The 128,739-nt window shown below is 42.2% G+C and overlaps 1 protein-coding gene across 4 annotated transcripts; it reads right to left on the reverse strand.

Moving 5' to 3' along the window:
• Nucleotides 1–1,096: 1,096 nt before the first annotated feature.
• On the reverse strand, nt 1,097–83,856 carry LOC126279123 (uncharacterized). 4 transcript variants are annotated; one of them, XR_007550788.1, is made up of 4 exons: nt 43,235–43,323; nt 13,613–14,966; nt 4,660–4,769; nt 2,954–3,023 (listed from the first exon to the last, which is right to left on the reverse strand). XR_007550788.1 is itself a non-coding variant. In XM_049979602.1 (4 exons), exons 1-4 carry the CDS (start codon nt 83,641–83,643, stop codon nt 42,710–42,712), a joined length of 543 nt encoding a protein of 180 aa, XP_049835559.1. In that variant the 5' UTR covers nt 83,644–83,856; the 3' UTR covers nt 42,601–42,709. The 4 variants fall into 4 exon arrangements, 3 of the variants coding, with proteins under 3 accessions (XP_049835558.1, XP_049835559.1, XP_049835560.1); XM_049979602.1 differs by lacking the exons at nt 2,954–3,023; nt 4,660–4,769; nt 13,613–14,966 and adding exons at nt 42,601–42,973; nt 57,433–57,605; nt 83,629–83,856 and having other exon boundaries at nt 43,235–43,325; XM_049979603.1 differs by lacking the exons at nt 2,954–3,023; nt 4,660–4,769; nt 13,613–14,966 and adding exons at nt 42,601–42,973; nt 57,433–57,605; nt 83,690–83,855 and having other exon boundaries at nt 43,235–43,325.
• Between the last annotated feature and the right edge of the window lie 44,883 nt (nt 83,857–128,739).

A 128,739-nucleotide genomic window follows, 5' to 3' on the forward strand; every position in this document is an offset into this window, starting at 1 on the left:
ATTATTTATCTACATAGAGAACAAATGAATTCACTTCATTAAACACATAAGCATAGTATTCTGTGACTACAATATCAATGAGTTGCAGCTAGAATCAGGCAACTCATACAAATTACTGGATATAACAAATTCTGTGGGTAAAAATTGTAATTATAATTTTAGGTAAAGAAAGTGGCAGAGTCTGGCCTGTTGGTAGAATACTGGAAAAATGTAGTCAGTCTGTAAAGGAGATTGCTGATGTAACACTTGGAATCTTGCTCGAGTGGGTGATACCATACAATATAAGACTAACAGGAGATACAGAACATATAAAATGGAGGGTAGCATGAATGGCTACAGAATACATGGCACAGTGGGACGCACCCTCTGCTGTGCGCTTCACAGTTATTTGTGGAAGGAAGATCTGGATTTAACACCCAATTGACATTGAGGTCATTAGAGATGGGTTGTAAGCTCGGAGTGATTCAAAGATGGGGAAGGAAATCATCTGTGCCCTTCCAAAGGAACCATCCTTGTGTTTGCCTGGAGTGATTTAGGGAAATCGCGGAAAACCAAAGTTGGGAAGGTGGCATTTGGATTTGAACAGTTGATTTTTTCCCAGCGTCTTACACTCATTACAGGAGCTTGTACAGTGAGAGTTGGTACCTTGCAGTGGTGAGTATACATTTAATTAAATGAAATGTTCTGACAGATTAAAATTGTCTGTGGGTCTGCATTTCAGTGTTGGCTCTTGCCCTCTGAGAGCAGTTTTCTTGCCGGCAGCTTACCAGAAGTGCCTCACCTGGTCTTCCAGAGCATTTCTTGTATTTTACAAACTCTTCAGATAACCTTCAGATGCGCACATCAATGCACTCCTTTTGCTTTGAAGTTGTAACTTTTGCAGTAAATGGTACATGGCTGATACTGTTTGATTGAGTAAGAGAAAAAGACAATCTTTTCAGTGATACACTTAAGTAGGGTTACTTTTTATGCTTTGATTTTAATAAAGAATGTGTTAAAAGCTGTACTGTACTTTGTTGAGTAGTTTGTGTATTACTGCCACTGTGCACTTTGTGAGATTATTACAGGTGAAATAAAATTTGAGAGCATAAAGGTGTACTCTGAAAACATTTTATAGAAACTTACAAAAAGAATAATTTCAAGTCTACAGTCATTTTCTATGCCCTGAAGAAAATGTATATCAAACATCAGATGGCCTGGAGTTCAAATGACTTTGAAAGTATTGTTGAAAAACATGGCTCCGATTGTGGTACATTATCTCTGTCTGTTGTTGGAACTGCAGGAGTTTGTTCTGTAATTGCAGTGCTTTGATCTTTGTCATTGTGTGGGGCTTTTGCAATGGGATCAGACACTTCTTGTGAAAGAGCAGGCACTAATGCTACAATACTATCATCAGTAGGTAACAACACATCAGAATTGCAGCACAGATTTCCATCAATAGTTATACTGAACGGCCTCCGCGTTGCGACTGATCCTGAAGCAGTATTTTTCAGTTCAGAAACAAGACTGCTATTAGTTACAGCTGCTGAAGAGACACTTAATTCTTGTGCTTCATTGTGGTTTAACAATTCAGTTACAGTGCAAAAACTGGTGTTTTTCTGAGTTTCTTCATCACACTCCTGAGTGTATGATTGCTCACACATATGAAATGAAAATAGACTGGGTAATTCATTTGCTCCTGGTAACTGTAGGCTAACTGACGAGTGTATCTGGGTATGCTTAACTAAACTGTCACGGTAACGAAACGATTTTCGGCAAATGTTGCACCGATGGGGTCTTGAGGATGTGTGCAGTGTGGAATGTGAACACTGGTCTCTGTCTAATGAACATACTTTCTCACATTCGTCAGGTGGAACATTATCAGCAGTAGTGGTATCACCTTTGTCTTCTGTGCCCTTGTGGGACTTGAGGTGCTTGTTTAACGTATCTCTGCTGGAACATTTCTTGTTACATACTGAACACCTAAACTTTCGTTCATTTGTGTGGGAACGTGTATGCTGTCGCAGTGCGTCAGGGCGAGTAAAGGTTTTGCCGCAAGTGGTGCACTCGTGTGGTTGTTCACCAGTGTGCGTTCGCCGATGGTAAATCACTGTGCTGCGACCTGAAAACTTCTTATTACATATATTACATGAGTAGGGGCGTTCACCAGGTTTAGAATGCTCACGAATTCTGTGAGAATCCAGTTTTTCTTCAGTTTTGTACTTCTTTTCACAGCTGTCACATGAAAATTTGTCTTCATCTTGACCTTCTCTTATATGTGTGTCCATATGCCGTAGCAGGTGGTTCTTCTGCATAAAACCTTTTCCACAGATATCACACTGGTGGCTCATATGACCTAAGTGAGAGCCAGCAATATGTATTTTTAAAGCAGTTTTAGTTGAAAATAAGTTACCGCAAAGTTCACAACGATGAGTTTTATTGTGCGATTTCATGTGTGTCCACAGTGCGTGACGTGTAAAGTTTTTACCACATATCTCACACACAGTACTTTTCCTAGAATTGTTGTCTGTGTGAATTTTTTTATGGTGATTGAGACCTGTCCTTCCGACAAATGCTTTATGACATATGGAGCATTCGTACGGTTTACTGCCAGTGTGAGTTCGTAAGTGTTCTGTCACATACTCCTTTCGACTAAAGGATTTATTGCACACATCACAAGCATACAACACGGACTTGTCTTTTGTATGAGTTTTTCTGTGTTTAGTGAGTGAACTTTTTGCAGCAAACCTCATGCCACACACGTCACACTGAAATGGCTTCGATCCAGTGTGAATCCGAATATGCAGTCTCATCTGACTGGGTTTTTCAAAGCCTTTGCCACAATATTTACATTTCATCATTTTAGCATCAGGATGAATTTTCAGATGCTGTTTAAACTGCTGCCGATTTGGAAATGTCTCATTGCAACTGTGACACACCAGCCCCAAATTGTTTTGATATTCATTAAAGTTGTCCAGGATTTCTTCATCATCTTCTTCTTCTTCTTCTTCTTCTGAAACAGGCCGTGTGTCAGGTGGTGATGCCTGTAAATGAGAGAAATTGTGCTGTTTATCGCTCTTTGAAGTACCTTGCCTTTTTAAATACACTAACTGAAAATCACAATTACAGAAGGCAAATAAAAAGTATACCAAGAAGGGTATAAAAAACGATAGAGCTTGAGACAAACCAGCTGTTGTTATAAAGAAAGGACTAATAAAAGTTAATCAAAGAAACTTTAGAGCATAATGACTCCTCTGATGGATGGGCTATGGCAGGTCAGTGAAAAGAGATTTGTGAAAGTAGCTGACAAGAAGCCTATTCAAATGTTAAAACCAATCAAGATAGGCACACAGATTATGTGTAAAAAAGGAGGCTAGCAAAAACTTTGGGAAAAATAGACAGAGAGAGAGAGAACAGACATATTCAGCTAGATAACAAAACTGGGATGCTGAAAGTGGTTCATTACAGTATTTGCATACATTCCTCTATAATCACACAGTATTTATCATAATTAATTATTTTCCAGAAGACAGTGCACCAGCACTAATTTACATCCTCATTGTGCACCATAGATAGTGATTGTCATGAACTACAAGAATCCTTTGCTCTCCTGGTCATCACAAAGGTTCACAAAAATACATCAAACGTTTCTTCTAGGGACCATATGACTAGAAACATTGGGTCTATGATCCTAATTTACCAATTTGCCATTGAAGGCACAAGCACAGCAAAATGCAAGTTATTGTAGTTGCAATCTTCAGTCTGAATACTGGTGTAATGCAAGTCTGTCCTGTGCAAGCCTCTTCATATCCAACTAGCTACTGCAACTCCCGTCTATTTGAACCTCCATTAACAGATAGATGATTCACTGACATCTTAGCATGTTTTCTATCAACCAATCCCTTCTTCTTGTCAAGTTGTGCTATAAATTTCTTTTCTCCCTAATATGATTTAGTACATCTTTATTAGTTATTCAACTCATTCATCTAATCTTCAGCATTCTTCTGTAGCATCATATTTCAAAAGCAACCTTATCCACTGTGTTTCACTTCTGTGGAGGACTACACTCCAGAAAAATAGCTTCAGTAAACTTTACCTGACATTTAAATTTATGTAATGTTAATGAATTCTTCATTTTCAGAAATACTTTCTTGTATTGCTAGTCACCATTCTATGTCTTCTTAATTCTGCTATCACCAGTTATTTTGCTGCCTAATTATCAAAGTTCATCAACTATTTTTAGTGTCACATTTCATAATCTTAATTCCCTTGTCCTGAATTAATCTGATTACATTCTGTTACCACTGTTTCACTTATGATTATATTAATTTTATAGCCTGCTATCAGCAAACTTCCATTCAACTGATCTTCCAAACCTCAAAGTTTTTATTTCTTCTCCCTGAACTTCAATTCCTTTTCCAAATATCCCCTTGGTTTCCTTTACTTCTTCCTCAATCTACTGGCTGAATACATTGAGGACAGTCCACAACCCCGTCTCCCTCCCTTCTCGACTAATGCTGATTCCCTTTTATGTCCAGTTCTTGCAATAGCAGTCCAGCTGCTGTGCAAATTGTAGATAGCACCTTGCTGCCTGTGGGCCTATTTTATCCCTGCTAGGTTCAAAATTTCAGAGAAGTGTACAGCACAATATTATCTTAAGCTTTCTCTAAATCTACAAACATTATAAATGTAGCTTTGCCATTATCCATTCTGTCTTCTATGGTGGGTCATCAGTTCAGTATAGCTGTTTTTACATTAAGTATTGGAATTCCTGTTTAAAAACTGGTAACCTGTAAAAGAAAAAAAAACCTTTGTTTTTAAATGCAGTTGCATGAGCAGGACAAGATGTGTTTGTTTAAATTAATACTCATCATCTATACATGCCCTGTAAACTAACTCATTCCACATCATTTCAATAAAAGAAATCATTTAAATTATCTACGGAACATGTAACTACCTTACTTGTATTTTCCTGCATATCTCTGGAATACAAACTGATCTTTCACAAGATTGGATTCTACCAGTTCCTCAATTCTTTTTTAAACAGTTCTTGTCATTATTTTGCAACCATGACTCATTAACCTAATGCTTCAGTAACATTCAGACGTGTCAGCATCTGCCATTTTGGAACTTGAATTATTACTTTTTTTTCATGTATTCTATAGGCATTTCACCTGTCTCATATGTCATGCACAGCAGTTGGAATATTTTGTCATGCCTGGCTGTTCCAAGAATCTCGATAGCACTGAGGGAATGATGTCTATTGCAGGTGCCTTTTGTCAACTTTAGTCATTCAGTGCTCTATTAAATTCTTCCCATAACATGACATCTCTTACCTCATCTACTTCTCCATCCCTTTCCATTAAATTGTCTCCAATTTCATTTCCTTTGTGTGCTGGGACGACAAAAGTCATGGGATAGCAATACGGACACTTGGATGTTGGTAGTATCGAGTACACAAGGTGTACAAGGGCAATATATTGGCAGAGCTGTCATTTGTACTCAGATTATTCATGTGAAAAGGTTTCCAAAACGATCACGGTTGCACAATGGGAATTAACTGACATTGAATGTGCAATGATAGTTTGAGCTAGATGTGCATGGAACAATCTATTTTGGAAATCATTAGGGAATTCAATAGTCCAAGATCCACAGTGTAAAGAGTGAGCCAAGAATACCAGATTTCATCCGTAACTCTCACCACAAACAATAAAGTGGCCAACAACTGAGAGCAGGGGCATTTGTGTAATGCTGTCAGTGCTAACAGACAAGCAACACTGCATGAAATAGTAATCAATGTTGGATATATGATGAATGTATCTGTTAGGACAGTGCAACAAAATGTGGCATTAACGGGCTATGGCAACAGACAACTGACATTAGTGCCTTCACCTACAGCACCTCTCGTGGGCTTGTGACCAGATTGGTTGAACCCTAGATGACTGGAAAACTGTGGCCTGCTCAGATGAGTTCTGATTTCAGTTGGTAAGGGCTGGTAGTAGGGTTCGAGTGGGCGCAGACTTCATGAATTCAGGCTGTCAACAAGGCACTGTGCAAGCTGGTGGTGGTTCCATTAGGTTGTGGGTTGTGTTTACATGGATTGAACTGGGTCCTCTGGTCCAACTGAATCCATCATTAACAGGAAATGGTTATGTATGGCTACTCAGAGACCATTTGCAGCTTTTGTGGGCTTTATGTTTCCAAACAATGACAGAATTTTTATGGGTGACAATGTGCCATGTCAGAACATTCTAGGCAATTCACGCAAATTATCTGACTATCCAGAACACCCAACATGAGTTCCATTGAACATTTATAGGGCACAATCAAGAGGTCAGTTCACACACAAAATACTGCACCGGCATCACTTTTGCAGTTGTGGATGGATATAGAGGCAGCATGGCTCAATATTCCTGCAGAGGACTTCCAAAAACTTGCTAAGTCCACGCCACCTCGAGCTGCTGCACTACGCCCAGCAAAAGGAGGTCCACCACGATATTAGGAGATGTCCCATGACTTCACCTCAAAGTGTATTTCTTTTGTATCATCTTTTCACCTTTTAGCCTTTCTTTCTTTACTTAGTAATGGTTCAGTATCTGAGCTGTTGACATTCATAAAGCTGCTCCTCATTTCTCCAAAAGTTTCCTTAATTTCACTACAGGTGGAATCTATTTTTCTGCTAGTCATACATGCTTGTACAGTTCAACATTTCTGAGTCTGCAATTCTAGCTTTGCTATTTTGCACTTTCTGTCAGTCTCATTTTTAGAGGTCAGTATTCCCTTTTACTTGCTTTATTTGCTGCATTTTTATATATTCGACTTTGCCAATTAAATTTAGTATCTTCTGAGTTATCCAGAACTTTTAATCAATAAATTATGCCCAGAGTCCACACCTGCCCCCGCATATGTTTGGCAGGTATCAGGTTCGAAATCTCTTTCTTACCATTACATAATCTATATGAAACCTTCTAGTGTCTCCAGGTCGCTTATGCAAATACAGCACTCTTTCACAATACTTAAACAAATGTTGGAAATGATTAAACTACTTTCTGCGCAATTTCAGACCCCCGATCACAATAAAATTTTTGTCTCCTGTAACTATCTGAATAATTTATTTTATGTAATCATAAATTCTTCCAATCTCTTCATCACCTGCAGAGCTAGTAGGCATAAAAACTTGTCCTATTGTGGTGGGTGTTGGCTTTGTGTCTGCCTTGGCTTGACTGTGTTGTTTCTAGTAGTTAGTTTGTTTTTTTATTCATTATTATTCTTATTCATTATTATTATTCATGTATTACCCGTATTTATACACGAATAATAATGTATTATCCATATTTACCCCCCCCCCCCCCCCCTCATGAACCATGAACCTTGCCGTTGGTGGGGAGGCTTGCGTGCCTCAGCAATACAGACAGTTGTACCGTAGGTGCAACCACAACGTTGCGGTATCTGTTGAGAGGCCAGACAAACATGTGGTTCCTGAAGAGGGGCAGCAGCCTTTTCAGTAGTTGCAGGGGCAACAGTCTGGATGATTGACTGATCTGTTCTTGTAACACTAACCAACACAGCCTTGCTGTGCTGGTACTGCAAACGGCTGAAAGCAAGGGGAAACTACAGCCGTAATTGCATGCGGCTTCACTGTATGATTAAATGATGATGGCATCCTCTTGGGTAAAATATTCCAGAGGTAAAATTGCCCCCCCCCCCCTTCAGATCTCTGGGTGGGGACTACTCAAGAGGATGTTGTTATCAGGAGAAAGAAAACTGGCATTCTACAGATCGGAGTGTGGAATGTCAGATTTCTTAATTGGGCAGGTAGGTTAGAAAATTTAAAAAGGGAAATGGGTAGGTTAAAGTTAGATATAGTGGGAATTAGTGAAGTTCGGTGGCAGGAGGAACAAAACTTTTGATCAGGTGAATACAGGTTTATAAATACAACGTCAAATTGGGGTAATGAAGGAGTAGGTTTAATAATGAATAAAAAAATAGGAGTGCGGGTAAGCTACTACAAACAGCATAGTGAACGCATTATTGTGGCCAAGACAGACACAAAGCCCATGCCTACTACCGTAGTACAAGTTTATATGCCAACTAGCTCTGCAGATTATGAAGAAATTGAAGAAATGTATGGTGAGATAAAAGAAATTATTCAGGTAGTGAAGGGAGACGAAAATTTAATAGTCATGGGTGACTGGAATTCGATGGTAGGTAAAGGGAGAGAAGGGAATGTAGTAGGTGAATGTCGATTGGGGGAGAGAAATGAAAGAGGAAGCCATCTGGTAGAATTTTGCACAGAGCACAACTTAATCATAGCTAACACTTGGTTCAAGAAACATAAAAGAAGGTTGTATACATGGAAGAACCTGGAGATACTAGAAGGTATCAGATAGATAATATAATGGTAAGACAAAGATTTAGGAATCAGGTTTTAAATTGTAAGACATTTCCGGGGACATATGTGGACTCTGACCACAATCTGTTGGTTATGAACTGTAGATTAAAACTGAAGAAACTGCAAAAAGGTGGGAATTTAAGGAGATGGATCCTGGATAAACTGACTAAACCAGAGGTTGTACAGAGTGTCAGGGAGGGCATAAGGGAACAATTGACAAGAATGGGGGAAAGAAATACAGAAGAAGAAGAATGGGTAGCTTTGAGGGATGAAGTAGTGAAGGCAGCAGAGGATGAAGTAGGTATAAAGATGTGGGCTAGTAGAAATCCTTGGGTAACAGAAGAAATATTGAGTTTAATTGATGAAAGGAGAAATATAAAAATGTAGTAAATGAAGCAGGCAAAAAGGAATACAAACGTCTCAAAAAAGAGATCAACAGGAAGTGTAAAATGGCTAAGCAGGGATGGCTAGAGGACAAACGTAAGGATGTAGAGGCTTATCTCACTAGGGGTAAGATAGATACTCCCTACAGGAAAATTAAAGAGACCTTTACAGAAAAGAGAACCACTTGTATGAATATCAAGAGATGAGATGGAGGCCCAGTTGTAAGCAAAGAAGGAAAAGCAGAAAGGTGGAAGGAGTATAAAGAGGGTCTATACAAGGGCGATGTACTTGAGGACAATATTATGGAAGTGGTAGAGGATGTAGATGAAGATGAAATGGGAGATATTATACTGCGTGAAGAGTTTGACAGAGCACTGAAAGACCTGAGTCGAAACAAGGCCCTGGGAGTAGACAACATTCCATTAGAACTACTGACAGCCTTGGGAGAGCCAGTCCTGACAAAAATCTACAATCTGGTCAGCAAGACGTACGAGACAGGCGAAATACCCTCAGACTTCAAGAAGAATATAATAATTCCAATCTCATAGAAAGCAGGTGTTGACAGATGTGTAAATTACCTAACTATCAGTTTAATAAGTCACGGCTGCAAAATACCAACGTGAATTCTTAACAGACGAATGGAAAAACTGGTAGAAGCTGACCTCGGGGAAGATCAGTTTGGATTCCATAGAAATATTCGAACACATGAGGCAATACTGACCCTACGACTTATCTTTGAAGAAAGATTAAGGAAAGGCAAACCTACATTTCTAACATTTGTAGACTTAGAGAAAGCTGTTGACTGGAATACTCTCTTTCAAATCTGAAGGTGGCAGGGGTAAAATACAGGGAGCGAAAGGCTATTTACAATTTGTACAGAAACCAGATGGCAGTTATAAGAGTCAAGGGACATCAAAGGGAAGCAGTGGTTGGGAAGGGAGTGAGACATGGCTGTAGCCTATCCCCGATGTTATTCAATCTATATATTGCGCAAGCAGTAAAGGAAACAAAAGAAAAATTCGGAGTAGGAATTAAAATCCATGGAGAAGTAAAAACTTTGTGGTTCGCTGATGACATTGTAATTCTGTCAGAGACAGCAAAGGACCTGCAATAGCAGCTGAATGAAATGGACAGTGTCTTGAAAGCAGGATATAAGATGAACATCAACAAAAGCAAAACGAGGATAATGGAATGTAGTCGAATTAAGTCGGGTGATGCTGAGGAAATTAGATTAGGAAATGAGACACTTAAAGTAGTAAAGTAGTTTTGCTATTTGGGGAGCAAAATAATTGATGATGGTCGAAGTAGAGAGGATATCAAATGTAGACTGCCAATGGGAAGGAAAGCATTTCTGAAGAAAAGAAATTTGTTACAACATCGGGTATAGATTTAAGTGTCAGGAACTCGTTTCTGAAAGTATTTTTATGGAGTGTAGCCATGTATGGAAGTGAAACATGGACGATAAATAGTTTGGACAGGAAGAGGATAGAAGCTTTCGAAATGTGCTGTTACAGAAGAATGCTGAAGAGTAGATGGGTAGATCACATAACTAATGAGGAGGTATTGAATATAATTGGAGAGAAGAGGAGTTCGTGGCACAACTTGACTAGAAGAAGGGATCGGTTGGTAGGACATGTTCTGAGGCATCAAGGGATCACCAATTTAGTATTGGAGGGCATTGTGGAGGGTAAAAATCGTAGAGGGAAACCAAGAGATGAATACACTAATTAGATTCAGAAGGATGTAGCTTGCAGTAGGTACTTGGAGATGAAGAAGCTTGCACAGGATAGAGTAGCATGGAGAGCTGCATCAAACCAGTCTCAGGACTGAAGACCACAACAACAACAACAACAATAACAACAACAACAACCGGTATTTAATTTTTTATTTCTAGCCCTGTGCTGTCCTGACCTAAAGTTTTGCTTTTTCTACCAATGCATTTGACTAACTCCCACTACATCTGAGATCAATCTATCCATTTCTCTATGAAATCTTAATGTCTCTTCTTGATTTCTCTAAACTTCTTATCAACATGATTAAAGGATTTTATTTTCCACATGCCACCCCACCAAATGCCCAAATTGTTTTTCCTGAAGACAAAATCCATCTGAGTAGTTCTGGCTAGGAGATCTCAATTGATCAGAATGAGGGACTATTTTACCTCTTGTATGTTGTAGTCAAGATGATGCATTAATCATTAATCATAAAGCAGACCTGCATTACCTCAAGATGTAGTTTCCCCCCTGCTTCCAACTGTTCACAATACCAACACACAAAGACCGTATTGGTTAATGTTATAAGGCCAGATCAGTAAATCATCCACACTTGTGGTCTTGTAACTGCTAAAAAGTGCTAGCTCTCTCCAGGAACGATAAGTTAGTCTGGACTCTAAACTGATCTCTCTCTGATGTAGGTTCATGTACGGCACCTCAACCTGTATTGTTGAAATGCTGAAGCCTCCCCACAGCAGAAACGCCCACAATAATGGGGGAGTTAGGGAGGGGCATGTTATCCACATAGGATTGAAAAAAGGTAATGGGAATGACTTGTGCTCTTAGCTGAGGAAAACTGAAGTCACTAGTTCAAGTATTGTGCACTGACAATTGCTTCCAGGCGACTTTATACATGTATATGAGGTGTGATTAAAAAGTAACAGGAATTTTTGTTTTTCTTAAGGAATCTTTATTCATTCATAATCATCAACTTTCTCCCCTTCAAAGTAATCCTCCTCAGATATAATACACTTGTGCTAGTGCTTTTTCCAATCTTGGAAGCACTTCTGGACTCACTGTAAGTTATGGCGTCTTATCTCATCAATGGTGGCAAAACAACATCCGTTTGTGGTTCTCTTCAGCCTCAGGAATAGAAAGAAGCTGCAGAGTGCCACATCTGGTCAATATGGTGGCTGAGGCAGCATGATGGTACTGTTTTTTGCTGAAAAATCACGAACAGGCATTGAGGTGTGAGTGGGATCATTATTGTGATGGAATTTCCACAAGCAGTTTTGTCACAATTCTGGTCATTTTCTTCAGATTGCTTCACACAATCAGCACGCAACTCCCAGGTAGTATTCCATATTGGCTGTACAACCATCAGGCAGGAACTCATGAAGCACTGTGCCACTGCAATCGAAGAAAAGAGTGAGAAGAACCTTCACGTGATCAAACTTGTCAATTTATTTATTTATCCCCCCCCTCCCCCCCGGCCTTGACTCTTTAGGCAGTCTCCATTGGGATGATTGGGCCTTGGTTTTTGATGTAACACCTCATGTTTCACCACCTGTTATAACCTTCTTTAGAAGTTATGGATCATTGTTGACTTCATTTCACAATTTCCTAACGATGTCATTTATGGTCGAAATTCAACAATTTTGGAAGAAACTGTACCATTTCATCCCCAAAACACCCAAAACATTGCTTGGCATGAGCCAAAGGATAGGCTGACAGCATCCCCAACCTCTCTGTTGGTGATTCGGCAATTTTCCACAACCATTTTTTGTACTTCTTCCCCACTGTTACCTGTAATTTGTGTCTTCTTCAACGTCGTCTTGACCCTCTCTGAAACATTTATACCACTCGTAAACTCTTGTCTTACTCATAGTATACTTGCCAAAAGCCAAAGTCAACAATTCAAATGTGGTGCTACACTTTATTCCATTTTGCAAGAAAAACTTAATGCTGATTCTTTGATCAAACTATTTAAAAAGCAAAAATTTTCTGAGCTCTCGAAATTGTGAATAATCATTTGAACTGTCAACAATAAACTAAACATTCAAAACAGCTGAAAATTCATACATACATGAGGAACATGTGTACCAAAAACATAAAAAAACCTGAAACTCAGATTTATAAATCCCTCAAAATTAAAAACTTCCCATTACTTTTTGAGCAAACCTCATATATACACCATCTAATCAAAAATATTTAGAGACCTATTAGTGGACATTAAAAAAAGATTCTGAGTTCATCCTAAATTCACTCTTATTACTGACCATAAATACCATAAAGGAGCATATGTATTTTCATGTAAGAGTGAGAACCGCGAGGTTTTTGAAGAGGCTTCTGCAAGATGTTGAGTTACTGACTTTTACACAATATTCTTACTGCACACTTTTGTAGAAGCTATACATTTTTACCATAACTGGTTTTCCCCAGAACGGTGCATCATGAAACAGCGTCAATTGAAAGTACGCTAGCAGTCCCCTCGGCAGGTCGATACTATGAGAGGGGGCTTGTAAGTGCAATCGGGCTGAACTGAGCATTTTGACTTACATCTTTCAATGTATGCCCATGAACTACATAACTGGTACCTGAACAAAACTTTTATTCATCTGGAACAAGAGTATCTGTAAGATGAAGCATTCATTGTTTGCAGTGAACCAGCTGTAAGCCTGTTTCATTATTCTCTTGTCTGTGTCTGGCTTTATTTATTCAGTATATTTGTGTCATCAGCAAACATCATAGTTCCTGGTGTTCTCCTGTGTCTCTGGCAAACGATGTTTAAAAACAGGAGCGGGCCAAGCACCAAACCTTGTGGAACACCATACTTAATGTTTCTCCATTGCAAATTTACTTTCATTCCTGTGGAGCCATTTTTCAAATTCTGTTCTAAAGTTCTGAACTTCATCTGTTGCCGATCAGTTGGTTTGCCTCTCATCCAATTATTTTGTGTCACACTTGGTCATTGTTGTTCTGTTTGCTGTAGTTGTTTCATTAACATCAGTCAGTGTGCTATTACATATCACTGAATCACTGCATAACTCTACAGCTTCTTGTACACCTGAACACGAAATTTATATAAAAGTATCTAGTGTTTGTTCAATTAAAACGGAATCATTAATATTTTTACATAACTTACCTTTCCTTCAGCAGTATCTTCATTCTCTGAGCATATAGTCTTCTCCGTTGAGTATATGTTTGTGATGTTTTCACTGGATGATGTCTCATTAACTGTGTCGGAGTCCGTATTATCGTACTGCATTGTTATGCTGTTTTTCTCACACACTGGGAGCAAATCAAAATCTAACCATTCAGACATGAATTTACAGAAATCAGACACACTGCCAGGAAATTCTGCTTCCCCCCTATATATATAATCAATGAAAGCTTGTATATGTTGGATTGTTAAGCCACTAATCAGCACAATTGTATGGCTCAATTTGTCTTTGAGTTTGCTTGTGATATTTCTGAAGAGTGTGCTAAAAATGCTTAAAATAAGGAGGTGAGCTTCAAGTTTTGAATTTTCCACATATATAGAAACATCAACTAAATTTCCACACTGCAACAGAGAATAAAACAAGTCCTGCAGGGGATTTCTTACAATACCAGACTCCTCACATGCCCCGAATGATGTTCTTATCCTACTCTGTTCTCTTGAATTTACAACTTTTTGCATAACTTCTAAAACATATGGAAATGCTGAGGAAAGTTTATCACAAAGATTTTCTACACCTAAAAGCTTTGCTGTTTTGTACACAGACCTTGAATTTTCATTGCTAATCACCACAAATCCTTTATAACAAAACTCAATCACAATTTGTAAGTCATCCTCTGTCACATTTGGCAGCACAAATAGAAATGGTTTTTGTTTTTCTTTTCGATGTTCTTGAAAAATGTGTAGCAAATAGGAACTGCAGGCACCTAAAATGCAAGAGTGAGCCTGCAGCTGAACATAACCACTTGTTACAAATATAACATCACACTTTGAAGGATCAATTCGTGAGTCCCACAGTTCCTGTAGTATTGTTTCAGGGTAGTTCGGTAACGTGTAGTAAATTCCTTCTTGCTTCACATCTTTCCTTGCAGCCACAAAATTGATGTCAAAAAATTTAGCACATTTATCAAACTGACTTTTAAGTTCATTAGGTGCTACAACTACTCCTGTATAAAAATAATCAATCACCAACTTCAGGCTATGAGAATCGATTTTTGTATCAGAAATGTACACTGAGTATACTTCATCACAGAGGCAGTCTAGTATATGTGAACTGAAGCACTGGATTATAGGAAGATGAGCACAAACTTTGGTTGTCCCAGTCACAAAAGTAACATTTGTTAATATTCCATCTGTGCAAAATGTTTTCAGAGTATTAATGATGTGTCCACAATGATTTGTCACCACAAGCTTTTGAACAGATTTGTCATCTGTTGAACACATTTCCAAGAGTATTCTCACTTTGGCAGCCTTCTACCAGTACATCACCAGCTTCTTCCTGCAATAAATAATAAAATAATTCATTAGAGGAACAAACTACTTAACTGCCAGAAAATAATAATTTTACAACTAAAAGCATGGCAGATGAGTGCAACTAAAGGACAATGTACTTTTAACACTGGGTTGTTGGTCGAAAGAGCCACAAAATGTGAGATATACTTACTGGATCTTGAACAAAAGAAGACAGGATAGGAATAAAAAACACAGATACTAATGAAGGATGGTGTTTAAAAATGATGTTAAGTTAGAATAGTCAGGAAAAGTAGAGGAAAGTTAGGGTGTAACATCCTGCTGACAACTGTGTCGGCAGTAATGGGACAACAATGGAGCACAAATTCAACTTGAGCCTTTTTAAAGAAGCTTATCTAGTATTCACTGTAAATGGTTTAGGAAACCACAGCAAACCTTTTTAAGGATGAGCAGAAAGGTATGTCAAACCAAGACCCCACAGAATGTGAATATGGTGTGTCTGCCTACTGCTCACCTTCCCAGAATGCTGTAGTTACAAGTAAATTCCTCATATGGCCTAAAGTGACAGTCTATGACCAGTGAATATTGCTAGTACTAACTTATGGAAGTGAAACATGCACTTTAAATGCTCAGGCAGTTCAAAATTTGAAGGGTGCCCAAGAAGCAATTGAAGGACGTGTGTTCCACATTATCAGAAGTGACAGAAAAACAGACAAATGGATAAGAGAAAAGGCAGGAATTAAAGATGTGATAGTAGCTGTTACAAAACTGGAATGGATATGGACCAGGAAACCAGCAAGGCAAAATGAAGGAGATGCATTAAGGAGTTTCTGTGTTTGATTCCTCATGATATGAAAACAGGATATAGGATGATGTAACTGAATATGGACTGATGGCATAAAGAAAACACCCAGGGCACACTTTGACGCAAAAAGCGAAAACATCGTAATGTATGGGAAAATCTGGATAAGGCCTATATCCAGTGGTGGGGGACGACGGATGATGGGTCCCTGCTACAAAGAGATACTTAAAACGCAAATTTAAACTGAAGAAATACATTTTAAATATTGATGAATGGTGTTTATTTGTTCCTGCCACAATACATGATGTTTTGTTCTGTTGTGTTTAAGGGCACCAAAACAACTAAGGCCATACGCACCCATCTCAGAACCACAGAACACAAAGACAAAAGAGGAATGAAAAGTGACTACACATTAAGCCTAATCAATGGAAGGAAAGATGGCTAAAAACAGGGACTTTCTCTTGGAGAAAGGGCCATAAAGTATGCCATAGAGACATGGAGGTCCTGAACTAAAGATTAAATGTCCTTCACCAGATTGTTACGACAGATAAAAAGTAAAACATGGCCAACAGCCCACACTCATTCACTAAAACAGCTGATAATTCACGTAAATTAGAATGTAAGCAGTTGAAAAAAGAGCATTCCATCAGGAAATGGTAAAGCATCAAAGCTTGATGAAGATGGGCACAAATTGGTGGGGGTTACCACTTAACAAATGGAGATGGCTAAATAAATAGTGCCCAATACGCAACCTGACTAAAATGATCTCCATGCAGCCAGAGGGTTTAATTTCCTGGAACTTATTCCCATGAAGGGAAGTCCAGTGGTGATGCCAAGGTGACACAGAGATCATCAGGGGGAATGGAAGAACTAGCAGGCCGAGGTATGAAGACTGCAGCCTTGGCAGCAGCATCAGTGGCCTCGTTTCCCATCAGACTGATGTGACCAGGGACCCACAGAAAAATCACAGTGGCTCCATTAAGAGTGAGCAAGTGAAAGCTTTCCTGGACCTGCTGCACTAAGGGATGGATGGTGTACAGCACATAGAGGATCTGAAGGGTACTGAGAGCGTTTGAGCAAATGACAGAAACGAAAAGCCTGTGTTGCCAGATGTACTCAATGGCCTGACACAGGGCAAAGAACTCTGCTGTAAATACTGAGCAGTGCTCCGGAAGTCAATACCGAATGTTGTCAGTGCCAATGACGAAGGCACACCCGACACCACGGTCAGCCCAAGAGTTACCAGTATACACAAAGGTACTACATGAAGTTCTGTGCGAAGGTCAAGAAACTTACAGCGATAGAGTGAGTCTGGAGTAGTGTCCTCAGGAAGTGAATGAAGTCCAAGGTAAACATAGGCAGCCACATGAAGCCAAGGTGATGAAAGGTTCACCTCCATCAGGAAAGTGGCAGATAGTGTGAAGTTAAGCTGCTGGAGCAATAGCTGAAAGCAAACTCCAGTAGGCACAGAGAAGAGGTACGCATCCCATACAGTCAGTCAAAGAGTCATCAAAGAAGGAGGCACAGAATGGGTGGCCAGACAAACAGCACACATATTTGCTAATGAGAGCACCATATCAGTATGACGGTGGTAGTTTGGTAGCTTCTGTATATGGACCTCATTCAATGAACGGAAAAGCAACAGCCCCTCGATGTAAAGACAGTGGAAGAAACACATTGTTCCATCAGAAATTCATACAAACGGTTTTGTCAGTGGAAAAGTGAAAGCCATTGCCGATGCTCCATGAGTAAAAATGATTGAAACAAAGTCAGAGATGCCACTCAAGGAGACAAGTCCAAGGAGAATGGCAATAGATGGCAAAATTGTCAACTAAAAGAGAGCCGGAGATGCCCGGTGGGAGACAAGCCATAATAGCGTGGGAGACAAGCCATAATAGCGTTAATGGCGATAACAAAGACGGACCTGTGGCACACCGTGTCCAACAAGGCACAACCCACACGTACCTTGAAAAACCTGTCTTCTAAAAATTCCTGAAGTAAATGGGGTAGATGGTCTCCGAAACCCCACATGGAGAGAGTACTGGGAACATCAGTGCTCCAGCAAATGCCGCACACTTTCTCCAAATCAAAAAACCTGGCCACAGTCTGGTATTTCCACAGAAAACTGTTCATGACACAGATTGACAAAGTGACTTGATGATCAGCTGCAGAAGGTCACACTCGAAATTCACATCAGTAAATTGTTAGGCTCGAGCCACCATACCAGCTGGGCATGAATCATACATTCCATCACCTTGCAAAAACAGCTGGCGAGAGAAATGTGGCGATAACTACAAGAAAGGTATTTGTCCTTGCCAGGCTTAGGTATGGGTGGCTTCAGGCCAGTGTCTGGAAAATGTGCCCTCTGCCCACATGTGATTGTACGACGAAGGAGAAAGTGCTTGCCACAAAAGAAAGGTACTGCAGCGGCATCTGAATGTGAACATCGTCTGGCCCTGGGGCTGAGGATGGAGATGAAGCCAGAGCACGATCTGGCTCCCTCATAGTAAGTGAGTAGCAGTCACGATTCTGAGAAGAGAAGAGTATCGCCCGAACCTCCTTCAATCATTTCTGATGGAGGAAGGCAGGGTGATAGTGTGTGGAGCTCAAAATCTCTGCAAAATAGCAGCCCAAGGTGTTGAAGATAGCAATAAGGTCCACAATGACATCATCTGCTATGGTCGGGCTGAAAATTGGAGGATCATGCTCCATGGAGCCATCAGAGGTGAGCCCACATGGCCGAAGAGGGAGTGGAACTGTTCAAGGAACTACTAAATCCCGCTAGATTTTTTGCTATCCCAAAGAATGCAGTGACACTGTGCATGCAACTGTTTATATCAAATGCAGTTCACCATCGTAGGACAGTGGTTAAAAATGTGGAGAGCATGTCTCTGAACTGATTTGCATTGGGGCACGTCTCGGTTCACCAAGCATCCAGGACACACAGTGGTAAAGATAAAGTGAGAGGAATGGGATGTTCTGCAACGGTAAGGATAAAAGCCTCCAATTTGCCATGAAAGCTGCCATTCATGTTTGCACATACTTGTGGTAGGAGTCAGCAAACCAATAACACATGGAAATGGTCTCTCCAGTATGTGTCAGAGAGAATGGACCACTCGAGATGATGGGCAAGCTGGGCAGTGTAGAAGGAGAGGTCCAAATGGGAATAGGTGTGCATGGAGTCTGAAAGGAACATGGGTGCTCCAGTGTTAAGACAGATGAGGTTGAGTTGATTTAGAAAGTCAGCCAACAGGGCATCTCTCACACAGGTTCTGGCAGAGCCCCAAAGGGGATGGTGAGCATTAAAGACACCGAGCAGCAAAAAGGGGTGAAGGAAATGCCCAACAAAATGGTTCAAATGACTCTGAGCACTATGGGACTTAACATCTGAGGTCATCAATCCCCTAGTACTTAGAACTACTTAAACCTAACTAACCTAAGGACATCACACACATCCATGCCTGAGGCAGGATTCGAACCTGCGACTGTAACAGTCACGCAGTTCCAGACTGAAGTGCCTAGAACTGCTCGGTCACAGCAGCCGGCAAAATTCCCAACCATGTGGGCAAGTCTTCCCTGGTGACACCAAAGGATGGAGGGATGTAAATAGTACAGAGGAAAAATGTGAAGTGAGCAAGGAAAATGCAGGCTGCAGCAGCTATCAACTGGGTGTTTAATTGAGATGGTTTAACTATGAAAATTGTCACGGATGAGCAGCATGACTCCCCCACGATATGGAATACAGTCCTCAGGTGGAAGGTCAAAGCGGACCGGAAATAAATGCAAGAGGTCAAAGTGGACCAGAAAGAAATGTGAGAGATAAAAGAGGTCGTGAGGACATAATTTTCTCTCCTGGAGGCACAAAGTGGACACTACATTTCCAAGAGGAATTCCTCCTTATTGGATCTAAGGCTGGAAACATTCCATTGGAGGTGAGTGATGATAAGGAAAGGGGAGAGGGAAAAAAATGAAGGGTTGTCACCTCGGTGGCTGCCGAGTCCCAGCCTTCAAAGACTCTCTGCAATAGGATGCAGAGGCTGAAGGACCTGCTCAATGAGATCTATAGAGGCTTCAGCATTCTCCCTCAGCCAGTCTGCAGAATACAGGGCAGAAAAACAGTTGGCTATGCACACCAGCGACACAGAGGTCGGCCAGGTGAGGGTATAATGTGGCTACACCATTGAAGAGGATCTCCCAGTCAGCGAAGGAGAAGATTGTTTGCCTTTGTTAGGTTTCTTGGAGCCTTTGTGGTTGGCAAATGATGATTCAGATGTTTGTTGGCTTTGTGTGGATATTTCTTCTGTCCTTTCTGGCCTGCCGGTTGTACAGCAGGTGATTTCACGGCTCGAGTCGAGAATTTGATGGCTTGTTGCATAGCGGGAGGAGGAGGAGGAGGAGGAGATGAGGGTGCTACCATGACACTGTCGAATTTACATCAGTGGTGCTGAATCTGAGGTCGCATATCTGCATGGCTACGTCCTTCGTGGGGCAAGATGTAACAAGAACAGTACTGCTAGTGCCAGATGGTAAAATGCAAGGTTTCTGACTATCCAACAACTTGCGAGTGACAGGGAAAGGCACTTTCTCCTTCACTCAGACCTCCTGGATGGCCCACTCATTGAGATACATGGGACAATCATGGGAGGAGGCACGGTTACCATTGCAATTGATACAGCAGGGAGAAGAAGGCGGAAAATCACCCTCTTGTGGATCCATACCACAGGTTAAACTTTTGGCCAGGTGTCAACAGGGCATTCGAGTGTGGTTGTAAGAATGACATTGGTAGCACCACATCAGGTTCGGAATGTAAGGTTGGATTTGTGCCTCTGTCAGATCATTTAGCAGCCTAGTGTGATATCACCATGCGAACACTTTAGCATTCAATGGACCTTGAGATGAACAGAATAGATGTGAAGGAGTGAAGCTGCAAGGAGTTGCTGCACTTGAGAATCACAGGTAGTCTCCAAAAGCAAAGTGCCATTGTGTAAACGGGAGCAGGATTTCACAGGGCCGGCAATTGAATCAACACATTTCTGAATGATAAACAGATTAACCATAGCAAAGGGCTGACCACTTTCAGTACATGGTACCATGAGTACAGCTGGGAGGTTCTTTGAATTGTTGAGTCTCATTCCATTTATGTTTGGTAGAGGTCAACTGACAAGAAGATGTGTGGGTTATTCCAAGAAAATGCCCCATGTTATCCAGAGATGGGATGCTCCTTCCAACTACTCCCCCCCCCCCTCAGATGATTCTTTGGTCACCCAAGTCACACCTCCCAAACACCTGACAAAGGTACCAGTTGGCAATTTGGGAAGGCAATCACCTGTCCCTGTGCCTGGCCAGTACCAGAGTACACGTGCAAACCCTACCTGTGGACCAGGGCCTGGTAATTACACATTACCCAGTCACCTGTTACACATCAGACACATGGGCAGGCCTTCAGGAATGCACAGGGAGGAAGAATCTCAATTGCTGAAGTGGGGAAACATAGGAGAAGGGGAATGAAGAAAGAATAAAGGAACAAAAAACAGTATGTGGACTGTTCTGATGTCAGGCTACTGAAAATGCAAAACACATCACCAAAAATATCCCAGACATGTTCCCCAAGGGACAGGAAAAAAATAGCAAGAGGCTAGACATCCACCGCAGAAGGGGAAAGATGCTGCAAAGGCCGGGGCCGGTGATAGCCAAGCACGAACTCACCAAAGAGTCATGAGCCCTCTGGTGGGAGCGATACATGATGGTGACACATTTGATTTGGTGTATATGTGTGGGTATAGGGTGGGGGATGCAACCAATTTCACATATTCTTTAACGCAGAGACCAGTATCGATAATTGTGGTGCTTTGGTAAATTCTGCAAGACTCTGCTGTACGTGTTTTTTGCCCACCACCAACTGGGTGTTAAGTGTCATCTAATTGTGTTGTTCCTTCAGTTCTTTATATTTCTCCATCCTCCCAACTATCACCCACTATCTTCCCTTTTGTCCACATTTTCCTCATTTATGTTTCTGTACCTGCTGGCTTTTTTGTTACATCTAATGTGCTACATACCCTCCATGTCAGTTCTAATCCTTTGGTTTTCATACTTATACTGAGACAGGCTTCCGGTTATTGCTTTCTGTTTTACACTTTTTTTACTACGCATAAAAAAAAAAAAGATGGAGGTCTTGGACACATTTTTACTCAAACCCTAACCACTTCAAACTCTTTCTTCTCCTTAGGCAGATGGAATAACTTTCAATTTGGAAAGTTAACATTTGCCAGTATATATATGTGGCAAGTAGATGCATTTTTAATCTTTGCTCCACTATGTCATCAATTTGGAGATTCTGTTATAAAAAATTATTTGAGAGTTCATAGACTATAATAGCAATCTGTCAGCACAAACGTACAGTTAGATATTTACCCCCTGCAGAAAAAGCGAAAATTAAAAGTGCACAAGTAATTTACATCACACATAGTATAAAGGGTGTACCATAATTAATAGCATAAATGCATACAGTTGAAAGCACACAATATTAGAAGCAAAAAATTCTCAGTGCACAAGTGGACTGTTTGTGAGATAATTTCGACTTTGTGGTTACCAGCCACTACTAATGTGATTATGTGTAAACACTGCATGCCAGTCTGTGGTGTGGTCTTTGTTCACATTTTCAAGATGTGGAGTTGCAAACAGAATGGCTACATTAGTGTAATATACCGTCAGAGTACCACTCCTGGCATTTATTTGTAGAGCAGCACTTGTGTTATATTAGTGTTGATGGCAACAAGTAGTATTAGAATAACAAGGAATATAGCTCGACTGAGTCGTGTTTCACCATACCGGCAAAAGCAGGGTGTTTTGCTGTTGCACGACAGTGCACGGCCACAGGAGGTTTGAAGATGATGACTCCCTTGTGCACGCTGCCAAACAGTGGCTCCAACAGGTTGGTCCAGAATTTTACCGTACGGGTATACAGGCACTGGTTCCAAGATGGCATAAGGCAGTTGAAGGGGTGGAAATTATGTGGAGAAATGAAAATATTGTTCTTAAAGGATGTATCTACACAATGTAAAACTTTCAAACATGTAGAATAAAAGATGGATTTAAAAAAAAAAAATAGTGTGCATTTCTTTTGGAGTGACACTCGTAGAACAACTGTGCCATGTTGAAAGTTGGAGTAATAGCAAATTATAATTTGGCAGAGTGGGGGCAGGGGGGAGGGAGGGGGAGGGGGGAGGGGGGGATAAGACACAGGAACAAATTATAATTTGGCAGAATGGGGGTAGGGGGGAGGGAGGGGGAGAGGGGGAGTAAGACACAGAAACAATCTCCCCACCCACACCATCGTCTCAGAACTGAACCCTGGATCCCCACCTGCACACATACATTGTTTGCTGTGATACATAGTCATTCATCAATAACATTGCCCAGTTTATTGCTATCATCAACAAAAAGTATACTTTGCTTATTAATGCTCTGATGAGATTCAATGTGAAGTTATTATTCGTGAATGTGCCAAGATGGAGACCACAAGCATTTTATGCAAATCCCTGACACCTGTGAAATACTGATGATTGTGATGACCCGTTTCATGAGGATAGCAAGGTCTACGAACAGCTAGAGGTCACTTTGGGCAGTCTGTTAGTTGACAGTTCATTCGTGGAGAATTCTGAAAGAGAGACATGGCAACTTGTAAACATAAGGTGTGTTACAGGTACGTCAATGACACACACAAATGCAACTCACATACACATGACTGCAGTCTCAGGCAACTGAGACTCAGTTGCCTGAGACTGCAGTCGTGTGTGTGTGTGTGTGTGTGTGTGTGTGTGTGTGTGTTTGTCATCTAATTTTGTCAAAGGCCTTACTGGCCGAAAGCTTTATTTGTGACAGTCTTTTTGTTGTGCCTATCTGCGACTCGGCATCTCTGCTATATGGTGAGTAGGAACTTCCCTTTTCACAATATTGTTACTATATATTACACTTATTTACTTCCAGGATCAATTGTAGCTCCCTGCACCAATCATCAATTCTCTGCAAGTCTTCTGGCATTGCAAACTTCCTGTAGACATCAGCATCATTTGTGGTGGTATGCACAACTGTCCATTTTGAGATGTGGTGCAGTTGAAGCAATATAAAACAAATGTATTCACACTTTTCAAATACTCAGGTAAGCTTTAAAATAACGTTTTCAGAAGTCTAGCCTAGTCACCACAGCATCACCTGCATATGCATTCAATATATGTTGCAAACATCTCCTCCTCCCCCCTCTCTGTGTCCACCTCTTCCTTCCTTGATCTCTCTGCCCGCCTCATCTTCCCAGCTCCATCTGTCCCATCTCCTCCTCCTCACTCTCTCTGTCTCTACATCTCATCTTACCCCTCTTTGTCCACTTCTTCTGCCTCTTCTCTTCCCCCTCTCTCTGTCCATCTCATCCTATTCCTCTCTGGCTTTCCACCCCCCTCTCTCTATCCACTTCACTCCCCCCCCCCCCCTACCTTTTCTTGCCCATATCTCTACTGTTACACAATCTAGAGGGTTGTAACCCCCACAGTGCTGATTCTCATATAGCACAGTGCAGCATTTCATTGAAATCGCTCCAGTAGTTTAGGAGGAGGTGGTGGACACACACACACACACACACACACACACACACTCTCTCTCTCTCTCTCTCTCTCTCTCTCTCTCTCTCTCTCTCTCTCTCTCTCTCTCTCCGCCCCCCCCCTCCCCCCTTTTTGTTCATTTCCTCTCTCTGACCATTTCCTCCTCACCTCTGTCTTCCCATTTCTGCCTCCCTCTTTTTCTTTTCCACCTGCCCACTATCCCTCTACACCTTCCACCTCCCTCATGCACTCCCTCTCCTCCATTTTCTCTGTCTATCCCCTCCTCTATCCATCTCAGTTTTTCACCAGCCATTCCCACTGGCACCCCAATACAGTTCAGGAAAGCAGGCTGATATTACTCCAATATAGCACAACTGTCACGCATGACAGACTACATTCTGGGGTCCGGAAAACAGATGCTTGCCCATGACACGTAGGCTGCTCTGCAAAGCTGGTTGACTTGGCTAGCCAATTATGTTCCCACACAACATGCCTGTCGTGTAGGGCAGCCTATACAACAGGGACTGGGGGGGAAAAAAAAAAAAAAAAAAAAAAAAAAAAAAAAAAAAAAAAAAAAAAAAAAAAATTGTTTCTGCCCATATCTCCAATCCTATTGGAACTAGTTGGTTAGAAACCCCATAATGCTGATATTCATGAGGCTCAATGTTTCTGAGCCAGATTTGGTTGAAATCAATCCAGAGTTTGGGAGGAGATCCCAGACACACATACATACATTCTACTTTATGACACATACAAAAATCACACACTGAAAACCCATTTTTAATTAGAGTGCATTCTTATTAGTTACAATTAGATTTTACTGAATGCCTTTGTTACAACTAGAATTTACTGCTGGTCAAAAGTGAATGTCATTCAAAACTAGTTTTAACTTCACGAAATACATTTTGGCAAAAATGATTCAGTTAAAACTGTTTTGATCCTTACATGTGACGCAACAGAGTTAATTGTGATTGATCAAGTGACGTCTCATGATCGAACAGCAGCCCACCTGGTCACATCTGTCCAGCACACACAGATTGACTGACATGTATTTCTCATAGCGGGTGTAAATCAGCAAATGTGATAGAAAGATGGATATTACAGATTGGTGAACACAAAAAGTAAAACCTCTACAATAGGATTACAAATGAAACTTAGTGATACATTAGTGAACAAATCTGAAGCTCAATTACCTGAAAGAAAGAGACAGAAACAGTCCAGAGTTATTAATATTTATGCATTGCTAAAGTTAGCGACATAAGAAAAGGCTACAAAGTACTACTTACACGTAGACAAAATTTTGAATGTTACTGAAGCAGCTCATATGGCTGTTGATCACTGAGGCCAAGACAAACTAAAAACTGAAACTTCAAGAAAATATGTGAACATTACATTAGAGATGATAAATATTTGGGTGTCTGTGTGCAAAACCTGTAAGCGTAAAATGAAGATGAAGAAAAGGAACTTGTTTTGAAACCTATGCCTCATTCACAAATGAACAGGCATTGACAAGTTAATCGAAATGACATGCAAATGCAAGAAGATAACAGATATAAGTTTATAATGCTATATGAGTGCCACATGATAAAATTTGTTACCATGCACTGCAAAGCACAAGAGCCATGGAAGTGGCATATCAATTAACAAGTATATTTTCGTGTTTGGTGCTCGTTGCCACTCTGATGATACCAAAGAATTTGTTAATTCTGTCACGAACGGTCTGACTTCATTTTGGCACACCTGTAAACTGGTTCATGAAACACCAAGGCACAGCCAAAGTCAAAGTCCTGTTGAACGCACTAACCAAGGCATCGAAAAAGTGTTGGCTTTATGGATGCAAGATGACAATACCATAAATTGGTCAAACAGCCTTCCTTTTGCACAGTTTGTGGAAAATCTGCCACTTCATTTTGGTATCAAGCAATCACCATATAAAGTCATGTTTGGTACAGACCTGTGAACAGGACTTACGACTTCGAGTTTGTCTATAGATGTTATTAAGGAAATATGAGACAATTTTGACAGAGTCTTTAAGTAAAATTATTTTGATAGATGAAGCAAATGATATAGATATATTACATAACTCAAAAGAGGTAATGGCTTTAGCAGTGGTCAGCTGCAGTCAGTGAATAAGGCCCAGAAGCCATATATAGTACAAGTGCAGACTCTTTAAATAATTGCAGATAGTGATACAGATCTAGAAGCTGTATCTAGTGCAAACTGACAGTCCCAGATAACAGTAGCTAGACAAACACTCATGAAAACTTGACAAACAGACCAAGAGAATAAAACAGGCTTTGGATTCAATACACATACCTATAGAAATCAGTAGTAATACAATTATAGCAATTCCTAATGTCGAGAGAGGAAAGAGAGATCTTAGCAATATTATATGAGTTGTTCTTCTAAAGGATGAACATGGTCCCCACAAGACTGGAACAAAATATGGAATGCTTGACAAAATGGACTGTACTGTTGAACTGATTTCAATAACAAGGGCAGAATGTTGTTACTAACAGTTTCAGTGGCTCATTAGTTCAAAGCACTATTTAATGTTGCTAATATGAAAGTAATTCATTAATGTTTGAAGGTTTAATATTTTTACTGTAATACACACAGAGTGCAGAATCACCTATTAAATACCTAATCACTTGTTAAGTAAGCTAACTATATGTGTTTCTTCAGGTGCGAATTCGGTGCGTCCAAAGAAATATTATTACTTTTATAAGAAGTGCCACAGACAAATTTCTCTTCAAGAACTGTTGCCAAGACAGCAGCCTTAGGAACAGGACAAGAATTTGTTTGCTGTGTGTACAAGCAGGCATACATGTTAAAAAGATACTTTTTAAGGGAGAAAAGGCAACCTGTATAACTCAAAACTTACTTGTTCCCTTTTTTATTAAGACTCAAGCTACTTTCATTAAACATATCAGATTAATTCACATATTTTTAATGTATGATTATTTCATTTCACATTTTTTAATTACTGCTGCCAACAATGCTCTGTAAACAATACATTTTTTTTAAATTTCCAGTCAACATGTAATTGGTTTTTATTGAATTGTTTCCTCCAAACAAGTTTCTCAAGCTAATGTGCCAGTTTCATCTAACTTTCAAAGTTAAAACTGGGTTCATCTAAAATTCAAACATGTATAGTGGAATGTTCTAGTTGTATATAGGAAATTATAACAATGGCATTCAATATAAACTAGAGAAAACACATTCTAACTAAAAATCAGTATTGACTGCAACATATGTAATGGCCCTGTAATGCTCTTTTTGGGTACTCCCAAAATTACCTTCACATCTCTTGATTTTGTCTTATTAAGAATTAAGAATAACACACTGAGTTCTCTCTCCTAGAATGTCCTGAATCCTGTCACAAATCTGGTCCGCTACTCAACAGGCTCATATTTTGTTCACTAAGTGACGATGTGAAACACCATTGAATGCCTTCCTAAATTTCAGAACATTACGTCAACTTAGATGTCTTTGCCTATGGTCCTCTGAACATCATGGATAAACAGTGTGAGCTGAGTTTCACAAGATTTCTGTTTACAGAATTCATATTGGTTTTTATAGAGCACATTTTCAGTCTCCAGAAATATCATAATGCACAAGCACAGAAAATGTCCCATAACAATATAATGAAAAGGATAATTGTTGCTCACCATATAGTGGAGATGCTCAGTCACAGAAAGGCACAATAAAAGACTGTCGGAAAGTTTGTAGCTTTCAGCCAACAAGGCTTTGTCGAAAACACACACACACACACACACACACACACACACACACAACTTGAACACACATATGCCACGGTCTCTGGCAGCTAGAGAAGTGCAAGCAGCAGGGCATTATGGGAGAAGCAAATGTGTGAGGATAAGGAGGAGATTGGGGTGGGGGTGGGGATGGGGAGGGATAGCAGGGTAAGTGTTGGGGATGGTAAAGTGCTGCTGGGAGTGTGCAAGGACAAGGTGGAGAGTGGGGGCAACTACATAGAGTTAGGAGGTTATATGGAGAGCAGGGTTTGCAGAAAAGGAGAGACTGTGGCGGAATAGAGGGCTATGTAGGTACTGGGAATAGGAGCAGGGAAGGGGCTAGATGGATAAGATAATCACTAATGAAGGTTGATGCCAGGAGGGTTAGGGGAATGTAGGATATATTGCAGGGAGAAAACTCACCTGCGCAATTCAGAAAAGCAGGTGTTGGTGGTAAGGATCCAAATGGCACAGGCTGTGAAACAGTCATTGGAATGGAGAGTGTCATGTTGGGCAGTGTGTTCAGCAGTAGGGTAGTCCAGCTGTTTCTTGGCCACAGTTTGTTGGCAGCCAATCATGCAGACAGACAGCTTGTTGGTTGTCATGCCCATTTAGAATGCAGTGCAGTGGTTGCAGCTTAGCTTGTAGATCACATGACTGTTTTCACAGGTCGCCCTGCCTTTGACAGGGTAGGTGACGTACTTGACAGGTAAGGGGGTAGACAGTAGTGGGAGGCTATATGGGACATGTCTTCTCTCTAGGTCCACTACAGGAATACGAGACACGAGGCAAAGCCCCGGGAACAGGGGTTCCAGTTATTCAACACTTTCCAAAGCTCCCACCTACCATCCAAAGAGGAGTGTTCACCTCATGACTCAGTATCAACCAGGACTGGAGCAACTGAATTACATTCTATGCCAATTTTTTTACTATCTCTCATGTTCTGAAATGAAAAAAATTCCTACCCACTGTCCTTCCCAAACCTTCACAATATCCTCTTCCATCCCTACACAACCCCTGCTCCCAGGTCCTTGCCTCACGGTTCATATCCCTGTTATAGACCTAGATGCAAGACATGTACCATACACCCTCCCAACACCACCTACTCCTCCTCTCAAAAACATCCTCAACTCGTCTCTGCACACTCCCAGCATCACTTTACTGTCCTTTACCCTTACCCTGCTATCCTTTCCCCTCCCTGCCCCAGCCTCCCCCTTACCTCCACAAGGTTTTGCCTCTCCCATAATGCCCTGCTGCTTGCAGTCTGGCACTAGCTGCCAGAGACCATGGTTGTATCTGTGTGTGAGTGCATGTGTGTATGTTGTCTACTTTTGACAAAGGCCTTGTTTGCCAAAAGCTACTAACTTCCTGGCAGATTAAAACTGTGTGCCAGAGTGAGACTTGAACTCGGGACCTTTGCCTTTCGCGGGCAAGTGCTCTACCATCTGAGCTATCCAAGCATGACTCATGACCCATCTCCACAGCTTCAGTTCTGCCAGTACCTAGTCTCCTACTTTCCAAACTTCACAGAAGCTCTTCTGCGAACCTTGCAGAACTAACACTCCTGGAAGAAAGGATATTGCAGAGACATGACTTATCCACAGCCCGGGAGATGTTTCCAGAATGAGATTTTCACTCTGCAGCGGGGTGTGTGCTGGTATGAAACTTCCTGGTAGGAGTGCTAGTTCTGCAATGTTCACAGAAGAGCTCCTGTGAAGTTTGGAAGGTAGGAGATGAGGTGATGGCAGAATTGAAGCTATAAGGACAGGTCGTGAATTGTGCTTGGGTAGCTCAGATGGTAGAACACTTGCCCGTGAAAGGCAAAGGGCCCTAGTTCGAGTCTCGGTCCAGCACACAGTTTTAATCTGCCAGAAAGCTTCATATCAATGCACACTCCACTGCAGAGTGAAAATCTCACTAACTTTCCAACAGTCTTTCTGTTGTGCCTTTCTGTGACTCAGCATCTGCACTATATGGTGAGTAGCAGCTGTCCTATTCGTTATACTGTCACAGTCCAACCTTGATTTTCCATTGTTTGACTCTGAAAAACTGTTTTGTCTGCAATAATGTCTATAATTGTGCTTGCCTGTTTGATGACCCTTGTTGGAAACAGGAATGATGTGCTTTTTCCAGTTGTTTGGCACCTTTCATTATTCCAACTTCCAAAGAAAAGCTACTCATAGAAGGAGGCCAAGTTCTTTTACATAATCTCTGTAGAATTTCTCAGGTATTTCATCCTGTCCAGATGACTTTCTGTTATTGAGCAGTTTTAGTCAGTATTCTATTCAGCAACAATTTATCTCAATTTCTGCATTTTGGTGTGATGACTGAAAGGAAGAACTGTATCATGATCCTCCATAGTGAAACAATTTTGGAATACTGACTTCTCTTTTTTGGAGAGATTATAGTCACTGAGCGATTGTATAGATGATGTGAACCAGCATATTGATTTTATGTAAGACCATTACTCCTTAGTCAGATCTAAGTCTCCTAGTTACCTTCCCCACTACTGATTTCACATTGCTCTTTAATGTTACCCTTAAAAATTTTGACAATGTGACAGGCTACAGAAATTTACCAATATAACCAGACACTACTGATTTCTTTGAGTTTGTTAGGAGCATTATCTTGTATTTATTTTTTACATTCAGTGAGCTATGTCACTTTGCTATAGGCAACGCCATGGTCAGCATACAATGAGTGTGCTGCATTGTGTATATTTAGCACACTGGCAGTCTTATCTCATTTCTTTGTAACACACCTGATGTTCTTTGGCCACCCCTTCTGTTGAACGTTCACTAGTCAGTATAATAAACTGGGTTCTACAAGTTTAAAATTCCTTGAGCTAATGTCATACTTGTGAAGATACTACATATGATCATACCTTGATTATCTGCCAACAATGTAGTACACAGTCAAACACCTTTCAGGAATCTACTAACATGGTATCCACTTTTTCATCTTCCAAGAATCCACAAACATAGTATCACTTTTCATCAGTGTCCACTATTTACAATTTATCATGCGTGAGAAGATCGAGTTCTTTTTAGCAAACCTGTTCCAGTTCATTGAAACAAGCTTCTTCTTCCTTTTTCATTGTGTGCTCTAGGATGCAAAACAGGTGGACATTAGATATATTGGTACATGATTCTGTGGGATCCATTCTTTGCTCCTTCTTATAAAGAGAGTAACCTGCACTCTTTTCCAGTTGTGTGGGATTTAATGCTGTATGAGAAAGTGTTAAGCAATATAAGTTTCGAAACAGGTTGATTCTGCAGAGAATAATAGGAAAATATACTGAGAAAGTAGTGAAAAAAAGCCACATTTTCTGAAGAGGCATTTGTACTATTATCTGCTTTATGTAGTTTCTTTATTGCTTGAAGCAAGCAAGAGAGATTCATGATGTCGCTACTGTTATATTCTCTATTCAGCAGTCTACAGAACTATCAAAATAAATGTGTGATGTATCCACATCCAATGTCTGACTACGGCTTGAAAATGTATGGGGAGAGCATATGCTTTTCATCCAAGAATTCCTGACTGCTGGAAACAGTTAATTTCTGGAAGAATTATTTGTGTTATAAACACTATTTGGTTACTTTTCAATAGTAAGTGATGTCATAAATGTACAGAGTCTCGCTGAAATTACTTAATGCATTCCACAACTATGCTTCATATGTTCCAGTTAGTTATTCCCTAATTTTTTTATGACTAACCTGATCTGGGCATTTGCAACCTTTCACTCTTTTCAGAAATTACATGTCAGTTGACTGTACTTTGCTTTTATCCCTCTTTATGGTAACCCCAGTTTTACTCCCGTACAGTAGATATATCACAGCCATAGTTTTATAAAACTTTGTTTTTGTTTCCTCTCTGGCTCTGTTCTGTAAGGTTCTAGTACTAGTGTCACATATATACTGAAACTGAAAGCTTGTTGTCTATATCTCTATTATGCTGATATCTTATTAGGCTTCCTAAGTAGTTAACTATGTTAACATGTTTAATTATTCTGTCATTGATAACAATTTTTGCTTTGATTGGCTCAATTCCTTTAAATGCCTTAACCTTCATTTTATTAATTGAGATTTCCATACTGTATTCTTTGCCCAGCGAGTGCAGCTCATGTATGGCTTATTGCAACTGATTTTCACTGTCAGATACAAAAAAAATGAGGGGCTGCAAAACGACAAATGTGATTCTGTACTGTGCTATCTGTAAACTTGAATGTACTTATTGTTTCCATCTTCTCAATATTTCAGCAACTTACGTATTAAATAAAGTCGGTGATAAACTGCACCCTTGTCTGATACTCTTATTCTATCAAATATAACATTCTTGCAACTTTTAAGTGTCTGTGTACATATCTTCCAGAAACTTTATGATGTGTTTTGGATAATCTCATTTTTCTAGTGTGCTCCATAGCTTTTGACTATATACTGTACTCAAGGCTTTTATGCTATCTACGAAGACTACATGCATGTCCATATTAAAATTGCGCCTTTTCTCTACTGTTTTATAATGCTTTCCACTGAAAATATGTACTATAATGGTACAATTGATTCATTCTATAACACAGTAACAGGTCACAATTATGATCTACAGAAATTAACTAACCAAGTGTTTCTCTTTTCCTCTGTCTGTGCTTTTGTCTGTACAAATGGTTCATCACAAAATTTTAAAAGGCAACAGTGTTCTGTTTCCAGAGTGCAAACAGTTCTAACCCACACAAATTTTCTAACTGCTGCACACAGTTAAGAGGGTTATCTAAAAAAGAAAGGAGAAACAGAAAACGACTCTTGTTCACAGAACAGCAACAATGACTACAACCTCCAGATTCCTGCTTGCCTCCCATGGCCATTCAATAACGCTGCAATAAGCAAAGTGTCACTAAGACATACATAGAATTCCTACCACTTGAGAAGTATGTCTCACCACAGATCATTGAGGAAACCATTGTGAATCAACACAATCTTACAAAGATGGTCAAGAAATTAAAACATTCAGCTTCATCAAGTGTCACGGCTTTTGCCATGAGAGAGAGAGAGAGAGAGAGAGAGAGAGAGAGAGAGAGAGAGACAGCATACACAGCTGTCGTATATACAGGGTGATACAGGAGGAAAGATATATGCTTTGACGGGTGATATTACTCGTGATTCTGGACAAAAAAACTTCTAATAAACATATGCCCTTCTCTTAACTGTCCCCAGGAAAACCAATGAAAACAGCTAGGAATGGGAAAGGTGCAGGTGACAGTAAATTATGGTACTGTTATGTTATGGTTTGTCTAACTGTGTACATTTTCTCACAGAAGATGTTCAAACAGTCCACCGTCAGCTTCAATGCATGTTGTTACTCTCGTAGACAGGTGTTGTGTCACCGGTTGGAGCTCAGTTTTGCATTCCTTTAACTGGGCACAAACATGGAAGATACAAGCGAGAAATTCCTCTCTTGTGTCCACTCTGCACTTGTAGACATTGCTCTACAGCCCCCCCCTCCACAAACAGTAATCCAATGGGGTAAGATTGGGTGATTGGGTGACCTCTGTGGCCAAGCAATGACTCTACAGCGACTGATCCAATGACCAGAATACGTTGTGTTGAGATACTGTGTCACTGGCCGTACTGAATGTGTCGGAGCTCTGTCATGCTGAAAGTACATACAATTCCATATTGCCAAAGGGATATTCTCCAAGTATTCTGGTAACACATTTTGAAGAAACTCAAAATACCATGTCCCAGTAAGACGGTTATCTAAAACAACTGGACCGATAAGTTTGTCACCAATAATACCGCACCACACATTGACTGAGAAATGTCATCTAAAATTAGTTTCCACAGTAGCGTGCACATTTTCATTTTTCCATACATGAGAGCTACGTGTGTTGTTGATTCCGTTGTGGGTAAATGTTGATTCTTCAGTGAACAGAATATGTGGAATTAATCGCTCATCAGCAATGATCCATTGACAGAATTCTTGCCCGGCGGCAGCATCTCCTTCATGCAGATGTTGTACACTCTGCCAATGAAAGGAATACAGACTTTCTAGAGCTAGTAGTAGGTTGCGTGTTCCACTACTTGAAGAATGTTCTTAACTTCACAAAGAGTTTGTTGTATGGGACGTTCAGAGATAACATTTATGCTGGGAAGTGCACCACGCTGACGCAATCCGTGGAACACCCTGCTATCTGGCACCCTGTGTTTCGGAAATCGTTGTTGGTACTGTCACACAGCAGCTCTGGAATTGCCATTGGACAAACCATAGACAAACACCATGTCAGCGTACTCTGCATGTGTGAAGATCCACGGCATTTTCACAACACAAAACCGTATTTGTTGTTCACATAACAACACTGTAGTACCGAGACTTGAGGTAAACAACTGTACCATGCACAAGTGAGTTGCGTACTGATACAGTTAGTAAGGACAACGCTCACACGTTTCCTATTCCCAGTTGTTTTCATTAGTTTACCCAGAAACAATTAAGAAAAGGGCATATGTTTATTAGCAGATTTTTGTTCAGAATCACCACTAGTATCATCCCTCAAAGCATGTACCTTTCCTCCTGACTCACCCTGTATATAGTCTTCAGCAGAGTTTGCTTGGCTGAACTGCAGTGCTGAGACAAAGCAGCAGCAGAGAGAGAGAGTGTGTGTGTGTGTGTGTGTGTGTGTGTGTGTAGGGGGGGGGGGGGGGGGTAGGGTCACACGCACAGAAAGGGGGCAGGGGTATCTATTTCAGAAGATGACCTTCTTGCCGCAAGCTTAATGTGTTTAATAGTCTTTACATACTTATAATGTAGATATAGCTGTAAAACACATGATACCAAAATGCATCCTCCCAATGGGTGTTGGTAAATAAAACTAAAAACGCTCACACCACATTTTCTGTCAATATGTTAAGGCTAATATCACTAGAGTAGAGTGATACAAAATGAAGGTTTGTCTGTATAATTTATAAATATTTCATGAACTATGATGAATTAAAGCCTCCCGCCACTGTAAAAACGATAATATTACCTTCTAGTTGTGTATGGCAGGCCTTTATGCACAAGGGAGGCATGTGGGCCCAAGAGACAGGGCCAGGGCAGTGAGAGCCACTGTAGCCAGGAGAGGCTGGCAAGAATCACCACCCACTTCATAAGTGACCTGTGATACAGAACCTGTCAGATATTAAGAACATATTTACGGAGTATTTGTGAGAAACAAACTACGACTATTCCCAGCTTTTACAGACCACTGAAATGAGTGTCATTTCAATTCTAAGAAAAAAATGTTTATGACTAACATCATGAATCAACAACAAGAAAGAGAAATTCTCTTTTTATAGTTGCCTGGAGGCACTAGCACACACATTTTTAAATAATCTACTACTCCCAAAAGTGAGATCTGGTGGAAAAATGCCTCTCATTCTAGCACTGTCTCACGTTGTTATGTTTTGTTTCAGGGTGCAAAAACAACTAAGCTCGTGTGTGCCCCTTTCAGAACTGTAGAACACAAATATGACAAGGGAGTTATGAGTGACTACATTTCAAACCCAATTGTCAGAAGGAAAGACAGCGACGTCATTTCCCATAAACATCACAGTGACGCGAACAAGAGTGAGAAACTGAAATGCTTCCCTGGACCCGCTGCACTAATGGATAGACAGTGTACAGTACACAAAGGCTCCGAAAGTCAGAGCAAATGACACAATTGAAAAGCCTTTGTCACCGGGTGTACTCAATGGCCTGATACAAGGTGAAGATCTCTGGAAGCTGAAACTGCAAAAATCACCACTGCCAATGATGAAGGTACACCTAACACCGTGGTCATTCCGAGAGCCACCAGTGTACACAAAGGTACGGTCGTGAAGCTCTGTGTAAAGGTCGAGAAATTTACAGCAATAGAACGAGTCTGGAGTTGTGTCCTTAGGAACTGAATGAAGTCCGAGGTATACACGGGCCACTAAATGAAGCCAAGGTGGTGATGGGTTCACACTGGGAAAACCGGCAGGTAGCGTGAAGTTAAGCTGCCAGAGCAAGATTCTTAGACTGAAGTCATCTGATGGGTATATCCGCATAAAGAAAGTCCCTCTAACTAAGGGCTCACCTTCAGAGGCTGTCACGTTTCCAAGTAGAGAACGAATTAGCATATTTCATCAAAATATAAGGCTTATTAGAGATAAAGTTAGTGAACTGCTTATAAGTGTTGATGCTGAAATTATTGGTATATTGGAGCACCACTTAAATAATTTGACAACTCAGAGGCTTCCTTTACCAGGATACAGATTAGCTGGCTGTTTTTCAATGAGTTCCTCGAAGGGTGGGGAAGTGGCCATGTACGTAAAAAACAGTATTCCATTTGAGTCCGTAGATGTATCATGGCATTGCACTGAACAGATATTTGAATGTTGTGCAGGGGCAGTTGAATTTAGTTAAACTAAACTTCTACTTGTTGTTGTTTATAGGTCCCCTAACTGACTTCAGAGCATTTCTGCTCAAGCTAGAAAGGTTTCTTGACTCACTTTATTGGAAATCCCAGAAATTAATTACATGTGGTGACTTCAATATTAATTTTGTATGTGATGTTGCAAGAAAAAGGAAGTTGGCAGATCTCCTAAATTCACATGATCTGATGCAGACTGTCTTCTTTCCAAGTAGACTGCAGGGGAACAGTAGTACAGCCATAGACAATATTTTTATTCATTCTTCATTACTAGATGGGCATCCTGTTAGTAAAAGGATGAATGGCCTTTCACACCATGATGCACAAGTTTAACAGTAAAAGGTTTTAGTACTCAAACAAATGTAACATATAATTACAAACTATGTAGGAAGTTAATCCAACAGCAAAGAGTTTTTTAAACCTCGACAAGGAACAAGAGTGGCAGGATGTTTATACTGCTGGTAACATAGATGACAAATATAATGCTTTCCTTAACACATTTCTCATGCTCTTTGAGAGTTGCTTTCCATTAGACTCCTCTAAACTGGGTACTAGTAGTAAAAGGCAACCTGGGTGGCTGACTGGTGGGATAAGGATAACATATAGAACAAAGCAGGAATTATATCAAAATATTACAAGTAGTCACAATAAAGCTACAATAGCAAATTACAAACAGTACTGTAAGGTGCTTAAAAATGTTATCAGGAAGGCAAAGAGTATGTGGTATGCAAATAGAATAGCTAATTCACAGGATAAAATTAAAACCATACGGTCAGTTGCGAAAGAAGTGCCTGGTCAGCAGCACAAGGTCGACAATATAAGTCAATTCGTAGTAAAAATCGCCGTATCACCACAAGAGAGGTTGCTGATGATGCCAGCATATCCTTTAGCACAAGCCAAGCAATATTTTTGGATGTTTTGGGCATGAAATGCATAGCAAAAAGTTTCTTCCCAAATTGTTTAATTTCAACCAAAAACAAAGTTGCGTAGTCATCGCTCAGGATTTGCTGAACATAGTCAACAATGATCCAGAACGTCTAATAAAGTTTATAGCAGGTGACAAAACACGGATACACAGGTATGACATTGACACAGAGGGCCAGTCGTCCCAATGGAAACTGCCTGAGAAGCAAAGAGCAAAAAAAATTTATCAAGTTCAATCACATGTGAAGGTTCTTCTCACTGTTTTCTTCAATTACAACACAATAGTGCATCATGAGTTTTTGCCTTATGGTCGCCCAGTCAATAAGGAATACTACCTTGAAATTATGCACCATTTATGTGAAGCAGTCCAAAGAAATCGACCAGAATAGTGGCAAAACCACACTTTTTCGTAAGAAACAAAACTATAATGTTACCTCACCCACTGTATTTATCAGATGTGGCCCCCAGCAACTTCTTTCTATTCCCAAGGCTGAAGAGAACTGTGAAAAGATATCGTTTTGCCACCGTTGATGAAATAAAAACAGAATTGCTGCAAGAGCTGAACACCATAACAAAAAGAGAGTTCCAGAAGTGCTTCCGTGATTGAAAAAAGCACTAGCCCAAGTGTATTCTATTTGAGGGGAATTACTTTGAAGGGGACACAGTTGATGTCGATCAACGAATACAGACTGGTTAAGAAAAACAAAATTCCAGTTACTTGTTGATCACATCTCGTATGTAACATTTTTACTACTTTGAAGAACAATGGAAGTTTGAAGATTCACATGTTTGCTGACAGTTACTTCACCTTTAGGGTTCTTACACCATTTGTAGGAGTGCGTTGAAACTTTGATGATTTGGGAACATGACAGTGAATATTTCTGTGGGCATAAGACCAACCCGCCACCTACGGGAATGGGTTTGAAGAGGGCTGACACAGCTGTACACATGGAGCAATTTCAATCAAATTTGTTTCTTAGGCCTAAATATGTCTGCTTGTGGCTGTGTATGTGTGGATGGATATCTGTGTGTGTGTGTGTGTGTGTGTGTGTGTGTGTGTGTGTGTGTTTTAGTGTGGGCGCGCGCGCGCGAGTGTACACCTGTCCTTTTTTTCCCCCTAAGGGAAGTCTTTCCGCTCCTGGGATTGGAATGACTCCTTACCCTCTCCCTTAAAACCCACATCCTTTCGTCTTTCCCTCTCCTTCCTGAAGAAGCAACCATCGGTTGCGAAAGCTAGTAATTCTGTGTGTGTGTGTTTGTGTGTTTTGTTCATTGTGCCTGTCTGCCGGCGCTTTCCCGCTTGGTAAGTCTTGGAATCTTTGTTTTTAATATATTTTCCCCATGTGGAAGCTTCTTTCTATTTTATATATATATAAACACATTTGCATATTCGGGTAAAACTGTGGGCAAAAAATTTTCAAGTGTGTAGATTAAATCTGAAAAATCGGTACTATTCACATGGTCCGTCATGCTCACAAGTGCAACAGTCAACAAGTTAGTTTGTTTTTACAGAAAATGGAAAGACCGAAAACACTGTATATCCCAAAGTATTTGAATACACATTTTACACTATATTTAATGCATACCACAAATCACTGTCTTTAACTTATTTTGTACTTGAAATTGTGCCTGCTTTATATACCTACTTAGAAGAAGAAGCATTACACTTCATGGTGTGCACAGCTTGTACTAAAATAAATGTTAGAGGCATCTCTGGTAAAATTTCCATAGAGATAAACTGACTACTTTATTGCAGTAGTCTACTCCACTATGAGCTGATATAGCCAAACAAATACCCCAATGTTATATGTAAATTGAAAGGTATAACTGCTGTTAGCTGCACTAGTACATTATGTGGAATTAGCGGCAATGAGTGAAAATGTGTACCGGACGAGGATTCAAACCTGGGACCTCCTGTTCAGAAGGCAGGTGCGTTAACCACTGTGCCATCTGGGATATGTCTGAAAGAACAGACACCATGCATTTATATGATTGATACACCTAGCTGGGCAATGGGTCCCCCTTCTTCAGTGCTGCACTAATAGATCTACATCTACATCGATAATCCACAAGCCATCATACAGTGCATGGCGGAGGGTATCCTGTACCACTGCTTGTCATTTCCTTTCCTGTTCCACTTACAAAAAGAGTGAGGGAAAAATGACTGTCTACATTCCTCCACGAGTCCTATTTTCTCGTATATTATCTTCGTGGTCCTTACGTGCAATGTATGTTGGCAGCAGAAGAATTGTTCAGTAGTCAGCTACAAATGTCGGTTCTCTAAGTTTTTTCAGCAGTCTTTCTTGAAAAGAACATCGCATATTCTCCAGGGATTCCCATTTGTGTCCCCGAAACATCTCCATAACACTTACATGTTGTTCAAACCTACCGGTAACAAATCTCACAGCCTGTCTCTGAATTACTTCGATGTCTTCCTTCAACCCAACCTGGTATGAATCCCAAACACTCACACAAGCAGTACTCAAGAACAGGTCGCACCAGTGTCCTATATGCCGTCTGCTTTACAGGTGTACCATTCTTTCCCAAAATTCTTCCAATAAACTGAAGTCAACCATTCGCCTTCTTTACCACAGTTCTCACATGCTCGTTCCACTTTATATCACTTTGCAACGTTACGCCCAGATGTTTAAACGACTTGACTGTCAAGCAGGACACCAGTAATACTCTATCCGATCATTACAGGTTTGATCATCCTACTCACTCGCATTAGATTACATTTTTCCACATTTAACCATTCATAACACCAACTGGAAATTTTGTCTAAGTCATCTTATATGTTCCAACAGTCACTCAACTTCGACACCTTACCATACACCACACCATCATCAGCAAACAACTGCAGATTGCTGCCCACCCTGTCCACCAAATCATTTGTGTGTATAGAGAACAGCAGCAATCCTATGACACATCCCTGGGGTACTCCTAACAAAACCTTTGTCTCTGATGAACACTCGCCAAATACAACATACTGGGTTCTATTACTTAAGAAGTCTTCGCACCTTTCGCATATCTGTGAACTTATTCCATACGCTCGTACCTTCGTTAACAGCCTGCAATGGGGCACCTTGTCAAATGCTTTCTGGAAATATAGAAATAGGAATCTGCCTGTTGTCCTTCATCCATAGTTCTCAATATATTATGTGCGAAAGGGGCAATCTGTGTTTTGCACAAGCAATGCTTTTAAAACCATGCTGATTTGTGGACATAAGCTTCTCAGTCTGAAGAAAGTTTATTATATTCAAACTGAGAATACATTAACGGATTTTGCAGCAAACCAAAGTTAGAAATATTGGTCTGTAATTTTGCAATTCCGTTTTTTTACCCTTCTTATGTAGTTACTGGAGCCACCTGCATTTGTTCCTAGTTGCTTGGGACCTTGTGCAGGGCAAGAGATTCACGACAAATGCAAGCTAGGTAAGGAGCTAGTGTCATAATGTACTCTTTTAAAATCAAATTGGGATTCCATCTGGACCTGGCGATTTTTATTTGCTTTCAAGCCTTTCAGTTGTTTCTCTATGCCAGATATGCTTATTGCTATGTCATCCATACGAGTGTTTGTCCGAAGGTGAAATGACGATATATTTGTATGATTCTCCTGTGTGAAAGATCTTTTGTGGGAATCTCAGAGTAGTGAACAGGTGTCAGTGGACAGGAATTGTGAATAGGTGGTGCTCAGTGGGAATGTGGATTGGCCGTGAGGTGCGCTGAGATAGTCAGTGCAGTTGCAACAATGCCATGTTCCGGATGGTGTATTGGTTAACGCACCTGTCTCGCAAACAGTATATCCTGCATTTGGATCCGGGTTCAGTACACATTTTCACTTGTCGCCACTGATTCTGCATACTGTCCCGCTGCAGCTGACACAGTGATCCCCTTCAATTTTTGTATAATGTTTCACAGCTGTGGATTTTCTGGGCGTCTGTTTTTTCGGACATGTCTAAAGGAACAGACACCACACATTCATAAAATACTGAACAGTTTGTTCTTTAGTTGCCATTTGTATTTTCTCTCAGACTTAACATGAAACCCATCTCTGGTGTTGATTTGAGTATGAGAAAATTGGCAGCAAGTTACAATGCCATTTTAATTACTGCTTAACTGGTAGGTTGTGCCTTCATTGGGCTAATCTAGCAAAATGTATTAGTTTTTATTTGTCATTATACAGTTCCCAACAAAAGAAATAAGATACACAATTGTATACTTCATATTAAGCAACAAACACACAGCAATTTATATTTCTGTGATGGAGAAGAAACTATTTTCAGTCTACATGGATGCAATTATAAAAAGAGGGGAAACAGCTACTGGATCACGTGGCCACTTTTACTGCCACTTCAAAGTAGTACAGACCAGTGAGGTATGCAACTGATATCACAGTCAGAGCTGAGGAAGCAGAAAATATGATAAACCCGAGGAACGTTCGAAAATTAAAGTTTGCACATAAACCTACTACTGACTCAGTGACTGCACTGAGCATAATACTTTCAGACTTGTGATGCGCAAATGGTTTTCATAGACAAATAATGTTTGAGCCTGTAACAATCACTGCAGGCTTGTTGCCATCCACTGTCAAACTTCTACAAATGCAGCCAGTGCTCGATAGTGAAGCAGAATATTTAAGAATGAGCAAAACACATCTGTTACAGATTGGGGCTAATGTCTATTATGCCCTGTAAGTTAGGATGGGTCATCTAATTGAGCAGAATTAATCCTGAATGATTAATGAACCATGTGATCACTGTACAGGTTTTGTAGATGATGATATTCAGGAGACTGCCATGGACTACTTGTTGCCTCTACAAACAGTCACGAGATACACGGAGGGCTAAATAAACTGATGTTTAAGTGAGACCAATGAAATGATATTTAAATGATTATGGTGATGAGTGAATAGCATATGTGTCAAATATAACATCTCTTATTTCTGTAATCTGTTGACAAATGTTTCCAAATGACAAAGTATTTTTTTTTCTAAATGACCATTATACTTATGCATACTGATAATTAATTGAAATCACACCAGCTTACAGAGGATGACTTTGCAGACATAAAAAGTTCCCAAAATTTAATGTGGTCATATTTTCCAAGAGTAAACTTCTAGTCTCCTCTGTTTTAGTGTCAGACTGATTAAAAATGGTGTCCAATTACTAGTTCCCAAATCAAAGCATATCTTTTTACTCAGAGAAAGTGGTTTATTTACACAGACATAACAACTACATATTTACAAATAAAATGCATTAGGCACAACAGCATTCACTTTTTCTCAGCTTGCTCCAGAGCTTTCAGCATTTCTACGTCTCTCTTGCGTTGCAGCTGTTCTGCAAACTCTTGGATTTGTTTTCTATGCTGTGCACTCTCAGGGGGATACAATTCTCTTCTTGTCTTAATAACCCACTCTTCAAAGTATTCTGGCTGATTAAAAAAATGAAACATAGCAACAGGAAATGAAAGATATATTGCCATTTTTGCAGCTTCAAGTTTCCAGCCTCCCATTATCTGCTCCTTTTTTATAACGACCTGAAGTAATAAATAGACTGTAGAGTTTGTTCTGTCACATTAATATCTTCTATGATAATAAAGGAAATGTTCCCCATAGAAACAATATACCTGCAAAAGTAGAAATAATAATTACTTCACACTTTATTCCTTGTGTCAAATTTTAATGTAAATGTAAATTCCATAAAAGTTTTTATTGGCAATTAGATATTCCACCAATCATTCCATACCAATATCTACAACAAATGTGTAATGGTAAACTGTTTAAATACTTTTAATTACCTTGTGAATAGAGAAGAGTTCACTAGTCCCACTTGGACACCCTTTCAGCACAAGCATGGATTTCTTACGGATGCACTCTCTTGCCTGGGCACTGAAACAACATTGAAGGCACCATAAACATACATAATTAATGTCACAAACAATTAACAACTTAACAACTGTGGAGTGCCAACAGGTTGCAGTATTGCTAAGACAACTGACTTACAATGTAAACAACAAGAGAAAAAAAGATAGATTGCTACTAAACGTAAAGGTGACACCGAGTTGCAGACAGGCACAACGGAAAGACTTTTACACATTTAGCTTTTGGCCACAGCCTTCTTCAGAATAGAAAACACATTCATTCACACGAGCACACATGACCACCATCTCTGGCAGGTCGTACTGAAGCGCCATTCCAGTCCGAGCTGCTAGTGATGGCGATCATGTGTGCATGAAGTGTGCTTGCTTGTGTACATTGTTTGATACTGAATGTATTTCTACTTGTATTCTATCAACTAGTGCTGAGGTATGGATGTTGTCTTTGAGTGTTTACCATATACACTCCTTAATTACTGAATCACGGACAGCTTAAAAGATATCGGAGAAAAGTATCAGTGCAAGCATTGTGGGATCGTGATGCCTCAATGTACGGCTGACTCAGCCAGTGGTTGAGTTTGTAGATAGCCCTAGTTATGACCTTAATCCCTGATACTTATATATATGGCACAGTTTTTCTCTTCTGCTAATTTTGATAGCAATTTTACACAGAGAAACATGGTGATGACCAGTATCGAAAAGTCAAATTACGAATTCCACCATGAGAAAAGTGGAAGATGATGTTAACATGTTCAGCAAGATATAAGAATGTCAGTTAAGCACAAGAATTCGATTTGTGAGACTTTAAGATACTGTTTCATTATACCAGAAGGAAGAATCTGAGAGCTCCACGACTTCTCAACTTGAGGCAAAAGAGGTGGACTAATTTTCTTTAATCTTCTTTCATATTACTTAAAATCAAAATGCTGTACAGAAAAACTGGCATTTAATTAAATTAAACTAAACATATTTAAAAAAATTACACACAAATTTAAATGATGACTTATTCAATTAAACTGAAAATACTTCATTCAATTTCTCAGTTTAATTTTCAAATTTTTGTCTCCCCAATGAAGCAACATGTATTCAGTCCATCGTGAACCAAGCTATTTATGGAGACTATTAAGTGTCATAACTCATGCGCTATCAGCAGATTTTCTTGTAATGAAGGTATTCACCTGGTTGGTTGGTTTGAAAGAGGGGGGTGGAAGGGACCAAACTGCGATGTCATTGGTCCCTTGTTCTCAGTCAAATAATTACGCAACGGAAAGAAGAAAAGAAAGGAGACGTACAGCACAATACCAAGAGAAAGGAAGAACCAGAAGAATGACAGAAGGACAACCAACACTACTATGGACAAAAACAGGAAAAGAAAACCACAGAGAGAAGCAAGAAACAGGCAGAAGCGGTAAAAACAAGAGAGCAGATGACCGTGGCTGGCTGACCACGAGAATAAAAAGGAAAAGCCAGCCACTCTGTGACACATTAAAACATCCACCCTAAAAGCATTAAAGTGGAGAACACAAAGGGACAAAGGACATGCACTAAAATTTATACAGAATGATAAAACCCACTACTGCGTATAAAATGTAAAACTAAATTAGCCGATGAGGCATTGTCAGCTAAAATTAATGGCAACGAGTCCGATAACTGAAGAGTTCGGCGCAGGGCAGCTAAAGAAGGACAGCTCACCAAGATATGGGCCACTGTCAGCCAAGTGCCGCACCAACACTGAGGTGGGATATTACAGTGCAGGAGGCAGCCGTGTGTCACCCAAGTGTGGGCAATGCGGAGCCGGCAGAGAACCACAGAGTCCCTGTGAGAGGCCCGCATGGAGGACTGCCACACATTCATAGTCTCCTTAATGGCAAGCAATTTGTTGTGCATGCTTGGGGTATGTCATTTCATCTCCCAAAGCCACAAAACCTTGCGTCTTTGTACTGAACGCAGGTCAGTTGCAGAGAAGCCGATCTCCATAAGCAGTTTCCGCATAGCCTGTTTAGCCAACCTGTCGGCGAGTTTGTTGCCTGAGATTCCGACATGACCTGGGATCCAGACCAACACTACTGAACGACCGGACCGTTCCAGGGAATAGATGGACTCCTGGATGGTCGCTATCAAAGGATGATGAGGGTAGCACTGGTTGAGAGCTTGTAGGCCGCTCAAGGAGTCAGTACACAGAAGAAATGCCTCCCCACGGCATGAATGGATGTGCTCTAAAGAACGAGATATAGCCACCAGCTCGGCAGTGAAAACACTGCAGCCATCGGGCAAGGAATGCTGTTCAGTATGTCCTCCATGGACATACGTGAAGCTGGCATGAACATCAGCCATCGAGCCATCAGTGTAAACCACTTCATTGTCTCAGTACTTGTCAAGAATCGAGAGGAAATGGCAGTGGAGAGCCACGGGGTTAACTGAAAGGTCCAGGCGAAGCTGCGGCATAAGTGTACACCATGGAAATGTACGGGAATGGACCTGAAGTGTAGGTGGTAAAGACAAGGACTTCAGTTCAGAAAGAAGGGATCAGACACGAACTGCAATTGGAAGCCCTGACCTGGGCTGCCGATGTGGGAGATGAACCGACGTGGATGGGAAAAGGAGAACTATGAACGTGTGCTACGTAACTGGCCAGCAGTTGTGCACGCCTGACCTGCAATAGAGGCACTCCGGCTTCTACAAGGACAGTGATCACCGGACTCATCCTAAAAGCTCCTGTCACTAGGCCAATGCCACAGTGGTCCACTGGGTTGAGTAAATGCAACGCTGAAGGTGACACCAAACCATAAATCAAACTCCCATAGGGAATGCAGGATTAAACAAGGGCTCTGTAGAGCTGCAGCAGCATAGAGCGACCTGCACCCCAGTTGGTGTTGCTCAGGAAGCAGAGGGTCATGAGGTGCTGCCAGCACTTCCATTTAAGCAGCCAAAGGTGAGAAAGCCAAATCAATTGGGCATCGAAAACCAGTCTTAAGAATCGATATGTCTCTACTACAGTGAGTGGATTGTCATTAAGGTGAAGTTCTGATTCTGGATGAACAGTACGACACCAACAGAAGTGCATAACATGTGACTTTATGGCTGAAAACACGAAACCGTGGGCTAGAGCCCATGACTACGCCTTGTGGATGGCTCCCTGTAGGCACCGCTCAGCAACACCAGTACTGGTGGAGCAGTATGAAATGCAGAAGTCATCTGCATACAGAGAAGATGAGACAGACGGCCCTACAGCTGCTGCTAGAACATTAAGGGCCACTAAAAATAGAGACACAATACAAAGCCCTGCGGGACTCCATTCTCCTGGATATGAGGGGAACTATGGGAGGCACCACCCTGGACACGGAAAGTACGAAGCGACAGGAAATTCTGGATAAAAATCAGGATTGGGCCTCGGCGACCCCATTCATATAATGTGGCCAGGTAGTGTCATACACTTTTCGTAAAAAAAAAAAAAAACAAAGATTATCAGTGGTAAAGAGACCCTGGCGGAAGCCGCCCTCACATGGAGCCAGTAGGGCATGACTCCAGCACCCAACCCAACCCAACCCCAGACACACTATACGTTCCAGCAGCTAACAGAACATTGGTGAGACTGACGGGCCGATAGCTATCCACATCAAGCGAGTTTTTACTGGGTTTGAGCACCGGAATGATGGTGCTCTCCCACCACTGCGATGGAAAGATGCCATCGCACCAGATCCAGTTGAAGATGACGAGGAGACATCGCTTGTAGTCAGATGAGAGATGTTGAATCATCTGACTGTGGATCAGATCTGGTCCAAGAGCTGTGTCGGGGGCAATGTGCAAAGGCACTGAGAAGCTCCAACACTGTAAATGGGGCATTATGGGATTCACTGTGGCATGCAGTAAACAAGAGGACTTTCCCTTCCAGCCGCCGTTTGAGAGTGCGAAAGGCTGGAGGGTATTCTCCGAAGCAGAGGCTCAAACATAGTGCTCGGCAATTGTGGTTGCGTCGGTAGATAACACGCCATTTATGTTAACACCAGGAACACCTGTTGGGGTCTGGTACCCAAAAACACATTTGATTTTTGCCCGGACTTAGGAAGGTGATGTATGGCACTCAATGGTCAAGACATCTCTCTCCCAACAGTCCTGCTTCCGTCGTTTGATGAGTTGGCGAACGTGAGCATGGAGCCATTTAAAGGCTATGATGTGCTCCAGGGAAGGGTGCCGTTGTAGAGCTCGCCAATGCTCCTTAATTGCTACAGTGACTTCTGGCGACCACAAAAGGACTTCCGATGACCACAAAGGGACTATCTTTCGCCGGGTGCATCTTAAACAGACTTCTTCAGTAATAGAACCCAGTACGTTGTCCTCAATGGCGAGTGTTCATCGTAGGTGAGGGTATCATCTGGAGTGCCCCAGGGAAGTGTGGTAGGTCCGCTGTTGTTTTCTGTCTACATAAATGATCTTTTTGATAGGGTGGATAGCAATGTGCAGCTGTTTGCTAATGATGCTGTGGTGTACGGGAAGGTGTCATCGTTGAGTGACTGTAAGAGGATATAAGATGACTTGGACAGGATTTGTGATTGGTGTAAAGAATGGCAGCTAACTCTAAATATAGATAAATGTAAATTAGTGCAGATGAATAGGAAAGAGAATCCTGTAATGTTTGAATACTCCATTAGTAGTGTAGCACCTGACACAGTCACGTTCGTTAAATATTTGGGTGTAACATTGCAGAGCGATACAAAGTGGGACAAGCATGTATTGGCAGTTGTGGGGAAGGTGGATAGTCGTCTTCAGTTCATTGGTAGAATTTTGGGAAAATGTGGTTCATCTGTAAAGGATACCGTTCATAGATCACTAATACGACCTATTCTTGAGTAATGCTCGAGGTTTGGGATCCCTATCAGGTCAGATTGAGGGAGAACATAGAAGCAATTCAGTGGCTGGCTGCTAGATTTGTTACTGGGAGGTTTTATCATCACGCGGGTGTTACGGAAATGCTTCAGGAACTCGGGTGGGAGTCTCTGGAGGAAAAGAGGTGTTCTTTTCGTGAATCGCTATTGAGAAAATTTAGAGAACCAGCATTTGAGGCTGACTGTAGTACAATTTTACTGCCGCCAACTTACATTTCGCTGAAAGACCACAAAGATAAGATAAGAGAGATTAGGGCTTGAACAGAGGCATATATGCAGTCATTTTTCCCTCGTTCTGTTTGGAAGTGGAACAGGGAGAGAAGATGCTAGTTGTGGTACGAGGTACCCTCCACCATGCACCGTATGGTGGATTGCGGAGTATGTATGTAGATGTAGATGAAGAAGAGTGAGGGATCACATTTTCTGCCACGGAAACAATTGTTGTAGTCACCTGCTAACCATCACATCGAGGTTACCGTGTGGGGGAGATTCTATGGTGACAGCAGAGGTGTGAAAGTTTCACAGTCCACCTTGTTTAAAGCCCATCTGAGCAGGCATCCGTGGGCTTGATGCCAGGGCAGTGAGAGAAAGATGAAGAAGTGATCACTATCACACAGGTCGTCATGTGCTCTCCAGTGGATAGATGGGAAAAGTCTGGACTTCAGACTGATAAATCAATGGCTGAGTAACTACCATGAGCCACACTGAAATTTGTGGCGTCCCCAGTATTTAAGAGGCAGAGGTCAAGTTGTGACCGTAAATTTTTTCCATCTCTGTCTTGGCCAGTAAGCACGGTGCCATCCCATCAGGGGTTATGGGCGATAAAATCTCCCAAAATTAGGAAAGGTTTAGGGAGTCGATCAATCAGTGCAATTAATATGTTCAGGGACATTACACCATCTGTAGGACACACATGGCAGACAGTTATTTCCTGCACTATCCTTATTCTGACAGCCACAGCTTCAAGAGGGTTTTGAAGGAACACAGGTTCACTACAGATTGAGTTTAGGACATAAACACAAACTCCACCTGACACACTATTACAGTCATGTTCCTATAGAATCCCTTATAGCTGCGGAGGGCAGGGGTCTGCATTGCCAGGAACCAGGTTTCCTGGAGGGAAATGCAGAAAGCAGGTGTAAAGCTTAACAGGTGCCATAGCTCAGCCAGGCAGTGGGAAAAACCGCCACAATTCCACTTGTGAATGACGTCATCGTGAGACTGGGAAGGCATGGAAAATTCGATCTCTCAAAGGCCTTTGCTTGTGTAAACTATGGAATTCTTTTAGATAAGCTTGCCTTTCGCGGGCAAGTGCTCTACCATCTGAGCTACCAAAGCACGACTAACGCCCGGTACTCACAGCTTTACTTCTGCCAGTATCTCGTCTCCTACCTTTCAAACTTTACAGAAGCTCTCCTGCGAACCATGCAGAACTAGCACTCCTGAAAGAAAGGATATAGCGGAGACATGGCTTAGCCACAGCCTGGGGGATGTTTACAGAATGAGATTTTCACTCTGCAGCGGAGTGTGCACTGATATGAAACTTCCTGGCAGGGCACATGGAGTATTGAGATGTGATGGGCATCCACAGTCTCGGCATGTGACACTGGAAGTACAATGGGAAGACATATGGCTGAACTTCCAGCATCTAAAGCACCGCCTCGGGGGAGGGATATAGGGCTTTACATCACTCCGGTAAACCATCACCTTGACCTTCTCTGGCAATGTATCACCCTCAAAGGCCAAGATGAAGGCACCGGTGGCAACTTTATTGTCCTTCGGACCCTGGTGGACACGCCGGACGAAATGTTCACCTCGCGACATGCTGAACGAAATGTACACCTCTCCATTCTAAATTGGCACGCAGCTCATTGCCGGACTGCAAAAGAAGATCCCTGTGAAATATGATACCCTGAACCATATTTAAGCTCTTATGGGGCGTGATGGTTATAGAAACACTCCCCAGCTTGTCACAAGCAAGTAACACTCGTGACTGGGCAGAGGATGATGTTTTGATCGAGACTGACCCAGATATCATTTTGGACAAGCCGTCCACCACCCCAAACTTGTCCTCTAAATGCTCTACAAAAAACTGAGGCTTCATTGTCATGAACGATTCCCCGTCAGCTCTCGAACATATGAGGTACCAGGGCGAATAAGAGCTGCTGCCATCCTTAGCCTGACATTCCTCCCATGGTGTGGTCAGAGAGGTTGGTTGGTTGGTTTGTTTGTGGGATTAAAGGGACCAGACTACTATGGTCATCGGTCCCTTGTTCCATAAAATCTAAAACCACCCGAAGAGAATAAAAAACGAACAACAGGAAAGACAGCAGCCGAAATAGGACATGAAATACTCTGACAGAGACCAGACAAAACAAATTAGAACACACAGTGTGACGGTGGTTGGCCGACTGTAGAGAAAAAGAGGAAAAGCCAACCACCAAGAACACTTTAAAAACTCAGTTTAAAATCAGAGGCTAAAAGCCAGAATCAACACTAAAAAACTCAGATTAAAGGATAAAAACACCTTGCCCGAATAAAACACAAAACCAAGTCCACCATGGCAGAGTCATCTGATAAAAGAGCAGAGAGCGTGTCAGTCGTTGCAAAAGTCTGCCTGAGCACGGTTAAAAGGGCGCACTCCGACAGAATATGGACCACCGTCAAGGACGCCCCACAACGACAAAGAGGGGGATCCTCACGACACAGTAAATAACTGTGTGCGAGTCGGGTGTGGCCAACGCGGAGCCGACAAAGAACGACTGAGTCCCTGCGGTTGGCTTGCATGGATGACCACCACACAGCCGTCGTGTCCTTGACGGCACGGAGTTTGTTAGGGGTGGTCAGACCGCGCCATTCAGCATCCCAAAACGAGAGAACTTTGCGGCGTAAGACTGCCCGCAAATCAGCCGCCAGAAGGCCAATCTCCAGAGATGGCGCACTGGCGGCCTCTTTCGCCAGGCGGTCAACAGTTTCATTGCCGGGTATACCAACATGGCCTGGGGTCCAAACAAAGACCACAGACCTGCCGCTATGGGCGAGAGTATGCAGGGACTCCTGGATAGCCATCACCAGACGCGAACGAGGGAAACACTGGTCGAGAGCTTGTAAACCACTCAGGGAATTGCTACAGATAACGAAGGACTCACCTGAGCAGTAGCGGATATACTCTAGGGCAGGAAAGATGGGGACCAGCTCAGCAGTGTAAACACTGCAGCCAGCCGGCAACGAACGTTGTTCAGAATGGTCCCCTAGAGTTAGTGCATAACCGACTAGACCAGCAACCATCGAACCGCCGGTGTAGACAACGCCAGAGCCCTGATACGTGGTCAGGATGGAAATAAAGCGGCGTCGGAAGGCCTCCGGAGGGACTGAGTCCTTCGGGCCATGTGCCAAGTCGAGCCGAAGGCAAGGGCGAGGCACACACCATGGGGGTGTACGCAGAGGGGCCCGGAAAGGAGGTGGAACAGGGAAACACCCAAGCCAGGAAAGAAGCTGTTTGACACTTACGGCGATCGGACAACCCAACCGGGGCCGACGTTCTGGCAGATGAACGACTGACTGCGAGAAGAGAACACGATAATTTGGATGCCCGGGCAAGCTAAAACCATGGGCAGCATAAGCAGGCAGTAATTGTTGGCGTCGTAACCGCAGTGGAGGGACACCTGCCTCCACAAGTATGCTGTCCACAGGGCTGGTTCAGAAGGCACCAGTGGCAAGGCGTATCTCACTGTGGAGGATTGGGTCCAGCACCCGCAACGCAGATGGGGATGCTGAGCCATAAGCCAGACTCCCGTAGTCCAGACGGGACTGGATTAACGCCAGGTAAAGCTGTATGAGAGTAGATCGGTCGGCGCCCCACCTGGTGTGGCTCAGGCATTGCAGAGCATTTAGACGCCGCCAACACGCCTGTTTAAGCTGCTGAATATGAGGCAGCCAAGTCAACCGGGCATCAAAAACCACCCCCAAAAACCTATGTGACTCCACCACTGTAAGAAGCTCGCCATCGAGATAAAGCTGCGGCTCCGGGTGAAGAGTGTGTCGCCGGCAGAAATGCATAACGCAGGTCTTGGCTGCCGAAAACTGAAAACCATGCGCTACAGCCCAAGACTGCGCCTTGCGGATTGCGCCCTGTAGCTGACGTTCAGCAGCTGCAATGCCAATAGAGCGGTGGTAAAGGCAGAAGTCGTCAGCATACAGGGAAGCGGAGACAGAATTTCCCACTGCCGCAGCGAGCCCGTTAATGGCTATTAAAAACAGACACACACTGAGAACAGAACCCTGTGGCACACTGTTCTCCTGGACTTGGGAGGAACTATATGAGGCCGCGACGTGCACGCGGAAGGTACGATACGACAGAAAATTGGGGATATAGATCGGCAGAGGGCCCCGAAGACCCCATCCATGAAGCGTAGAAAGAATGTGATGACGCCATGTCGTATCATACGCCTTCCGCATGTCGAAAAAGACAGCAACCAGATGCTGACGGCGGGCGAAGGCAGTACGGATGGCCGACTCCAGGCTCACCAGATTGTCGGCGGCGGAGCGGCCTTTACGGAACCCACCCTGAGACGGAGCCAGAAGGCCTCGAGACTCCAGTACCCAATTCAAGCGCCGGCTCACCATCCGTCCAAGCAACATGCAAAGAACGTTGGTGAGGCTAATGGGACGGTAGCTGTCCACCTCCAAAGGGTTCTTCCCTGGTTTCAGAATGGGGACAACAAGACTTTCCCGCCATTGCGACGGAAACTCATCCTCGACCCAAATGCGCTTGTAAAGATCGAGGAGGCGTCGCTGGCAGTCCACTGAAAGGTGTTTCAGCATCTGAGAGTGGATGCTATCTGGCCAGGAGCGGTATCAGGACAAGCGGCGAGGGCACTTCGAAATTCCCACTCACTGAATGGAACATTGTACAATTCAGGATGGTGAGTGCGAAAAGAAAGACTCCGACGTTCTATCCGCTCCTTAATGGAGCAGAAGCCCAAGGGGTAGTTGGCAGAAACGGAAGTCATAGCAAAGTGCTCTGCCAAGCGGTTTGCAATGACGTCGGAGTCAGTACAAACTGCTCCATTCAGTGAGAGCGCAGGGACACTGACAGGGGTCCGATAGCCATAGAGGCGGCGAATCTTGGCCCAGACCTGCGATGGAGTGACATGGAGGCCAATGGTGGACACATACCGCTCCCAGCACTCCTGCTTGAGTTGGCGGATAATGCAGCGGGCTCTCGCACGCAGCCATTTGAAGGCGATAAGGTGGTCGATGGAGGGATGTCGCTTGTGATGCTGGAGCGCCCGCCGGCGAGCTTTAATCGCTTTAACGATCTCAGGCGACCACCAAGGCACAGTCCGCCGCCGAAGGGAGCCAGAAGAACGGGGAACGGCAGATTCGGCGGCAGTAACGATGCCGGTGGTGACCGATTGAACCACTGCATCAATGTCATCATTAGAGAGAGGTTCAATAGCGGCAGTGGAGGAGAACAAGTCCTAGTCAGCCTTATTCAGAGCCCATCTGCTAGAGCGCCCAGAAGATTGACGCTGTAGCAGTGACAGAAAGATCGGAAAGTGGTCACTACCACACAGGTCGTCATGCACTCTCTGTTGGACAGACGGCAAGAGGCTAGGGCTACAGATGGAAAGGTCAATGGCGGAGTATGTGCCATGCGCCACACTGAAGTGTGTGAAGGCACCATCATTTAAGATCGAGAGATCGAGCTGCGTCAATAAATGCTCAACGATGGCGCCTCGACCTGTTGCCACTGACCCACCCCACAGATGGTTATGGGCGTTAAAGTCGCCCAGTAACAAGAAAGGTGGTGGCAATTGGGCAATCAGAGCAGCCAGGACATGCTGCACAACATCACCATCCGGTGGAAGGTAAAGACTGCAGACGGTAACAGCCTGTGGCGCCCACACCCGAACAGCGACAGCCTCTAAAGGTGTGTGGAGAGGTACAGACTCGCTGTGAAGAGAGTTCAGGACATAGATGCAGACGCCACCAGACACCCTTTCATAAGCTGCCCAGTTCTTATAATAACCCCGATAGCCATGGAGGGCAGGTGTTCGCATTTCCGGAAACCAAGTTTCCTGCAGAGCAATGCAGAGGAAAGGGTGAAGGCTGATAAGTTGGCGGAGCTCAGCTAGATGGTGGAAGAAACCGCTGCAGTTCCACTGGAGGATGGTGTTGTCCATGGCTGAGAAAGGCTTGACGGGACTGGGAAGGGAGATTACGCCACTGGGTCACCTGCTGCCTCCGATTTAGCACCTGTGATAGTGCTTTCCATAGCGTCTGATGGACCGGCAAGATCGAGGTCCTCAGCGGACGCCAGGATCTCCACCGCATCCTCAGACGCAGAGCTGGAAGGTTGCGGTGGGATGCCTGCCACCTCGAGTTCCTTGGGCTGAGAGCTCTTCTTGGGTTTCTCACGCCGTTCCTTGGGTCGCACCGGCTGGGAGGGCTTCACCGATTCAGTCTCCGGCACGGAGGAGGATCGTGAAGCCCTACGACCAGCTGATTGCGGGCACTTACGCCATTGTCGGTCGTCAGGCTTCTCGCTGGCAGAAACCTGGGAAGGGAGGGACCCAAGGGACCCCTTGCGAGCGTGAGAAGCCGAAGAAGTTGGACACTTCTCCGGCTTAGAAGTGGGGAGCAACCCGGTGGGTAGAGCCCCCCACTGGCGAGGGGGCAGGAGGAGTTGTACTACTACTCGTCGATCCGGCCACAATTGGAGAAACAGACGGGGCTAGCACAGGTGTTGTAGCAGCAGCGTAGGAAGATGTCATTCTCACAGGATGGAGTCGGTCGTATTTCCTCTTGGCCTCAGTATAGGTTAGTCTGTCCAGGGTCTTGTATTCCATGATTTTACGCTCTTTCTGGAAAATTCGGCAGTCTGGCGAGCAAGGTGAGTGGTGTTCCCCGCAGTTGACACAGATGGGAGGCGGGGCACATGGAGTATTGGGATGTGATGGGCGTCCACAATCTCGACATGTGAGGCTGGAAGTGCAGCGAGAAGACATATGGCCGAACTTCCAGCACTTAAAGCACCGCATCGGGGGAGGGATATAGGGCTTAACGTCACATCGGTAGACCATCACCTTGAGTTTATCGGGTAATGTATCCCCTTCGAAGGCCAAGATGAAGGCACCGGTAGCAATCTGATTTTCCTTCGGACCCCAATGAACGCGCCGGACGAAATGTACACCACAGCGCTATAAATTGGCGCGCAGCTCTTCATCAGACTGCAAAAGAAGATCCCTATGGTAAATAACTCCCTGGACCATATTTAAACTCTTATGGGGTAGGATCGTAACGGCAACATCCCCCAACTTGTCACAAGCGAGTAACCGTCGTGACTGGGCAGAGGATGCCGTTTGTATCAGGACTGACCCAGAGCGCATTTTTGACAAGCCCTCCACATCCCCAAACTTGTCCTCTAAATACTCGACGAAGAACTGAGGCTTTGTGGAGAGGAAAGACTCCCCATCAACCCTTGTACAAAGTAAGAAGCGGGGCGAATAACTGCTACTGCCATCGTGAGACTTACGTTCCTCCCACGGTGTGGCCAGGGAGGGGAACGTTTTCGGATCGTACTTCTGAGCGTTAAACTGAGCCCGAGAACGCTTAAAGACTGCTGGCGGCTGGCCACCAGCGAGAGACGATGTACCATGCTTCATTGCGGGTCATCCGCCCTGATGTCACCTACTCCGACCAAGAGCCCTCCCCACGGGTGCCACCCAGCCACGGCAAGAGCCACCTGGCAGGATGGTCGTTGCCGGGAGTCCCGATACCCCAGGAGGATAGGCATCTACTCCTTGGCATACGTGGGGCGTTAACGGCGCAGGCATCAGTAGAGCGATCCCTGTGTTGTCAGGGGACTACAACCAACAGGGTACATGGCGGCCCCACCACAACGGACTGGCTACTGTGCTGGATGTTAGGTAACATGTGGTCCATGGTCGCCGTCGGTGCAGAAAGAGGCACTGCACAGTGTAAGATGTTATCTGCACGCAGAAAAAGAGTCATGCCCAAGAGATGGAGAGCAGACAGGACTGCAGTTCAACGGTGTATAAGCTGGCGAAAGGTCTGATCGCAAGATGGACACAATGCACCAAGTAAGGCGCCCTTCCCCAATCGGCTCGCTCTTCATAAAATTTTGAGAGATGGAGGTCAAACACAACAGGGGACCATCATATAAGGCCGAAAAGTTTGCGACTCCTTTTAGTCGCCTCTTACGACAGGCAGGAATACCGCGGGCCTATTCTAACCCCCGAACCCGCAGGGGGTGTGGTCAGAGAGGGGAGCGATTTGAGGTCATACTTCTGTGCACCGAATTGAGCCCGTGAACGCTTAGAGACTACTGGTGTTTAACCACCAGCAAGAGATTATGTACTCCACTTCATCGCGTGTCATCCAACCTGATGCCACCCACTCCGACCAGGGGCCCTCTCCATGGTCGAAACCCAGCGGCAGCAAAGGCCACCTGGCAGGATGGCCATTGCCAGTGGTCCCGATGCCCCAGGGGGATGGGCATCTACCCCTTGGCATACGTGGGGAGTTAACGGTGCAAGCATCAGCAGAGCGATCCTCGTGCGGTCAGGGAGCTACAACGAACAGGGTACATGGCGGCCCCACCACAACGGACTGGCTACCGTGCTGGATATCAGGTGCAACTAAGCAAATAAGTCCATTATCATTATCAGTGTAGAAAACGATTCTGCACAGTTGATGGAAAAATATGCATCCAGGAGGGTGGCTTGCACTATCCCTCATGTAGTCTTAGTGTAGCACAGAAATAAGTGAGACACTCGGCCACAAAGATTTTTGACCACTTACCCAGTGACGTAAATTATTTAACAGATGGTAAAATTAACTTAAAAGTACAGACTGAAATTGTATCTGCTTGGTAATTCCTTCACGTCAACTGAACCTACAATTACAAATTATCATCTTCATCCCATAACATAATAATGATGTGATACAGAAAACAGAAAACTGGCAGAATGCAGACAGTAATTCTTTTGTGTCTACATTAGTTTCTAGAATATATGTTGTGTTGTACCTACACTCTTTACTGATAACCACTATTTATACAAAATCACGTCAGCTGAAAACTGCCTGCCTAAAATGAGAAGGTCAGAGAAACATTAACACAACTATTAACTATACAAGTACAGACTATTATCACTGACAACTCAACGCACACAGGCACAGATCTGGTCTGACTGGAGAACATTAGCTTACTGCAGAGAAGACACAAGTGGATGAGGACCCACAGGCAATGGAGCACTGGTTGCAGGCAGCAGTGATGCACCTGCTTTGCCCAGCTGCCGCTGGCACTGGGTACAAACACTGTCGCGGCAGATTGCGTGGGTCCACTGCCTCTTCTGTGGAGCCAGTGCCGCAGGCATCAGTGCCTGAAAAAGGGAAGAAGGTTGGACGGCCAGATCTGCCCAGGTGACCCAACGAAGACGACAGCAGTAATGGCAGTGGCACACCGGCAGCTGTACTGCGACATCATTGACTTCCATTGGCCCCTACACATCTGAAGAGGCATTGCCATCACAGACATTGGCTATCAGCTGCCCCAAGCCTGGCGGGGTGCGTGGGCAGGAGTGTCCCAGATGATGGTGCGACGGCTGAGTGATGTGATGACCCCACATGTGAGGGAGTCTGTGGACACATGTAGCAGGAAGAGGAGGAGGTAGCAACAATAAGAGAATGTCTACCTGGTGCTCTGAAGAGTGGGTGGCATTCGGGCAACCACCATCAGACAATGGCAGAGGGTGCGGGGCAGCAGTTCCATCTCGACATCACCGTCAACTACTGGCACATGCGAGGAAGGAGTCTCCATAGTGGCCGGCCCTCGGTAGGAGGCGGCACCTGCAGGAGGACCCTCCGACGGCATCCACTGCGGCTCTGGTGGATTGTTGCCTCACCAATGGTGTAGTTGACTGATGCCAGGATAGTGACGCCCTGCTGGTGTCCACAGTGAACATTCAGTGACTCGGCATCTCCCAAATCGTAGCCTGTGCCCATCCCGGTCACTGACGAGTACACACACCCAGATGTAATTGCCCACGGCATATTGTTAAGGGCACAGCCACACCACAGGCTGTGGCATAGGATGGAACAGTATCTGGATTTGTTGGCTATGTGGAACGTCTGCTGAGCTATAGTCGTACAGAGGGGTGGTCCTGTAGATGCTTAGGAACAGAGGCAATGCTTTATCACCAGACAAGTCCATCAAGTAGTTTGCCAATGGTGTCTTAAATGTATGCAACCATATACTGTGCCTCACAATTCAATTGGAGGTGAAATGGCGCAGATGGGAGGTGAATAATACCATTCTGGATGCAGAAATTTTGGAAGAACGCCAATGCAAATTGTGGGCCTGTGGCAATCTTTCGATCACAAAAATCTGCGTAAGAATCCGCACAGTAGCATCTCCTGAAGTGGAGGGCATGTCATATGGATAGTTTGACAGCACATCGACCACTACTAACAACATGGAATTACAGGAAGGACCTGCAAAATTGATGTAGATGTCACACTTTGCATCTGCAGATAAGCTTTTCAAGCAATGCCGAGCCAGTAGACAAAATGCCTTACCTTACTAATATTTTCATGCAGTTTATGCTTCAGTGGTTATGGTGGAGAAGAACAAGAATCCAGGACCACACAAACAGTGTGGTGATAATGCGGACTTCATATGAATCCTTACCACAAAGGAGTGTGGCCGTAAGGTGCCACAAGCGGTGGTTAGTGATGAGATGGAATTTGTTTCCATTAAGGAAAAGTGGAACTTGTAGACCGTGTAGTCAATCACCAACACTTCCTTTTGTATTTGTGAATAACTACAATGAGCTGTGGTCAACATCTTTGAAGCATAAGCCAGAGGTTGCTCAAATCCATCAGCTTCCCTGTGAGACAAAACTGCCCAAAGTCCATAATGGGATATGTCTGTGACAAAAACCAGCTGTTTACTGGGTGCAAAGGTAGCAAGACACGGAGAAGACATTAATTAGCAAGGACTTGATGTGGACGAATGCCTTGTCACAGTTCACTGAAAACACAAAATAAATACCTTTCTTCTGCAAACTGTTTATGGGATGAATGAGTCTGACATACTGGGGATGAATTTTGAATAATGACATTTTCCTAGAAAAGCTTGAGTTCTTTCAGGCTTTGTGGTTTAGGAAGCTTGATATTCTACTTCTGTCTGGGGAAAAAACAACTTGGACTTCCACAGGTTTCACTTAAGACCTGCCTCTTGCAGTTTAGTATATGAACTGTTCTAAGAATTGCCAAAAAATAGCATGGGCACTCTCAAAGCCAAATGGCTAGCATGTGTAACGGTACAACCTGAACAAGTGTTGATAACCATAGTCTGTTGGGATGGGAACCCAGACGGAGCTATAGATACACCATTGTGAAATCAATTTTTCAAAAACATTCGCTAGTCTGCAACCACTACCGACTGACCATTAATGGTGGATTTGAAATCTCTACACAAACGAAGTGACCCTAAAGATTTGTGAATGACAATCAATGGCATAGCTGACTGGCTAGAAGGAACTGGTTAAACGATACCCAGGCTCTGGAACCTGTCATGTTCCTCCTTGACTGCTGATCTTAGGATGAACAGGAGAGGCTGTTCATGACAACTTTTAGTTACGGCCATTGGTTTGCGGGTTATGTGTGCCTTAAAATCCTTTAACTTCCCCAAACTCGAGCAAAGCAAGATACCAACCTCATGGCAGAGGTCATCCATTTCCTGGAATGGAATGAAGTTGGAAACCGAGATGGACCACACCTTGAATTTGAAATCCAAAATTTTCTCTAATGTGGCACTGTCTACTGCCAAAAGATGTGATTGTCCTCGAGACAAGTTGATACTCCATGCCGATCATGAACCCTCCTTCAGCAGGAACGGGCTTGTTTCCATAACCAACCAAACCATGATTTGCGGAGGAGAGAGGAGGTCAACCCAGACAATGATATGTTTCCATGTCACGAGGGGCACAGAGGACCCTGTGTCAACCTGGAAATGGAGCGGTTGTTGCTGAATCAACATCATAATATAAATCTTGCTAGGGATGTTGAGCTGTCAGCCATGGAGTGGTGTAACACTGTGCCCTTCTGTGAACTTCAGACCCACATCCAAAGCCCTGCTGCACAAGTAGCAATGACACACCAAGGCAAACAGGGCCTTGTTTGCAGGAAGTGGCCACACACAGTACATCTATGTGGGCAGCAGTGCCATGAGTGTACACACAAACAATCAGGGCACGGCGGGAAACTGCAGTGGAAAACAGCAACCGCTGATTGTGACCTAAATAAATCGGAGATCAAACTGTTGGCATCAGGGAATGCCGCTGATATTGTGCCACATCCTCAAACTGTTCATACACAGCTGGTGACACTCTGGATGATCTAAATGCAACGCCTCCTGATGGACCCCTCTGTCTGGAGCAGAATGAACAACAATGTTGCAAATCAGAGAATTGGCACATTAGGGTTGGCAGTGAGCGCACACAAATTTACATTTCCTACTTAGTCCACAGAGGTTGGCTACACACGCTTGTCAGAACTGGACTGGTTTCTTCTTCTTCTGCTGCTGCTGCTGCTGCTGCTGCTGGTGATGGTGGTGGACCTCCATATGGAAAAACCACCATGTGTATTTGTTTAAGATAATAAACACTAAGGAAGTCATATTTCAGAAATGACAATGCTGATGGGCCTTTCAATGGGGGCAAGTTTTCAAAGCAAATAAAATGTTTTAGGTGAAACCTTTTTGCAGTGATGGATCCTCTGCCTCAAATAATGCTGCAGCAGACACTGTGCTGTTGTGTGTGTGTGTGTGTGTGTGTGTGTGTGTGTGTGTGTGTGTGTGTGCGCGCGCGCCAATCTTTCTTTGCTTCTTGAAATAGTGGACGAACTGAGAGGGGGCAGATTCGCATATGTGCAGCAGAGACCTGGGATTGGGGAGGGGGGGGGGGGGGGGGGGGGGGGGAGCGAGCATTGTTCCCAGCGAATTTATACATAACTGATGAAACAAGTCTAACTCCTGCTGTTGATGCTCAAGCTGTCGCTGCTGCTGCAGCAGCTATCGAACTCATGTCTGATCCATCTCGCCCGCAGAAGACACACACCGAATGAACTCTCTCTTCATCAAAACTGCTGTATCTGCATTCTTTACTGACAACCACTACTTACACAAAATTGTGTTGGCTGGTAATTGCGTGCCAAATAATCACAAGGTTATTGAAATATTAACACAAGTATTAAGTGTACAAGTACAGAGTCCTATAACTGAGAACTGAATGCGCACCATCACAGAACTGGTCCGACTGAAGAACATCTGTGTACAACTGAGAAGATGCAATTGAATGAGGCCCCTCTGCCAGGGGCCCAACATGTTTGTATTTGCCAGCCTGAGCACGGCCGCAGGCAATGACGGCACAACCGCTTCGCCCAGCTCCTGCTGGAGCCAAATACGTATGCTGTGGTGGCAGATCGCATGGGTGCACCGCCACAAATTGTAGTGACAGATTGATCGGTTGCATACTGCACACTCCAGCTTAGGGTGGAAGATAACAGTCTGGATGTGAATTGAGAAAGCCAATGAATGTGAATATCAGGTCTCGAATGTGGCGTCATGCTGACCAGTAGTGTAGTCTACGATCTATGTTAAATTGAAAAGTGAGTTCAGTTGTGAGTTGGTAAATGTGTAATAATATGGTGTGTGTGTGTGTGTGTGTGTGTGTGTGTGTGTGTGTGTGTTTGTTTTTTCTACTTCTGAGGAAGGAATTTTTTTATGGTTGTGCCTGTCTGAGACTCAATGCCTCCTCTACAAGGTGAGTATTAGTCTATCCTTTCCATACTGCAGCTGTTATTCCATCCTGGACTTTCCACTGTTTATATACGAAGGTTCTATAATGATGTAAAACTCATTCATTTTACATTAAAGCAAGAGGTTGCAATCGCGGTTGTGGAACAGGCAAATAACTTTCAACCGAACACCGTATGCATAGCATATGAAGTCACATTTCAAAAAACATATTTATTTATATGTTGTTCACTAGACACTTGATGACTAAGAAAATGAGCTTTTCATAGCTTGTTTCTCGTATTTCACTCTACAGTATCTGATGGAATTCATTAATTCGTTCTCCGTTGTCTAGCCGAAGCAAGTAAAGTAGTCATCAAGAACAACTTATAAAAATACTCTATTGTGTGAAATGTGTCACTCAACATAGTATTGAGGCCTCTGAAACACATTTTTTTCGCTTTAAATTTACTCCTTAAAGTAATTTGTGGGCATTAAAACATAGTGCTTTATGGTACATTGATATTTATGCAACCATAGAGAATAAGTATAAACATAATTTTCTTGTAGCCACTGCCTATTTGTCCGAGACTCAAAATGAAGATCTTGTTCTTATGCATATGTCCTTAACAAGCTGACAAGACACACAGAGCAAGTAATATCCATCTACACTCAACAGAAAACTAGAAATACAGTGAACTTCACTTAACGTAACGAGCACCTCCCATAATGCGTAATTCAAATAACGAGCAAAACAAATTGTAAAACAATGCCTCACTTAACAAGTGATGTTTCGCATAACAAGTGACAATGATTTAGTTTGACGTCACTAACCATTCGCGTGCTGCAGGGGAAACATTCAACAATATGAACACCATTCATTGTCAGCAGTGGCATATGAACAATGCCTTTAGTACGTACTGCAGTCTGGGTTTAGCGCTCTTTCTGCTACCATCTTAGTCCAGCTTGTAATCACGCATTTTTCTAAACTTGTGTTCACACAGTGTTTTTTGCATGCAAATGACCTTCATAGAAATGTCCCCAAAGATAAAGCCGCAAGACGACAACCATAAGAGAAAGAAAATGACCTAAGAAATGAGATGTAAAATCATTGAAAAATGCGAACGTGGTGCGACTGTTGCTCATTTAGCATGCACATACAACACATCAATTACTTGCAATCTTTGAGAACACTGACAAGAGTAAAGAAGTAGATAATTCAAAGGGAGTGAAAAGACGATCTAAACAACGGTTTCGTATTCTGGATGATGTCAAAAGGTTGCTCCTTACATGGATAAATAAAAAGCAAATGCAAGGAGACACTATTAACGAGAACATCATTTGTGAGATGGCGTGAGTGATTTCTGCCAATCTCATTAAGAAGATGCCAGGATCACAAAGAGCCGAAGAAGTGATTAAGGGAAGCCATGAGTGGTTCCACAAGTCTAAGAGAAGAACTGGCATTCACAGCACAGTGAGACACAGCGAAGCAGGCAGGTCCGACATAAAGGCAGCAATGAACGCCGTCAGCAATTTCAAGATGCTCGTAGAGTCTGAGGGTTATCTGCCGCAATAGGTTTTTAACTGTTACAAGATGGGTCTATTCTGGAAAATGATGCTGAAGCATACCTTTATAATAGTAAAGGAGAATGCATTGCCTGATCACAAGCCACTGAAAGACCATCTCACAATGCTACTCTATGCCAATGCTAGCGGTGATTTGAAATTAAACCACTGCTTGTTTATGTTTTTTGTGATTCGATCAATGGGGTGCTTGGTCTTTCAGTGAAAAAATATTTGCTTGAGATGAATCTGCCACTCCATGTCTTGCTTGTTACGGACAATGCTCCTGCCCATTCTCCAGGCCTACTAAGACCATCTCCTTGAAGAATTTCAATTCATCAAGGTCCAATTCCTGCCTCCGTTACTCCAGCCTGTGGACCAGCAGACTTTCTAACTAAAAAGCTCTACACTGACATATTCATCAAGCATTGCTTTGAGTTGACTGAAGCTACCAATCTCACTCTCAGAGGGTTTTGGAAATACTGACTGCTTAATTGAGGGCAGTTATGGGACTAAACAGCAGGGACATCAGCCCCTCGATACCAAAGTTAAACAAAAAAGAGGAGGGTCCACTAAAAGTGGATGGATCCAGTCACAGGAATCAAACTATAAAACGAGGAATTTAAAATACACACAATGGAAGGTGGAAAAGGGTAGCCCAAATATAAAAACTGGGAAAACTGAGGGATAAAAGAGGGCTCTATGCAAGGGGGAGTCGTCGTCGTCATAGGTTCCAGACCGAGAAAACAAGAAGAGAGGCCCCAACCACAAGCACCCTGACCCTGCTCCAGGGGTAAAGGAAAACCTTATACCTGGGAAAAAAACAACGCTTTCATGCAGAAAACTGAGATCCAGTTCAACCATCCACGCATTGTCTCACAATATTAAAATTAAGTAATCTGGAAGACTATGCTTAGTATGAAGGGAAATACCAATATGTGGGATATCGTCAGTTTGGATCCACAACCACATTATGGGGGGTAGTTCATTATGTAGGAGGAAACAATGGGTGGGCGGCACAGGACAGTGGACTACTTCTGAGGGGAGCAGAAGGAAAAGCGCCAAGCCGCCATAGACTCCATGATTGTACAGAGCTTCTTACTGAGAACAGTACCTCCCTGATTGTACAGAGCTTATTATTGAGAGCAGTACCGCACCAGATGCCATTCCACTTTGGGGGAAAAAAAGATTTGATGTAGGTCTGCATATCTGCAGCTGAGTTTTGGGAATATCACTGACATCATTGCCTGTGTCAAGATGATCAAAAAGGCGTGGGAGGGGGTTACCGAAAGAACTCTCACTCCTGCTTGGAAGAAGCTTTGGCCGGATTGCATTGTTATATGTGATTACGAGGCATTTGACTCGGTACCTGTCGAGCCTGTAGTCAACAAGATGGCCACGACCGTGTGACTAGAAGTGGAAAACAATGATGTCATTGAGTTTGTGGAACATCACAGTCAAGAAATGACCACCAAAGAGCTCATGAGGTTTCAGTGTGTTTCACAAGAGGACATTGTGGAGAGGAGTTCTTCAGAGGACGAGGCAGTAACAGCAAAGCAGTAATCTTCTGGTGCAACCTGTCTGTTGTGAGGGTGAGGGGAGAACGAGATGAATGGGGAACTGTCAGAGAAAGGAGGTCAAAGATAGCAAACTGTTAACGTCTGTGTCAGTTCGCATGCAGAGGTCATGGCACAAAGTAAGAAGTAAGGATAGATTAGAGAAAACAAGAAACAAGAAGTAGAATGAATAATCTAAAATTAAGTAGGAAGTTAGAGGCGGAGAGAAACCAAATGAAAGAGGAGGAAAAAACGAACATATAAAGTAAAGTATAAGAAAGATGAAACATAATAAATTAAGAAAGAAAGGGGGTGTTAACTGAGTTTAAACCCTGGAAGGTGGTGGGTGCTAGAATAAGTTGGAAGGGAAGTTCTCATATCTGGAATTTAGAGAAACTAATGTGACAACAAACAGTGTTTCAGGGAGACTGCTGTGAGCACTACGGCTGAGGTCTACAGTGAGGCACACTGAGCATTAGCCATTAAAACTGCAACATTCGTAAGGATAGCAAAACAAAGGAACTTTGCGAACAGTGCACATACAGCTCAACTACATACATACTGTACAAGCCACTGTACTGGGCGAGGCAAAGCATAGCACGTACTACTACTCATTATTTTCTTTCCCGTTCTGCTCACAAATACAGTGAAATAAAAACAACTGCCTATATGCCTCCACATGAGCACCAATTTCTCTTACTTGTTGTCACAACCCTTAAGTGAAATGTACATCGGTAGCATTACAACTGTTCTGCAGCCAGCTGCAAATACTGGTTCTCTAGGCAGTATAGCGGGAAAATACAAGATTAAATTTGCATGAAATTTGCGGATATAAGGATTTGAAATTTAGTGCACACGGCTGCCAACCTGTCAGCACCAGCAGCAATAACCTCGACAGGCACCGAGCCGCATTCACCTTGGATGACAGGTACATGTAATTGGGTTGTTGTTGTTGGGAAGTTTAAGGGGGACTAAACAGCTAAGGTCATCAGTCCCCCATTCCAAAAAACCGGCGAAACAAAATTTACGGAACAGGTAAAACCCCAAGGGGGGAGGAGACGCCCCTCCCCCCAGTCACTGAAAGAACACCAATGTAGCAGCGAACACTAGAGACAAGAAGAGTACAGACGAACACTGGACAGAAAGAAACGGAAGAAAATAAGAGGGTCGGATACTGGTTGACTGACCATGGGAACAAAAATTGGGAAAGAGTCAACCACCCGAATATACACATTAAAATCTGCGACCAATGGGACACTCGAGGACAAGATACACAGAAAGGGAAAGGGACAGGTCCCCCCTAAATGGAACCATAAAAAGGACTACCACGGATAAAATTTAAAACGTCGTCAGCCATGGAGGCATCGTTGCATAAAACCAAAGGCAACGTGCCCGGGAGATTAAAAGTCTGCCGGAGGGTGCGCAGGCGGGGACACTCCAACAAAATATGGGCGACCGTCGACCGGGACCCACACTGACACAGGGGGGGGATCCTCCTAACGCAAAAGATGTCCGTGCGTCAGGTAGGTATGGCCGATGCGGAGCCGACACAGGATGACAGAGTCCCTGCGAGAAGCCCGCAGGGAGGACTGCCACACATCGGTTGTCTCCTTAACAGCCCGCAGTTTATTCGGAGAAGTCAGTCTACGCCACTCGTCACGCCACATCTGAAGCACCTTACGGCGCAACGCCAGCTGCAAATCACGAGCCGGGAGGCCGATCGCCAAAGTGGAGGCGTCGACCGCCCCTTTGGCCAGCCTGTCGACACGTTCATTCCCCGGGATGCCAACGTGACCTGGCGTCCAAACAAAGACCACCGAACGACCAGAGCGGGTAATGGCAAAAACAGACTCCTGAATAAAGGATACCAGAGGAGAAGAGGTATAGCAGCGGTCGATAGCCTGGAGGCTGCTCAGGGAGTCACTGCAGATGACGATGGACGTACCTGAGCAGGAACGCATATGCTCAAGAGCGCGCAATATGGCCACCAGCTCTGCAGTAAAAATACTGCAGCCAGCCGGCAAGGAGCGCTGTTCAACATGGGCAGCGTGAGCAAAAGCGTAGGCAGGACGACCATCCACCAGGGAACCATCAGTGTAGACAGGCTCACAGCCTGAAAATGAGGCGACGAGCAAAAGAAAACGGTGACGGAGGGCCACATGCGGAACCGAGTCCTTGGGTTCCCGTGCCAAGTCCAGGCGGACGGACGGACGGGTCATACACCAGGGATGCGTGGGTGCACAGGCCCGGAAGGGCGGCAGAAGAGGGAACGACCCCAGTTCTGACAGCAGGGACTGGACGCGGACAGCAATGGAAAGCCCAGACATAGGTCGCCGGTCGGGCAGAGGGAGGACCGTGGCAGGGAAAAGCAGGCGATGATTGGGATGGCCCGGTGAGCAATGCACGTGGACAGCATAGTCGGCGAGCAGTCGGTGGCGGCGAATCCGCAGCGGGGGAACCCCGGCCTCCACCAGCAGACTATCCACGGGGCTCGTACGGAAAGCGCCAGTTGCAAGCCGAACCCCACAGTGGTGTATATGGTCCAACAACGTCAACACTGAGGGCGATGCAGACCCATAGGCCAGGCTCCCATAATCAAGCCTGGACTGCACAAGGGCTCTGTACAATCGCAACAGCGTGCTGCGATCTGCACCCCAAGACGCATGGCTCAGGCAGCGGAGGGCGTTGAGGTGCTGCCAGCACTTTTGCTTCAGCTGAGTAATATGAGGAACCCACGTGAGCCGGGCATCAAAGACGAGTCCTAAGAAGCGGCTAGTGTCCACCACTTCAAGTAGTTGACCGTCGAGGTAAAGTTCCGGATGAGGGTGGACCGTCCGACGCCTGCAGAAAAGCATAACTCGAGTCTTGGCCGCAGAGAACTGAAATCCATGAGTCAGAGCCCATGATGCCGCCTTGCGAACGGCTGCTTGCAGCCTGCGTTCGGCGACTCCCGTAGTCGTTGAGCTAAATGAGATGCAGAAGTCGTCGGCATACAAAGAAGGAGACACCGACGACCCCACGGCTGCAGCCAGACCATTAATGGCCACTAGAAATAAGGAAACGCTCAACACCGAGCCCTGCGGGACCCCATTTTCCTGTATATAAGGTGAACTAGAGGCGGCACCGACTTGCACCCGGAAAGAGCGGCGCAATAAAAAGTTTTGAAGAAAAGCTGGGAGCTGACCACGAAGACCCCACTCGCGCAACGTAGCAAGGATGTGATGCCTCCATGTTGTGTCATATGCCTTCCGTAGATCAAAAAATACAGCAACGAGATGCTGACGGCGGGAAAAGGCCGTACGGATAGCAGATTCCAGCCGCACCAAATTGTCCGCAGCAGACCGGCCCTGACGGAAGCCACCCTGGGATGGAGCAAGGAGACCGCGCGACTCAAGGACCCAACACAAACGCCGCACCACCATACGTTCGAGCAATTTGCACAAAACGTTGGTTAGTGTAATGGGACGATAGCCGTCCACCGCCAGAGGGTCCGCACCGGGCTTCAAGATGGGAACGATAACACCCTCTCGCCATTGCGACGGGAACACGCCCTCGCTCCAAATGCGGTTAAAGATGGTAAGGATGTGTCTCTGGCAGTCCCTGGAGAGATGCTTCAGCATCTGCGCGTGGATGCAGTCCGGTCCTGGCGCTGTATCAGGGCAATTGGCGAGGGCAGCGAGGAATTCCCTCTCGCTGAAAGGAGCATTGTATTTTTCAGAACGACGTGTGTGGAACGATAACGGCGTCCGCTCGGCGCGCTCCTTTAGAGAGCGAAAGGCAGGAGGGTAAGTTGCAGTCGCAGAGCTCGTAGCAAAGTGCGTGGCAAGGTGGTCAGCAATGGTGGCAGCGTCCGTGCAGACAGCGCCGTCCAGGGAGATTCCAGGGACACCCATAGGGGTCTGGTATCCATAAATCCGCCGGATGCGGGACCACACGAGCGACGGGGAGACACGGGAGCCCAAGGATGAAATGTACCTCTCCCATCATTCCTGCTTACGCCATGCAATAAGACGACGGGCCAAGGCACGGAGCTTCTTAAAGGCGATGAGGGTCTCCAGAGACGGGTGCCGCTTATGACGCTGGAGAGCCCGCCTACGGACGCGAATAGCCTCAGCAATCTCCGGCGACCACCAGGGGACAGACTTCCTCCGAGGGAGTCCAGAAGAGCGAGGGATGGCAGTCTCGGCCGCAGAAATAACTGACGAGGTCAAGACACGGACCACCTCGTCAATGTCACCCTGTGGGAGAGAAGCAATGGTGGCAGTGGAAGTAAAAGCCGGCCAGTCAGCCCTGTTGAGAGCCCAGCGGGGCAGGCGCCCAGAAGAATGACACTGGGGCAGTGACAAACAGATGGGAAAATGGTCACTACCACACAGATCAGGATGCACTCTCCAGTGAAGGGATGGGACAAGTCCGAGGCTGCAAAGAGAGAGATCGATGGCCGAGAACGAGCCATGGGCCACACTGAAATGCGTGGGAGCACCGGTGTTCAAGAGGCTAAGGTCGAGCTGAGCCAACACATGCTCCACAGCGCGACCGCGGTCATCGGAGACAGTCCCACCCCATAGAGAGTTGTGGGCATTGAAATCGCCCAGAAGCAGCAATGGCGGCGGGAGTTGAGCCAGCAGCGCAGCCAAGACATGTCGGGGGAGTTGCCCATACGGAGGAACGTAAACAGAGCAAACAGTAATAGCCGGCGAGAGCTCAATCCTGACAGCGACTGCCTCTAAAGGCGTCAGTAGGGGTACTGGTGAGCTACAGACAGAGTGGTGAACAAAGAGGCAAACTCCACCTGAAGCTCGTTGACAGTCAGCGCGGTTCTTATAGTATACCCGATAACCGCGAAGGGCAGGGGTCCGCATTGCTGGAAACCAAGTTTCCTGAAGAGCAATGCACAGAACAGGGGAAACACTCAGAAGCATCCGGAGCTCAGGCAGGTGGCGGAAATAACCGCCGCAATTCCACTGGAGAATGGAAGCAGGAAGGGACTGGGAGGGCGTGAAGGCGACTAAGAGGCAGACGGCGCCGCAGAGTCAACGGCCGCCACTGAGCGAGAGTCAGCTGTGTCCATAGGAGAGGTCCCCGAGGGTTCCGTGAGGGCGAGATCCGCGGCAGAGGCGAGGATCTCCACCGCATCCCCACAGCCAGAGCTATTGACAGCAGGCGGTACTGAAACTGCCGGAGCGTCCTTCTTCTTGGACACGTTCCGGTCCTTCTTCTCGCGTCTGTCCTTTGGCTTAGAGGGCTGGGAGAGTTTCTCTGAAGGAGCGTCGGAGGCTGACGACGACGCAGAAGCCCTACGACCAGCAGGTGGATGAACCTTCAGCCACTGGCTGACATCCGGCGGGGTAGCAGAAGAAACGGAAGAAGGGAGGGCCCCGAGGGACCCCTTCCGCGAGAGATGAGCCAGAAGAGACGACGCCGGCGGAGACAACGCCGGCAGAGAAGGGGGAGGGGGAGGGATCGAGCCCCCTGGTTTTGGAGCAGATGTCACTCCTGAAGCATGTGTGGGGGGAGTGACAGAAGGGGGTTTGCCCCCAACTGCTAAGGGGGCAACAGAGGAAGGCTTGCCCCCAGACACGAGTGGGGCAGACAGAGATGCACGGCCCCGAGGGCCAACTGAAGGCGGCACAGAGGAGGCGACAACTGCCGCCCGCGAGGGCGACGATAACGTAGCTGCAGCATAAGAAGTTTGAAGAGGGACAGGATGCAACCTTTCAAATTTCAGTTTTGCCTCGCGATAAGTAAGCCGGTCCAGGGTCTTAAATTCCATAATCTTCCGCTCCTTATGAAGAACGGGGCAGTCCGGCGAGCATGGAGAGTGGTGTTCCCCACAGTTGACACAGACAGGCGGAGGCGCACATGGAGAATCGGGATGAGAGGGGCGTCCGCAATCCCGACATGTGGCGCTGGATGGGCAACGGGAGGACATATGCCCAAACTTCCAGCACTGGAAGCACCGCATCAGGGGAGGGACGTATGGCTTGACGTCACAACGGTAAACCATTACCTTGACCTTCTCAGGCAATACAGCACCCTCGAAGGGCAAGATAAAGGCACCGATGGCCACCCTGTTGGTCTTGGGTCCTCTGTGCACACGATGGACAAAATGCACACCACGTCGTTCCAAGTCAGCTCTCAGCTCGTCATCGGACTGTAACAAGAGGTCGCGATGGTAAATAATCCCCTGGACCATATTTAAGCTACTGTGGGGAGTGACGGTAACAGGGACATCTCCCAGCTTATAACACAAGAGCAACGCCCGTGACTGGGCTGGGGAGGACGTCTTGAGGAGGATGGACCCATTCCTCATTTTATACAAACCCGCCACTTCCCCAAACTTATCCTCCAGGTGTTCCACAAAAAACATAGGCTTTGTTGAAAGAAAGGAGTCACCATCAGTCCTGCTGCAGACAAGGTATTGTGGTACATAAGGCTCCTGCTTGGCACTAGATCTGCGTCCCTCCCATGGCGCAGCCAACGAGGGGAACGACTGAGGATCATATTGTGCAGCTTCGAATTCAATTCTGCCTCGCTTAGAGACGCTGGTGGCAGTGCGACCACCAGCTTGGTGAGATTTATTGCGCTTCATTGCGCCACATCCGCCCAGATGCCACCTACTCCGAACGAGGGCTCTCCCCAAGGGCGCCACCCAGCCAAAGCAACGGGTACCTGGCCGATATCCCATTGCCCGGAGTCCCCGTGCCCCAGACAAGATGGGCACATACTCCTTGGCATGCATGGGGAGGAAACAGCTCTGGCATCTGTAGTGCGATCCCTGCGTGGTCAGGGGGCTACCACCAAGAGGGTACATGACGACCCCACCACAACGGACTGGCTACCGTGCTGGATTTTAGGTGTTGAAAGGGTCCACAGTTGCCGTGGGCGCTGAGAAGGGGATTGCGCACAAGACGAGGAGGCAACCCAGAAGACATGGGGTGTAAATCCCTCCACACGACAATAGATAGCATGCATGATGGAGGTGCACGATGGACCAATAGAAAAACACCACGTAAGGCGTCCTTCCCCAAATGGCACGCACTGACAACGGAAATTTTGAAAATGGCAGGTCAGACCCAAGTGGGGACCATCACATAAGGCCGAAACTTTGAAGACTCCTTTTAGTCGCCTCTTACGACAGGCAGGAATACTGCGGGCCTATTCGTACCCCCGAACCCGCAGGGGGGGGGGGGGAGTGTAATTGGGTATGTCATTCTCTGCAGCTACACGCCACAGTTGACCAGTCATGGTGATTTCATCACAATCTCTCAGCAAATTACGACCAGATGCAGAGAGATTGTGCTGACCAAGCTGACAGGCAAACACACTCCGTATTGAAGCAGGTCGGGATGGTAGGGCCAGTGTACAGGTAGCACGTACCTCCTCTGAGGGCACCAATATGGAGACGCCAAATGTAGAGTACAGCTGCTGACCTCGATATGTCAGAAATGTGACGGAGGTGACTGTGTAGCATTGCCAATGGCACTCCATACCATCACGCCAGGTGAATGGTGTGCATTATGGAGATTAATGTGATCTAGTAATGTCGGTTATCTCTGCAGCCTCGTTACACAGATCTGTCCATCGCAATTCTGTTCACAGAATCAGTTTTTGTCTGAAAAACCGAAGTGGAGCAACTCCCCTGCTCAGTGCTACCATTGAGTACAGCCTTCCAGGCTGACACTCTGACGGAAGCTGCGACTGCGGTAACCGTGTCGACAATCTTCAGTCCTCCAAACGCTGTCATAGTGACCATATAAATGCGTGTTCTGCTGAAAACAAACCCATTTATAAACTCGTAGCGTGCGACTTGACAATACAGTCACACACGGATGAGTGAATGATGCGTCTGTCAACAAGAGCATCAATCGTGCGGAGTACCTGGTACAGCACAGTATCCAAGTCCTGGTCTTCCTGAAGCCGTCCATTTCATTTCCCCACAGCAGTTGCAGGATTCCGACTGTCAGGAGCAGCAATATCCTGTAACTGTAAACGGCAGTCATGACAAGTGCCATTCCTGTCCTGCCTCTCCTTTTTACATGTGGCACAACACGATCTTCTCCAAACCAAACTAACTGAATGGTATTTACTAATGTGAAATCCAGTGTGTAATCTTTCCTTGCATATATCTGGTGTAGTTGGTGTTACTCCTACCTATGCTGTTGCATATCCAAGCGTATAGTACACTTCAAGCCTGTCTGACATTTGTCACATGCCCCCTTTGCGGTGTTCCAGCATTAACAGTCAACAGCATAGGACAGAGTCATATGGAAGAGAGGGATCCAGGTGGGAACAGAACAGATATGGGCTCATGCATTCTAGGAAGTGGTTGGCATGTTTATGTAGGATGAGACACACTGATGGATTGGAGGTGCTTCCTGTAGGCAGTTTGAAGTCCATTACAATGTGGCAGCTGAGGTGATCAGTATTTATGGAGGCAGGTATAAGTTAAGGATGCATGAGTCAAGAAGTGTTAAGGAGTTCCAAGTAAGCAGTTGTGATGGACCTAGAGATTTTTGAAGATTTTCTGCAGCTCGGCCCAGATAGGAGCATGCAGTACCCCATTACCGAGTACAGTGTGGCGCCTAAGTAGCTGTACACAGCACAGCACACTGGTTCCCATCAACTCCAGAGAAGGAAACTTTTTCTTCAACAAATTCCTACACCTGCCAAAATCCTGGGGTTAACCTCAATTTATGCCCCTCGCCCCCTCTTTTTTTTCCTCTTTTACATTAGTAAATTTGCCCTGTCTTTATGTAATATATAATATTTCACATTTACTCAATTATTTACTCTTTCTATTTTCTTTTCTGTAACTTTGTGTTTTGCTCCTCCCCCCTCCCTCTCCTGCCATGTCTTTTCTGCTTTCCTTCCAGTTCTTAATGCCTCTATTCATTTGACTTTTCATTTCTCTTCCTCTCAATCCATCTTTACTTCTCATTCTACCTTGTCCTTTCTAGTGATTTCCAATGTACTACCTTAACCCTTTCTATCAGTTACCCCTCATATTCGCTCTCCTCTTCTTCAAAACATATGATACCCTTGACCTCCTGCTCCTTTCCAAATCCAACCTTTGTGTTGAGTCCTATCGACGAGTGACTTCAAATTGATTTTATATTTCTAGATTTCCAGAAGGCTTTTGGTGCTGTACTTCACAAGAGCTTGTAATAAAATTGTATGCTAATTGAATATTCATCTTTTACATGACTGGATTCGTGATCTCCTGTCAGACAGGCCACTGTTCATAGTAACTAATGGACAGTCATAGAATAAAACAGAATTGATTTCTCCCTTTCCCCAAGGTCCCCTCTGCTGTTCCTTATCTATATTAATGATTTAGGAGACAATCTGAGCTGCCATATTAGGTTCTTTGCAGATGATGCTGTCATTTAATGTCTAGTTAAGCCATCAGAAGATCAAAACCAATTGCAAAATGATTTTGATAAGCTATCTGCATGGTGCAAAAATTGGCAGTTGACCCTAAATAATGAAAAGTGTGAGATTAGCCACACGGGTGCTAAAAGGAATCTGTTAAAACTTCAGCTACATGATAAATCAATAAAATCTAAAGACCAAAGATGTAACTAAATACCTAGGAATTACAGTTATGAACAACTTAAATAGGAAAGAACACACAGAAAATGTTGTGGAAAAGACGAACCAAAGACTATGGTTTGTTGGCAATCACTCAGAAGATGCAACAGATCTACTAAAGAGACAGCCTGCATTACACTTGTCTGCCCTCTTCTACATCTACATCTACATCCATACTCCGCAAGCCACCTGACGGTGTGTGGCGGAGGGTACCCTGAGTACCTCTGTCGGTTCTCCCTTCTATTCCAGTCTCGTATTGTACGTGTAAAGAAGGATTGTCGGTATGCTTCTGTGTGGGCTCTAATCTCTCTGATTTTATCCTCATGGTCTCTTCGCGAGATATACATAGGAGGGAGCAATATACTGCTTGACTCTTCGGTGAAGGTATGTTCTCGAAACTTTAACAAAAGCCCGTACCGAGCTACTGAGCGTCTCTCCTGCAGAGTCTTCTACTGGAGTTTATCTATCATCTCCGTAATGCTTTCGCGATTACTAAATGATCCTGTAACGAAGCGCGCTGCTCTCCGTTGGATCTTCTCTATCTCTTCTATCAACCCTATCTGGTGCGGATCCCACACTGCTAAGCAGTATTCTAGCAGTGGGCGAACAAGCGTACTGTAACCTACTTCCTTTGTTGTCGGATTGCATTTCCTTAGGATTCTTCCAATGAATCTCAGTCTGGCATCTGCTTTACCGACGATCAACTTTATATAATCATTCCATTTTCAATCACTCCTAATGCATACTCCCAGATGATTTATGGAATTAACTGCTTCCAGTTGCTGACCTGCTATTTTGCAACTAAATGATAAGGGACCTATCTTTCTATGTATTTGCATCACATTACACTTGTCTACATTGAGATTCAATTGCCATTCCCTGCACCATGCGTCAATTTGCTGCAGATCCTCCTGCATTTCAGTACAATTTTCCATTGTTGCAACCTCTCGCTACACCACAGCATCATCTGCAAAAAGCCTCAGTGAACTTCCGATGTCATCCACCAGATCATTTATGTATATTGTGAATAGCAACGGTCCTATGACACTCCCCTGCGGCACACCTGAAATCACTCTTACTTCGGAAGACTTCTCTCCATTGAGAATGACATGCTGCGTTCTGTTATCTAGGAACTCCTCAATCCAATCATACAATTGATCTGATAGTCCATATGCTCTTACTTTGTTCATTAAACGACTGTGGGGAACTGTGTCAAACGCCTTGCGGAAGTCAAGAAACACGGCATCTACCTGTGAACCCGTGTCTAAGGCCCTCTGAGTCTCGTGGACGAATAGCGCGAGCTGGGCTTCACATGACCGTCTTTTTCGAAACCCATGCTGATTCCTACAGAGTAGATTTCTAGTCTCCAGAAAAGACATTATACTCGAACACAGTATGTGTTCCAAAATTCTACAACTGATCGACGTTAGAGATATAGGTCTATAGTTCTGCACATCTGTTCGACGTCCCTTCTTGAAAACGGGGATGACCTGTGCCCTTTTCCAATCCTTTGGAACGCTTCACTCTTCTAGAGACCTATGGTACACCGCTGCAAGAAGGGGGGCAAGTTCCTTTGCATACTCTGTGTAAAATCGATCTGGTATCCCATCAGGACCAGCGGCCTTTCCTCTTTTGAGCGATTTTAATTGTTTCTCTATCCCTCTGTCGTCTACTTCGATATCTACCATTTTGTCAACTGTGCGACAATCTAGAGAAGGAAGCTCAGTGCAGTCTTCCTCTGTGAAACAGCTATGGAAGAAGACATTTAGTATTTCGGCCTTTAGTCTGTCATCCTCTGTTTCAGTACCATTTTGGTCACAGAGTGTCTGGACATTTTGTTTTGATCCACCTACTGCTTTGACATAGGACCAAAATTTCTTAGGATTTTCTGCCAAGTCAGTACATAGAACTTTACTTTCGAATTCATTGAACGCCTCTCGCATAGCCCTCCTCACACTACATTTCGCTTCGCGTAATTTTTGTTTGTCTGCAAGGCTTTGGCTATGTTTATGTTTGCTGTGAAGTTCCCTTTGCTTCTGCAGCAGTTTTCTAACTTGGTTTTGTTGTACTACGGTGGCTCTTTTCCATCTCTTATGATCTTGCTTGGCACATACTCATCAAACGCATATTGTACGATGGATTTGAACTTTGTCCACTGATCCTCAACACTATCTGTACTTGAGACAAAACTTTTGTGTTGAGCCGTCAGGTACTCTGTAATCTGCTTTTTGTCACTTTTGCTAAACAGAAAAATCTTCCTACCTTTTTTAATATTTCTATTTACGGCTGAAATCATCGATGCAGTAACTGCTTTATGATCGCTGATTCCCTGTTCTGCATTAACTGATTCAAATAGTTCAGGTCTGTTTGTCACCAGAAGGTCTAATATGTTATTGCCATGAGTCGGTTCTCTGTTTAACTGCTCAAGGTAGTTTTCAGATAAATCACTTGAAAAAAATTCACTGGATTCTATTTCCTTGCCACCCGTTATGAGCGTTTGAGTCTCCCAGTCTATATCCGGCAAATTAAAATCTCCACCCAGAACTATAACATGGTGGGGAAATCAACTCGAAATATTTTCCAAATTATTCTTCAGGTGCTGAGCCACAATAGCTCCTGAGCCCGGGGGCCTATAGACACATCCAATTACCATGTCTGAACCTGCTTTATCCGTGACCTTCACCCAAATCATTTCAGAATTCAAATCTCCGTCAATTTCCTTCGATACTATTGCACTTCTTATCGCTATAAACACGCCTCCCCCTTCACTGTCCAGCCTGTCTCTGCGGTATACATTCCAATCTGAGTTTAGGATTTCATTACTGTTTACATGTGGTTTCAGCCAACTTTCTGTCCCTAGTTGTGGGCGTCGTGACCGTTTATTAATGAGAGCTCCTGCAGTTTACTATTAGCACATTAATATTGTTATTCCCTGTTGCATTTTGCCTACTCCTGCCTTGCCGCGTCTCAGGAGGCGTCTTGTCGGGCCTAGGGAAGGAATTCTCTAACCTAAAAAAACCCCATGTGCACTCCACACGTACTCCGCTACCCTCGTAGCCGCTTCCGGCATGTAGTGCACTCCTGTCCTATTCAGGGGGACCCTACATTTCTCCACCCGATAGCGGAGGTCGAGAAATTTGCACCCCAGCTCTCCGCAGAATCGTCTGAGCCTCTGGTTTAAGCCTTCCACTCGGCTCCAAACCAGAGGACCGCGGTCGGTTTTGGGAACGATACTACAAATAGTTAGCTCTGATTCCACCCCGCGAGAGAGGCTTTCCGCCTTCACCAACTCCGCCAACCGCCTGTACGAACTGAGGATGACCTCTGAACCCAGACAGCAGGAGTCATTGGTGCCGACATGAGCAACAATTTGCAGTCGGGTGCACCCAGTGCTCTCTATCGCCGCCGGTAGGGCCTCCTCCACATCTCGGATGAGACCCCTGGCAAGCAGACAGAGTGAACACTGGCCTTCTTCCCCGACCTTTCTGCCATTTCCCTAAGGGGCTCCATCACCCGTCTAACGTTGGAGCTCCCAATAACTAATAAACCCCTCCTCCTGTGTGCCTGCTTGGTTCTTGCTGAAGGAGCAGCCACATGTCCATTCACAGGCAGAGCGGGCGATGCCACATGGCCAGCCTCCACATTGACCCTCTTTTGGAGTACTGCTGTGCAGTGTGGGAAGCTTACTAGACAGGATTAACGTACTACAACCAGAAAATTCAAAGAAGGGAAGCAAATTTTGTATCATCAACAAAGAGGAAAGAGAGTGTCATGGACACAATACAGGATTTGGGATGGAAATCTAAAACGCGTTTTTCAGTGCAGCAGAATCTTCTCTCGACAATTCAATCACCAACTTTCTCCTCGAGATATGAAGATATCTTTTTGATGCCAACCTACATAGGGAGAAACAATCATGATAGTAAAATAAGGGAAATCAGAATTTGCACTCAAAGATATAGCTGTTTGTATTTTCCATACACTGTCCGAGAGTGTTATAACAGAGAATTAGTGTGAAGGAGGCTCAATGGATCCCCTACCGCCAGGGACTTAGGTGTGATTTGCAGACTAGCCATGTAGTTGGAGATATAGATGTACCCATCTTTAATCCTTGTGGATGGAACTGAGTTCCGTAGCTTGTTAATAGTTTCTTCTACTTTGGGAAGTGGCCGTAATTTCAACACACGAAGCTATATGACAGCCAACCACCCTACCTCAATTTTACAGGTAATGGATATTCTTTCATAATGATTACGCAAGCAATAGTAGAGAAAAAGACAGCACAATTGAGAAAATAGTAGATCCCAGAATTTTTCTCCTAGCCACGGCTTTCCTGTTAATTTTATTAAATTTCATTGTTGTATTTACGAGTAGTATGTAAGACTTTAATAACATTCAACTTTGATAGCACCATACTTCCTTCTGGTCATTCTTTCTATACTCCTGAAGGCTCTGCTTCCTAATGGGATCTAATGAAACTGAAGTACCAACTGATGGAATCAGTTACATTTTCAGTTAAGTAAATGTTAAAATAATTCTGCTTGCCTTGTTCCCTCAGTTATATGGCTTGATTTTGCTGGAAACCCTTGCATTGGTTTCTGTTTTCAACTGCAGCATTTACACACATAACTGTTCGGTCACTACATTTGATTGAGTCACTGTAGAGTGCTGCTCTCTGAAGTTATTTGTGCCTGAGTATCTATGCTCAGCAGGTCACCAATCTAAGGCTTCCTAATGGTATATTTGCAGCTGCAATGAAGAGAATGCAGGCTCGGTCAGTCAACTATCACAAGCTAGTGGCTCATGTGCCTCATACACTGAATGTGAATATTTTGGCACACAATGAACTGTGGAAGGTCTCAGATGCAAATTAATTGTGGCCAAGGCTTTCCACAATTCATTGTATGCCAACTCTGAATGGTCGCCTGCCGTGTAGATGAAAGCATTTCTCTTATCTAGTGAACACTTATCAACATTCACTGCAATCTGAATGGATCCAAAATTGATGCCTTTTAAATTCCTCGTCCTCCGATAACACATTTGGTTTATGTTCTATCTGCAGATTTAAACACTTTGGTTCTTCTGGGCCGGACTGCAATGAATCAACATGCAGTGGCAGCCATCTGCCAGAAGAACTGCAGTGACAACTTTCCGTGAAACCACAAGGAGATGCAACCAGCAGCACCGACATGACACTTCTGTAAGCAGAGTATCCAGTCTGGCTATGCTGCTTCCTGTAATTTCCATTCATCCTAACTGCTGCTTCTGCTGCTGCTGCGTGCTAGCATTAGCTTTGTACAGTGAACAAAATTGTAAGAAGGAATTCGTAACTTCATGCTCAATGGAGAAAGAGAGTCTCATGAGACAAAGTTTGTGAACAAATCTGGCATAACAGGTATACCAGACACCTCAGATACTACTGTTAGGATAGACCAGTTGCCAAATATCATGGAGAAATATGATGTGCATGCAGTTGTAGCTTTAATTGTTTGAAGAAAGAGATATGAGCTGAGGAGAAAAAGCTCCAAAAATATGGAATACAGCACCTGGTGAAACCTTGTCCGTTGTGTTGGCGTGATTCATCTGAATTGCTACTCTTTGTCTTTTTCTTTGCAAGATGCTGGGTCTGTTCTAAATGTTTCAAAACACAGCACCAAGTCGCCTGCCATAAAACTGCCACATTGTTTGACAGTGATATAATGGAATGCAGGTATCTTTATAAGTCTCATACTAGGTAATAAGTAATTGGAGGAAATTAGTAAGTATCATCATTTGTTTAGTTCATTAACAGGTGAAGCACACGATGTAACTACCATCTTCTGATGATTAACACTAATTTTAAGGCAGCTTTTGCTTTGTTTGCAATAGATACAACAATCCTCGATTTATTGCATCAGCGCATTTAAAGCAACTGTCAATGACAGAGATATGTGCAAGTGAACTTCGTGTACTACTGAATGATGCTTCAGGCAATGTGCATGGACTGGTGGCAGTACAACTAGATGCCTCTTTGCAAGATATAATTATGTCACAGCCACTCATAGAAAGGGGTGACAAGTCTCTAAGATCAGGATCTGAAGCTAATTTGAGCTCAAAGAGCTTCCTGACATTCAAAGAAAGTGCACATTTCTTGAAATTAAATGCAAATCATAAGAAATTGTCAAGGCTACAGTACCATCACATAAGGGCACACCCAACAATAAACAGCCCAGTGTGTCAATGCCAGACAGTTTAGGCATCTCAGGCAGCCTAATGTCGCTGCTAGTGCTGCTTCTGTCATGTCATGTCATCAGCACAAGCGCACCAGGTTCAGACACACCACATGTAGAGTGTCCAAAGCCATTGTGGCGCAGAAAAAAGTTTGCTAAAATTGTCTGACGAGTAGTCACAGGACTTCCTACTGCAAATCTGTCGGCTGTGCTACTTGTCGAGACTGACACTATGCGCAGAATCACAAGGTGGAATAAGGAAGGACTGCACAAATGACACCCATAACAGACTGACGTGCAACGTAGCCCAAGGTGTACATTCGTCATTGCAGTAACCTAAGTGTACATTTTATTTCTGATTTTGCCAAAAAATCATGACAACAGAATAAAAAAATTGACAATAGAATAAAATACCAACTAATGCTATTTATGAACCTTAGGAAATTATGAATGTGCACACCATAAGTGCACTTTTACCCAGCAATGCTTCATATCAGAAGCATGTACACAACACTCCGGACTTCAAAGGTGGCACAGCAGAGTACTTATTTAAGGAATATGTGCAACCTTCTCAGGAACAAAACATTATGTCTCTGTACAAGTGGGCTCTGCATAATCATCATCTTCTTGTCTGTTGAATGTTTAGTTTCGCTGAAGATAAATGACACCTTGCCCAACCATACAACTGAGCCCATTGGATGGAACTTGGCAAAATTTATAACATGCTGAACCGAAGTTTTTGCCATCTGACAAGACTGATGTAATGCTAACAGCAGAATTTTGTCCACACATTAACATGGCTAGGACTATCTGCAGAGGAACTGATCACATGGGCTTCAAGAGACAGAACTAGACTGGACCACATCAGGACATTATCAAACAGTAAACACACCCATCTGTACAGGCAGCCTGTCGTTTCACGCTTTGTATAACGTGGCCCTGGCGTTCAAATACTTTTGAAGAAATTCTCTAATAATTACATCAAGTTACAGTGATGAAAGAAAAGGGACAGTACGAAGCACATTTTGCTGAACATGGGAAGAAGGATTCTATAGGCAGATTCATTGCCCATCTTCCATTTCATGAAGATTTAAGTCAATTGAGTGATTCTTTGCACACAGCATCAAAATGCTTCTCTCAGACTGAACAGAGACTATCAACACTATCAAAGTGTGAGGAAAGCTACACAGAGTTTACAAGGGAGTATCAAAACTTAAGACGTATGGAACCATTTATCGACAATGAAGAGCCTAGCTGGTCCAAAATCATGAGTGGCTGCTGCAGACATGCAAGAAAACAGCCCGTGGGGGGAGGGCAACCTGGCTTGAAGAAAAAATCACTTCAAGGTCTGTGCTACACACCTAACATTTCTGCATCTGAGGAGGTGCCACAAGAAAGAGCTGAAGTTCTCTGTCACATCAGTAGAACAATCCATGATTAAGAAAGCATCAAGCAGCATTCCATTCCTCCAGCATCACCATAGTTTGATTGTAAGTTCCACTTGAGACAAACCATGGGATGATGTATCTAACGATCAAAGTGTTTACAATGCTGACTTGCAATTTGAGGCTTGCTTGAATTCTTGCTCACTCACAGATCTATCTTACAGCCCTGCTAAAGTAGCAGCTGTTTTCACGTTCTTTTTACAGTTCATTCTAAGTAAACAGGCAAAAATACATCACTAGTTATCTCTACGCAGTCCTATTTCATCATATGTCAAAGTCCCTGTTGTATATAACATGTCACAAACATAAATACGTTTTCTTTCACTAATTTCCCACCCACCTGTGAGAATCAGACATGTATTATTTAATTTAGATGTTACATCTAGATTTTCATTAACACACTTTACTCCCTGTACTTCTCTTTCATCCTCAGTAAGTTGAATATTTTGTTTAATGCTTCCAAACAGTATTGCCTTTCAATGAGACGCCTAAGCTTGCTTCCAAATATTATTTTCAGCTGATGTCCGATATTCACAATGGTAATCAGTTACTTTCACACGTGGAAGAAAGCAATATCAAGCTTAATGACCCACAAATGTACGCCTTCCCAAATGTAGAGGGGTCTTTCAAATGAAGGCATTCTGTACGCAAGTTCATAGGGTCGACCACTGTGTACGCGATTTAACAATGGACATAAAATGAAACTACTCTATTAGCAACAACAATACTGGTGTATTAAGTTACATTAACAACACATCCTATATTAATACATCTAGAGATAAGCACGCAATGGCAATTCACCAGCTAATAAATACATCCGAATTACACGGCCTATTTCCAAAGTAACCAGATTACTACAAAAAAGTCATGCGATGTGAAACTCCATTAACTTATTGTTCAATGTTTTCAAAACACAAGGGTACGGTAATCACAAAAGCTGTTTGCTTAGCATCGCTTGTCTCGTAAGTCATCGTCAATTCTATATAAATGCTAGTTTTTTAACCTTAGCCCGAGGTATAATAAACTCAAGATGACATGGGTTTCCAGAAATGCTATACTCTCCGGGGTTACATGGGAACTTGCATGAATCATCGCTGCTAGTTAATATGTTTCACACAAATTTTGTTTTGCAGTCTCCTATCAAGAGTTTTTGACATTAGCAGGCATTACGCAATTGAACAACAAAAAAATTGGACATCTCAACTTGCTGTTCACACAGCCTATCTGAAATTTTTCCATACCTCGGTATACCCCATCGATTCTACTCCTCCTCCGCACAAAAGCCACTAGCACTTTGCTCACCTATAAAATTCATAACATAAACATTTTCATCCAGATTTGTTTAGTGGAAAGAAATAACACACTTTACTCGTGATATGTCCGTTTCCGATTGTCGATTCACTATAGGACGCTAGTTGGGAAAATAGATGGCAAAAGTACGGTAACTTTCTGTAAATGAATAACTGTACCACGTCGTTGTTATTATTTACCTTTCATTTTGTCTTTTCAGAACATAACATCGAAGACATTCTAATATTTTCATTCGAAGGAAAAATGTTTCTACTTAACTATTCGTAACTTACTGGTTAATAAATTCCATTTAATGTGTCTGAAGTCGTGTGTTTGAATATTTTCTTATGTACAAATACAATTATTACAACTTTTTGGGGTAATTTCCAAAAATAATTGTCTATTGCATGTCCTGGCCTCAACGCCATAAGTATATCGAGTGTTCGACTCGGTGTCGACTACACGATTCTGGTGGCGCGAATTATGATAAACGCGTAGTGAGTTGCCGAGGGAACATGGTTAATCGTTTTCGGTTCTGAATAGCAATGAGTGAAAGCGTTGCAGTTTCGAGTGTCGACAGTGTCACATGGTGAAATCTAATTCCTCGGTTTTCGTTATTAGGGCCGGTTGTACAGTCTCCAGTTAGCAGACGGTTAAGCGCTATTCTCAAAACAGTACCAAACCGGAATAACGCCTAACCGGAGAATAAACTGTGGATAACTTAGCCGGCATATTACTGGACGTTAGTCATCGTTTTAAAGAAATTGTGTACACGCTTTAATTTGTTGTTATAGGCACGGACTTAAGTATCCCAATGAATAAGGACGACCTGACTTGCTGTGACTGTAAATATGTTATCCACAGTTTTTTGTTGTTGCAAATATCAGGATTAATTGCCGAATTTGTTTGGTGTGGTGAGTGCGGCGAAAATACGTTATTAACGAGTGCATCTCCACGGCGCACTAATGATTTATACAGTATGTTTGAAGATGTAGCAAGGACAGACAATGGCGATCCATGAGAAGAGGCACGTGGTATGAAAAATCTAAGCTGGCTTTCAGAGGACAGTATGAAGATTACTTAGCGTTGGTGTACGAAGTATCCTGTGTGGTTGTGTGTACATGAATGACGGGTAAGTGCGCATATTGTAATCGATTGGTACTTGTTTTGTTGAGAAGTTTATGGGGAGTATTTAAAGTATTGGGAGAACCAAGTATCGTACAGGGTGACCATACTGTAGGATTATGGTTTTTTTGGGGGGCTGTTATTTTGGGAACAGAAAGTTCTGTGTTCAAGTTGGTTCATGCAGTAGCAGTAGTATGTGGGTCTAATATAACTAAGTGGGTTATTTTATAATATTATTAATCTAATTAATGTGTAAAAAAGCGTGTGCAGTAAAAAGGCCAACAGCACTCAGTGCATGCACTTGCTACTTATATATCTAAATCTACCTAAGTTTTGAGCACATTAAAAATTACAAATCTTCTTAACACTGTCTTTTTAAAATACATGTAGCTATAATGTTAGTAAGATGAAATAAAATTTTAATTGAAACTAAAGGGCATTTTGAGCACACTAGAATTAATTTTAAAAAATCTTTTTGGTGTTTCAAATTCAGTTCTGGATGGTCTTGTAATACTAAATTATCGTTGGGGATGGCCATCTGCCACGAGATTACTGTGATTTAAAGAAAGATTTTGAAAAAAAATCAGAAAACATAAGTATACAAAAGACAAAGCAAAAATTCTAGATCATGAATTTAGTTATCATTATATTTAAGTTTCTTCATTCCTTTATATCTCCACATTCTCTGTATTTCCACATAGTCTTCGGTAAGCATGACGAGATTTGGATTTGTAAGTGGTCTGTCTGGTGGGATAGCAAATGGGCTTTTTTTGTTGATGAAGAGAACTAGTCCTCTCTTGTATGGATACAAGTATAGTCCTTTTCTGATGGCTGCTGCTTCCATTATACGGTTATATCTTCTTGCTTCATCTAGCTACCGCTGTGAGTTATATGTGTTCTTCACTGAACTAACAACAGCCGCAGCACCACCAGCCAGTGAACCCATCGCCGGAGACCTGCAAGGACAGGAACAAGAAAGGGGATGATTCCACCTGATATCTTGGATATTGGCAGATAGATGGTTGCTGTAACGGCTCCTTTACGTTTCAGGGAGCTTTTAGCTTCATTCATCGCTGTTAGGATAAGTTTTTTAGAAACTCCTGATGTGGCGTCTTCTTCTTATTGCTTTCTTCTTCTTCAGTGTATGATGTGCAGAATTCATAACTTGCTTGAATTTCATCACCCCTAAGCCAGCCTAATTTTACCAAACATGATTTTATCAGTTATGAATGCTGAAATGTGCTGTCCTATATCAATATCGTTTCTCACACATATTGCCTTGGCTTTATTAGCTAAAATTCGATCTGCAGCGTGACATCTTGGGAACCATTATGTTTTGTGTATGGAATGTCATGTGCCAAACATGCCTCATCAAGAAGGTTAATCACCTGAAGCTTTGTAGCAAGTCCACAGTAATTATAACCCAGAATATGCAATTCAATGGGCGTGTTTGTTGAGAATACCGCCACCTCCTATAATGTGTCTCGTACAACGCATGTCATGCTAATGTGCTGGTTATGTTCTGTATGCCATATTATATAGCATATCATCAGCTTCAATCGCGCTGTTTTCTGTTGGAGAAAAACTAAGCCATTTAACTAGTGCTCTACTCCCTCAACGGCCTTAGGACACACTCTATGAGAAACAGATGTGGTTCTGAGCTATTCTGCAATTCCTCTGTGTAAAAGCATCCTGAAATTTCAGTGTCACAGCTATCCTTTACACTGTAAGTTCTGGGATTTTTTTTTCGGCACTTTGGAAGCTGTGAATAGCTCACTCGACCAGTTGAGTAAGTAAGACTTCTAGATGCTATCTTGAGATATATACCAAATCACCTACATTAAATTTCAGTTTATGTGGATCCAACATTTTAATATGATACCATACCATATCCCTGAGTCCATTATATGAGGGAGTATTGTTGTGCTATGTTTGCTTCGATTATACTGAGCAACTATTCCTTGGAGGGTATCTGTCGGTTTGCATTAACCATGGAGATTAAAATGCATCCACATTTGACCTTTTATTGTTCTGTTCCCCAATACTCGCCTTCAGGTGGCTGAATGTTGAGTAGTAATGTATTTCATACCTCTGATATCACTTCTTGAAATAACTCTTGTAAAACTCTCCACCATGATAGGTTTGAAGATAGTCGAGACATCATTAGTTGCTGGGTGCAACAAATGCTCAGAAACTTGTGCAGAATCCCTCCGTGCTTTTTTTTATGTTAAGAGGTAACACTCAGGCGAATTTAGAGCATGTATCAATAAACATTAAAATATATTTTAATCCATTATTCGTATGTGAGTGCTCCCTCATATCTGTAACATCAGCCTGCCATAAGTCACTAAGACTTTTAATACTAATGTGCCTCCAAAGATATGTTACGTGTGCTGGTTTATGCAGTTCTTGAACTACTGTCTCCATTCTTATTCGATAATACCCCCCCCCCCCTCTCTCTCTATCTCTACTTAAACAAACTGGATGCATGAACTGTTTTAGCAGTCACAGTAGATCTATTAGCTCTTTGGGTTTGTCACAGTATATACACTGTTGTGGTCAATTTCTGACTCTTCTACACTGGATGTCAATACCATCACTGGTGTTATATTGAGCATCTCACGTAGGTTTTATAGTGGTTCTGTATTTCGCACTGCATCAGTTTCCTGCTTTCCTATGCATGTCAGTCATTTGCAGTATTTCAGTGTACATCTCCAGATCTTGCAGTATTTCAGTGTACATCTCCAGATCTTTGTGTCAACAATTTACAAATTTTGCTGGGTTTATGAAAATGAGATTCATTAGACTAGGTGTTCTTGGATATTTCCTCTTACGTATCTGTATTCGTTTTTCTTTGAAACTTAAAGACTGTGAGCCCAATATCACTAACACAGAATATTTTGCCTATACTATTATTGCTGCAGTGGTTAATGAAATTAGCATCATCATCACAATTGTGTAATTTCGCTGCGAGTTCATTGAAAGATTCAGTACCTGGTTTAAAGCTTTCTCTCAGTGTTTCCTCGACAATCCTAATGTACCAACTTTAACACCTACAGCTTTTCTTGAACAGCCTTCTCTGTCACGATGACCTTATGCTTAGTTGACATCTTGTCCTCCTCCAAAGGATGTGCTTTGTATACATGTTGCCTAATTCTATCAAGCTTTACATGCAAGTCTTCTCCTTTCTGTTCAATTCAGTCAACCTTTACATTTAAGTCTCTTACATTCTTCTTAAGCAGGATAACCCTGACATCTGATTGGTTGATCAGGCTGAAAAGTTGTAGGCAATATGTCTCTAGGTCCTTAACTTTACGTTAAAGAGGCTGAAATTTTCCACATATGTGTAGACGATTTCTCTGTCAATGCACACCTATCCCCTCAGTTGAAGTGCCTGACGTTTGCGAACCTGTCCATGCTGTAATGTATACTAATTTACCCACCTCTTTCATGGCTATATATACAGAAAATCCTGGAAGGTACATGTGAACCTACCAACATTCTGGTTTGCTATTTTATTAATAACAAGTAACCCACAGTGTGTGTGATTCCAGCAGTTCCCACATATCTTTACAAATTAACCGAATGACATATCAGTTCCTACATTTAGTAAATGTGTTTTAAATTCAGATTGTCTTGCTTGAAGGCTATAATGAGGTTTGCGTTATGTCCCACCAACTGATTTGGGACTGTGGAATATGTTTGATTCAAATAAAATACATCAGCACCCATATGATGACCAAAAAAGAAATGTGTAGAATCTGATCCTGGTTTTCGACAACAACAACAACAACAAATATAAATACCATGGTTATACCTTTTCTGGTGGAGGGATTTTAATGCTTTGACTGAATGTTACATCATCAACATCCTGTAGTATCTTTTGCAGCAAATGGTACGTGGGTTGCAATAGACTTTCTGAGAGTGCGTATACTCTCGGACTCCAACAGGGTGTGTTTACAGTGAGTGACATGAGCACATCTGTCTTGTCACAACTGGAAGGACTTACAATTGTTACTCATATATTATCAGTAAGGAGTGTCCCATTCTTCTTCTTCTTCTTCTGCACTTCTTCTTCCACACAGGATCAGTCACAACAAAGTTCTGATGCTTCAGCCACCCTGCCATGATATAGACAACATCATTGGATTGTTATAGAAAAAGGAAATATGTCATCAATTAAGCTACATGGTATACAGGGTGATCCACTGATCATGACCAGGCCAAATATCTCACGAAATAAGTCTCAAACGAAAATACTACAAAGAACGAAACTTATCTAGCTTGAAGGGGGAAACCAGATGGCGCTACGGTTGGCTCGTTAGATGGCGCTGCCATAGGTAAAACGGATATCAACTGCGTTTTTTAAAAATAGGAACCCCCATTTTTATTACATATTCGTGTAGTACGTAATGAAATATGAATGGTTTAGTTGGACCACTTTTTTTGCTTTGTGATCGATGGCGCTGTAATAGTCACAAACACATGGCTCACAGTTTTAGATTAACAGTTAGTAACAGGTAGGTTTTTAAATTAAAATACAGAACATAGGTAAGTTTGAACAATTAATTTCGGTTGTTCCAATGTGATACATGCACCTTTGTGAACTTATCATTTCTGAGAACGCTTGCTGTTACAGCGTGGTTACCTGTAAATACCGCATTAATGCAATAAATACTCAAAATGATGTCCGTAAACCTCAATGCATTTGGCAGAACGTGTAATGACATTCCTCTCAACAGCGAGTAGTTCGCCTTCCGTAATGTTCGCGCATGCATTGACAATGTGCTGACACATGTTGTCAGGCGTTATCAGTGGATCATGATAGCAAATATCCTTCAACACTCCCCACAGAAAGAAATCCAGAGACAACAGACCTGGTGAATGTGCGAACCATGGTATGATGCTTTGATGACCGCTGCACCTGTCATGAAATACGCTATTCAGTACCACTTCAACCGCACGCAAGCTATGTGCCGGACATCCATCATGTTGGAAGTACATTGCATTCAGTCATGCATTGAAACATCTTGTAGTAATATCGGTAGAACATTACATAGGAAAGCTGCATACATTGCACCATTTAGATGGCCATCGATAAAATGGGGGCCAATTATCCTTCCTCCCATAATGCCACACCATACATTAACCCACCAAGGTCGCTGATGTTCCACTTGTCGCAGCCACTGTGGATTTTCCGTTGCCCAGTAGTGCATATTATGTCGGTTTACATTACAGCTGTTGGTGAATGACGTGCAAAAAAATCTATCATCGTCCCGTAACTTTTCTTGTGCCCAGTGGCAGAATTCTACACAACATTGAAAGTCGTCGCCATGCAATTCCTGGTGCAGAGAGATACAGTACGGATGCAGTCGACGTTGATGTAGCAAAAACACCAACGTTTTTGAGATTCCCGATTCTCGCGCAATTTGTCTGCTACTGGTTTGCAGATTAGTCACGTCAGCAGCTAAAACACTTACTTGGGCATCATCATTGGTTGCAGGTCGTAGTTGACATTTCACATGTGGCTGAGCACTTCCTGTTTCCTTAAATAATCTATCTATCCGGCGAACGGTCCAGACACTTGGGTGATGTCGTCCAGGATACCGAGCAGTATACATAGTACACGCCTGTTGGGCATTTTGATCACAATAGCTCTACATCAACACGATATCGACCTTTTCCGCAATTGGTAAATGGTCCATTTTAACATGAGTAATGTATCACGGTGCAAATACCTCCCACAATGGCGGAATATTGCGTGATACCATGTTGGTGACTATTTCAGCGACATCTGTCACAAAGCGAAAAAAATGTACCCACTAAAATATTCATATTTCTTTACGTACTACACAAATATGTAATAAAAATGGGGGTTCCTATTTAAAAAAACGCATTTGATATCCGTTTGACCTATGGCAGCGCCATGTAGCGTACCAACCATAGTGCCATCTGGTTTCCCCCTTCAAGCTAGACGACTCTCAGTTTTTTCGTTTGATGCTTATTTCCTGAGATATTTGGCTCGGTCACTATCGATGGACCACCCTGTATGTAGTCTATCATGGTATATATTTTGAGATCTGGCCTGCTCACTGAGCGAATTTTAAAGAGCCTGGGTATTTTGACCATGCTACCTTTGTGCAGCCAAATTACCGTGGCTCTTTAAAAGTCCACTCAGTAAGCAGGCCAGACCTCAAAATATTTTCAAGAGGACATGTTTTTGATGAACAGGTGAAATAAGTTTTGTCTAGTTCCTTATAATAAATTTACAAGGTAAAAATTTTAAGCAAATAAATATACTAATTCTATCATTATTACAAAGATTTAAAAATTATATCAACAATCTTAATAAAAAATAGTTATAAAATCAAAATATAAAATAATGAACTAAAATGTAATCTCAAAGATTGCTGGTTTAAAGCTTACTATTAAATTTAAATTCAAAATATAGGTCAATAATCACAAAGCTTATCCCCTAAAGTATAAATAAGTTAATGTTTATACTTAAAAAATTAAATAAAAAGAACTAACTTTAAAAATTATTTTTTTAAGATACTAGATATCTTAGGAAACGATTAACATCTCATTTTTATAAATAATTGAATAATAATTATGAGACATTAACTATAAATTATTTATAAATCAACCCAAATCGAGACAAGCAAAATAAATACTAAAATGTTGATACACAAGGTACAATAAATAAAATCTACTTTAAAAATTTTAAAATAATATTTCATAAAACATTTGCATTACCAATACACAATAATTTAAAAAATCAATTCTATAAAATGTACTAAGACGAAACCCAACAAAATTGTTTATATTAAATAATTAAATAAACAAAAAATTAATATAATGAAATAAATAATCAAGACATCTTGATTTGCACACAAAAATTTTCAGTGTAAGTGAAACACTTTACTAATAAGTTGTATCTTGAACCTCTTCCTAGATACACTTTCCAGTACATCTACTATATTACGACTTATCTCACTTAAATTGATGCTACTTTAAAATATTCATAATTGAATAATCAATAATGAGAGCAACGGGCGACATGTACACACCTCAGAGCCAATATCAGTTATATTAAACAAATTTAATTACTATCAAATCCACCTTCATCAACAGTATTTCACAATAAAATCAGCTATAAACAAAAATCTATTGTAACCCACCTCCTCGAAAACGTAAGCTGCATCTTGACCTGAAATATTTTATAATTATAAATCTTGAGAATTATAACTTTAGAGTTATTCTCTGATAACAGAGATATACAAACAAATAAATTAAGTAGAGTAAATTGTGTATTATCAATCACGGAGTAGGTTCCTGGAATGAGATACCGCCAAATTCTTTAAAGACCTTAACTAATAGTACCCTGGTAAATATAATTAACATTTAAAATAATAGGGTATCTGATCCTAGTTAATTATTTAAATTCAACAGATTCATAAAAAAAGCTACAAATAAATTTTAGCATTCCACCTTCTAAATTAATATTTTAACCCTAATAATAGAAACAACTATTTTAACCAATAATATTCACTTTTGTCAATCGTATAACCATGGCTGCTGGCACGAATTATGCCGATACTAAAACAATTGCAAAATCCAAAATAACTTGATAATTAAATCAAATTACTGCAAAAAGAAAATTTAGTCTAACATAACTTACATGTAATACAAAGAAAAAAATGAATAAATAAGCAAGAAAAAACTTTAGGAACAAAAATAAGAAATTTAAAAATTACCAAAATAGGAAAATAGGATACAAATATTTAAAGACAAAGGAAGAAAAAGATTACAAATATTAGCAGAAAAAAGTAGACCCCTTCATGACCACAACAACTTCTCTATTGTATATAAATAAAGATAGATGTGGAACACGTATTGTATTTTTTCTTATTTAATCTTTCTTTTCACTAATAATAAGGAAAGGTGAAATAATATAATAAATATATTCAATACAAATATGTAAATTAATGTAATATGTTATGAATATAAAATTAACTTTATCTTGAATATTAATTAGTTAATACAATTGTAGAATTTTTTTCATTATAATATTAAAATTAATATAATTATTTATATTAATATAATATATTATATTTAATATTATTAATGTTATTTATTATATCCAATTATAATAATATTAAATTACATATTATTATATAATTTATATACAATAATTTATTTTAAGCTAAAAGCATAAATAGCTATAATCCTCGGTAAATAAATGTATTAAAATAATCGCTTAATAATAAAGTGAACTTATAATTATTTAAATTTAATTAAATGTAATATATATATATATATATATATATATATATATATATATATATATATATATACACATAACCAAATCAGAACAAATTAATTCAAAATAATCAAAACAATACACAACCTAATTTCAACAAAAAAGTTTAATTTGTAAATTAAATAAATTAAGTACCTGATTATAGGGTTACCTTAATAGGTAAATTAAGTAAATAAAAATTACCTTCATTAAATAAATTAATAAGATAGAATTAAACTACCTCCTTTAGTATCAAAGACTAATGTGCATCATACACCTTTATGTAAAAAGGTAAGCTAATCACGCTAACGTGTTCATACCCCATTTATAGAGGTATCAAGCCTCTCCTTTTTAATAACCAACAACTCTACAAAACTTCCCTTCCTATCAGCCATAATGATAGGGACGATCCTGTCCATTTCATCAAATTCCTGATTTGGGATTTGAATAGGACTTGAGATCAACTTACTTTCATTTATTCCACTTCCAACGAGAAACAAAAATATAATGATAAATGAATCATCAATTAAATATTTTATTGTTCAGGCAATAGCATCGATAATATTATTACTTTCAATTTTGTTGATTCAAATAAAGTATCCTATAGGATGAAAACAGAATTTATCCCCTCAATAATAATCAAATCTGGATTATTATTAAAGATTCGAGCTGGACCTTTTCATTTTTGATTTCCAGAAGTCATAAGCGCTTCAAGATGAAATAACTGTTTAACATTAATAACATGACAAAAATTGCCCCAATAATAGTACTATCATATTGTATTCAACTAAGAACCTATACTTGCACCATTATCATTTTAAGATTTGTTATTGGGGCAATAGGAGGTTTTAACCAAACATCTTTACATCAAATTCTAGCATACTCTTCAATAGAACATTTAGGGTGAATAATTAGATCGCTAACAGTCAGAGAAAACATCTGAGAACTATACTTTATCATTTATTCACTACTAAGACTAATCATCGTCCTATTATTGAAGCAAAAATATCTATTCTTTTAAATAAGATTTATTCAGCTAGAAACATAAAAACTGAAATTAAATTCATCATATTTTTATCCATATTATCTCTAGGTGGTTTACCACCATTTGTTGGATTCCTACCAAAATGAATTGTAATACAATTATTAATAAAAATCATTATAACTATTATAGTCGTATTCACTACAATTACACTTTATTATTACACACGTATTAGATTCTCAGCCCTAATTATGTAATGTACTGAAAAATCATGATCAATAAAGATAAAGTCTCAAAAAATAGGAGTAAAGTTAACATTTTTCCCTCAACACTTCTTACAGTCAGCAGGAATACCACGACGATATTCAGACTACCCAAATGCATATACATCATGAAATGTAGTATCAAGAATTGGATCTACAATCTCTACTGTAGGAATTATTATATTCATTGTAATAATATGAGAAAGAATGTCAGAGCTAATATAAGAAGATCAACAGAATAACTACAAAATAACACGCCTGCAGTACATAGTTACTCAGAATGACCATTAATCTCTAGTGTTGAGTGGTACTTAAGTAAATAAATTAGTGAAATCAAAGTGAAGTATAAATTAGACATTAAATGAAAAGCTTAGTTTAGTTTAGAAGAATTACACCTTGGGAAACAGTGGGTAGAGCAGCACAACAGAAGAGACAATGACCGTGAAGTCAGCAAGTTCCACATAAGCGCACACCATCACGAATTAAAAATATCTGAAATAAACTAAACTTAACATTACACAACGAATTTAAAACACTACTAGGACCAAAATCATTTAATGGAACAACATTCATCTTTATCTCAATCTTAATTATAATACTATTTAATAATTTTATAGCGCTATTCCCTCATATTTTTACTAGAACAAGACATTTAGCATTAACATTTGCAATCGCTCAGCCTATATGATTAAGATTTATATTATTTGGATGAATTAATCATACTGTCGGGTTCAGCTAAACTGGTGGCTGTCCGACCTTTGCTTAACGTGATTCAGAAGAATGAAGACCTTCAGTTGAGCAACAATAACTTTATTGCGAACGCGTATCTGACGACGCCCAGCATGGATGGACGATCAGAGTTACAAAATTTTGCTTCCGGCCACTACAGAAGGATCATTAATCCTCGGAAAACTTCCATAGTTGGGAGAGAAAACAGTACTCTTCCACACAAGCCAGGAGGCACGGAACTCTCACTAACTCAAAAAACAAGGAATAATAATAATAAACAGAACGTATATAAAAGTTAGAAAACACAGCGCCTTTAGAGGCTGGGCGCCGAACTACACTGACGTCGTGTACAGTAATTACGACCGCATAACACTGCACTGACACACGCGCACAGCACACACACACACACACACACACACACACCGGCGAGCTCGAATTAGCGCGCGGCAGCGTCGCTACAATACTAACCATATATTTACACACCTTGTACTACAAGGAACGCCACTTGCATTAATATCATTTATAGTATTAATTGAAACAATTAGAAATGTCATTTGACCAGGTACACTAGCAGTAGGGACTAGCAGCAAACATAATTGCAGGACACTTATTATTAACCTTTTTAGGAAACACAGGACTGTCTATAGCAATAAACCTAATTTCACTAATAATTATTGGACAAATACTTCTATTAATCCTAGAATCAGCAGTAGCCATAATTCAAGCTTTTTTTCAATTTTAAGAACCTTATATTCTAGAGAAGTATATTAAACCTATGTTAACAACTCACTCAAATCACCCATTCCACTTAGTAGACTATAGACCTTGACCACTAACAGGAGCAATTGGAGCAGTAGTCCTAGTATCAGGATTAGCAAAATGAGTCCACATATTTAACATTAATTTATTCGTAATTGGATTTGGAATTGCCTTATTAACTATAATTAATGGTGACGAGATGTAGTACGGGAAGGAAACTATCAAGGATTACATACAGGATTTGTATCAATTGGATTTTACTGAGGAATAATCCTATTTATTCCATCAGAGGTATTATTCTTTGTATCATTCATTTGAGTCTTCTTTACCAGAAGACTAGCACCAACAATTGAGCTAGGAATATTATTACCTCCAATAGGAATTCAACCTTTTAATCCTATATAAATTCCATTACTCAATACAGCTATTCTTTTAGCCTCAGGAGTAACTGTAACATGAGCACATCATTGTTTAATAGAATATGACCACACTCAAGCATTACAAGTATTATTTTTCACAGTACTATTAGGATGGTATTTCACAATACTTCAAGCATATGAGTATTGAGAAGCACCTTTCACTATTGCAGATGCAGTATACAGATCAACATTCTTTGTTGCAACAGGGTTCCATGGTCTACACGTAATTATTGGAACAATCTTCTTAACAACATGTCTACCTCGACACTCAATAAACAAATTCTCAGCAAGACACCACTTTCTATTTGAAGCAGCAGTATGATATTGATACTTCGTAGATGTAGTATGAATATTCTTATATATTTCTACTTACTGATGAGGTAGATAATTGTTTTGCTAGTATAAATAATACATTTGACTCTCAATTAAAAGCTTGATATAAATCAAGAAAAACAATCTTTATTAGATTTATTATTCTAATAATTGTTATAATCCTTGCAACAATATTATCAAATAAATTAATCAAAGACGGGGAAAAAAGATCACCATTTGAGTGTGGATTTGATCCAAAAAGATCAGCACAAATACCGTTCTCCCTTCGATTATTCTTAATTGCAGTAATTTTTCTAATCTTTGATGCAGAAATCGCATTAATTCTACCAATTATAACTATTTTCAAAACTTCAGATATTATAATATGAATAGTATCAACAATATTTTTATTCTAGTACTATTAGGCTGACTATATCATGAAGGAAATCACAGAGACTCACAGTGAGCAGAAAACAGTTTGTAGTTAACTATAACATTTGGGTTTGCATCCAAAAAGTATTGATATGATCAATCAACCTTAAATAGAACAAGAAGCGAAATATTGCAGTCAGTTTTGTCCTGAAAAATTGGTAAATAATATACCCTTATTTTTATTAAATGAAGCCAAAAAGAGGCGTATTACTGTTAATAATATAATTGAACTACAAAATTCCAATTAAGGAAATGTAAAGCCAATATGAAAGCTGCTAACTTTTTATATTAGCGGTTAAACTCCGTTAACATATCTAAAATTTATATAATTTAAATAAAACATTACATTTTCACTGTAAAAAGAATATTTTCATATTTATAAACACCTAAAAGTAAAAATACTTCCTTAACATCTTCAGTGTCACTCTCTAATTATAAGCTAATTAAGTATAAGAAAAATAACATTACTAAAATAAACATTCAAAAAATAAAAGTTAAAAGATAAATTTTAAAGTTAGAATCATATAAACCCTGGATATAACCAAATAAATAAATAAATAAATAAAGAATCTACATAAACTTTGGCCACCAAATAATTCACCTCAACCATAATCAAATGATTTTGATGAATAATAACCCAACTTTAAAAGAATATATCTAACAAACGTAGTTGACATTTAGAACCAGCAAATCTGACAAAAATAGCATACTTAAAGAAAATAAATTATTAGAAAGATCTAACTTAGAAATAGGATAAACTGATTAAAGACCTAAAACAACAACTGTAATTGTCAAAAACATTAAATAATGAGGCAAAACAATCATATGAGGAATAGGAAAAATCAATCAAGATAGAAGACTACCACCACAAACCGCAACAAATAATAAACCAGTGATACCAAATGAAATGTAATAACCCTTATCATCAAACGAAAATCTAGAATAAAAATTATTGTCCCCAGACATTGAATAATAAACAAACGAAAAGAATAAGACACAGTTAAACCAGTAGAAAAAACTAAAGAATAAAACAATTGATTCATCTCAAACAAACCATTTCAAGAATCAACTCCTTTGAATACAATACTGCCAAAAAAAGGTATACCACACAAAGATAAACTAGAAACATTAAAACAAACAGTTTTAAAGGTATAAAATTAACAATTGAGCCCACAAAACGAATATACTCAGAATCCTTTAAATTATGAACTATTTAACCTGCACACACAAATAATAACGCCATAAACAAAGCATGAGCCAATAAATGAAAGAATACATGCTTTGGATACCCTGTAGCCAAAATGCTTATTATTAAACCAAGTTCTCTTAAACTCGAAAGAGCAATAATGTTCTTTAAATCAAATTCAAAATTAGTACCCAATCCAGCCACAAATATAGTTATACAACCAATTGAAAGTAAAAACCAACCACAACTATAACTATCTAATATTGGCCTACAACGAATCAATAAATAAACTCCAGCTGTAACAAGAGTAGAAGAATGAACTAGAATACAAACAGGAGTAGCAGCAGCCATAGCAGCAGGAAGTCAATAAGAAAAAGGAACTTAAGCTCTTTTAGTTATAGCTGCCAAAACAATATAGTGCTAGGCTTTATTTCAAAAGAATTACAAAATAAAAGCATAATAATAAATATAATTTCAACCACCAAAATTTAACATTCAAGCAATAGAAATTGAATTAGAAACATCACCAATACGATTAGAAAGACCAGTTAATATACCAGCACTATAAGATTTCACATTTTGATAATGAATAACTAAACAATAAGAAACCAAACCTAAACCATCCCATCCTAACAAAATTCTAATCAAATTCGGACTAATGATTAAAAAACCTATAGGAAGAATAAATATTAAAACAATATTAATAAAACGATTTATATTTTTTTCTCCCAGTATATAATCCTCTTTTTAAAAAATCACTAAAGAAGAAATATACATAACAAAAGACATAAAAATAAGAGATAGTCATTCCAAAATTAGAGTTATAGGAACCATAGAGTCATTCAAATTAAAAAGTTCTCATTCAATACCTAAAATAAAAATTAAAGCTCTCGAAAAGAAAAAAGAAAAAAACTCAAGGAACAAATGGAAAATAAATTCACAGCCTAAGATAAAAAACTTCATATCATTGATTCCACAAAACAATATTATAAATTAAAATACTTAATCAATTTATACAAAGAAATACTCACCCTTTAAACAGAGAATATTTAAAGGCATTCCATGCAAAAGCAAAAGATGATATTCATGAAAAAAGGAAGAGAACAAGTATAAACCCCAGAATAATAATTTCCATGCTGAGAATAAGAATATATATATATATATATATATATATATATATATATATATATATATATATATATATCAAGAATAAGAATATAAATATATAAAGATTCAGGCAAAAAATCTATAAGAAGATCAAGACATAATTCTATTTAATAATCTAAGTTCACCTACCAAATTCAGTGATGGAGGATCAGCCATATTTGATGATCTTGACAAGAACCACCATAAAGCCATTCTAGGTATCAAATTAATGATACCTTTGTTAATTAATAATCTTCATCAACTTAAACGTTCATGAATAATATTAGATAATCAAAATAATCCAGAAGAACATAAACCATGACCAACCATTAAAGAAAGTTAACCCATACAACCTCATCGATTTATAGTTATCAATCCACCAATATCCATTCTTATATGAGCATCAGAAGAATACACAATTAAAGACTTCAAATCAACCTCACAAAAACAAATAAATCTTATAATAACTCTATCAGATAAACCTGAAGATAATAAAAAATAATTAAACTTTAAACCCAATTAAGAAATAACCTTCATAACACGAAAAATTCCATAAACACCTAACTTCAATAAAACACCAGCAAGATTTATTCTACCTAAAATAGGGGCCTCTACATGATCCTTAGGAAGTCAAAAATGAACCAAAAATATTGGCATCTTAACTAAAAAAGCAAAGATTATAAATACATAAAATATAAAATAATAAAAACCAAAATCAACCTATAAAGGGAAATATAAAGTGTTAGAAAAATCATAAACTATAAATAAAACCAACAACAAAGGTAATCCATCGACCAAAGTAAAAAAAATTAAATAAATGCCAGCCTGTAAAAGCTCAGGTTGATAACCTCAAGCTAAAATCAAAAGCAAAGTAGGAAATAATCTAGCCTCAAAAAATATATAAAAAGGAATGTCTCAATCTAGCAAATGAACAATAAAGCATAATTATCAAAATTGAAACCATAAAAACAAAAAATTAGAATGATAAGAACTCAAATAAGCTGAACCTCTAGCAGTAATTATTAAAAAACAAATTCAAAACCTCAACAAAATTAAACTAAAAGAAAAATAATCAATTCCAAAATAATATCTAATTATATTTAAATCAGCATACAAACTATAAAAACAAAACTCGACAGAAACATTAAAGAATGACCCAACCACCAGCAATTATTTAATAAACAAGGAGAGATCAAAAATAGTTAGAAATAATTACTTTAACATAAAGATAAACCAAAAGAATTTAAATAAATCATTACCATGAGACCGAATTATTGAAACCAAAATAGAAAGACCCAAAGTACCTTCACAAACAGAAAAAATAGCAGGAAAGAAATAATCATAATCAAATTCAATAAGAAAAACAATAATTAATATAAATAAGGAAAGAACAATATACTCCAATCTCAGAAGAAACATTTATAATTGTTTACATTTAGAAGAAAAAACATAAACACCAGCAAAGTATACCAACAAAGAAATTAAAACAGAGAATATAAACATTAGTTTCAATATTTAAAAAAAACACCGGTCTTATAAAGTGGAAATAAGTCTAGCGCCCACTTTTAAAACTTCAGAGGTGAAAAGCTTCCATCGCCGTTCCCCAAAAACCGATATTTTAAATATACTAACCTCTGAAATGATTAAAATATTAATTATATCACTATCAAACATAATAAATATTAATTTTATTAAATTAAGACATCCAATATCAATAATACTTTTCATTATCCTTCAAACGTTCTTAGTTGGCTTAATAACAGGAACAATAATGGAAATCTATTGACTATCATATATTTTATTCTTAACATTTCTTGGTGGTATATTAGTCCTATTTATTTATATTACAAGAATTGCATCACACGAAATATTTCAACCTAAATCAATAACCGTAATTATCACCCTAACAATATGAGTATTTATTACATCAGTATTAATTATCCTTGACATAACAATATTTATAGACTTCTTCAAAAATACCGAAACTATCAATATTGACAATTCAATCAATTACCAAGCAATAACAAAATCTTTAGAAAAATTATACAATAGACCAACATTCATTATTACAAAAATAATAATTATTTATTTACTTTTAGCACTATTAGCAGTAGTTAAAATTACTAAAATAAGGCAAGGGCATATTCGTAAAATAAGATAATTTACTAATGAATAAACCATTACAATTAAGATATCATTTAACTAAAATTATTAAAAAGTCTTCAGTTGATTTACCTGCATCAACAAATATTCCATTTTGATGAAATTTTGGGTCCCTACTATGGTTATGCTTGGTAATTTATATCGTAACTGGACTATTTTTAGCTATACATTATATATCAAACATTGAAATAGCATTCAGTAGTGCATTACACATCTGCCGAGACGTTAATAACGGATGAATTATTCGAACTTTACATGCAAATGGGGTATCTATGTTGTTTATTTGTATTTATTTGCATGTAGGACGAGGAATTTACTATGGATCTTATATATACATGCACACCTGAATAATTGGTATAGTAATTCTATTTGTAGTTATAGCAACTGCATTTATAGGACACGTTTTACCTTGAGATCAAATATCATTCTGTGGTGCAACAGTAATTACTAATTTATTATCAGCAATTCTGTACTTAGGGACAGATTTAGTTCAATGAGAGTGAGGAGGGTTTGCTGTTGATAATGCAACATTAAATCGATTCTTTACATTTCATTTTGTATTACCATTTATTAATGCAGCTATCGCAGCAATTCATTTATTCTTCCTTCATCAAACAGGGTCTAATAACCCATTAGGGATAAATGGAGATATTGTAAAAATTCCATTTCACCCATACTTTCGTTTCAAGGATTCTATCACATTTATATTGATCACATCATTATTAATTATATTATGTTTAATTAACCCTTACCTTCTAGGAGATCCAGACAATTTTGTACCCACCAGTCCATTAGTAACACCAGTTCACATTCAACCAGTATGATATTTCCTATTTGCATATGGAATTCTACGATCAATACCTAACAAGTTAGGAGGTGTTATTGCACTATTCCTATCAATTAGAATCTTAACAATTTTACCATTCTATAATAAAACACCATTCCAAGGTATCCAATTTTTTCCTATCAATCATATTCTGTTCTGAATTATAGTAGTTGTTGTATGTTTATTAACAACACAGCTGGCTGCTGGTACAGTTGCATTGAAATTACAGAGAACAGCGACATTATTATAATTATTACGAGAGGTATAGGAAAAATAAATCACAGTTTGTGGTAATATACATATCTTACCTTGAATTCAATACATTTGGGAAAAAAATCAACAGGCTCTTTATTCACCTTCACTCCTGTACAGAATTTATCAAATGAATTTTTCATGTACGCTTGAAATTCAGCTTGAATTTCTCTCAAACTTGTTGGTTTTTCTTTGGTTTCTTTTGGCATTGTATTGATACACTGTTGTACATAATCAGCATACATACTTTTCACTCGGAGATGTTACACAATATGTTTGTATGTTGAACATAAGGAGCCACCCGTTCACTCTTTCCAGTGCAATGGATAGCACCATCCATAGTCCAAACAAGTTTATAATGGTGGAGCACTTTAAATAAATGGACCGGCCACTTGATCTCAGCATGAGTGCAGCACCATAATAAAGTAATATTATTGATAGTGTCAGGCCACCACTGCAGATCACTGGTGGAGGGTGGGACAGACCATACTCTATGGTCATTTTCCGATTAATGTGGGGCCATGCAGTACACAGTTCATCCCATTCTGACTGCATAAAACTCACATTAACACCTCTCGATGCATTTTCAATCTCTATCACAACAGAGTAGTCACAGTCCACTGTTGCTTTTATGCCAATATTTAAACGCTTTGAGGCGATGGTTGTTGCATTATAACTTGAACTGAATAGATTTAGAGCATTTGGAGGAACTGTCAGTTTCTCACACATCACATCTACACATCGTCCTTGCAGTAGCATCAGACTTTTGTGGGATGGTGCGTATATCAGAGATCATTACTAACCTGCATTGAGTGGAGTAGAGATTTAGGGACTGACTGGGTGTCTTTATTACATAAATCGACAACTGGGATGGACAACAGCAACACATTGCACAGCTCCAACATGGCAGTCAGGAGCACTACAGGATCCTATGCTGTTGCAGATTCCAACAAGCTGCTGGCTGCCACTGCTGCCGGTCTGGTCATGATGGATCCCTCTGAATAAAGAAGTAGAAGAAACAATAAGCAGCCACAGACAAAGACATGGAGTTGAACAGAGAACGACTATGTACTGTAACAGTAGCAAAGACGTGTAATGAAAACTTACTCTGCCACTTCTGCTGCAAGATGGAGGTAGATGAGGATCTCGGCTGCTGTTGACGTTTTGTGGCTAGTACTATTCCACTGACTGAGACAGGTGAACTGACCCATTCACCTCATATTACCCCTGCTGCCTTGATCATATGACTGGATGTAGCATTCCTGCATTCCTATTGGCCCACCCCAATTTCCAGGCGTGGAGGACAAAATGCTACATTCCTATTGGCTGCTTGAGAAGGAACAAATCCCACTCCAAGCACCACCCATGAAGGTTTTGTGAACTAGCTCAGCCAATCTGGGTTGTTGCTGAAGAAGACACATTCGTCTGTTAGACATATTGACAGGACATTTCAAAGACGATAGACAATACCAGCACAGACAGTGATCTGCACAGGTTGCAAAATGCATTTGCTGAAAAGTATTATTCTTACACTCATCCATTATCTTTCATTTCAATTCCTCATTATAGAGCTGTGGATCCAGTCCTCAGCTATGTACTTGCAGATAGTACACCTACTAAAATTCTCCTTGCTCGTCACCACCATCTCCTCAATTGCACACATTCTGAACAAGATGACTACATCAGAGCAGATGACTGTCCCACCTCTTGCACTTTGGAAGATTGAATGGAATTTCTCATGAAAGATCTATAGTTCCAACACAAACATCTGTCAACACAAGTTGCGAAATGTAGCTTCAACCCAGCCCACTGCATCTTCTTTATTTGATGAAACATATTCTAATTACACTAATCCAATACCTGTATGGAGACTGATCGTTTCCTGGCGTTTCCAGGGGCACGATGGTGGTGGGGCTGGGTAACGTCATAGAAGTGGGGGCAAGGTGGGGGAATTACGTTAGTGGAGGTAGCCCAATAGTCCTATTTCCCACCAAAATTTCCCACCATTTCCAATGGGTGGAAGGGTGTGTCACGCCACACAGGGAGGAGTCAGCCGCCATTTTTAATAAATAATCTCTGCCATAAACTGCCTAGCCCCACTATTGCTCTGCTCACTCATGTACTCACTCCACGTCTATGTCCATACTCTGGGCGTACGAATAACCCAGCATGACCAGTCTTGGTACACTCCTATTTTCTTTCTTCATCTCTCTCTCTTTCTTTCTTTCTTTGTTTCTTTTATCTCTCTTTTTTGTATGTCTTTCTTTCTCTTCCTTTTTTTCTTCTCTCTATTTTTCTTTCTTTTTTCATTCTCTCTTTATAACACAAAAGGGAAGTTTCCGAGAATGCTTACTTTACAAGTTAACTTCATTCAGAGCTTGGAAAATAATTTGATGTTCAGTACAAGACAGAAAAAAGACTCATTTCCAAACATTAGGTTTATTCTGATTGTCAATAATAGGAAACTATATACACATTACATAAATAATATCCTTTAAATCTAGGAGATGACTGTCTTTAAAAAGAAAACATATGAAGAACATCATATACTCACAACTGTGAGTAGTGGGACAAAGACAGTGCTCCCCAGTCTTCATTGTTGCCAAATTTATTCAAGACTGCAGCCATATATATGGCAACATCACAGTGACATCTTGGTGGGAAGTTCAAAGTTTGGGGGGAAAATAGATCAATTAGGCTACCTCCACTGACCTAACCCCAGGCCCCTTTGCCTCCCCATCCCCTCCCCTTCCCCATCTGGAAATTGGTGCGAAAAGGATTCAGTCTGTGCTGTGCTGCTGGATGGGGTGTGTGGCATCGATAGCTACGATGCCACAATGTAGGTCCGCTCTGCTAGGTTGGCACTACGAGAGACACCGACAACAGCGCCCTCTAGCCGGTGCTGTCGAGGTCTAAGAGCTCCGCGACTGCTTTGGCCCATTTGATGAGGTGCAGCCAGCCAGGACACTTCGCATCAGCATCGCACCTATGTACAAAGTTATGTAATCGTTTATCACCTTGTTTTTGCACCAGTAAACCATTTTCTATCAGTACCGACTTGTATTACCTTTTCCCTTTCCTACCCACGTGACGAGGATGGGACTAAAAATTTTTTTTGCAGCTCCTATCATTTCCTTTTTTGCTCGGTACTGCTTTAGCTTTTTTGTGCTACTCTCGTGTGTATGGGTGTTTCCACCATTCGCTATAAGACTTTCACTTGTGTAAACCATGGCTTCGCCACATGAACAAGCTTCGCTGTGCAGTCTTGTCCATTTTCAGGCTCAGCAAATGACGCAGCTGCTTGCTGCCATAAATGGACTGGTCACACAATAAACTGCAGCTACTTCGACGCTTCCGACGCCACCGCCTGTACCGACGCCGTCGGTGATGGCGCCTCCATTTCGTGCCTTCAATCCTGATGTTGAACGCTGGCCAGAAAACATCGCCCAGCTCGAGGCACACTTCACAGCATACAACATACCAGGTACAGAGCGGCTTGCTTTTTTCATTGCCAAAGCGGCTGTTGTGTTGTACCGTATGCTTGTGAAATTGTTTCCGACCACTCGCCCAGTGTGCATCAAGTTTTGGCAGACATTTCCTCTCGCATTCAACGCGATGCGAGGAAACTTCTTGTGACTTTGAACATTTGTGGACGTTCTGTTCGCATGCAGCTTAAGTTTCCTCTCTGAACCAATGTACGTATGAGTTGCTTGGTTCGCCCCTGCTTCGTCGTTCGCATTCCACGGTGACTGCTTTTACTGGACAGGACATATCACTGCTCGGCGTGTGTAATTTGTTAGGCACGTATGGTGCAACGACCCGTACAGTGTCTTTCCATATGGTCCGCTCTAGTGATGCTACGAACATTTTTGGCATGGACACATTTGAACTCCTTGGCCTCGCCATTCAGGACAATGTACTTTGCATCAGCGCTAGTGACCATGTAGACAGTGTTGCCACACTATGCGATGATTTCGCTCAACTCTTTTCTGATGGCCTTGGTTGTGCTGCAGACTTTGCAGCGCATGTTGTAGTTAAAGACAATGCCGTGCCTGTTTTTTCGGGGCGCACACCCGGTACAGCACTCACTGCGCGACGCCGTAGCCGCTGAACTTACACATTTGCGAGACAGTGGTGTCATTGAACCTGTTTCTGCTTCGCCATGGGCTTCGCCTATAGTGTGTGTGAAGAAACCAAACGGTCATCCCCGGATATGTGCTGCCTTTAAGTCTACAGTAAATCCCCAGACAGTGGTAGCTACTTTTCCCTTATAGCGTACTGAAGACACACTGTATTTGATAAGCTTGATGCGGGAAAATTCTTTTCCACGATTGACTTGCGGCATGCCTACTTTCAGATTCCGCTCGACGAACAGTCGCAGTGCAATTTTGTGATCAACACCCACCTTGGCTTGTTGAAGTTCCGCCGCCTTCCGTTCGGTTGTGCTTCGGCTCCTGCTATTTTTCAGTCTTATTTGGAGCAGTTGTGTGCCACTGTCCCTGGTTGTGCCAATTATCTGGACGATATAGTTGTATCAGGCCGCATCCCTGACGAACATCTGCAGAATTTGCGTGCCTTGTTTACTGTACTTTTGCAGTCAGGACTAAAATGTATCAGGGACAAGTGCATATTTTTTTCAAACTGAGATTCTGTGTTTAGGACATGTGATTAACGGACAGGGTATCCACCCTTCACCGTCACATCTCAGTGCAATTACAGACTTGCAAGCACCCAGGAACTTGAAGAACTTCAGTCTGTGTTAGGCAAAATCACTTACTATATTCGGTTTATACCAAATGCAGAGCAGATTGGAGCGCCTTTGCATCGCCTTCGGCGTAAGAACGTTACTTTTGTTTGGTCTTCGGGATGTGACGCTGATTTCCACAAGCTCAAATCTGCTTTGTTGAGTGATCACTGTTTGATTCCTTTCAATCCCTCCAAACCAGTTATTTTGGCTGTCGATGCATCTTCTCACGGATTCGGAGCGGTTCTCTCGCACCATATTAATTCTGTCGATCGCCCGATCGCTTTTGCGTCTAAATTGCTCAATTCTGCCCAGCAAAACTATTCTCAAATCGAGAGGAAGCTATAGCTGTTGTATATGGAGTGACTAAGTTGCATGATTTTTTTGTACGGTCGTAAGTTCTATTTGGTCACCGACCATAAGCCTTTGACGTCATTGTTCCACCCATCAAAGCCAGATCCGGCCTGTACTGCACAAAATTTGCAACATTGGTCTTTGTTTTTGTCCAACTACAATTACGAAATTTTCTTTCGGTCTACGGCCCAGCATGGCAATGCTGCTGCTTTGTCGCTGCTCAAGCCTTGCTGGACGGACCTTCTGTTTTCTGTGGATGCCGACTTAATTTTAGTTTAGATATTAATGATTCTTTTGATCATGGTAACGGATGGTTTACTGTAGCCATTGTCCCTGGAGGCACAGAAGTACCCAGTATTGGTGGACTCGAAAGTTTCGTTGACAGAGACATTATTGCCTTTCGTACCTATCATATGGCAGAACTTGCTAATAAAGACTTTGGTAAATCTGCTTATATGTCGCCTTCTGCTTTGTCTTTGTACACTCTTAATAGGAGAAAACTATCTTTAAATGAGTCTGCATTCATTTGGGTAAAAGGTAAAGGAGTATGTAAATATGTAAAGTTTGTTGGTGACTGTACTGTAATTTTCATAAATAAATTTATATTGGTCCTGACGAAGTGTTTGATTCTTCCGAACTGTCCTGCATGTTTATTGATTGGCAAAATAAGGATTTAGCTGATGGTTTTCCGGTGGATTTTCGTCGCATTGCTGCCGCGACAACCGCCGATGCTTCTTTGCAGATTCTTTTGCAGTACAGTCGTACTCAATGGCCTCCATCTGCTACGCAGATTCGAGATCCTCTCGTTCGACGTTACTTTGCGTAACGTCACAACTTGTCTGTACACCAAAGCGTTATCTTGTTACGACCTGACAATGATCAGTCTCGTGTGGTTGTACCTCGTTCGTTGCAGCCGGAAATCCTCCGTTTGCTGCACGCTGGTCATTGGGGTACAGTGCGGACGAAGCAGTTAGCGCCTCGTCACTGCACTCGGGTCGGCACTGATAGACAAATTGAGAATTTGCTTGCTAACTGTCGCTCTTGCGCGGAGCATCAATCCGCTCCCCGCCAGCGCTTCTTTGCGTGGCCCACTCCTACTGCGCCTCGACAGCGAGTCCATATTGATTTTGCGGGTCCCTTCTGGGTCTTCTCTGGCAGGCAGCACTGGGAGCAGGGCCGCATTCTTCGCCAGCTAGGCCGCGCCTTGTTTGTCATTTCTGGTCCGTCGGCACTGTCGACCGACACCGGAACAGATTCGTTTGTGCCGTCCTCGGTTTTCTGCTGCCGGTTGTTTTCTGGCACGATTGGAGGCTTCGCGGCTTCTGCAGCCACGACGCCACCGACGGCGCCTCCACCTCGGGCGCCCCTCCAGTCGTCGCCGCTGCCGGTCCGGTCACCTGCTCCGGACGGGCGCCTCTCGCCGCTGCCACGTTCCTCAGCGGTGCCAGAACCTATGGATGCTGAGGCTGTCTTCACGACGCCGCCACCGTCCACGGAGGTCGTTGCTCCGTTTCCTCCTACGAACATACCCAGTAGCGGTGCGCGGCCTGGGCAGGTTTTCCACGGGGCGTTTTCCTCGCGAGCAATTCGGGGTAACGGGTGGACAGCGCGCCCTGGCAGTTCCGCTGTCCGCCCTCACAGCTGCGCCGCCCGTGGGTCCCTCTACCCGGCACCGGAAACCGTACTCGAGGACGGAGAGTCGTTTCAGGGCGGTGGGATGCGGTATCGATAGCTACGATGCCACGGAATAGTTTCTCAAGTTGGCACTACGAGAGACACCAATGATGGCGCCCTCTAGCCGGTGCTGTCGAGGTCTACGAGCTCCGCAACTGCTTCGGCCCATTTTATGAGGTGCAGCCAGCCAGGACACTTCGCTTCAGCATCGCACCTACGTACAAAGTTATGTAATCGTTTATCACCTTGTTTTTGCACCAGTAAACCATTTTCTAGCAGTACCGACTTGTATTACCTTTTCCCGTTCCTACCCACGCGTCGGCTTCCAGGTGGGATACAAAGAGATGGATGTAAGTCTTTATTTTGTATGCATTGCTTATTTAAACAATTTGAGCTGTCATAGACAGTCGCTCTATCCAGTGTGTTTACCTTGAGATCCAGAGTCCAACTGACCCAGTTCACAACACTACCACCAGAGGGCTCTGTCGTCCCTCCGCATCTCCTCTCCCGTGATGTAATCCGAGATGGCAGTTTGGGAAAAAGTGATGGGAAAAGGAGTCAGTCTGTGCTTAGCTGCTGGACTGAGAGACAGACGTAATTGTTTACTGTGTGTACTGCGTGTTCAATGTATGATATGTCTGTGCTGCAGAAGGAGGAATTTGATGGGTATACTAGCTCTAATCATGTAGCTGAGGTCTGTGTCCACAGCCACCTGCACGATATTTGGAAAGCAATGATATTTGGTGAATGTATGAAGAAGATGATTATGCTTCATCAAATAATGAAGATGCAGCAGGATGTTACACTTCGAAACTCATGGTGATAAATGCGTGTGCTGCAACTGTAGATCATTCAATAAAAGTCCAGTCAATCTTCCAAAGTGCAAGAGGCAGGATATTCGCCCCCTCTGGCACAAGCATCCAAGTGTACAATTGATGAAATGCTGGTGATGAGCAGGGATCAATTTAATAAGTGTACTACATGCAAGCACACAGCTCAGGACTGTGAGCACAGTCTCCTACACAATAAGTGGAAAGAAAAGATAACGGGTGAGTCTGTGGAAAATGCTTTTCGACAAATAGTGGCAATGCAGTGGAATGGCGTGAATATGCATTCCAGTACTTATGCACATAGATGCTTGTGCTAGAACTGCCTACCTTTCTTGAAATTGCCTCAAATCCCACATCAACTTTCCTCTATTCCACAATGAACCATAGGTGTTCACCTTGAGGTTTGGAGACCAACTTGCCTAGCTCACAACACTGTCATCAGAGTGCACTGTTAGCCCTCCCCCTCTCCCCTCCTGTGACGTAATCCAATATGGTAGTCCAGAAAAGAAGGGCAGGAACCAATAGGAGTCTTGAATCCAGTTACGTGATAGGCTTGGGACAATAGGTTGACAGTATCTGGTGACGTCATCAGAGGGGACATAGGGCAGGCTCAGGAGCTCCGTGGCCTCTGTCCCACTCAGTCAGCCAGCAGAAGACTAACCATGAAGTGCCAGCAGCAGTCAAGATCCAGCACAGCCCTGCAGAACAGGAAAAAACAGAAAAGTAAGTATCCTGTATCTCAACTTTGTCTGTAGTTAACAATATTATTATTGGCTATTTTCATGTCTTGGTCTGTATGTAATGCTTTCTCCTCCTCTTTGTTCATGAGTAATTTCAAAATGTCGAAGCCTGCAGGGGCGAGCGCCAACATGTCGACCTTTGCCACGTCTAGACCTGCAGCAACTTCAGCTGCCATCTTGTTGAGACCTGCACCGACCTCTGGACACGCGACAGCAACAACCTCCAGCATGTCTGAGCCTGTAGCGACCATGTGGGATCCTTCAGCGCACATAACCCACTTGCTGGAGCACGACACAGAGCTTTTATTGTCTGTCCCACTCATCTATTTGGGCAATGAGGATGCCCAGTCCAGTTGTGCATACAATTTACTCCTTGTTGAACGGACATGGAAGCACATCACGGCTGCGGCTTCCATGTAAGAACAGAAACTGGAAATGCGTCGAAGGGTATTAAAGTGATTATTTCTGAGTCCGACTGGGACGTAATAGGTCACGCAGAGCACTAAATCAATCAGAAGATGACCATAGAGTATTATCCAGCTCAGACCCCTCCAGACATTCACCTTCTGGTATGACACTGTCGATTACAACGGTGTATTATGATGACTCTGCACTATGTCTGAAATCAGATGACAGAAGTGTTTATCAATTATGAACTTATACAATGTGGATACTGTCCTATGTCTTACACTGAAGACACTGAGCCGTTGGTTGCCGAGCATAGGCTCGGCATACAACAATGTTGTAAACTTTCTACTTGTGCATAGTGAACAAGTTGATGATTTTTAACAGCACCTTTGTTTGCACATGAATACATCGCCAAAAGAGAAACAGGTTGTATGTTCGTGTGAAAAATCAGAGTATTGTGGGCTACTCATCAGTTTGAAGGAGATACACATGGAATTTTTTCCACATCAAAAAGCTTTATTTGGAAAATACTGTACAGGTACAAAGAAGAAGATAAAGAAATAGACTAATGACTTTTTTTAAATACTGGTACTGCATCCGATGTACTAGATTTAAATAAAAAATGTGTATATACACTCCTGGAAATTGAAATAAGAACAACGTGAATTCATTGTCCCAGGAAGGGGAAACTTCATTGACACATTCCTGGGGTCAGATACATCACATGATCACAATGACAGAACCACAGGCACATAGACACAGGCAACAGAGCATGCACAATGTCGGCACTAGTACAGTGTATATCCACCTTTCGCAGCAATGCAGGCTGCTATTCTCCCATGGAGACGATCGTAGAGATGCTGGATGTAGTCCTGTGGAACGGCTTGCCATGCCATTTCCACCTGGCGCCTCAGTTGGACCAGCGTTCGTGCTGGACGTGCAGACCGCGTGAGACGACGCTTCATCCAGTCCCAAACATGCTCAGTAGGGGACAGATCCGGAGATCTTGCTGGCCAGGGTAGTTGACTTACACCTTCTAGAGCACGTTGGGTGGCACGGGATACATGCGGTGTGCATTGTCCTGTTGGAACAGCAAGTTCCCTTGCCGGTCTACAAATGGTAGAACGATGGGTTCGATGACGGTTTGGATGTACCGTGCACTATTCAGTGTCCCCTCGACGATCACTAGAGGTGTACGGCCAGTGTAGGAGATCGCTCCCCACACCATGATGCCGGGTCTTGGCCCTGTGTGCCTCGGTCGTATGCAGTCCTGATTGTGGCGCTCACCTGCACGGCGCCAAACACGCATACGACCATCATTGGCACCAAGGCAGAAGCGACTCTCATCGCTGAAGACGACACGTCTCCATTCGTCCCTCCATTCACGCCTGTCGCGACACCACTGGAGGCGGGCTGCACGATGTTGGGGCGTGAGCGGAAGACGGCCTAACGGTGTGCGGGACCGTAGCCCAGCTTCATGGAGACGGTTGCGAATGGTCCTCGCCGATACCCCAGGAGCAACAGTGTCCCTAATTTGCTGGGAAGTGGCGGTGCGGTCCCCTATGGCACTGCGTAGGATCCTACGGTCTTGGCGTGCATCCGTGCGTCGCTGCGGTCCGGTCCCAGGTCGACGGGCACGTGCACCTTCCGCCGACCACTGGCGACAACATCGATGTACTGTGGAGACCTCACGCCCCACGTGTTGAGCAATTCGGCGGTACGTCCACCCGGCCTCCCACGTGCCCACTATACGCCCTCGCTCAAAGTCCGTCAACTGCACATACGGTTCACGTCCACGCTGTCGCGGCATGCTACCAGTGTTAAAGACTGCGATGGAGCTCCGTATGCCACGGCAAACTGGCTCACACTGACGGCGGCGGTGCACAAATGCTGCGCAGCTAGCGCCATTCGACGGCCAACACCGCGGTTCGTGGTGTGTCCGCTGTGCCGTGCGTGTGATCATTGCTTGTACAGCCCTCTCGCAGTGTCCGGAGCAAGTATGGTGGGTCTGACACACCGGTGTCAATGTGTTCTTTTTTCCATTTCCAGGAGTGTATAATCTCAACTGCGTTTGTGTTTTATTTTATACCTCTCTCGTTATGGTCCAAATATCAGATTTATTAGTACCATTATTTTCAATGCAGCACCTATAATAAAGCAGCAGCAGACAATTGCCTCAAACACCTCCTCACCAATCATTGTCAACATGAATGATGAAGTTATTTTTTATGGGTAAATATTCTCTGTGTAGCCAATAGAGCTCAGTTGGTTAAGTGATGGGGCTGTAGTGGATACACATACTGCTACCATCCTTACAAGTGTATCTTTCTATATATGTCCATTACTTGTCAATACCTGACGTAGTCGGTATCATGGTGGAGTGGGCGAAAAATCCCCGTCACAAAGACTTTGTTGTTGGTGACTGGTCCTGTGAAGATCCAAAAGAAGACCTGAAGCAGAAGAAGAAGAAGAATGGAACACTCCTTCCTGATGATATAGAGCAATTATTGTAGGTCCCTCCAATTGTGGCAAGACTAATGTCCTCATAACACAAATAACACACGTAGATGGAGTCCAATTTGAACATATTTGTGTATTTTCAAAAACACTGTTTCAGAATAAGTATCACCTATTACAGGAGATATTGTGCGGTGTAGATAGTGTTACGTATACGAGGTCCAGTCAAAGTGGTGATATCCCCCCCCCCCCCCCCCCCACACCTGAAAAAGTAAAGCTCAACACTGTCTTCGTGTTTGATGATGTTGCTGTGGAAAACCAAGACCAGATTCGAAAATATTTCAGTTTCGGTCGTCATACGGGTGCTGATTCAAGCACAACGTCAACCGAAGAATGTTTTTTGGACCTACGAATCCTCTCAGCACTATTTATGCTACATTTGTCTCCCTCACATGGAAACCTATCAAATACAATAGCAAATTGAGATCCAAAATGACGTTTCAGGTAAGAAACATAGCTCTGGGTTATTGACTTGAAGCAAACATTTCGAGTCCAAGTCACTTTTTGGATAAGGTACCCTCCATCAACGACAAAAAATTTACTCGGTTCATCTGACTTCACGCTTTCCACTGGAACGAAGGCATTGTAGAATGAAGATTTTGTTCCTTTTCGCATGCCTTTTTCTGAGAATAGGGACATTGGGTAAGGAGCAAGTTCATATTTCAGAAAAGCTTTTAACTCTTCTTCACTTTGTTTCATTAAACAAGTCCTTTGGAAAAGAGTTAAAGGATCAACAGGAGTAGTTTTAGTGCTCCCAGCATTTACAGAATTGAACGCAGAAAGGAGAGTCACAATTTTATCTTTTCTAGAGAACTTTACATCGTGGAAATTGTCACCAACTGTTCCTTACATGCCTTTTTCCCCCTCTTCGTGACACATATGACAAGCAACATCCTCCGTTCCGACAACACCACTGCTGATAGACATTATAAAATCAGTTTCAGGGAAGGGAGGGTGCACTGAAAACCAATCACGCAGCTTACGCAAGTCTATGCCATCTCGTTCGATGAGACAACTTCTTGCATCTACATGCCTCTGATGTTACTGCGCTCACTTCGCAATACGACTCAATTTCTTCACAAATGTTCTGCATGTGCATCATACCCAATGTCCATCTGATTAATACACTATCCGTAATTCCTCAGCCAGAAGTAATTCCTCCAGAACTCTTCATGGTTCTCATCAATGTTTGTTCTATAGTCATGTCAGAAGGAACCCCTGACCAATACTTTTCTGATCGCCGGATTGTAAAATGTCCTTTCGTTGTGAACTTCTCATATTCTGATAAATCCATTTTTTCCTAGAGTCTCAACATATCCTGTAAGTAGAGGTGGCCACTTTTAGCGTACATAAAATGTCCAGCTAAATGGAAGTAGGGAAGCATTTCTCTCACGCTTTCAAGATGAAGTTTCCAATTGCCTGATCGATCCGCTTCAATAAATTGTTTCTCGAGAGTGACCATCTTGTTGTACTGAACCCATAATTTTGCTGTGGGTCCCTAATTTTCAATCGTTTTCAGGGCAGTTACAAATTTTTTTATGACTTGTTCCCTGAGAACACTGGTATCCTGGCCAACTGACAGTTCTGACTCACCACAAGGAGTAGACAAGTCATTCAATGTCCCACGTTCATCTTCTGTTAGCTCAATGTGATCCCACACTTGACAGGCCAAAGCAAGGTGACACAATAAATGCGCTCGCACAGCCCTGGAATATGCATGTCCTGACAAAATCTTTTCAACGCTGTTTTCAGCGATTATTACACCAAATAAGTCCTTTAATCCACTTCAACCCATGATCATACCGATACATCCTATGAACGACATAAGGAAATGGAAACCTCCAAGTCGGACCTCCACATTATGAAATTCAGGAAGGTCAGTCTCCACAATATCCCTTGCCTTCCAGTACAGAGGTTGATCAAATTTGACAAAGCATGTAGTCTGATTATGTCTTTTACATGCATCTCTAGCTTTATCAGAGCAGTATATATGGTGTCATAATGGATTGGCGATGAATTAAGAAATAGAAGACACTTTATTTTAGAACGTTCATATTCTTTGCCTGCCGTCAAGCGTTCCATGTAACCATTGCATCCTGAAACAACTGCATTCTGAGACCATTTACTATATAACCACGTAATTTCCGCTGTTGAGATGACGATCTCACCTTTTGCAGGAGCAATTAAGTCCAAATCTTCGATTTTTATAGCCTTCAACCCTCCAACTTGTGTTCTGTGGAATGTCTGTATGTCATTTTTTTCCGGCTTCACTAACAAGTTGAGCTGAGGGACGATGATTCAACTTTTTAATATTTTTCTGAGTAAGCAATGCATCATGAGAAGTAACATACATTATACCTCCCATTGTATGAAAAGTAGCAGTTCCATCTAGGGTGTTTGCATTGAAATCTGCATTATCAAACACAAATTGGCAAAATGCGTCACTTCGTTGTCTTTCGTTGTCAAGCTGAAGGATTGAAGACACTTCCAATAGGGCAGCTTTCCTGCAAAGCCAAGGGAAAGCAAAAACTGGATGAGATGTTTTGAGCCAAACTTCCGGTACAAGTATGCACTACTAGCAGTCAAAAGTGATGAAATAAATGAACGTGGCCTCGCAGCACTTATGAGTGCATGAGCAACACATGAGAAACACATATTTTCCCCCATTTTCTGGGAGGCCGCTTGTGTTTCAAAATTATAGTTTCAAAGAGCAATCTTACAGATTCTTGTATGACAGACTCTACATCACATAAAAAATTATCAGAGGGAGGGTACTGTTTTACATCGTACACTATTGATCTTATATCGTCTAATATGATATTTGCAGCTGCTTTGACGATTCGTAGTCTTTCTTGCTGAGGATCTGAAAATCTTTTGGTGTACCAATTTTCACTGAGTAGTTGGTGCCCAACATTCTTGAAACATACGACTGCTGGCTTTGAAGCTGTCACCACATCGTCACCATATTTCTGGAAAAGACGAGCCTTGACAGTTCGAATATCAGGACGAGGTGATGTGGGTATTTGCTCTAACAGATCGTCCATAGAAAACTGACATTCTTCCGTACTGGTTTCCAGGTAGGCAAATATAGCCTCCATACCTTCGTCTACTTGTGTTGCAGGTCGGTAACCTCGTTTCTGTCCAGTAGCTGAAGCACGGTGAAAGAACTTTATGTAGCAAAATCTGTGGTACCACCCATCTGCAGCAACAAATCATTTACATTTTGAATCCGCTCTATCACTTGTTGACCAGATTCATCATCACGTCGTTTAGCCTCTTCTAATACTGTCGATTGCACTTCCAATTTCATTACTTTGTAAACAAAATTTCGTTTGGCATATGGCAATCTTAACTGCTTGGTTAAAAAGTCATCAGAATTCCCTTTTGCACATAAGAAGCATTTATCTTTGAAATTGAACTGACCTTTTTCCTGCGACCGACGTAGCACGCCTGTTGTTCCTGAGGATGTCGAAGGCTAATGCTATCATTCTCTCATTAATGTACTTCTTGTAGCATGCTTCATGCACCATCACTTCACTGAGCGTTTTCAAAAAACGGGTTGAGCAGCCTCCCTGTGTTTAGCACTACAATCGATAAGTGTGCTCAGTCGTTTCTTCTTCACATTGCTTCCACCACTCACCACAGTTTTTTCGCAAATGAAACACAAATTCATCTCAGACATACTCATTTTTAGCACCACAACATATACTGAATGGAAGCGACTCCAAACTGTAGGACCCTTATTGTTGTGTGCTAATAGCTGTCAGAGCGCTGTGAGCAATCACCAGAGATATTCGCCTTCCGCCGACCAAAGAATAAATATGTTTTGTCCGCTAAAGAACCATTCCTACATACTTTTTCTTACAACTGATCATTAACATCAATCAACTGTAGAAAATGTACTGCACCTGCATGCAATCGTATTACATATTGTAACACAAATAGACTTCACGCAATCCGACGTGAATGTGTTCGTAGTTACTAAATATGATGCTGTTTGTCCTGGCCATGCAGCAGAGTGAGATGGTAAACTCCAATGAATAACATGATGAGTAATACGTTTATACTACACAAATAGAAACTGAAATAACAGTATTCAAAAATTAGGTAATTTGCCACTTTGCTCGAAATTTGAAAAATTGGTATTTTTTGACGCGCTGTAGCGCCTTAGATACTGGGAGTAGAAAAAAATGGTAAGAATCAAATTTGTAGAGAATTTTGTGCTTTTTAAAAATAAAATAGACGTCAAAGCGATAGGAGCAAATGAAACTGAGATATTTTGAAAGAAACTGATAAAGTCCGAAATTTTTGAAGTTTTTTGACTGCAGAAAGTTTTCCCAAGAGAAATTTTGTTGGCAAAACTTAGTTTTCTAACCTTTCCAACAATATGAACGAGTTAAAAAAATAAAATCTTCTACCCGACCTTTTGCAAGGTACAGGCATTTTTTCTGACAGTTTCACTGGACTAAGAAAGCCCTTCGAGAGAAATTATGGTTGCTAACATTAAGGTATAGGGATCGAAAGCAAACCCTAAGAGAGATATTTCAGCCAGTTACTGAATCTCTCTGGCAGTTCTCAGCAAAAATGGAACCACACTATAAAGATGGTGTTGCCACTGACGAATTCATTATCCTTCATGCCACCTGGCCATACATATAGGATATTTGGAGTCAGCAGGGAGAGACTGTACAAGCTGGGCACGCAGCCTATAAATGTAACTGATGACATAGTACAGTTTGGTGATAGGCGGTTTGAGAGAACACCTGGCTTAACGAATCATATTTTCCTAAGACCCACGCAAAAAGCCCATAAATTATTCAGTCAGTTATAGGGAAATATATCATGAAATACTGCATTTGACTGATGTAAGATCACAAAAACCCAGAGGAACAAAAAATATAAAACCATTATAAAACCAATACTTGGTGGTGAAAACTACAACAACAGCAGCAGCGGCGACAGTATTGATAATGAGCATTAAGCAGTGAACAACGGAATCCTGCAGTATATATATTATGACCACCCAAACGAGCTAATAGATCGACTACGGCTGCTCGTGGAATCAGCAGGTAATACAGTTCACTCGAATGAGGCTCTTTCAGTAATATCTATGCTTAGAGAGAGAGGTATCGTCGAATAAGTATGGAGATAGTAGTTCGAGAACTGGACGAATCATCACGCAAAACTTGCCCTCGTTGGGATGTTATGATTAAAGGTTTGAATGACTTATGGTGGCCTGATCTTAAGATATGAGAGAATACTCACATGAGAATAATGGATTTAAATATATTTTAATGGCTATTGATACATACTCCAAATCTGAGCATTATCTGTTTTAAAAAAATGGGGAGGAATGTTGCAGATGTGTTTGCTGCAGACAGGGACGAATCGATGTCCAGACAACCTCCAAACTAATCAAGGTGGAGAGTTCTACAATAGGTGTTTCAAGGCAGTGATGCAGCGGTATGGACTACGTCACTACTCGACATTCACCCACCTGAAGGTGAGTATTGTGGAGTGTCTGAGCAGAGCAGTGAAAGGTCAAATGTGGATGCATTTTATGTTTGCGCAGTATAATCGAACCAAACATAGCACAATAAAAATTAAATCAATCTATGTTAGTGATAAAGACTCATGGATACGCTGTACTATCGCATTAAAATGCTGGACCCACGCAAACATAAATTTAATGTAGGTGATTTGGTATGTACCTCATAACACAAGACAGAATTTGAGAAATTATACCTACCAAACTGGTCAACAGAGATGTTTATAGTCTCAAAGGTGCAAAGAACGTATTTCTTGAAGGATAGTAAAGGTGAAGAAATTGCAGGTTGTTTTGAAAGGGGGAGTTGCAGAAAAGCTGAGAAACGGATGTGTTTCTTGTGGAAAGAGTCATAAGATATGGGGAAATAGAGCGCTAGGCAAATGTCTTGGTTTTCCTGCAGCACAGAACAGTTGGTTTGACGCTTTTTTTTTTTATTAATTACAGATGGAGCCCCTCCACGCCAGCACCAACGTGGTGACCAAACCAAAAGTTCTACTGTCACCTCCGTCAACATGTTAGTTACCTAGTAAGTGGATCACAGGATGCTGGGCTGTGATGTTGTCCGTGCGTCTGGCTAAGACTACGCATTAACACGGTCCATCAAGTGATAGACAGTGGACGAAACGCGAGTGAGGGTAGCAATTTGAAGAGCAGAGAGAAAAAAGTGCCAAGGCTCGTGCCGTGGGAAAAAAACCTCTGCGACAGTGGGATGGGTAGTAAGAGCAGTAGTGGCTTACTAGCTGTGATAGTTCATGCAAGGTTGGATTTGTTAGTGTGGGTATCATGCATCATTACCGTGGCAAGCGATGGCGATGTATCCCAGTTGCTGCAGCCGCTACATTCCTGGAACAATCAAGATCGTTATACAGTAGTGGGAGATCGGTCATAGATGTGTGGAGCTTGTCTGCATGCAGTGTACGGTACGGCTTCCCTGCGTGGTGCCAGTTATTCGTCAGTGTGCTCCAGCTGGATATCCAGTAATGGCGTCTGATTAACAGGGGCTCACCTGTACCGTTGTGTTTGCGTGTTCTTGACCATAGATGTTAGGTCCTTATAAGTACCGTATACCTTTTGGTCTTTTATGTTTCCATCTATGGTTGTGGTCGTAATTCCCCAGATTCAGAATAAACGGGTTCTGCGAATGTCTGGAGTTTCTGTATCGTCTTGTGCTGAGTTTGTGGATTACCTCCGTGAGAGTCTCAAGTCAGTATTCCCGGTGAAGGTCCGCGATGCGTGTGTATCGTGGAGCATTGCTTATGATTTTGACTAATTTGTTTTGTATGAGGTGCAGACGGCGCAGGCGTGTAGGCGCAGCTTATCCCTAGACAGGAGCTGCGTACGTCTTTTCTGTATAATGGGGTGCGCAGTCCACAACCGCCACAATAGCATAACATGCTTGCTACGAGATGCACTAGGGGAGGTGGTGGTATTCTAGACAAACTGCCAGTGGAATTACACATTCCAGGATATAACTACTGTGAAGCTGGAACAAAGCTTCAAAAACGCTTGGCATGATGTAATAAGGGGATTAATCTGCTCGACGAAGCTTGTATGGAAAACGTCATTGGCATATGCTGCAAATTAAGATCTCCCAAGTTGTCAGAATGCAGATAGGATTATAGCTGATAAGGCTAAGGCAATATGCAGAAGAAAGGATATTGGTATAAGTTAACACACTGGATCATTTGCAGCTGATAAAACCATAAGTGAAAAAATTGAATTGGGTTAGGAGTGATGAATTTCAAGTGACTTATGGATGCTGCACTTTGTGCACCAAAGAAGAACAATAAGAAGGCTGGGAAGCAGAGCTGTTTGAAGAACTGTATCCTGGCAGCAATGTATGCAGCTAAAATCGCTCCAAAGCAGAAGTGAGTGGAAAGAAGAAGAGGATTGGTTCTACCAATACCGAAGATGTCTGGTGGTTTCCTTCCATCCCTCATTCCAGCCCTCTCCACTCGTGTGTCGGCGTCTGCTACCGCCAGCACACCGGACGGCAAAGAGGTTGTAAGGAGATCGGTGATAGGAGTTGGATCGAGCGCGCCTATTAGGAGAGAAGCCAAAGACAGACTCGGAAGCAATATACCGCCGTCGCCCTCTCGACCGCCAGTATTTCGATCGCCGCTGCATACCAGAGGCCCCAGTCAATCACAGACAGTCAGCTCAGATGCAGACAGAATCAGGTACAGTCGCAGCCTAAATCTCAGTCAATATTCTATTTGGCGTCTGTCAGTTGACGACACTGGATATGAAGGTGTAGTGTTTATAGCGGGACTTCTACTTCACCAGCAGTGAGGCTAACGTGGACTGTTACAGAGGAGCTTGTACCACAACACATGGACTAGCTTAAAGATAAGTAGTTTTTGCTCTGGTAAATAAAGAACCCTGTTGAAACATGTGAACAACTGTGTTACAGGAGGATGATACTGGCCACCAAACAACATCCTCTCCTTGTTTCCCATAGTACAACTCTATAGTGGCAACGACGCCACAAAAGTGGCGATGGGGGCAATTCAGTGTAGATCCTCTGATGTTTTTGCTTGCAGTGGGTGCAGTTTGCTAATTTGTTGTTGTTTTCTACCCTGTATTTCGGGAGGGGAGCCTCATAAGTAGTCAAATTTCCGTTTCCAGAGGCTTTGCTTGCTTTTTGCTGTAACATATTTGTGTAAACCATGACTACTACGCACCCTCCACCCCCTACCCCCGCGCTGTAGCCGCAGATGGCCAATGTGATGGATCTGACACTGGCTCTTCAGTTTCAGAGTCAACGAACTGCTGCCTTACTGATGACTGTGCAACAAGTTCAGGCTGCACAAGGCGCATCGACTGCACAAAAGCAAACCCATCGACTGACGAGACCAACAAGTACCGCTGACAGGCATACCAACATTCCGGCAGTTTAACGACACCGAAGAGTAATGCCTCGAACACCTGAAACTGTTCCAAACACATTGTCAAGTCATCGTGTTCAAGGCACTTTAAAGCTAAAATACTTTTTCCCTATTGCAGGGTCCCCAGTGTTCAGATGAATACAAAAACTATTCCCGACTGCGTCTCCCGACAAACTCAGTTACGTGCAAGTAATCGCTGCATTAACTCAATATTATGACCAGCAAGTCCAAGTAGCTGCAGCCAGATATCAGTGTTCGCTTGCAGAAAAAGCCGGAACAGGCTACCGCCCGTGGTACACAGAAGTAACGGGCATGACTAGCAAGTGTAAATTTAAGTGTAGTTGTGGCAACTTTTACAGCGAGTTAATGATTATCGATACAATAACGTTCAGTGTCCCAGATAGTAGAATACAAGAACAGATCTTAAAGTACTCTGATCCATCACTTCCCCACGTATTGCAAATCTTAGAGCAATATGACTTGGGTGCCATAGCGGCCCATAAGTTTGACCAAGCCCTGATTTGTCGGTTCGAGTCGCCCCTTTCTCGCGACCGCTCCAAGCAGCCACAACAACGAGCGCGTACAGAGACGCGCGAACAGCCACTTAGACATGTAAACAAGCCTGTAAATTTAGTGAAGTCTTGCCCTAGATTTTTTGCTCGCCACAAAAGACAGAATCTCCCATCACGTAACGCAACGTGTTCCATGTGTGGGAAAAAAATCCATGTCCAAGCAGTTTGTTTGCAATTGCACAAAAACGCCAGTTTTTTCCTCTCCCAGAAAGAAAAGAGGTTCGTGCACATCTAGTGAACGTTTTGTTTTACAAACCTTCAACAGGTTGTGACAAAAGTAAGATTAGGGCTGTGCCTCCTTCTCACGCTAATGTTGTGCAGCGGCGTTCTGGCAAACTGTTTCTCTCATTACGAATTGCTGGCCGTCGTGTGAACTTTCAGTTAGACACAGCTGCCTCAGTAGCTTTGCTTAATCGTACCACGTACGGACATTTAGGCTCACCACGCCTTTCTAAATCTAGCAAACTCCTCACAGCATACAACGGGCAAGAAATTCCAGCGCTCGGAGAGTGTAGTTTGCCTGCCACTTACAAATCTCTCACTAGGACAGTGAATTTTACTGTGTTGAAGTCAAAAGACAATGAGAATATTTTCTGTTTAGATGCATTCGATTTGTTTGGACTTAGCATCCACGAGAACGTACTTTCCGTATCAGCTTTTGCACCAAAAGACAGGATCGGTACCTTGCTTAAGGAATTTCCTGAACTATTTTAAGAAGGAATGGGAGAAGCAAATAACTTTGTAGCGCATGTAAGTATTCCGAGTCTGCCCCGTTCCAATTGCTTTAAGAGACAAAACAGCCAGTGAATTGAAAGCATTGCAAGATAATGGAGTAAGTGCGCCGGTGCAAGCTAGCCACTGGGCAAGCTCATTAGTGGTGTTGCCTAAGCCTTCTGGTCGTATTCGCATTTGTGTGTTGACGTCAAGTCTACAGCCAACACAGACCGTAGCAGCCACTTGTCCGTTACCTCGCCCTGCGGAACTCATGGACAGGCTTGGTTCAGCACGTTACTTTTCTAAGATAGATTTGCGTGATGCCTACTTGCAAATTCCATTGGATGAAGAATCACAGAAAGTGTTGTAAATACACACTTGGGACTGTTCAAGTATTTGCGTTTGCCCTTCGTCAGCGCTCCCCTTACCCACCATTTTCCAACGTTACTTGGAACAGCTGACTGCAAACAATCAGAACTACAGTGCTTAGGTCATGAGATAAAAAGTCAGGGTGTGCACCACTTCCAATCTCAATTGCCTGCAATCCGTGACCTGCCTGTTCCAAGCAAAAGTAACTGAACTGCAGTCAGTACCAGGCAAGATGACACTACATTCGGTTCATACCGAATGCCGCTCAAATCGCGGCCCCATTGCATCGCTTGCGTCGCAAAAATGTACCTTTTGTGTGGACTAAAGACTGTGAAGGCGCATTTCAAAAACGCAAATATGCTTTATATAGTGACAGATGTTTAGTACATTTTGATCCTGCTAAGCCAGTAGTTTTGCAAGTCGACGTTTCTTCCTACGGGATCGGCGCTGTGGTTTCGCACAGAATTGGTGGAAGACAGATTTGCTTTTGCCTCAAAGTTGTTAACTCAAACTCATTGCAATTATTCACTTATAGACAAAGAAGCTCTCGCTATTTTGTATGGTGTGACCAAATTTTGTTTTGTCGCAAGTTCTTTTTAGTGACAGATCACAAGACGTTGCAGTCCTTGTTTCATCCGAACGATCCCTACACGCACTGCTCAAAAATTCCAACGTTGGGCTTTGTTGCAAAGCATGGGCATGTAGGCGCTCTCTCTCGCCTTCCAATTGGATTGGCTCAGACTCTGATTTTAATGCATCTGCCGCATCTTGTTGCCAAATCGATGGGCAGGACTCTGAATTGTTGGAAACGTTTCCCTTAAACTACAGAAAAACTGCACAGGCCACGGAAGCGGACCCAGATCTCAAGATTTTGTTGCATTACATTCGCAATTCTTGGCCTCGCTCATCCAGAACTCAGTCGTGTGCCGATATTTTTCACGTCAGCATAACCTTAAGAATCGAACTGGGTGTGATTCTAGCTCAAAATGACAATGGACAATCGCATATGTTTATTCTCAAAGAATTGCCGAAGGATGTGCTGCGATTCTCCACCGAGGATATTGGGGAATTTATTCGCAATAAACAACTAGCGCGGCAGCACATTGCTTGTCAGGGCATGGACGCCTACATTGAGTAGGTGATGTCGCAGTGTCGCGCATGCGCTGAAATCCAATCCGATCCGCCGCAGACATTCTTCGCTCGGCCTTAGACTCAATCGCCATGGCAACGAGTGCGCATTGGCTTTCCAGGACCATTTTGGAAAACTCGTTGCCTCTTAGTGGCAGACTCTTTTTAGCAAGTTCCCATTTGCGGTGCCTATGAACTGTACCACATCATGTAGCACCTTTCAGGCGATGTCCTACATATTTTGCATAGAAGGTTTACCAGAAGTACTTGTTATGGACAATGGACACAATTCACGTCACAGGATTTTGAACAGTTTTGTGAACACTATTGCATTCGTCATCTAACAAATGCTCTGTTTCACCCACAGTCCAACGGATAATCAGAACGTTTTGTGCGCACTTTCAAGCACGCTATCCACACTCGGGACCAAGCGCTGCAATTCTTTCTCGCCTCCTATCGCTATCACCTACGAGACGGACCATCACCGGCAGAACTTCTGCGTGGCCGCCGCCATCGAACGCTCCTACGCTTGTTGCACCCACCGCAACATCTGGGGCCGCAGAGTAACTGTGAGTGCTGGAAAAGCGGGGTGATCCAGAAACGCATTGGCTCTTCAGAGTATTTTATTGCAGGTCCCGACAGTTTGCGCCGCCGCCACCAGAACCAAATTCGCGCATGTCATTTTCCCTGCGATTGTGCTGCTTTTCTTGGCCCAGATTCACGGCGTCACGGGATGCACAGCCTTCGCAGCCGCCCGCTGTTGCCACCGGGGCTCCCCAGGAGGAGCGGATGGACGATGCGCTCTCGCCGCACTGTCCCTGCTCGCGCCGTCGCCGTCGCCGTCATCACCCCAGGACACGCCCTCAGGCCTGGACGTGTACTCCGGCACCAGTATTCCGGAGGACGCTCCTGTTGCCCCGCAAGCCAGACGATAGGGTACGGTCAGAAGTACGCAGTCTTCCACAGTCACGGCTCCTGGCTCATCTCTACATCCAGAGTCCTGCCTCCTCCCCCCCCCCTTCCCCCTTGTCGTTCGCATACTCCCTTCGTCACGACGGTGCAGCATTTCGGGGGAGGAATGTCTGGTGTAAGCTGTCGCCAGAACGTCGGATTGCAAAGAGGTTTTAAGAAGATCGATGATAGGCGCTGAATCAATGGAGCCTATCAGGACAGAGGCCAAAGACAGACTCGCAAGCAATCCGCCACCAACCCCCTCCCGACCCCCAGTGTTCAGGTCGCCGCTGCAGACCAGCCAGTCGGTCACAGACAGTCAGCCCAGTCACAGCCCAAGTCTCAGTCACTATTTTAGTTGGCGTCAGTCAGTTCACGTCATCGGATACCAGAGTGTACTATTTACAGTGGGACTTTTACTTCACCAGCAATGAGGCTAACGTGGACTATTACAAAGGAGCTTGTACCACAACACATGGACTAGCTTAAAGATAAGTAGCTTTATGTTCTGGTAAATAAAGAACCCTGTTATTACATGTGTGCCGTTGTGTTGTAGAAAGAGGATACTGATCACCAAACAACATCCTCTCCTTGATTCCCACGGTACAAGATTCTACAGTGGCAACGACGACACAAACGCTGCCTTAGTGGTAGGGTCCCTCGATGGTGGTGTTGCAACTATTCCTCGAACAGTCAAGAACGCGCGGAACTCCCAAACCCAGTTACAAGAAGCACGACGTAACAGCATGATGGAAGACACAGCCATCGTAAAAGGAGCATACTTGAAACCGTAAACGAAATGTCCATTAGCAGATCGGCCACTCACAAATACTGATCTTCTTAAGATTGTTAGAAAAAAAATTCAACATTCCAAGATACCATGGTGCGTTTATGCGGGATATGTGACCGAAGACAATGTGGAAAACTGGTGAATGTGATATTATGATTTAGATGTTGCTGGAGGTTCTGGCACCCACTGTATATTATATGTTATGAAAAATACAAATACAGTGAAACCTTCCCGTCTAATATTGGATGAACGTTTGCTTGCTGACTGAACGCTGCGTCTCTTAAAATCTTTTAACTGCTGCTCTGTCAAGACTACCTGCTGATTATTACGACGAAACATAAAATGTGTTGTCGCCGTGGCCCTCAGTCGTTACCTGAAATTATTAAGACTGATTCTTACCTTTAATTATTTATACTGGATTGCCATCTGACTGCTACAGCAAACTGTGGAATGAATATACTTACTTCTCTTTAACATAATTATAAGCTGCTGGTGGAGTTTCATAATACTTTGTGACTGGAATTCTTTAAGTTGAAGTTAATTTAGATTTGATAAAAGCTGAAGCTCAGTTTAGACTTTTCTTTTAAGATAACAATAAATTCCGTAAAGCATTTACGTGAATGATTTTGGGATAGAAAATTCTTAATGCATTTAATCTGGTAGAAGTTAACTATATTCTGAGAACGATCTTGACAAACAATTACAAGGGGTATAGTTCTTTACAAAAATTCTTAAAAAGTAGCGTTGCGCTACATACCTAATTTTCCATCAAAATTACATAACTATATTCTGAGAACGATCTTGACAAACAATTACAAGGGGCATAGTTCTTTACAAAAATTCTTAAAAACTAGCATTGCGCTACATATAGCGAGTGGCTGGCGAGCACACCGCTTCTTTCAAAGTGTTAATTCATACCTCGCTTACAGCGACCTCCTCTCATGTCTCGCTAGCTACGACTGCCTCGTCTCACATCTTACTCGCAACTGCTCGCTTCCAACGCTCAATGCTACAAAAGTGCGGTCTCGCCGCCAACAATGGTTTTTGGTGCAGACAATCCCTGCTACCATTACAGATGTATTACTGCGCGCTGTTTCCCGCTCTTTCTCAAAATGTATCTATGCGCGGTTTCCCGCTCTTTCTCAATAATACACAATGCAATTTAATTAACAAAACAATTTAAATAAGAAACAGTTCAGATAATTACATGCTAAAACAGTTTAAATACGCCTATTACATAATTACATATGCCGCTACTCGGCTTTCTTAAAATTTTACTACGTTGTTGAGTCATATGGACTCAACGTAAGTATAAAATTTGATTATAGAAAATAGTTTGAACAAAGTGTATACACAAATGCTGTCATACGAAATGATTTGTCTATCTCTAATAAAGAGAATATGTAAATAGAAAGGGTTTTAGTAGGAATTGTACATCAAGTAAAATTTGGTTCCCTTAAATTTAACAACAAGAATAAGAGTAAATGTGAAAATCAATATACAGATCATATGAAGCAATTGAAAGTTTACATTATGAAACATTTAATTCAAATTGGCATCTCTTAGTACCACAATTAAGGAAGGTACAAAAGGAATTGGATAGCATGGTCAAAGCACTGGCAACTGTCTGTGAATGCACTCAAAAGTCTGTTCCTTTCCCTCACATAGCACAACACCAGGTTTCGCCATGTGGTTCCATCATCGCCTTGCTCCATAGTTTTAGTGTACCCAAACACTAAGTACGTCGTCGAATAGCCTGAGTTGCCGCAGCCACATCAGGATTAAGTTCCATCTCCAATGGTCCATTAAGGTTGGTGGTGTGCATCTTGGTATGCAAACACCTATTGTCGTACATCATACTGTGGTGTGTATCTAGGTATGCAGGCACCAATTGACATACATCGGGCTGTGGTGTGCATCTAGGTATGCAAACACCTCG

Source organism: Schistocerca gregaria, chromosome 6 (genome assembly GCF_023897955.1).
Source record: "Schistocerca gregaria isolate iqSchGreg1 chromosome 6, iqSchGreg1.2, whole genome shotgun sequence".
NCBI classification, from domain to species: domain Eukaryota; kingdom Metazoa; phylum Arthropoda; class Insecta; order Orthoptera; family Acrididae; genus Schistocerca; species Schistocerca gregaria.

Excerpts from the sequence above, each read along its gene's own strand:
- LOC126279123 (XM_049979601.1), bottom strand. The coding sequence starts at position 14,911 with ATGTGTTCAACAGATGACAAATCTGTTCAAAAGCTTGTGGTGACAAAT. Across the intron at positions 3,024-13,612 it reads AAGATACTGCTGAAGGAAAG|GCATCACCACCTGACACACG; the intron begins GTAAGTTATGTA and ends TCTCATTTACAG.